This window comes from Hemiscyllium ocellatum, chromosome 39 (assembly GCF_020745735.1).
Source record: "Hemiscyllium ocellatum isolate sHemOce1 chromosome 39, sHemOce1.pat.X.cur, whole genome shotgun sequence".
NCBI classification, from domain to species: Eukaryota; Metazoa; Chordata; class Chondrichthyes; order Orectolobiformes; family Hemiscylliidae; genus Hemiscyllium; species Hemiscyllium ocellatum.
In genome coordinates, this window is record NC_083439.1 from 29,709,355 (window position 1) to 29,853,533 (window position 144,179).

Sequence of the window (144,179 nt, forward strand, 5' to 3'; positions counted from 1 at the left end):
TTCCCTCTCACCCTCAACCTATGCCCAAGCCTAAACATCCGATGAAGAGTCATTGAGACTTAAAACGCTGGCTTTCTCTCTCTCACCGAGGATGCTGTCTGACCCACTGTGATCTCCAGCATGTTTTGTTTTCAGTACAGACTCCAGCATCTGCAGTAACTTGCTCCTACATTGTGATTAAATATCGTGTAGTTATTGCTCATGGAATAGCTGTCCAATTGAGAATTCTGGCTCATTTTCCAGAATATTCCAGCTCCACACAAATCCTTCCCTTCACCCCAGGAAGTGTGACTCTCTGCCACAGAGACACCTCACCTCGTGGCTTTACTGACCGAAAATAAAATCACTAAAAGTCGGAAAGTATTTTGTAACCCCCCCCTTTAGAATGACATCAGTGGGTGATAGAGAATTTTAATTCACACATTGTATTTACAACTTGGAAGAGAGGGAAGGAGAAAGGAAGAGAGAGGGAGGGGTGGATGATCATTCATCGCACCTTGTGGTATTTCCCCACATGACTGTTGTGTGGTTCTGGGTTTGGGCAGTTTGCTGACATGATTCTCCTGTGTCTTGTCTTGGGTTAATCTATGATGTAGAAGATACACCACAATAGAATATCTGTGGAAGAGGCACTGGTCTTTTCTTATTCATTCATAGGACATGGGTGTCACTGTCTGGACCAGCATTAATTGCCCATCCCTAATTGCCCAGAGGGCAGTTAAGAGTCAACCATTGCTGTGGGTCTGGAGTCACATGTAGGCCAGACCCGGCAAGGATGACAGCTTCCTTTTCCAAAGGAGATGAATGAACCAGATGGGTTTTCCCCTGACAATCGCTAATGGGTTCATGGTCTCCATTAGACTTCGAATTCCAGATTAACATAAAGCATAGGACAGTACAGGCCCTTCAGCCCTCGATGTTGCGCCAGCTTTTTATCCTACTCTAAGATCAGACTAACCCAAATATCTTTCATGTGCCTATCCAAGAGTCGCTGAAATGTCCCTCATGTATCTAACTCTACCTACCACTGCTGGCAGTGTATTCCACTCACCCTCCACTCTCTGCGTAAAGAACCGACCTCTGACATCTCCTCTAAATCTTCCTCCAGTCACCTTAAAATTATACCCCCTCATGATAGGCATTTCCACCATGGGAAAAGTTCTCTGGCTGTCCAATCTATTCAGGCCTCTTATTATCTTGTACACCTCCACCAAGTCACCTCTCATCTTGCTCCAAGGTAACTGAGAGTGCAATAGGTGGATGGAGGTGGGGGAGAAGGTGATAGGTCGGAGAGTAGGGTGGAGTGGATAGGTGGCAAGGAAGATTGACAGATGGGACAGCTCATAAGGACGGTGCTGAGCTGGAAGGTTGGAACTGGGGCAAGGCTGGGGGAGGGGGAATGAGGGAGCTGGTGAAATCCACATTGATGCCCTGGAGTTCAAAGGTCCCAAGGTGGAAGATGAGGCGTTCTTCCTCCAGGCGCCAGGTAGTGAGGATGTGGCAATGGAGGAGGCCCAGGGCCTGCATGTCCTCGATAGAGTGGGAGGGGGAGTTGAAATGTTCAGCTAAGGGGCGGTGGGATTGATTGATGTGGTGTCCCAGAGATGTTCCTGAAGTGCTCTGTGAGAAGGCGTCCAATTTCCTCAATGGAGAGGAGATCGCATCGGGAGCAACGGCTGCTGTAAATGACATTGGTGGATGTGCAGGTAAATCTCTGATGGATGTGGAAGGCTCCTTTGGGGCCTTGGATGGAGGTGGAGGAGGGGGGGACATGGGCGCAAGTTTTGCAATTCCTGCAGTGACAGGGGAAAGTGCTAGGAGGGGAGGGTGGGTTGTTAGGGGGCCTGGACCTGACCAGGCAATTGCAGAGGGAACAGTCTTACAGAAAGCAGATAGAGGTGGGGAGGGAAATATATCTCTGGTGGTGGGGTCAGTTTGTAGGTGGCGGAAATAGTGGAGGATGATGCGATATATCCAGAGGTTGGTAGGGTGGAAGGTGAGGATCAGGTGGGGTTCTGTCTTTGTTGCGATTGGAGGGGTGGGGTTCAAGGGCAGAGGTGCAGGAAGTGGATAAGATACATTGGAGGCCATCGTTGATCACGGGGGAGGGGAAATTGTAGGCTTTGAAGAAGGAGGCTATCTGCTATGTTCTACAGTGGAATTGGTCCTCCTGGGAGCAGATACAGTGGAGGCAGAGGGATTGGGAATAAAGGATAGCACTTTTACAGGAAGCAGGCTGGGAGGAGGTGTAGTCCAGGTAGCTGTGGGAGTTGGTGGATTTGAAGTAGATGCCTGTGTTGAGTTGATCATTGGAAATGGAGATGGAGAGGTCCAGGATGGGGAGGGAGGTGTCTGTGCTGGTCCAGGTGAACTTAAGGTCGGAGTGCAATGTGTTACTGAAGTTGATGAACTGCTCAACCTCCTTATGGGACCACGAGGGGGCACCGATACAGTCATCGGTTAAGTGGAGGAAAAGGTGGGGAATGGTGCCGGTGTATCTGCAGAAGATAGACTGTTCCATGAAGCTGACAAAGAGACAGGCATGGCTGGGGCGCTTGTGGGTGCCCATGGCTACCCCTTTGGTCTGGATGAAGTGGGAGAATTCAAAGGAGAAATTACTGAGGGCGAGGACCAGTTCAGCCAAACGAATGAGAGTGTCAGTGGAGGGGTACTGGTGGGGACACCAGGAGAGGAAGAAATAGAGGGCTTGGAACCCTTCGCTGTGGTGGATAGATGCGTATAGGGACTGGACCTTCAGTTTCTCTCTGACATTGTGTTTGAAAATACCTGCAAACTTTGGCTCTCATCTTCTTCCTTGTTGCTGTCTCATGACCTCTTTCCAAACTGACTCCCACCTGTGTGGAGTTTGTACGTTCTCCCCGTGTCTGCGTGGGTTTCCTCCGGGTGCTCCAGTTTCCTCCCACAGTCCAAAGATGTGCGGGTCAGGTGAATTGGCCATGCTAAATTACCCATAGTGTTAGGCAAGAGGTAAATGTAGGGGTATGGGTGGGTTGCGCTTCAGCGGGTCGGTGTGGACTTGTTGGGCCGAAGGGCCTGTTTCTACACTGTAAGTAATCTAATCTAATCTAATTTAATTATCGCAAACAGTTCACTCTTCTTGATCTGTGACATTGCCCATCTCGGCCGTGACTAAAACTCCCATCCACGCCTTCGTCACCTCTCGACTCAACTATTCTGAAACTCAACTTCTCCACCTTCCTGAGGACAGCACAGTGGTTAGCACTGCAGCCTCACAGCACCAGGCACCTGGGTTCGATTCCACCCTTGGGTGACTGCCTGTGTGGAGTTTGCACATTCTCCCCTGTCTGGGTGGGTTTCTTCCAGGTGCTCTGGTTTCTTCCCACAGTCCAAGGATGTGCAGGTTATATAGATTGACCATGCGAAATGAAGGGTCCATAAGACTCTTATGGGTCTGGGGATGTGCAGGCTAGATGGATTAGCCATTATCTACTAGAAGTCACTGTAGGTCACGAATGAAATAAGTAGCAAGTTTTAATCCAGGATATTCAGACAATAATCATAGAATCCCTACAGCGTGGATAAAGAGACCAATCAGCCCATCAAGTCTCTCCTGTACGGCTCTGGCCCTAAGACACTTGGATTGGGCTGTGTTTACGAAAACTACAGGCAGCTAAACAGATGATCCCTAAAGGACCCCCCACCACCCCCTCCCCAAAAAAGATGTGCATAAAAGAAGATATTGTAATATATCTGATCGCCACTCCATCTCAGTATCCTCCTGCCTTCCTAGCTTATCCCTTTCCCTACTCTTTTCCAGGGAGTTTGTTGGGGAATGACCTATAGGTGCCTCTCTCCTTTGAATGAGATCCATGACCCAAAATTGGTTTCCTTTGGGCCAAATAGTTCAGGCTCATTCCTTGTGCCCAATTCACATCAATTTGTTGACAATAGTTTAACCTTGTGCACAGCTATATGTATCAAACCCCACTAGATGGCAGCATTACATCACTTTCTGGGAATTATTTACCAGTCAAAAAGAACTCGTGCTGTAAATCTGTCTTTGTTGTGGGCTTTTGATGCAAGAACCTTTTCTGCACAAAGTAGTAAAGGTATCCCCAACAGATAAACCCAGATTAACAGACCTCCATGTTTAAGATTAAACACATCCATTACTCATTTTGACAAATTAATTTATGTTTTAATTGCTATTAACTTCTGGTTTTAAAGTTCTGAGATCAAAATGAAATGAATTTACTATTTGCATGTTATTTATTTATTGACATCTTATGTCTTTATGACTCAGATAACTGAATTACCCATATGGGGATTTACATGAAAGGCATTAAATTTGATTTAATTATTTAAACAGTCTCGGCAAATCTGAATTTTAAATCTCAAATATCAAAATGTAACGTGGGTGGGGAACATCTTTCGATTTTGCCTGGTAACCATTCAGACACTCTGCTTGAGCAGGTAGCCTTTGCTGACTGTGGAACAGTAGGGGAAAGTGAGGACTGAAGGTGCTGGGGATCAGAGTAAAACAAGTGTGGTGCTGGATAAGCACAGCCAGTCAGGCAGCATCTGAGGAGCAGGATCAACATCGATTTCTGATGAAGGGCTTATGCTCAAAACATCAACTCTGCTGTTCCTCAGATGCTGCCTGACCAGCTGTGCTTTTCCAGTGCCCACACTTTATGACTATGTATTTGTAGATTTCTAAGTGGCGTACGAAACCTCAATGTGAGTTTCGGAACTTTGAAAGGCTCGTAATCAACAACTGCCCTTTGGTCCAAGCCACCATCCACCTTTCCTTGTCAATTTTTCATTGGCACTGTGAAGAAATATTTTCAGAGTAGCAGCTTCAAAAGCAGCAATGTTATTGTTGCTAAACAGTCACTCAAGACTACAACTGGACACTTGAGAAAATTAAACTGGTTTAATGACCAATTTATATACGGTGAGGCTACTCCGACTCATTCAGTTTCTGATCCTCTTACTTTAAAGGTTCTGGGTTCAAGCCCCTTTTCACCACAAAGACTGTCACTCCTGTGCAGCACTGAGGGACCTGACTGCTGCATTCGGAGGTAATGACTTTCCTTTCATGTCAAACGCAGAGTCTGCTGGTTGCCTCAGAGGGAAGTATCAGATCCCACTACTGACAGGGAGGGCGTAGGGGAGTTACACTCAATGCCCCAGCCAACATGTATCTGTTAGTCAACATCGTAAAAAACAGATCGTGCTGCGTTTCCTACATTGCAACTCTGGCTGTACTCAAATTGAAAGAACAGCAGATGCTTGGAAATCAGAAATAAATCCAGAAATTGCAGCATCTGTGGAGAGAAATCAGAGTTAACGTTTTGGGTCCAGTGACCCTTCTTCGGAACTAGTGAGGAAAATGTTGGTTTAAATGCAGAAGGCAGGCTGGGGGGAGGAGCTAAATGATAGGTGGAGATGCCTCAGACCCTTAAAGTGTTGAATTCGATATTGAGACCAGAAGGCTGCAGGGTTCCCAAGTGGAAAATGTTCTTCTAGCTTGTGCTTCAACATGCCACCATCACACGGGTCAACGTCTTGGTCTTGGACTTGATGCATTGCTCCAGCATAGCACAGAGCAAACAGGGTGAGGCAGGGTTTGCCTGACTTGGGGAACATGGTAAAGAGCTGTTAGAGGAGACCACTCACTGAACTGAGCTAAAGGGCAGCACAGTGAAGGCTGTCAGTCCACAACGTCATGAACATTCTCTACAAATGGTCAGAATATTGAGTGCAACAATATGGGAGGTCATGTTGCGGCTGTACAGGACATTGGTTAGGCCACTGTTAGAATATTGTGTGCAATTCTGGTCTCCTTCCTATCGGAAAGATGTTGTGAAATTTGAAAGGGTTCAGACAAGATTTATAAGCTTGGTGCCAGGGTTGGAAGATTTGAGCTATAGAGAGAGGCTGAACAGGCTGGGGCTGTTTTCCCTGGAGCGTTGGACATTGAGGGGTGACCTAACAGAGGTTTATAAGATCATGGGGAGCAAGCATAGGATAAATAGACAAAGTCTTTTCCCTGGGGTGGAGAAGTTCAGAACTAGAGGGCATAGGTTTAGGGTGAGAGGGGAAAGATATAAAAGAGACCTAAGTCGCAACCTTTTCACACACAGGGTGGTACGTGTATGGGACGAGCTGCCAGAGGAAGTGGTGGAGGCTGGTACAATTTAAAATTCATTTCGATGGGTATATGAATAGGAAGGGTTTGGAGGGATATAGGCCGGTGCTGGCTGGTGGGACTAGATTGGGTTGGGATATCTGGTCAGCACGAACGAGTTGGACCGAAGGGTCTGTTTCCATGCTGTACATCTCTATGACTCCATAAATACTGCTGTTCACAGGAAATGTACCTGATAACCTTTGTTTCATGAAGCAAAATCTAGTCTCTACAGGCACAGAGGCGGCAATCTGGCCTGTCGAGCCCGCACCAGAGTAATCCCATCCGTCCTTTTCCCTGCCTTTATCCCCATAGATCTGAAAGTTTACTTCCCTTGAGAGCTGCTCCAGTTCATTTTGAAATCATTCAGGAGTGACAGCAGCTGAGAGCAAAAAGGTCTGACTTATTTTTGTGACGAGCACAACAAAAACAAAAACATTTTTCACAGTCTGCGGCAAAATTATTCGAGGCCACGGCAAACGGACGGAAATTCACTTGGATAGAAAGATTAGTTTCCCCTTTTTTTTTAAACTGACTACTGCTCACAAGAGTGAGGACCAAGGCACTTGTATCAGGTCACCCAATTGAGTTTTCGATGCAGTTAGTGCCTATAATTCAGGATAAAGTCCACATTAAGATCAGGACATGATCTTGCTGGATTATGCACATCTGAAACAAAGCAGTACTTCCCTACCCAATAGTCAATTATCTGATGAAGGAGCAGCACTCTGAAAGCTAGTGCTTCCAAATAAACCTGTTGGACTATAACCTGGTGTTGTGAGATTTTTAAAATTTGTACCCTCCAGTCCAACACCTCCAAATCATGGCAGACTGGCAGTCTGAAGTATACTAACTTTAATGCAAGGAGTATAACTGATAAGGCAAATGAGCTTAGAGCCTGGATTAGTGCTTGAAACCGTGACACCGCTACAGAAACTTGACTGTGAGGGGGCAAGACTGGCAACTCAATGTTCCAGGGTTCAAATGTTTCAGGCATGATAAAGGGTGATGGGGGAGTTGCAGTTCTGAATACAGAGAATCACAGCTGCACTAACAGAATATTTTGGAGGGCTCATCCAGCTAGGCCATATGGGTAGAACTCAGGAATGAGACAGATTCAACAACTATGATAGAGTTATCTGACAGGCCCCCCAATAGCCAGCAGGAGATAAAGGAACAGATACGTAGGTAGATCATGGAAACGTGTGAAAACAACAGATCTTTAACTCCCCCAATATTGACTGGAACCCCCTTACTAACAAGGGCTTAGAAGGAGGAGAATTTATTAGGTGCATTCAGGATGGTTTCTTAAAACAGCACACAGATTGCTTTACTAGGGAAGAGACTATGCTAACCCTGTATTGGGGAATGAGCCTGGCTAGACAATCAAAGTTTCAGTGGGAGAGTACTTTGGAAGCAGTGATCATAACCCTAAACGTTTTGAGATAGTTATGGATAAGACTGATCCTTGTTTGCAAGTGCGAAATTAAGGGAAGGCTAATTACAATATTAGGCAGGAACTAGAGGAATTAGATTGTGGGCCGCTGTTTCAGGTAAATCCACATCTGACATGTGGGAATCTTTTCAAGGATGGTTTATGAGAGTTCAGGATCAGCATGTTCCTGTGAGGACAAAAGAGAAGGATGGCAGGATGTGGGAACCCTGGGTGACAGGAGATATTGAAAGTTTAGACAAAAATCAAAAGGAAGTATATGTAAGGTTTAGGACACTGAAATCAGATAAGGCCCTTAAGGAATATAAAAGGAAGTAAGGAAGTACTTAAAGGAGGAATTAGGAGGGTGGGAAGGGGCAATGTCTTTGGCACAACTAGACGGCATAGATTTAGGGTGGGGGGCAAGATTTATAAGGGACCTAAGGATCAGCTTTTTCTCAGAAGGTGGTGCGTGTATGGAAAGAACTGCCAGGGGAAGTGGTGGAGGCTGGTACAATTAAAACATTTAAAAGGCGTCTGGATTAGTGTATAATAAGGGTTTAGAGATTCTGTTTGCTGAGCTAGGAATTTGTGTTGCAGACGTTTCGTCCCCTGTCTAGGTGACATCCTCAGTGTTTGGGAGTCTCCTGTGAACCGCTACTGTGATGTTTCCCCCTGCATTTACAGTGGTTTGCTTCTGCCGCTTCTGGTTGTCAGTTCCAGCTGTCCACTGCAGTGGCCAGTATATTGGGTCCAGGTCGATGTGCTTGTTGATTGAATCTGTGGATGAGTGCTATGCCTCTAGGAATTTCCTGGCTGTTCTCTGTTTGGCTTGTCCTATAATAGTAGTGTTGTCCCAGTTGAATTCATGTTGCTTGTCATCTGCATGTGTGGCTACTAAGGATAGCTGGTTGTGTCATTTCGTGGCTAGTTGGTGTACATGGATGCGGATCGTTAGCTGTCTTCCTGTTTGTCCTACGTAGTGTTTCATGCAGTCCTTGCATGGGATTTTGTACACTACGTTGGTTTTGCTCATGCTGGGTATCGGGTCCTTTGTCCTGGTGAGTTGTTGTCTGAGAGAGGCTGTTGGTTTGTGTGCTGTTATGAGTCCTAGTGGTCATAGTAGTCTGGCTGTCAGTTCGGAAATGCTCTTGATGTATGGGAGTGTGGCCAGTCCTTTGGGTTGCGGCATGTCCTCATTCCATTAGGCATCTGTTGATGAAATTGCAGGGGTATCCATTTTTGGAGAATACATTGTAGAGGTGTTCTTCTTCCTCTTTTTGCAGTTCTGGTGTGCTGTGGCCCTTTTGAATAGTGTCTTGATGCAACTTTTGTGTGTGTTGGGGTGGTTGCTTTTGTAGCTCAGGACTTGGTCTGTGTGTGTGGCTTTCCTGTATACCTTTGCGGTGAATTCTCCGTTCGGTGTTCTCTGTACCATCACGTCTAGGAATGGGAGTTGGTTGTCCTTTTTCTTCCTCTCTAGTGAATCTGATTCCTGAGAGTGTGGCGTTGATGATCCAGTGTGTGTTCTCTATTTGTGTTTTTAATGATTACAAAAGTGTTATCCACATATCTGACCCAGTTTGGGTTGAATTTGCTGTAAGACCGTTTGTTCTAATCTTTGCATTACAGCTTCTGCTATGAGTCCAGAGATGAGTGAGCCATTGATTTGTTCATATATTTGGTTGTTGAATGTGAAGTCTGTTGTGAGGCACAGGTCCAGTAGTTTGAGTATGCCATCTTTGTTGATAGGTTCACCGTCTTGTTGTCTGTTCTGTATGTCAAGCAGGTGGGCTATTGTTTCTCTGGCTAGGGTTTTGTCGATAGAGGTGAACAGTGCCGTTACATCGAATGAGACCATAGTTTTTTTCCTTGTCTGTGTATAAATGCAGGAGGAAACATCACAGACGTGCTTCACAGGAGGCTTCCAAGCACTGAGGATGTCACCTAGACAGGGGACGTAACGTCTGCAACACAAATTCCCACAATAACAAGCACCCGAGCTACAAATCTTCTTTCAAACTTTAAAGAGTTGAGAGAGATATGAGCCAAGTACTGGCAAGTGGGACTAGATTAATTTAGGATATGTGGTTGGCTTGGACGAGTTGGACCGAAGGGTGTGCTTCCATGTTGTACATCAGTATGACTTTATTAAAGAGAATCCCAAGGTATTTTTTATATATATATATATATATATATATATATATTAGGCACAAAAGGGTAGCTAGGCAAAGGATAGGTCCAAGAGGAGAAAAGGACATGAATGATGGTGATGAAGGGCTTATGCTCGAAACGTCGAATTCTCTATTCCTGAGATGCTGCCTGACCTGCTGTGCTTTGACCAGCAACACATTTGCAGCTGTGATCTCCAGCATCTGCAGACCTCATTTTTTACTCGAAGATTCGGGAGGGGTATGTTGATATTGCAGGGCATATCAATGCTAAGAATCTCAAAAAAATTAAGGTAAATAAGTCCCTAGGGACTGGTGGATCAACCCCAGGACATTAAGGGAGACAAGGAAGGAGATTGCTAGGGCCGTGACAGAGATCTTTGTATCCTCTTTAGCCACAAGCAATATCCCAGAGACTGGATAATAGTCAATGTCGTTCCTTTGTTTAAAAAGGGCACCAGAGATAATCCAGAAATTTGTAGACTGGTGAACCTCACATCAGGTGGTTGGGAAATTATTGGAGATAGTTAGGAACAGGACTTACTCATTTAGAAAGAAATGGACTTAAGAATATTAGCATAGTCTTGTCTCAAAATTGATTAAGTTTCATGAGGAAGTGGGAAAGATGATTGAAGAGGGTAAGGCAGTTGATGTTATCTACATGGACTTTACTAAAGCATTTGACAAGGACCCTTATGGCTGGTCCAGAAGATTAAGTCACAGGAGATCCACAGAGTTAGTAACTTGGATACAAAATTGGCTTGGTCATAAAAGAGGGTAGCTATGGAGGTGTGTTTTTCTGACTGGAAGTCTCTAAGAAATGGTGTTCTGTAATGATTAGTGCTGGGACCTCTTATTTGTAATATGCATAAATGATTCTGAGGATGCAAGAGGAAGTTTGTCAAAGGATACAGCAGGATGTAGATCAGGTGGAAAGTTGGTGGAGAAATGGCAGATGAATGTTAATTTGGAAAAGTGTGAAATGATGCATTTTGGGAGGCCAAATGCAAGAGGATACAGTAGATGGCTAAAGTTAAAAATCATAACACCAGGTTATAGTCCAACAGGTTTAATTGGAAGCACACTAACTTTCAGAGCGGCGCTCCTTCATCAGATGAAGTGATTTTTTAAACTTTGTACACCCCAGTCCAACACCGGCATCTCTAAATCATGACAGTAGATGGCAACATCCTTATGAACATTGATATACAGTGGGATCTTGGGGTGCAAGCCCATAGTGCCCAGAAAGTGGCAACAGAAGTGGATAAAGTAGCAAAGGCAGCATATGGCATGCTTGCCTATATCAGTCAGGGCACTGAATATAAAAGTTGGCAAGTCACATTGCAGACTTAAGACTTTAGATAGGTTGCATTTGTAGTATTGTATGTAGCTCTGGTCACCACACAATTGGATGGATGTGGAAGCTTTGGAGAGGATGCAAATGGGGTTTACCGGGATGCTGCCTGGATTGGAGTGTGTTAGTTATAAGAGGTTAGACAAATTTGGATTGTTTTCAGTAGTGTCAGAAGCCGAGAGGGTGACCTGATAAGAGTTGTATAAAATTATGAGAGGTTGGATAGTCAGAGATGTTTTCCCCAGGATATATCATATCCTATGGATTATAGGTTTAAGTTGAGAACGGGAAAATTTAAAGGAGATGGGTGAGACACTTAAGAAACAGAGGGTGGTAGGCACATGGATGCTTTGCCAGGGAAGTGATAAACTGCTTCTAAGAGGCATTTAAGCAAGAAATAGAGGGATACAAGCAAGAAATAGAGGGATACAAGCAAGAAATAGAGGGATACAAGCAAGAAATAGAGGGATACAAGCAAGAAATAGAGGGATACAAGCAAGAAATAGAGGGATACAAGCAAGAAATAGAGGGATACAAGCAAGAAATAGAGGGATACAAGCAAGAAATAGAGGGATACAAGCAAGAAATAGAGGGTTACCACCCAGATGGGAAAGCTAGTTTTGAAGAAACCACTTCTGAAGGAGGGTCTCTGGACCCAAAACATAAGCTCTGATTTCTCTCCACAGACAAAGCCTGACCTGCTGCTTTTTTCCAGCAATTTCTGCTTTTGTTGTTGCAGGCGGATGGGTAAGTCTAGAATAGCATTATGGTTCACACAGATGTGGGGGCCAAATGGCTTGTTCCTGTGCTATACTGTTCTATGTATGAAGTTTAAGAACTGTGACCCCTCACTGTAATCTAGCATGTGTAAATTATTCCAAGCAGCAAAGAAAAATAAGCTAAGGAAGATTTGAAACATTACACCTTCACAAATGCTGTTGGGCCTGCTGTGTGTTTGTCTGCTTTTATTCAAGTTTTAATGAAAGCCTTTGAGGTCTGAATTAAATACAATATTTTAAAAAGGGATGGTGTTCCCCTTTTCATATTGCTCTTTTTGTTGCAGGCAGAAGTTTTCTTTTGTTTCATCAGAAATCACTAGTTATCAGCTACCTCACACATTAAAAAAAGTCACAAGGAGAAGGCATGAAGACAACAGTCACTTGAAACCAATAAATTTCCTGCCTTACTCTAAACAAGCCATTAATACACTTAGATTTAATGGTTATATAATTCAGGCTGAAAATGCACATTTTTTAAAATCAAGGGTACTTTATTAAGACGAAACAAAGTACAGCTGCTACAAGAAAAATACATTTTGAAATTTCATCTACTTTGTTGACCATTTTGCAGTAATACAATTTAAAATTTTCACAAAATCGATGGACAAATCCAACTGCTGTGTAAGGAAACATATGGCAAAGCAAAAAAATACAAGATAAAATTAAGCTGCATTTATCACATTTAACATGAAGGTATTTGATCTGAACATTGAGAGGCCAGTCTTCTTTCAGAATAGTTCAGATTAAACATAGGACCATTTTTATCATCAATCTAATTTTATCCAATTATGTTGGTTCATTCCTGATGAATAATAGTGTTGCCTATTTAATAAATATTTAAATAAAACACTTTTTAATATAAATTAAGTACTGAATAATCTTCTGCACAATATTTAAAGTCAGTGGAATTAAATATCATCCACTCACAATGTTATGTCCTAAACTATATTGCTGGTAGACCAATCTTTTCAAGCAATATGTTAGCAGAATTGAAAGATGCCTGGGCAGTTATGGATGGCAAAGTGTCTTTGGGTAATTATTAAAAAAATTAGAATCCATGATGGCAGTGGAACTTGCATCTGAAAAGGGTGCAACACTTTGAAGGGTTCCTATGGTTTCTGTTTTGGGATTCAACTTTGTACATTATCCATATTGGTTACAGTCAACTCAATTCAAGCTACTTAATCATTGAGCACCATACACCTACTTGTGTTATTTTTGTTACTTAATGTGAGTTGATAAAGTTTTTTTTGAATAATCAGGAACTGCCTGTTAAATTCACAAAGCTGCCAAACAGAGCTAACTTCACAGACAAAGCAAAAACGTTTCAGGTAGGAAAATATAATTCCATTTGTTAGCATCCTGCAAATTATTTTTAGTGAAAGGAGTTCAAGCTAGGTAGCAGTAGTCCTCATTTCTGATTTGACAATGATTGCCCAAATATCACTGAAATATTTTAGGGTTTCCTTTTAACAACCAGTGAAGGGATTCAGAGCAACTGGGCACAAGGTGCAAGTAAATATTTTCCTACTGAATTCGGAGAGGGATCAATCTACAACACTGGAATGATTTTAAAGAAAGGAATGATGTATGGTAAAAATTATGAAAACACTGGACTGCTGTTATACCTTATTTCAACGTTATATTTTTTGTGTACAATGAATAGCATTTGCATGCTGAAATGAGTCCAAACACAATATATGCCATATGCCAGCACACTTAGTTTAAACTCAATGAGTCTCAGCCATTTAGCTTACACCCATGTCAGATTCTGCGACAACCAGGAATCTAAAGTCTCTCTGAAGTGAAATGTGAAGGTTTGGAGGTTATTTGAAATGAGTGGTCTTTTGAAAAATTGGGATTTTTTAATATCAGAACTGGCCACCCAGGAAAACAAAAACTATTCAATCTCAATCTTCTGTAAGTATGTAAGGCTCAGCATGACACAAAGGAGAATTGACCACGATTATACAAACAGCTGCTGGACTGAGAGATTGTGCCATGTGCAGACAGCATCATACTAACACAGTCACACACAAATATTGCTAATTAAAGTTACAGATTTCAAAGATTGTTCAATAGGGGTGTAAATATTTATGAAAACAAAAATCAGGCTAACCATTACCACCTGACAGAAAAAACCAAACTCCAAAGGTTTTCTGAACAGATGCTGGACAGAAGAGTGCATCTTTTTACCAGGGTTCCTAAAATATGTGAAAAGTTAGCATTCTACTTAGGGATCCCTAAAATAGGCTGAGGTGTCTTGACATACGTAATTTCAATTTGCATTCCTTGCCTAGAAACTTAAGCGATCTCCATTGGTTCAAATAGGGATCGCTTAAGAACAACAGCCAAGGTTCAAGGATTTGTAATTGTATTCAGGTTGTTATTGAAGTTTAACTAAATGAATGATTCTGATTTTATCACTCGATGCTAGTGGTGATGTTTGTTTCAGATCAGATGTTAAATTAAGATCCTGGTGCCCTCTGGGGTGTAGATTAAAGATTCCATGTCACTGTTTTGAGAAAGTGGAGACTTCATTGGTGTCATGGCTAACATTTATCCCTCAAATCAAAACCAATAAACAAAATTTGAACGTGATCACATTGCAGTTGTGGGATCATGCTGAGTGTAAAATTAGCTGCCATGTTTCCTATATCATAACGGTGACAGACACAAAGTACTTAAGTTGGTGATCCAAGATTCTGAAATGTCCAGAGACACAGGCACAAAACTTTCCTTTTTAAATAAAGACCGCAGCTTAGTTTAAAACTGTGCTACAGTAAGTAGATTAGAAGAGCTGCAGTTGAGAATGGTTTAACTGTCTGGACATGATACCAATAGTGTTGTCAGGAAGGTGGAGGAGGTCTGGATGTATCATTCTGCGGTCCTACATTCAATCTTAAAAATTATAAGGCTGCCTCAATTGCGATTAGTAGTTGGTATTTATCTCAGTCCCTGCACTCAACACAGCCTGTTTCAAAGGTTACTTCATGTCCAGTCAGAAAAAGCTGTTGTATCTAAAAGGACTCTGAATGGAGTACGACTTTTCAGAGTTATTAGAAAAGGTTTCAACTGAACACCACTCGAGGCAAATGCTCTGATGAAAAATGCAGTAAGGTGTTCCAGTCAGAAAGTGACAAGGAAGCACCTGGGTTTGGCTCTGTTGATTAACTACTGGAAAACAACAATTGCTTTATGCTGTTCTGTGTTTTCCATTTATATATTTTGTTATTAAGAGTATAACTAAGGAATTGTGTTATGGCCTATGGATTTACTAATATTTATATAGTGCTATTAATATAATGTTCCAAGGTCCTACATAAGAACATAAAAGCCACACGGGACATATTAAGGTCAGATGACCAAATGCTTGGTCAAAGAGGTAGGACTTAAGGATTGCCTTAAATGAGGATGATGAGGTAGAGAGGTGTCAGGAGGGAATTCCAAATCCTCAAAAGAACTGAAGACATGGTCACCAATGATGAAGTGATTAAAAGCAGGGATGCACAAGGGGCATTAGATATTGAACGTTGGGGCACTGGAGGAGATTACAAGTGGTAGGCAGGTAAGAAGCTACATGTTTACAAAGTCTCCCATGTGACTATCCATGCATGTGTGTTGAGTGTCCACAAGTGTATGCCCATGACAGCATCACACGAGAGAGATTTTCCTTGTATTTGTCCACAATGTACTTCCTTGTGTGTAGTGTCTATGTATGCAAGATGGAGGGAATTGAAAATAAGGATGAGAATTTTAAAAATTAAGGCACTGACCGACAGCAAACGTAGGTCAGAATAGGGCTGATAGGGGAACAGGACTTGGTGCAATTTGGGACTGGACAAAGTTCTGGATGATTTCAAGTTTAGAAGACCATTCACCCCAATTTGTATTTTAAGATATACTCAAAGTTTCCATAATTGTACTGTGAAGTGTACTGAAGGAGCAGACATGTTGAAGATTTTCATCCTGCACTTACCAGGACATATGCAAAAATATCAAATTTCAAAGGGAACAACAACTTGTATTGCAGGAAAAAGGTACTGATTGGTCAGCAAGCAAATAGGTCCAGGTACAGTCACGGAAAAAGGACCTGGGAGTTGTTCCCAAGCTTTTCTTTAACATAAAAACTGACAAGTCAAGTCTGATTTTTTAAAAGACATTTATTGTGGGAAATGCACCAGGAAACAGTTGTCTTCCAATATTTTGTTTAACTGAAAAAGGTGCAATGTCTGGTCATTTTCTGTTGGTAAAGATCATGCAATATAAATTGTTGCTCCCTATGAAATTTGGTATTTTTGCATCTGATGAGAGCAATACGAAAAATATTTACAAACCCCTCTATTTTCTGCAATACTTAAAGTCTGTACTCCTATGAATTGTGCTCTAAAATAGAATGAAGCAGGAGGGGGCTTGGAAACACAAGGACGACCATAGAATTTAACAACATAAAAAATTTCTAAAATGTGAAAGGCTTTTTAAAAAATGTGGAGTTCTTTATGATATAGTCAAAATATGTCAATCTCATGTTTATGGTTTGGCAGAAGGCAAATTTTAGTTGGTGCCATTATAGAGACACTCTTTCAATAAGTCAAATTATGAGCCATATTATGGCATTCAGCCAGAGGCAAATACATAAAAATCATAGAGCTAATTCTGCACTTGCAAAATTAGGTAAGTTATCAGTACTGCTACAGCATTATTCCTCATACACACTGCAATCTATCACAAAAAAGTCAGAGCTAACCACGTGACTTTTAATATTAAGAAAGCAAACCAAAGGTTTAGATGTTTGTGTAGTGAAATAATTTGACTTGCGCCTAAGGAAGTTCAGGGAGTAGATCAAGTAGCTTAAATAAAGATCAAACATCTTTCAGTAAAACAAAATCCCAGATCCTCAAAAACATTTGAGAACAGGTGGTTTAAATTAGGTTCTTTTTCATAAAGAAATGCAAATAAAGCCCCTGATACATTAAAAAAAACTCCCAAGCAGATTTACAAATATTTCTATGCCAAATTCAGTTACAATTGTTAACAAACCAATAACATTTGTGAACAAACAACCAAATACTTGAGACAAACTCAGGATGTAAGGCAGTGTCTGCCGAGTGAACACAAGGCTTGAGGTTTTAGGGATTCCAAATGTCAACTTGTGTTCTCACAAATGCTTTTCGTTTCCAATGTGTCTTGTATCTGTTTCAGTATTTTTACTGTGGTTTTCAGATCAGAACAGTGCGGTTCAAATGTAGTTCACGTGTACACATAGGGATTCATTTTTGTGAAGTGCCATGTGGCAAGAAATGGACAATGAAAAGGAAACAAGAAATGAACAAAGGAAGATCCAAGAAATGAAATGAAGTTGGCAATAAAACTAATGGCGATGGCAATTATATGAAAAACAATTTCAAACCAGAAGTTCAGGGTGAAGCATACCTCTGAAAATTCAATTAAGGCTGGTACCTAAGTGGTACATAAAAATGGGAATTATTAGCACAGATAAGCCTGGAAAGCATATTGAAGCAACAATATGACACTGCTATTTTTCAATTTTTACATTGTAAAAGCCAATTTCAACCTCCTATCACATAATTGATAGAAACAAAATTAAACAAGGCTGAAAATGAAGCTAATTAATTCCTGCCCTGAAAAACAGTTAATAGATTTCAGTAATGCCGAACAGCAACAAGCATTTTTGAACTTTGGAAATTCATGTAACTGAATTCATCAGCCTGACAAAATATTAAATCAGACATAACATGGAATGCTGCTATGTTTCATCATGCCAACATTCTACGTGATTGATCTAATCAAGATCTTTTGGCCAGGGATAACACATTCTCCATTCCTCCACCTGCAATAACATGATTATCAAAACCCCAGAAATGCTTTCATATCAAACTTTCAGCAAAACTATCAAATTTACACAAACAATATCAGAATGGCTCTCACTCATTGATATGCAATTTCAGTGATAAAACAGATTACACATCTCGCAAACACCAATTCAACCACACAAGGTACAGTTCACAGAGCATGGTTATTTATGATCATTTCACCATACGAACTATTGTAAAGCACACCAGCCATGGTTCATTGCCTGTGCATGCTACAATGCTGCACAGACAAGGTAAAACAGGATACAGCCAGAGCTCTTGCTACAAAGAAAGACGGAGGAGTCACAACCATATTAGGGTCTTACAGCAAGTTTACGAAGTTGGTATGCAATTCTTTCCGGTGAATATCTCTACCATTATATGTATAGTTATATACATAATTATCTTTTAGTCTGCATACTTCTATTAGCTCAGGCACCTACATTTTAAAATCATCTTGATCTGATCGTGCAAAAAAAGCAAAACATTTGAGCAATAAATTTTGTACTCAGATCAGGTAAATGGACTGATGCACAAGGATGCAGCAGCTTAAATGAGTATAGATAGCATATTTTCACTAAGTGAAATATACAGGAAATCTTCCATCTAAAACACTGTGCAGTCAATCTGAAGATCAACATTATTTGTAAAAAGTTTTTGCCAAATTGGGCTTTAAATTTTCTTGAACTTAAAATCACTTTTCTTTATCCTCTTAAGCATATTGAGAATTGTAATTAAATACAAAAAATCCATATTGGATAAAACATGAACACATACAACAGTTACCAGTTTGTTTTTTTACCTCAAAAGATTTGTAAGCAATCTTGGATGAATATATTATTCAAATTAAAGGACATTTATGTGACACTTATTATCTAAGATTTTTTTTGTTTGTTCATGGGATGAGGGAGTTGCTGACTAGGCAGCATTAATTGCCCATCCCTAATTGTCCAGGGGGCAGTTAAGAGTCAACCATATCGCTGTGGGTCTGGAGTCACATATAGGCCAGACTAGGTAAGGATGGCAGTTTCCTTCCCAAAAGGGCATTAGTGAACCAGATGGGTTTTCCCTGACAATTAGCAATGGATTTGTGGTCACATTAGATTCTTAATTCCAGATATTTATTAAATTCAAATTCCACCATCTGCCATGGCAGGATTTGAACCTGGGTCCCCAGAATGTTATCTGGGTCTCTGGAGTAACAGTCAAGTTTTAATACCACTAGGCCATCGCCTCCCTTGAATGACAATAAATCATTTCTGACTGATTTAAAAGCAAACTAAGCCAAAGCAAAAGTCACTAGAAAACACATACGAGTGTTATTTCTAATTAGAAACACCTTAAGGCAGTATTACTGCTAAAGCTAGGTATGTGTGTCTTAGGTACCATGATAATGTCACCTGAAGCTATTAATCTAGGACACTGTAACCTTAGGTGGTGAATTTATGATCAGAAATGCATGCTGCATATAAAGACTGACCCCACAAAACTGCATGGCAGACTAATGTCTTAAATTCATATTAAGGCATCTTAGAGGAGATAAACATTTGCCAAAATACTAAAAGAGTGTTATTTTCTGGCTTGGAGATTTGGTACGTAGTACATATATACATTGCAAAAAGTGTAGAAACAACATGCAGCTTCTGGCTCAGTTCACATTGTTAATCGCAGGTAGTCAAACCTGGTCACAAACATGGAGACTCTCAAGTCCTTCAATAGCAGACTGTATCACTTTCAATGGTCAAACTTCAACTGTCAAAAGGCTTCACTTTTAATAAAAGAATGCTACAAATTGTCATCCAGACTAATAAGTTCTCTTGCATTGTGTCCAGAAGCAACTAAGTTGGTCTTAATGTTTAAGAAAAGGAAGTCTTGGCAGTGATCATCATCATGACATCTGGTTTGAGTCAAATTCCAGTATTAACTGTTTGATGTGAGCTAGCTTCCTGTGTAGGTACTCACAGCGAACCTTCTCTTCCCGATGTGCAGGATGGGTCTGTTTCAAAAGATAGGAGGAAACAAATTCACACTACCAAAATTTCCAAAAAATAAAGCACAACATATAACAAATAGCTTGTGATGATAGCCACAACCAAATTGCACAATGGGTATAAGAGATCGGGTTAGATGGAGAAGGTAGTTGCACTCATTGCTAATTTAGAAATAGTGATAAAAGGACACAAGTTTCTATAGATATTGATGACCTCAGTGAAACTGAAAGAAACAAGAGAAGAGTCAGGGGACAATTGAACAATAGAATAAAGTTACTGAATAAATCTGAAGAGCTGATTAAGCTGAGAAATAGAAAAATGGGCCTGGTCAAAATTGAGATTTTTTTTTGCATTGTAAAGGAGTGCATGATCAACGTTAAACTGATAGACAAACACAATCATCTCTGAATTATTTTGAAAATACCCATTTCCCACATTACGACGTTTCCAGGCAAAGACAGATTATGAAAAAAGTCCAGCAGCTAACAAGGAGAACTCTGGAAGCAGATCAATAGCAAAAGGATGATAAAAAGGAGGCTGATTAAGGATGGATTAAGGAAGCTGATTTATGATGGAAGCAATAGGCATAGTTGAAGTGTGACTTTAACACGTTGCATCTGAATTTATTTATCAGGTAGATGCTGCCCAGGCCATGGTGATAGAGAAGGAAATGTTTAAGTTGTTAAGGAAGAGGTATTGGATAAACCATTACTAAAGTTGACAAAGCACCCGGCCCTAATAGGATGCATCCAAAGAGAGTGAAAGATGTGAGAGCGGAAATCGCACAAACACATGCAATTATTTTTCAACCTTCAGTCGACTCAGGGGTAGTCCTGGAATGGTGTGTAGAATTGGAAACATTACGTCCTTGTTCAAAAATGGTTGTTATGAGATCCAGCAATTACAGACCAGTCAGTTTAACTTTGGTGGTGAAGAAGTTTCTAGAAACAATTATCCAGCACAGCAATAATAGTCACAGAAAATGGGCATTAATTTGCAAGAGTTGTTTGGATTTGTTAAGGAAACGTTGTATTTGACTAACGTTTATGAAGTAACAGAGAAATTTGACAAGAGCAAGGTTATTGATATAGTGGACACAGATATTCAAAAGGCATTCAAATATGTGACACTTAGAGGAAAGTGGTACATAAATGGAATAAAAGGCACAGTAGCAATGTAGATTAGAAAAAAAACAACTGAGGGAAAGGAAACAAAGTAATGGTTTTTGTTTTTAATCTGGAGGAAGATTTATTGTGGAATTTCCCCAGGGGTCAGTATTGAGATTTTTGCTTTTGTTGATGTATGTGTGGTAAAAAATGGGACCATTTCAAAGTTTGTGGATGACAAAAAAAAACTGGGAAGAACTGTAAGTGATAAGGATGGTTACTTACAACTTCAAAACAAATATGGTCAAGTTGGTGAAGTGGGCAGATAGGTGCAGAAAAAGTTCAAATGTGGAGAATTGACAGGCAATACACTTTGATACAGGGAACATGGAGAGATAGTATAAAAAAATGGTGCTATGCTAAAAGGTGTATAAGTCATTGTAGGTGGCAAGGCAGGAAGGGAAAGCTGTTAAAGCATATAATATTCTAGGCCTCACTAATAGTGGCATAGAGTACAAGAGTAGGAGGATTACAATGAACCTATGGAGAACACCTGGATAGACCCCAGCAGCAGAACTGTGTACAGTTCTGGGTACTGACTTCAGGAAGGATGTAAACACAATGGAGAACATGCAGAAAATCTTTATGAGAATGGTTCTAGGGATGGGAAACTTCAATTATGAGGATACATTGATGAAATTGGGACAGAGGAAAAAGGCTAAGGGGGGAATTTGACACAAGTTTCCATAATCATGAGTACGGACACAAAAGATGGAAGAAACTGCTCCTACTCAAACAGGATCAAAACCATACGATACAGTAGGAAAGCGTTATGCAAAAGTAACAAATACAAAGCAAGATAAAAATCTTTTCACAGAGCAGTGTTCCAAGTTTGGAATGCACTGCATGAAACTGTGGAGACGACAGGTTTACTAAGGAATTCAAGAGGGAATTTGATGACTATTTAAATAGAAAAACATGCAGGAGTTTGGACAGAGTCATAATGTTCAATGAGCAAGTACAAACAGGATAGGCCAAATGGCCTCTTTCTATACTGTAATTGTGAAATTGAAGGAAACAAAATCTAGCACTTGATTTGGAGAGAGTTAACGAAATAGTCTCCTCTAATTTAAGGCTTAAGAAATCAGCAAGACAAACAGCTAAGCTATCCAGAAACTTGTAATTCTGACCAATTGCATAAATCAATTTCCAAATTTACAAGATCCAAAAATTTGGCAAAGCTTCCTTCACTCCCCCTAAAATGAGTACCTACCTTCTTAAATTTCTTATATTCCTCAAATATTTGGTCCTCCACCATCTAAAATACAATACCAATAAAACAGGAATCAATTTTTTAAAAACATCAGTGTATTGATATATCAGGTCAAACGTTCAAACATGGTTTCAGACATTAAGCATTAGATACAAAACTCACCCCTCACCCAGGTAAAAACAATGACTGCAGATGCTGGAAACCAGATTCTGGATCAGTGGTGCTGGAAGAGCATAGCAGTTCAGGCAGCATCCGAGGAGCAGTAAAATCGACGTTTCGGGCAAAAGTCCTTCATCAAGAATACAGGCAGAGAGCCTGAAGGGTGGAGAGATAAGTGAGAGGAGGGTGGGGGTGGGGAGAAAATAGCATAGAGTACAATAGGTGAGTGCGGGTGGGGATGAAGGTGATAGGTCGGGGGCAGGGGAGGGTGGAGTGGATAGGTGGAAAAGATGATAGCAGGTAGGACAAGTCATGGGGACAGTGCTGAGCTGGAAGTTTGGAACTGGGGTGAGGTGGAGGAAGGGGAAACGAGGAAACTGTTGAAGTCCACATTGATGCCCTGGGGTTGAAGTGTTCCGAGGTGGAAGATGAGACATTCCTCCTCCAGGCATCTGGTGGTGAGGGAGCGGCGGTGTGGTTGATTGGTGCGGGTATCCCACCCTGTGGCCCAACATTTCAACTCCCCCTCCCACTCTGCCGAGGACATGGAGGTCCTGGGCCTCCTTCACTCCTTCCGCCTCGGAACACTTCAACCCCAGGGCATCAATGTGGACTTCAACAGTTTCCTCATTTCCCCTTCCCCCACCTTACCCTAGTTCCAAACTTCCAGCTCAGCACTGTCCCCATGACTTGTTCTACCTGCCTATCATCTTTTCCACCTATCCACTCCACCCTCCCCCCGCCCCTGACCTATCACCTTCATCCCCTCCCCCACTCACCTATTGTATTCTACGCTACTTTCTCCCCCACTCCCCCTCACTTATCTCTCCACCCTTCAGGCTCTCTGCCTATATTTCTGATGAAGGGCTTTGCCTGAAACGTCGATTTTACTGCTCCTCGGATGCTGAACTGCTGTGCTCTTCCAGCACCACTAATCCAGAATCACCCCTCACCCATGTTAAGTTATCAATTCATCAGGCCACAGCTTGTTGGTAAATAATTGAGATGTTCAAAAACAGGAGTGGTTACATTACATCTTTTAACACCAAGTCAAAATACATATGCACTGCAATGAAATTCGACCATGGTCTTCCAATATTACCAACTTAAATGGCAATCTAAATTTGTATTTCACCAATTCTGTTTTAAATATAAGTCATTAGTTAAGCATTCTTAGAAGAATTTAAACAGAATAGAGCCAATTTTATTCTAAATGACTATGGTCTTAAACTATAAGTAATCAATTAGTTGGAAATATAATTCAATTAATGCACGTTCAGATTGGGACCACATTTGTCCTTACAATCTGTCTCGTGAGGTTCAGGTTATTGGGTTCTTCTTTGGTGCTCCTGTTTCTTATTTGCTAGCGTATCCTTTTCAAGATCTGCGACTTAGAGTTTCAGAAAGAGCACTGATCTGCAGCAAGCAAACTGACTTCATTCACCTTAGTTGTTGCTGTATTACAACCATTGCCAATTACTTCATGCCCATTGGGCATGGGAATTACCATGGGATCTCAATCCTTTAGTTTTTCAAACTTTTACATTGTCTTGAAAAGTTTACTCTCTTTGCATTATTGTAAATTGTTTTTGAAAATTCAGTCTATCACTCAATTTTACATGTTGAAGTGACTGGTCTGTTGAACATAATCCTATTCAGATTTTTAAGGAAGGAAGTCACACATTGGGTTAGAATAGTGAACAGCAAATGTGAAGCAGCCTGACCACTGTGAATGATTGAAGAGGAATCCAGTTATTACGTCAGAAACATTAGTTTAGGTTAAACGGACGCAGCATTTTACGGTTTGTTTATGTCTTTGTTCTTTCAGTTTAAAGTCCGACATGGAGTACGGTGAACAGCAAATGAAATTGCTCTAGCTCTGTAGCTTTCCTGAACTGGCACAAATTAAACAGGAAGGCAGTTGCACATCATTCCAGTTTAATAAATCACCTATCACTTCAACAAGTTTAACACAATAGGTCTACTGAATTAACACATTGTACTAGGACAGATAAAACCAATGTTACAATATGATTACTAATAAATTCAAATGGGGGCACGAAAGAGATAGGTGGGGGGGGGGGGGGTTGAAAGTGGCAGGTGGTGAGCAAGAGGGTGGGCAGGGGTGAGAGACAGGGGAAAGGCGGTAGCAAGAGCAAGGGTAAGGCGATAGTGGGTGGGGGGATTTATGAGGAAGAAGTGTGTGTGTGTAATGGGAGACAACTGAACAGCATCAAAGTCTATCAAATAATATGCATTCTCTTACCTTGTATTCCTCTGTTCCCGGGTTAAGTGTTTTGATTTTTGATCCCAACTGCATGAATTGTTCAGTTACATTTCCAACTCTTGCGTGAAGATCCCTGTATTCACTGTATTCTGCATTGAAGTCATTCCGATAGTTCTGATATAATTCTAATGATGAAATGGCAGTGTACTTTCTGCAAAAATAATGATACTGTTACCAAGAATTCTAAAGCAATAACTGAACACAAAAAGAAAAAACAAAAGTTCTTTAATTTTCTGTGTTAAAGCACTCTAGCTATTTATGGGAAATTTGTTGACGGGCAGATGGGAAGAAAGTGCTGGGATTTCTACAATTTCTTTGATACAATAATTGTTTTAATTTGTATTAACTTTTACTCAAGGACTCTCAAACTCTTAACCCATATGATTTAATACAGCTCAAATGTGAAAGTTTAACAAGATTTTGTCCAGCTTGCTTTTTTTCTGCTGTACATAACATTTGTATTATATGTAGAATTTTCTCTTGCATTGTTTTAATACACAAAAACACTTCAAGATCCAAAATTAAATGAAGAAGCAATCTGAACAAAATATATGCCCAAAATGCCTTTTCAGAAACAATAACATCAAGTTTTAAGCAGACGTTATTTAACTTAAAATGGGAAGAAAATTCTAGAAATTATTAGGTTAGGAATCTGATTTTTAAAAGTATTAATTTCTCAGAACTGGTAGAATCCGTGAATGCAGCAAAAATGAAGAATGTGTCAGCAAGGAATGAAGCTTAAAATGGAGTAGCACGTGGATCAATTGTGGGGGCACAATTATTTACAATCTATATGAGTGACTTGGGAGAAGGAAAGTGAATGCACTATATGGCTCTCCATTTTGGGTGACAAAATACATGGGAAAGCATGTTGAAAGCTTGATACAAAGACTCTGGAGAAGGAAATAGAGGGGTTAAGCGAGCGGACAAAGAACTTGGCAAATGGAAAATAATGTGTGAAAATGTGACATTATGCACTTTTGCCGGAATATTAGAAGAGTTCAATAATATTTAAACGGAGAAAGATTGCACAAAACTAGAGATGTGTGAGATTCCTCAATCATAAGTCATTAAAATATAGCAAACATGTTCAGCAATTAATAGAGAAGGCAAAGCAAATGCTGTGGCTTTTGTTTTGAAGGGATGAGTATCAAAAGAGTCAGATCCTGCTAAAAATGTATATGGCATGAGTCAGATCACAGCTGCAATACCGTAAACAATTTTGTTTCCCTTATCTAAGCAGCAATATTGGCTTTGCAGTCAGGTCAGAATAGGTTGAAGAAGCTTATCCCGAGTTTGGAGGGACTGTGTTATGAGCTGATGCTGAGTAAGTTGGGCCTGTACTCAATGGAGTTTAGAAGAATGAGAGGCAACCTCATTGAAAAATACAAGATTCTTAGGGATATGACAGGGTAAATACAGAAAGGTTTCTTTCCCCCTTGTGGGAGAGTCTAGGGTCAAAGGGAAAGGTCTCAGAAAAAGGGACTTCTGTCCACTTAAGACAAATATAAGGAAGAATTTCTTTTTCTCAGACGTTAGTCAATCTGCAGGAAACTTTCATAGCGGGCTGTAGAGGCTGCGTCACTAAGTATATTCAAGGCAGAGGTAGAAAGATTTTGTAATCAGAAAGGGAATTGAGGCCTATGGGAAAAAGGCAGGGAACTGGTGTTGAAAATTGCCAGATCAGCTATGATCGCATTGAATGGTACAACTGACTTGATGAAAGAAGCATCCTACTTTTGCTCTCGAGTCTCATGGCCTTAAAGGATAGGCTATTGCTATAAATGTCATATGGTTTTACAGGCCACATCAAAACAGTGTCCCAGATATAATTTAGTTCATTGTTGAAATGATAGAACAAGTGCCCTACAATTCCTGAAACAGTTTTACGAAGGGACTTGGTTGATAGATTTTATCGCAAGTCTATTTCATTTGGTTGAGTTTTATCATTGAGTTTTACGCAACTTGTGTAGAACCTCTTGGCAGTACAGACTTGAACATGGTTGCAAAGAGACATTTTGCCAAAACATTTGGTCTTTTACTCAACGACAAAATGCCAAATTTGCCACAGATAAAGCAATAGGAAGTAGTGAACTCCTGAAGCTCCCAGATAGTCAAAAGTGACACACATTCCTATACAGGGACCGAAACTCTGCAAATAAAAAGGATGACTCAAACCTTTTTTGAATTACTCTAGAGTTAGGGAGCCTATAATTCCCTCATGATTTTCCCATGGCAACATCTCAACCAGAGATGACTTGCTAATCAAACAGCATTCTTTTATGCTGCAGCATAAATAGTGATTGTTTAAAGTTTGGCATTCTTGCGTTTCTCCTGACTAGTACAGTCAGAAAGCTTAAGAAACTCATCTTTCTTTTCACCTTGCAAATACTTATAAAACGATAAAAATTATCCCTTTAACCAGGAAATGTCAACAGTCTAATTATGGACCAATAAGTATCCCCGTTAAAATAAAATACTACCAGCAAATAAAAACTGAAAGAACTGTGAATGCTATAAACCAAAAACAATAACAGAAATTGCTAGAAAGCTCAGTATGTCTGGCAGCATCTGTGGAGAGAAATCAAAGTTAACTTTTCAGGTCAAGTGACCCTTCCCCAGAAGTAAGGGTCATTCGACCCAAAACAATAACCCTGAATTCTCTCCACCTATAACACTAGCAAAACTGGTTTTCCCAATTTTTCTTTTCTCTCAGGTGTTGTGCCCTGATACACCAATGCCCTCCAATATTCAGTCAAGTGCTGGAATAGCAATCTAACCAAATGTGATGTTAGAACCCTTGACATAACACCTAAAGCACAACATTGGACTGTAAACCTGCCATATCCATTTGGACAGCTGGACCTATGCTACTCACCAGCAAAACAAACTTAATTTCTTAAAAGCTCCAACAAATTACTAAAATATCCTTTCTGAATACTTTCCTCTTTATACTTAGAATGAATTAACATTCAGTACTGCATAAATAATAACTAGCTATTTTCTTCCAGCAAGGGTCAGTGTTATAAATATTGACAGTCAATACTGCAAGATGGAAACACCAGCAGCTGACACCAGGTTTTGACAGAACAAAGACCCAAAATGACCATGCCAAGGTCAAGCCTTAGCACTGTGGAAGGACAGCACAGAATATCTAGATCATGTCTTCCTGAGAAATGCTTTCAAAACTTGCGCCTCGCTTTTTTTTCCTTCAAGTAGACTAGATTCCTGGAATTAGCCAGTCAGAATCTATTACAGGGGACTGTGACAATCATTCTATTCACTTCTGCAAAAATGTATTAATCCACTCAATTATGAAACAACAAGCAGTAAATATGTGCTTTTTACAGCAGAGTTCAAGAAAGTCAACAAAAATAAGGAAGTTCAATACCAGCTTAAAACAGCCAGTCACCATACAAACTTTCAAAACATTTTGCAAATAAAATTGAAAATTACTGACTCTGCTTTTAAAATTAGCGAAAGAAAATCAAAGGCATTATCGCCTTAAAGTTTATCAGTAATAAATTTTTGCTACTTTCCTAAATGTCATTGAACAAAAACACTCAACATTTCAAAGACTGAAGGTAACTAAGCAGAGACAAGACAATTGTTTTGGAATTCCCCAATATTCACTCCAAGGGTATTTTCCTCATTTCCCAGTTGTACCAGAAATCCAGAGCCCCAGGTTGATCTTCTAGTAAAATGGTTTTGAATTCCACCATGATGGAATGGTGAAATTTGAAATCAGTAAAAATTTTAAATATTAAAAAAAAAACAGCTAGTCTAATGGCAACCACTGTCAACTGTTGTGAAATAAATATGTAGTTCATTAATGTTTCTTGGAAAAGGAAATCTGCTGTCACTAACTGATATGGCTTGCTTACGACTCCTAGATCCATAGTAATATGGCTCTCACGTCCTATCTGGGCTAGCCTAACCAGCAAGCTCCCATCCCATGAATGAAAAAAAAACACAAATGCATTTATCCATCTACATGAAGACATTATAACACAAATGTCACTTTATGTCCAAAGCCTAGGATAACTCAAATGTTCTCATTTGCCAAAAGCCTTGGTTCTTATCCCCAGAAGACGTAACAGCATCTTCAGTATATGCACCATGCATGCCTCAACCTTAAGCCTAGCCATCCCATTGTAACATATGGGCACAAGGAGGATGCACTGTGCACTGCAGTCAGCAAGGATGGTAGCTATCAGGTTTAAAAAAAAAGATATCCTTCATCAATATCCAGATTTAAATCTAAGTATCCAAAAACACAAATATGGACCGTTTGACTTCGGCATCTCTCAAAAGATTCAGTAACAGGCCTGTGACTTCTTTCATGTAGTCAGAAGTCACATGACATCAGAGTGTAGTCCAACAGGTTTATTTGAAATCACAAGCTTTCAGGGTCCTGCGCCATCATGGAAACAAGGCAAAAGAATAAAATTGAAGGAAAAACTATACGCTAGAAAGAAGCTAAACTAAAAATAAAAAAATGCACATCTGCAATATAAGCTATGTTTTGGCTGTGTAACCCCAGAGTCACTTAACACATAGCTTGGCAGATTCAGGACACTGATTAAACTACTGTGGTGCCATTCCCTCGTCCTACTGGTATGGGTACCTGGCAAAACAGTCTCGATGATCCAATCTTGTGAGGTCAGCTGAAGTTAGACAGTGACTAGGAATTGCACCTGTTGAATTACTTCTTATACAGGTGCCAAGTCAGGGCTTCATCACCTTAAAATAAAACCTCCTCAGCCCTCTGATCCCTGCCTGACATCCCGCTTTCTTAGCCCTACTAACCTGGAAACCTTACATCGAAAAGACAAGTATTTCAAGGCAGAAGTAGCTTGTTCCCCAAACAAATTTTGCCATGGAAGAGATTAGCTACAGGTAATTAGACCCTGAAGTGAGTTCTGTCTGAGAACTTGAAAAATTCAATTGGGTGAACATAGGCAGACAATGTTAAAAAATCAGACAACACCATATTACAGTCCAACAGGTTTATTTGGAAACACTAGCTTTCAGAGTGCCAGTGATGTTCTGAAAGCTAATGATTCCAAATAAACAGTTGGACTGTAACCTATTGTTGGATGATTTTTAACTTTGTCCACCCCAGTCCAATACTGGCATCTCCTAGTCAGAGGCAGACAATGTTAAAGTACCTGACCCTGCTATCAGCAACATGGACAGTTTAATACAGTCACACTCAACATACATTGATTGTATCTTATGCCATGATAGGAAGACATATAAACATAGTTGGCTATACCTTACACAAAGTACCTTTATATGTTATGCCTTAATCTCACTGAAGCTGTCTACACAGTCTTTTGTTTACAAATTACCTTTAAGTGGACAACATGAAAATTGAATAGAACAGAGGGAGGAACTGGAACGTAGACCAATCTAAACACACTAAGCAATACCAACAGCTGTGCAGAAGAGTGAATCAAAGGCTATAAGGAGTCAGGTCCCCAGAGTTTTAGACCTCGATTACTTCTCACTTGTGCTCATTTGCATCTACTCTTTGCAATTGGTACCCATATCTGCAAAGACAAGATAAAGTTTTAAAACCCTCCAGGCTTAAAAAGCAGAGAAGACTCATTGATCAATATGAACCCAAGGACCATAGAATCATACAGTCAGACAGCACAAAAACTGTTGGACAACCAGACCATGCCAAACATAATCACAAGCCAAATCAGTTCCAAATGCCTGCTCTTGGCCCATATCTCTGCAAAACCTTCCGACTGATGTAATTATCCAAATGTCTTTTAAACACTAATTGTACCCACATCCACCACTTCCTCAGGAAGTTCATTCCACACATGAACCACTCTGTATAAAAAATTTGCCCCCCTTGCCTTTTCTAAATCTCTCTTCTCCTCACCTTAAAAACGTGCCCGCAGTCTTGAAACCCCTTAATCTAGGGATAAGATAACTACCATTAACTATCTACACCTCTCATTACTTTATTAACTTCTATCAGGTTACCTCTCAACACCTTATGCCCCCGTGAAAGAAGCCCCAGCTTATCCAGCCTTTTTTTCTAACTCAAACCTTCCATAAATGGTAACATCCTGGTAAACCTCTTCTGAACCCTCTCCAGCTTAATAATATCCTTCATACAACTGGACTACCAGAACTGAACACAGTATTCGAGAAAAGGCCTAACCAATGTCCTGTACAACCTCAACGTGACTTCCCAAATCATACACTCAAAGGACTGAGCAATGAAGGCAGACATGCCATATGCCTTTTTAACCAACCTGTCTGTATGTGATGCAAACCTCGATTCCTCTATTCTACAACTCGACCCAAGGCCCTACCATTAACTGCATAAACCCTACCCTGTTTGTTGTAGCAAAATCCAATTGCACATTTATCCAGATTGAACTCCTCCTGCTATTTTTCAGCCCATTGGCACATTTGATCAAGGTCCCTTTGTAACCTTAGAAAGCTTTCTTCAGCATCTACTATGCCACCAATTCTGGCATCATCTGCGAAATTATTAACCATGCCTTCTATACTCTCAACCAAACCATTAATATAAATGGCAAACAGAGGATCCAGAACCGATGACTGTGAAACACTACTGGCGACAGGTCTCCAGTCCAAAAAAAATCCTCCACTACCACTCCGTTTCCTGCCAATTAATCCAATTTGTTGAAGCACAGAGTCATCGAAACCTTCAGCACAGAAGGTGGCCATTTGGTCCATTGGGTCTGTTCTGGCTGAAACACAGCCATCCAGTTTAATGCTGAAAGCAATTTGTACAGAGTCACCAGTTTGGTTACACAGGAATACAACAGCATTCAGCTTCATGTGGTTTTGTCCGTCATTCGGCAACATCACCAATGTTTAGTTTGTCAGATCTATTTTGCTCCCTGATCTCCATTTCCAGTGATATCCTTACCTAACAAAAGAATCTCTTGTCCTCAGCCTCAAATTCCAATTTTCAAATTTTCTCAACTGATCCTAGTATTTTTGGGGAAGATAGATCCAGTTTACTATTACTCTTTGACAGAAAGATTGATCGCCAAGCAGTGATTTAACTGATGTTTGCAGAAAAACCTAATCCTGCATTTGAAAAATAATTGATAGCAGGTGCAATTAGCTGACGCCAAATGTCCTGTGTTTAACTGGGGTATTCTAATGCAATTTTAAATTGCAAACTAGGCTTTCCTAAGCAAAAAACACCAAACTGTATATTGTAGTCAGTTCGTCACATAGATCCTTTGATCACTTAATAGTGGGATCATCTGATAGCAGACTCGCTGACAAAGTCTGCTTACTAACATCTTTTTGATCATCACCAGATCAGTCAAGGCGTTTAGTAGGTTTGCCTTCATTGCTCAGACCAGAGCATAAGGGTTGGGCCATCATGTTGATGTTGTACAGGATATTGGTGAGACCACTTCTGGACTACTGTGTACAGTTCTGGTTGCCCTGTTATAGGAAGGATATTATTAAATTGGCAAAGGTACACAAAAGATTTACCGTATACTGCCGGGACTGGACAGTTCGAGTTATAAGGAGGGACTGGGTAGGCTGGACCTTTATCGCTGAAACAGAGGTTTAAAGTTATGATGGGCATAGATGAGGTGAGTAACAAAGATCTTTTCCCCAGGGTGAAGGAATTCAAAACTAGGGGGCACATTTTTTAAGGTGAGAGGAGAAAAATTTAAAAGGGATCGGATGGCAACATTTTCACAGAGGGTGCAACAAACTGCCAGAGGAAGTGGTAGCTGAAGGTATAGTTACACTATTTAAAAGATATTTGGACAGGTACATGATTAGGAAAGGTTAGAGGGAAATCGGCCAAACACAGGTAAATGGAACTATTCTAGTTTAGGAAACTCGGTCGAGTTGGACCGAAGGATCTATTTCCTTACTGAATGAATCTATGACCAAATAAGGAAATGACAACTCATGAGATATAAATGCCTCTTCCCTGGAGGTTTGAATTAGCACAACGCATTATTCAGCCAGTGCATCTTTAAATGGTCATTACCAAATAAAATCTCTATCTCTGCTCAAGTCTCTCGCTAATCAAGCCACCAGGGAAAACAAGAGAGTCATATCAAGAACATCAATGGACAGCAGCATAAACAATTGCTACAGGAATAAATTCCACTTGACGAAAATCTTTAACCAACACAATTGAAGTCTCTGGATATCAATTGAAAGCAGGCAACACAAGTCTTCAAAAACTAAATCTAAAAATAAACCAACATTGCTACACAGTTAGCAACAAGGAATTTGAAGGAGAAATCAAAAATAGAAATTGGGAACTTGTCCACTTCTTAGTCATTGTGAAGTCTGAAGAAGAATGATTAAATTATTCGAGAACAAGGCTGTACTTCAGATTGGGGGAAAGAGGTCTCAACTCTGTTTATATTTTAAAACAGCAGCATTGCTAAGTGTGTCTTACTTCATCCTTCCCTCACGTAGATGATCAAATGGTCAACTTACTACCATTTTTAAAATGCACTGCAGGACAGTACAAGTCACTTGCAAAGTAATCCACTGTTCTGGGTGAAAGAATAATTGCACAGTTTTGCTGCTCACTCAAGACAGTGATTTTTGTGGAATGGTCTGTTGTAAGTTAGTTTGGAGAGGATCCACAAAGGTCAAATTGTCTTCTCTGTCAACATCAAAAAATTTAATGCATTTGGATCTTCCACCTTCAAACCTGTGAATTACACTGCATTTTGGCACTTGTCAGTAGTAGAGTTCTCGATGCACTGTGAGCAACAATGCAGCTTAGACACCACATTGTATAAAACTAGGGAAACTTTAGTGTGCAGATCAAAAGCATTTTGTATTTTCTGAAAAATTGTCAACATGCATTAGTCTACAGATTCAAAGAAACAGTACCTTCACTAAATATAGCAATTTCCTAATGCAAATTTTTTTTTACTGAATTAATACTACTCACAATAAATAGTCAGGCATTTCCACTGTTGAACTAGCGGTTGCAGATGTATTTGTGGTTTCATGCTCTGTAGATAAGATCATACAGGTTATTTGACTATCTAAAATACTAAATGTCAACGGACCTTACTAATTGCCTTTAGTAATTACAAGGCTTTTTTTTGGTAATAGACATTGGTAACAATGTATGATCAATTTCTTTTAAAGACTTCACTGGCATCAGATGCTTGGATTAATGGATGTTCACAGTTATTTATTGCCAGTAATCAAAACAAAACAAAAAAAGCTTATGCACTTTGTGTATACTGCACCTGCCACATTTCACAGAACCTTAGACACGATATTTGAGCAGCTAAGGTAGCTGGAAATAAAAGTAATTAATCTCCTATTATCAAACCTACAGAAGAGCATACAGGTTAGTAGCTACCAGATTTGAATGATATTCCTGCAAAGCTGTATTAAGTAACATAATTTTACTGTACCTTTTAGAAAAGTAACACTTTATAGTTAATCTCATTTCATTAACTCAAAATCAATACTCAAGATTTCATTTACAATTACATGCTGATGCCAACCCTGGTCACTGCTGTTGTGACTGCAGCAAATCTTTAAGCTGCACAATTATTATATACTTAAGGGGTCTTGCCCTTTTCATATGAAATTATATTCATCAATTCTGTTCATGCCCATCCATCTTTCTTTGCTCTCCTACCTATTATTGAACAATCAGTATTTAATTATGCCCTCATTGTTGGCTATGGGTCTCTGAGACTTCAAGGATCACAGGAATTAGAATAGGCCATTCAACCCCTCCAATCTCTTCAGCCTTCAAATAGAAAACACCAGCTCCACATTCTAGTTACATTTACTCACCATAGCTCTGTATTCCTTCATACTTTTCCCTAACAAAATCTGTTTTCCAGAGTAGCTTCATCAACACAGATGCAGGATTGGGAGGAAGCAAACAGTTATCAAGAGCTATGTGAAACTCGCTACATTTAAAATTTAAAATGAGAAGTATCAAAACCACCTCTACAAGATTCAGAGCTAGTGATAACATTTTCTAATCATTCATCCAGAGTGACTGATATTTTAAGGACTTAGAACACTGCAAAAGGTATGAGCATTGCAATTTCAAAATCTCTGCGACACAGATGTTACCTTCAATTGTCTCATGTAGATTTCCAACCTGATGTGCTGGACTCTCCTTTCGCCACGTTCTTATTTCAGGTCTTGCATGTTGCCTCACTTTTTCTTTGTGTTTTTTGGATTTCTTTTTATTGTGACTAGAAGAGAGCTCCACACTCTCTCTAAGAGGATAAGCTGTCTGTTCTAAACTCGCCTGTGTAACCTGGCTCCTGGGGTTACCAGTAATATCCCTGTTGCGTTTGAAATCTTTGTCACTTCTGTTTACATCACTTGTTGAAGAATTGTTGCACTCTTTAAATGGTTCATTAAACTCATTTGGACACCCAGACAGTGAAGTGCGAGTCTGCTGGAATTCTGTTTTAACAGTTACACAGGAATTTGCCGTGGCAGTAAGGCATGTTGAATGAGGATGTTGTCCATTTAAAACAGGCTGTGGATGATCCTTGGACTGTAATACTTTACTTCTTTTGTTTGTGTGCAAATCTATCCGCTCCAAAGGCACTGGTCTTTTCTGGAATAAAGGCACATTTTTATTTTTAAAAAAGGAACACAGCTGCAATCCTTTTACTACTGCAATATATTATCTCATGTAGTCATGATAGCAGCCACATAATATTTTACTGACACCATATGCAAGGGAGACAGTTTACATGTTGGCTTCCTTGACCCAACTTTACTAGGCCCTCTGTAGCAACCACAATTTAATTCCAGTTAAGTGTTTACGATGGGAGGGATGACAATGATGCATAGGGCACAAATGTTATGTTCTGAATTTATTGAGCAGCTGCTTCTCAGTACTGGTGCCAGTGAGCAGCAGTAGTTTCCGCTATATTTTGACATTATAATGAAATCTGCAATTTAATAATATGAAGTTTAAACACTAAATATTTCCAGTTTCAACTTCAAATTTGAAATTTGCCAATAAAAAAAATCAGGGTTTAAAAACAGAAAATGCTGGAGAAATACAGCAGATCTGGCAGCATCTGTGGAGAAATTGAGTTAAATTGAATTCAATGACAAGTACAATTCATGTGGTGAGATCTAAGTTTAATGAACACAGACTAGTTTAAATACCACATTTTAAAATGGTTAGTTGCTGAAGTTAATTGTAATAGATGAGGAGAAGGTTCTGGGTGGGGGCAAAGGACACTGAGCCATCCAAAAAAAGTAAAAAGATCATATACCTTTGGAACAGTTTCAGCTTTATCCAATTTTAATGCCCAATGTGAATAGGGTATCAAGGTGCACTGAATTTTACAAAAAAGTTATTTTAAAAGTTATATTTTAATCTCTGAATTCTGGAAAATCTTGGGCTTATTGGTTTGGGTTGGTTTTAGCTTAAATATTGGGCCAATAACAGAAGCAATAACGTCCTTGTAGCAAAGCCAAATACCACAACTAGTTTCAAAATCCAGACCTACCATCAGTCAAAATTCCTTGATTGTCATATCTAACAGTCTGAGTAGAACCGATATAGTAAACTCAGCTGCTGCACTGCAGAAATTAAAAAGCTTAGGCTACATGAGTTATGAAACACAGCCTCAAAGACACATCCTATAACCTCCAAACGCAATTGCATCCTTACTCATTTGAATCAAACATCTTCAATGCCTATCATGCATTTCTATGTCTTTTCAATGTCATCCATTTACACACACAATATATATAGCTCATTTCTAGTTTCACCTTAAAACTAAGCCAAATTCCGTGCTTGCTCATTTTCAAAAGAATTCCAGTTCTCACTAAAACTTCACATATTAATGTTAAGGAAATGTTAACAAGGCAATCATTCTATTAAAATTCAAAAGAGCTCCCCAAACATCCAAACCGTATATTTTAGTTGCAGCAGGCAGGTTATGCAGGAAATTACAGTAATGACATAAAAACAATCATAAATATCACTTTATACCAATAAAGAATTCTTGACAGGGCTAGATTGTGGTGAAGATTCCCCTGAGGACTTCTGGAATGGAGAACTGAGTTGAGAACTCTTGGTCTGACTAGAATGAGATGGTTGCCGCTTCCTACAATAAGGAGACATTGGTTAGAGCTAGTCTGAAGTATACAAAGAGATTTCTCAATTCATGCCTAGAATGCTATTGCCTTGCAAAAAGAATCAGCCAAACAGACATTAAATAAATTACAATTTTCTTCCTAGTCCTTAAAATGCTATTTTAATACAGATTTGGAAGGAGTGTATGCGTGCACATACTAGTTTTCAAGAAAGACAGCTGTATATATATATATATATATTGGACAGCTTTAACCTTTTGTCAATCATTGTTACACTTTTGCTCATGTAAGTTTTGTTTGCAATAAGCTAGTTCTTCATTTGGCACTAAAGGAACCTGGAGGATTTCTTTCTGATACTGAGCTAGATAGTTTGATAGATATATAATTATCTATATGTTTATTATAATAGTAAATGCATACATACATACACACAGATTATAGTATACATACACATAATACTATATGTTGCAGTCTATATAAAACAAATATAGACGTGTGTATTTGTACACATGTATACCCAACACAGATGACACTATCACCTTGTTTAAATTCAAACTGAGAGGGTGGCCATGGAAAAGAATAGTCTACCCCTACTTCCTTTGAATGGTAAACTTCAGCAAAGACAAATTGATCAAACTACTGAGTCTATTTTTGGATGTGGCAAATATAGATGGACCTTTCAGAATTGCTTTCTCAAATGAATAGGATAAAAACAACTTTTCATTATAATAAATTGATGTTTTGACTACAAAAGCTAATAAACAACATGCTGCACAAAAACAGAAATATTTAACTTCTAACAAGATTACTGACAAACATGATGGGATGGGTAACAGATTGTTGAGAATTTGAGGAGGAAACTAATGGCACTGCAATCTACCTCAAACCAAAAGGAGTCATGTCAGAAGACCTAGAGACAGCAAATGTCGTTCAAATGCTCCAGATTGCAGCTAAGAACGCATTGAGTATAGGTAGGAAAGTACAGAAGGCATTGCACCGGATACTGAAACATACAGATACATACACAGTTTTAGAATTAAAAGACCATACCTAGCAAACCCACTGGAAATGTCTGACAAGCTAGACTACAGGGCCTGGATAATCAAATACATAAAGTTTACCTGGATTTTCACAAGATGCTTAACAAAATCCTTTATGCAAAATTAATAAGGAAGACTATTACTCTTCAAGTGGATCAGCTGTTTAGATAGTTTAACGTCCAAAATGGTTGTGCATGTTTAAAATGGCAATATCAAAAAAAAAGCAAAATGTGAAGAAAAACCAGATCACCAGTGAGAACAGACTGAACACATAGTAAATGGTTTCAACTGAACCTACTCAAACTAATACTCTAAAATGTAACAAATACTGGCAGATGTATTTTGTGTCAGCCTCTGCTTGAAGTACCAGTAATGTCTGACATTACTGACCACACAAAATGACTCAATAAGGAGAACAAACAGAATGACTTCCAGAGGAATTGGTAAAACACTGCAGTGGCACAGTCAAGGAATGCTCTTTAGGTTTCAACTCCGGTCTACCACCACGGAGAAAAGCTCATTCTGTATTCAGGCATGCTGAACTCACACCGAGTGCTTGGTGTTGACACTGGGTAACCAAAATAGAAAAAAAATGTTCCATTTCCCTATGCTAGTAACCCTCACTTTCATATACATAAACTCTAATAAACAGTAAAAAAAAACAATGAAATCTCAGAATCTACTGTTTAGTTACACACTCAAAAATATTTGAAAAAGGTTAACTGTGTACTTAGTATAAGAGTTAGCAAGCACGAAAGCAGGTAACAAATAACTGTTAGGCCAGATGCTAATACAAAGTTTCTCAATAACTAATGGAAACGAAATTATTTAATTATCAAATAAACAAAAGGTGAATCTGGGAGTATGACTGTGGGAAATGTACACTAATTGCATGTTTTGGTGGAACGTCTTATAAAGCAACAGGACAACTAAAACAACTATCGTGAGGATACACAGATTTACTCAATCGTTGAATTGTAAATGTCTGCATTCGGGTTTTTACTGGCTAAATAAATTGACACATTCCAATAAACATTTTAAAAATTTGAGGAAGTCCAGATAGGATGCACTACTTCAAAGGTTAGGTGGATAAATCCCCAGGATCTGATCAGGTGGAAAGCTAGAGAAGTGATTGCTGGGCCTCTTGCTGAGATATTTGTATCATCGATAGTCACAGGTGAGGTGCCGGAAGACTGGACGTTGGCTAACATGGTGCCACTGTTTAAGAAGGGTGGTAAGAACAAGCCTGGGAACTATACACCAGTGAGCCTGACGTTGGTGGTGGGCAAGTTATTGGAGGGAATCCTAAGGGACAGGATGTACATGTATTTGGAAAGGCAAGGACTGATTAGGAATAGTCAACATGGCTTTACACTTGGGAAATCATGTCTCACAAACTTGATTGAGGTTTTTTGAAGTAACAAAGAAGCTTGATGAGGGCAGAGCAGAAGATGTGATCTGTATGGACTTCAGTAAGGTGTGCAACAAGGTTCCCCATGGGAGACTGATTAGCAAGGTTAGATCTCATGGAATACAGGGAAAGCTAGCCGTTTAAATACAGAACTGACTCAAAGGTAGAAGATAGAGGGTGGTAGTGGAGGGTTGTTTTTCTAGACTGGAGGCCTGGGACCAGTGGAGTGCCACAAGGATCAGTGCTGAGTCCACTACTTTTCATCATTTACATAAATGATTTGGATGCAAGCATTAGAGGTACAGTTAGTAAGTTTGCAGATGACACCAAAATTGGAGGTGTAGTGGACAGCGAAGGAGGTTACCTCAGATTACAACTGGATTTTGACCAGATGGGCCAATGGGCTGAGAAATGGCAGGTGGAGTTTAATTCAGATAAATGCGAGGTGCTGCATCTTGGGAAAGCAAATCTTAGCAGGACTTATACACTTCATGGTAAGGTCCTAGGGAGTTTTGCTGAACAAAGACCTTGGAGTGCAGGTTCATAGGTCCTTGAAAGTGGAGTCGCAGGTAGATAGGATAGTGAAGGCGGCATCTGGTACGCTTTCCTGTATTGGTCAGAGTATTGAGTACAGGGGTTGGGAGGTCATGTTGCGGCTGCACAGGGCATTGATTAGGCCACTGTTGGAATAGTGCGTGCAATTCTGGTCTCCTTCCTATCGGAAAGATGTTGTGAAACCTGAAAAGGTTCAGAAAAGATTTACAAGGATGTTGCCAGGGTTGGAGGGTTTGAGATATAGGGAGAGGCTGAACAGGCTGGGGCTGTTTTCCCTGGAGCATCGGAGACTGCGGGGTGACCTTATAGAGGTTTACAAATTATGAGGGGCATGGGTAGGGTAAATAGGCAAGGTCTTTTCCCTGGGGTCGGGCAGTCCAGAACGAGAGGGCATAAGTTTAGGGTGGGGGGGGGAATAATAAAAGAGACCTAAGGGGCAACATTTTCACACATGGAATGAGCTGCCAGAGGAAGTGTGGAGGCTGGTACAATTGCAACATTTAAGAGGCATTTGGATGCGTATATGAATCGGAAGGGTTTGGAGGGATATGGGCCGGGTGCTGGCAGGTGGGACTAGATTGGGTCGGGATGTGTGGTCGGCATGGATGGGTTGGCCCGAAGGGTCTGTTTACATCTCTATGACTCTTCACACATGTTCAACAATAATTTTGGGTGTTCACTGCATTATTCCAACGACACATCTCTACTGAATTTCCTGAGATCTAAGGAAGCAGACTGTATTAAGTATTCTCACCAGATCCACACAAACAAATTACTATAGAAATGTCTTCCGGGTATGAAGTATTGCAGGTTTTCTGGTAAAGGGGACTTTTACGATAAATAAAGCTAACCATGGATACTGGAAAGTCCCAGGCAGGAGATTTTATGGACTGTAATTCAACCACAGAGCCCACTGATAGATATAAAAGGCTTTCATCTGCAAAAACGGCAGACAGACAAAAACATGTGAACTATAACTTCATATTCTTGATGACTCATATTTTGGCATATAGTTTCTGGTTTTCTGGTGTTTTTACTGCTGTTGCTGGACACACAAGACAGAGTCATACAGCTGCCCCTAAAACTACTAGAACTAGTAGCAGAACTAAGTATTACAAGCTTCTATCACAACTCAGTATACTAAATTTCTGGCAAACAAGATATTACTTCATTTTCTTAAATTTTTAAATTAAGAAACTTTGCAGTACTTCAACAATACATTTGATTATTTTACCAATAGTAGAGAAGGACAAAAGACAGAAACCCTTCCAGAGTGAATCTGGATCTTCGAAGAAAGTATTATTGCTTGACAAATTAATCTAACCCAATTTAAACTGGCTTAACATCCAGACAGTTTCATGCATTCCCTAACTTGTAGTTTGTCAATTAACCAAAACAAAGGCATTTAGATTTCCATGATTAAGGCAGATCTATGTATTATATTTGTGCAGTTTCATCAGTGTTGTTACTTTGTAAGGTATACCATCAAAATGGTGAAGCTAGTTAGCTCAGTCAGCTATCTGGCACTATGTAGCTTGGAAAAGTACCTACAGTATGGATTCAATCCGACTGAAAAACAAAGAGCGTGCAGGAGAGATAGAGCGCGAGCGTGCATGAGGGAGAGAGAATGGGAGCAAGTGAACGGGTGATGGAGAGGGAGCGAGTGTAAGTGCACCTGCGAGAGCATGTGAGGTGGAGATGGTTAATCTGAAGTCAGAATTCAGGGTATTCACTTTGAACAAAATACTATCATGTCATGAAAGTAATAATTACATGGATTTTATAGTTTTAAGGCTTAAAGTGCATTGTGGGTGAGAATCTGTGACAAAACTTGAGATGGAAGGCAAATGTACTGTTGAAAATAATTTGAAGCGAGATTGCTAGTTACCTTGGTAATGTCAGTGTTTTCTGACTGCTCACTGTTAGTTTAGACATTTGAATGAATTTTGAGCTTTTCTTTATGATGTTATTTTTTAACCTTATTAATTGCTGTTCATTGCTATTTTGTCAATATGAATCATACACGGATGTGACAAATCTGTTTGATAAAATAGCTTAAAAAAAACAATGATAATGAGCTTCTTGATGTCATGACAGAGAGCAGTTTAAACACAGCTTCACCACAGCAGTGTGGAACACGGAGTTAGAATATTATATCAGTCATTTTAAATGAGCATTTTGTATCAGTTAGAGTAAACAATTTAATGGGAGATATTGTCATTGAGTTCCCAGGAGATTACTCAAGCATAGTCTGGATATGACATCTGTTTCTGAAGGTGGAACTGGCTAGTCTGGCCAATGCCTCTAATTCATCTCTACATATACATCTATATAAACTACTTCACTGCTCAGGCCTACATTAGTGCATTTTAAATAGATATATTTGGAGATTAACTACAGCCTAATTGCTGTTACAATATATCCAGATTAGCACTTGTGTATAAATCCCAGACTCTTGGTCTAGGTGAGAGGTGAAAGTGAAGTCTGAAAACCTTGCCCAAATTGACAGTGCTTCTCCCTTTCCCCCCAAAAATCTTTCAATAATCTGCAATCAGAGCTGAGACAAAAGCATAGCTATGCAGATTTATGTAATCATAATTACAAATGCCTACCTTATTAGCTGTCTTCGAATCAATTGCTTTTCTTCATCACTATAACCAGGCCAATCCTGTTGGATTTCCTTGTAGAGCTCATCTTTTAACATATAGCTGTTGTTGTCCTTCACATTCACTTTTGCTACCTGGACGGAGAAAATACTAAGCATGGTCAGAACTAAGTAACCAAATAACAAGTTGGTACCAAACCAGGATTTGACACTTTAACGTCATCTTATTTGAAAGTCTGTGCACGCATGGATGATTGCAGAAAAAAGTCATGCAAAATAGATTTTTTTTAACTGCTACATAATGAACTTCCAGGGTACTATATTATCAGTTCCAACAGAATGGGTGTTACAACAGTTATGTTTCAATTTTATTTTATTAAAAATAAACAAGCACATGCTTCAAACACAAAAAAAAATTCCCATGCTGTGTAAAGTAATTGCAACATTGGACTAAAACTTAATTCATGCTGAAGTCAATATTTCCAAAGTAAAAACGTACTGTAGCAAACTACTCATTCTGCAGTCCTGATCATTGAATTTGGATATTTCTATAAATGAGCGTTGTGATTTGAGTCAGTTATGGGTATACATTTAAGGTCACAAATATCAAATGCCAAGGTCAAGAGTGACTTTTTACATTGTTATTAGGACATGAAGTGCCAATTCAGGAACACAGTAACTGTCTGCACGCCTGACCACACCATCGAAATAACTTTGTCGGAAGACCCTCAGGCTGGAAATGAAATGTCTCTGGTTCAAATCCAGGTGTCAGCAATGAATAATTTTTAAAAGTCTGGTGGTGCAATTGAAATGTCACTATTTCTGAGTCAGGAGACCTACGTTCAAGTCCTACCTGCTCCAGAAGTGTGCAATGACATCTTTGATCAGATAAAAGAAAAAACAAAATCTATGACAGCTTAGTGTGGCTTGCTCATATCCTGCTACAGAAGCCAGAATTTCAGCTGTCAGATGTAATATATTCCATAACCCGTTGTAAACCCTTAGCATTCATGGTCAACTTGACACAACATCCATTTAAGAGTCAACAAATTTTAGCACAACTAAAACATTTAAAAGAAAGTTAAAGAGTTTTATGATACACTTCCCCCAGATTGCTTGACTCAACCAGTGACACATCAGCACAGTCCAAAGTTCTGATAAGACATAGTAATCACTAATTTTTAAATGCAATATTTAAAAAGAGTAAATTTTACTGCCATAGTTCAGCTAAAATTCAGCTACATTGCATCGGGTTGATCATGCACACTTAAGGCTTTATAATGGAATGTACTGCATTATGTAGACTAGCTGAAACACTTCCATAGCAGGTCTTGATCTGAAAGCAAGCTATCAAGTTATTATTCACTAATACCCTAAAGCATGCGATAAATGACTTGAGAGCATAAGCTTACGTAGTAATTACTGCATTTGGTTGATTTTAAACATAGTAAAAATAGTTAAAAACAGATTTTCAAAATAAAAGGGGGCTACTATGTATTGCCAGCCAATTATGCTACATCTTGATTGTTTTTATGCTTCAAATGTTATGTATTCTCTGCTCTTTCAACTACCTATCATTAACTGGCCATTTATCTCATGGTTGTTTGTGGCATTCTGCACAAACAAACTGGAGGTATCTGCCTACAAAACAACAGATTATATTCCAAAGTAATTAAACAGCTGTAAAACACTTTCTAATGGCCCAAGATGCATTATATAAATCTAAATTGTTCTTCAGTACCATTATGTAATATCTTTTACCAAATTTTTTAAAATACCTTATTCTGACAATAGACATTGACTTTTGTTAAAAATAGTACCGAAGCAAATTTTTCTAAAAACACTGATAACAAATCATGGCACAAAAATCATTAAGTGCTTAGAATGCTATTCGAATTATAATACAAACATGTAGATTTTAAATTTTAACTAGGATTATCAACGCCAAATGTTGACACAGGCTGTGTAGCAGGAAGTAAATCTTGTAGTTAGAAGTGCATGCTTTGCTCAAACTGTTTAATATGTATTTGATTTTAGACACTCCATATGGCATAATTGTCATTTTACAGTTAGCAGATGCTCTATAATAAACAACTTCATATTAGCAAAATCTGCACGAGAAATCGGTTCCACCAGAACACAAACAATAGAAAATACAAGCTTATTCGGCTCATTCCTTAACGTGTTCAGATATTCAAATGATTCAATTTAAGCCATTTCAACTTACTGCAAATACTGTGGTATGTAATTGCGCTGTTCATACTTAAAAACAATTAAGTAGTACTTTGGTACATATACAGATCCTGCATATGCAAAAATAAGCCAACCTCCAAGTATATCAATCACACTAATGGGATAATATGCTGTTTTTTAAATATTAGGCTTTTATACAAATGTCTGCATATTCTATTACCTTTCTGTGACATGGAAAGTGATTGGACATCTGATAGGTTAAGACTAATTAGAAGCAAACTATTTATATTATTTGTCTCAAAACTTTTCAATTTTTTTTATTTTATTAAGGATAGATTCTCAAAGTGTACTGAATAATTTTGTTATTCTGAGGATGTACTAAGGTCGATCTGATGCTAATGTAATGCTGACTACGCAAGCATAACATTGCTCGAATGTGACCGACTCAATGCAACAAATAAAAAGACAACTGTCGCAGGACCTGATAACAAAGAATGACTTGTACAAAGATAAATCTGACTGAAATCATCTCCAGTAATCACTCAAAGCAGATATCTATTGATTTTAGTTGTTGAATCTGTAGGGTGCATACACTTATGAAATGTCTGTTATTCTGCAGGATACAGGACCAGCGCGGATGAGTTGGATCAAAGGCTGTTTTCTGTTCTCTATGACTTTATAAAGCATCTTTCTCAGTAACTTTTACTCTACGCATGAATCAATCTTTTAACATGACTGGTGGCAGTTTTCTTTCATCTTTAAATATAAGCAAATAACAATAATGATACTTCTTGCAGTGAAAGGGACAATCTTGGAAACAAGGCGAGAAGAAAAAAGGAGGCAGGAATTAGCAACTGACACTGGGGCTTGCAGAGTTGATTTGGAGACAAGGCACAGTGATGAATTGCCAACGTTAAGACCTGAATTCAGTGCTGAAAAGCAATGTTTTGGCAGTAAGCAGAGCCTGTCACTTGCTCTGGTAGCAGAAGGGTTTCCCCAGAGCAGGGACAGTTCTTAAAGCAGTGGGTCCAGCCCACAGCTGAAACAGCAAATCGAGTTCCTTGAGCAGGGCTGCCAACAGAAAGAAATCACTGCTTTGACAGTAGCAATGAAGCTAAAAATCTAAGAGAGGGCTCACATCAGGGAGCAGGTTTGTGAATGGGTTGAGGGTCAACGGGGTTTTCACAGACTGAGAAAGGGAATTTTTCTAAACTACACAAGGAAACAGTTGGGATTGTTGGATTGGAACAGTAATGGAAGAAGTTCAAAAACTTGAAATTAATATCAATCTTGAACAACAGAAACATAACAGTGACAGAAATGAGCAATTGGTCAATTGAACTATTGAACAGAGTGTAGAGGTGGAGGTGGAATAATAGAGGTGACAATATTAATAGCCTTTTTCAAATAGTTAGATGCCCCCAGGCACTTTGCCTTTTGTGAAAATCAGATACCTTTTGGGATTACCACGATTACAAAAATGCTAACAAACTGTAATACTAAGAAACATGAGGAAGGAGTTGGCGCAGGAGAAGACTACATCAAATTCTGATTATTTTAATTCAGATCAAGCAAGGTGAGTAATATTTCTGTAAGTAGGCACTACAGTTGGGACATGGAGTGTTATTTTATATGCACAAACATTCTTACTGTGAAGATGTCAACAAAACAGAATCTGAATCGGATTGGGAACAGATTGACTATAAACAATTGGCAGAGATCAGTTAAAAAAGTGGCATGGCAAAAAGTGTGTCCATTGCGACTCTGATTAGGTAACATATGACATTTGCAGCGAAGTACTGAATGTTACTGAAATATTCCGACTGGCAAGGAGCTTCTTCCTCCAGGTTATATTCCCATTGAAATTAATTTGTGTTAATTAATTATATGATCTACCAATTAGCAACATATTTTTTTTTCACTTAAGGCTTCTTAATAGCATGTCAGCATGTCTAACCTCTGAAAATAGATTTCAACTAAACCCTTACTCAGTTTCACCAGAGCACCTGCCCCATTCTCTCAAGAGATGACACAAGCAGCTTTGTAACACTGTAAAGCATCTAAAAGTAGTATGTAAGCACAGCATCAGAACAACATGCTAATTGGTCCAGCAATAAGAGTTAGTAACACTGTATTCTAAATATTTAATGTTAACTATACGTTTTATAAACTGAAGAGTTTCAAAGACTGAATTTACTAAAACAATTGTAAGTCGTCAAAAGGCTGTATGACATTTTAAAATAATGTTGCATACAAGGTTGATCAAAGCAATCTTTTCCATAAAATTAGGAAAGACTGAAATGTATAAGGAAATTGAGAAGCACATTCATATTTGTGACAATCTAATAAAATAAATTCAGTAATGGCATACAGTGACAAACAGAATATTGTTACACAAACGTTATTCATCTTAAGGCCAGGAAAGGCACCACAGAAATTTAAATTTTGTTTTGTTTTTCTCACCTGCTCCAATACAGAAGACAGTTCAGCTTTGTCCTTTGGGTTTGCTTTCTCTTTTTCCAACCATAGAAGCAGCTCAGGCTTTTTATAGGGTTTCAAAGCTAAAAGATGGATGACACGATCTTTAAGAGGTCTCTGGGTAACCGTACTAGCATAGGTTTTCTTCACACCAAAGCTTGAATTCATGGTAGGAGAGTGTTTTCGAAGTGGAATGCCATCACCTGCAGGGCTTGCGGTTTGCTTTCGAAAATGGACCGGCTTTCGAACACCTAGAAAACAAAACTGGATTTTAAAAGCTGTAAATATACCTGAAAAAGTGTTACTGAATTGACTCATTTAACTTAAGTATCATAAAATCTATTCTGTATACTTGCAGTAAAAACCAACATTTTAGGGCAAATATCATAGGGTCAACTTTTACAAGAGCAACAGGTGCGTTTGTTTTGGGTTACACTGAACAGACAAGGTTAGAATGGACATGATTAGAAAACTGAGATATTGCTGAAATAGTTATCAACTCTTTATAATAAGTAGTGAATAAAGTTTTCAACTCGATCCTCTATTCAATATTCTTAACCATACGCTGCTGCCAAGGACAATCAGCCTATAATTACAGTTCTAGTACATTTTATAAAAATTTTGTTCCATTGCTAGTCCTGGAGCAATAGATCAGTGAGCCCAACTTCTACTTAGATTAGATTCCCTATAGTGGGGAAACAGGCCCTTCAGCCCAACAAGTCCACAACGACCCTCCGAAGAGTAACCCACCCAGACCCATTTCCCTCTGACTAATGCACCTAACACTATGGGCAAGTTAGCATGGCCAATCACCTGACCTGTACATCTTTGGAATGTGGGAGGAAACCGGAGCACCTGGAGGAAACCCACGCAGACACAGGGAGAATGTGTAAACTCCACACAGACAGTCGCCCGAGGCTGGAATCAACCCTGGTGTTGTGAGGCAGCAGTGCTAGCCACTGACCCACATTGTGCAAAAGTCCAGACAATATTCACTCAAATCCCTACAGTGTGGAAATAGGCCATTTAGCCCAGAGTCCACACCAACCTTTAAACAGCAGCCCATGCTGACACACCCCTACCCTATCCTTTAACTCTGCTTTTCCAATGATTATCTAACTACACTTCCCTAGACACTATGGGCAATTTAGCAATCTACCTAATCTACACATCTTCAGACTGGGGGGCAGAAACCAGAGCCCCAGGAGAAAACTCATGCAGGCACTGGGAGGATGTGCAAATTTCACACAAACAGGTGCCCATGGGTGGAAATGAACCCAGGTCCCTCGCACTAAGTTAGCAGCGCTAGCCACTGAGCAGCCCCTTCTTAAAAAAGAAAACTAATCAGCATTTATAATCTCAGATGCTAACTCATCACTACAATTACTTTGGTGTACTTTCTACAACTAAGATTACTATTGTGTTATTTTTACCCACATTGGTTTCACAGTGCCTTTCTCATTGTAGTCCAATAATTAAAGTAACACTTCTTTCTTTTCAGGTTCAAACACCCTCCAGCTCTAAACGTTTTGAGCTTATCTCCTGTAAAACTAAGGTTGCCATGTACACAAAGTACATGAAAAATATACTTTGGTCAAAACCTCACAATTACTTGATACTTTGGAAATGTCAAGTATGATAGTTAGTTAGAAAATTAAATCCAGCAGCCCAGCTCTCACATTAACCAACAGAAACAGGTTAATTTATATAACAACTGCTCAGCAAATTAACTCAACAGCACTGCCAAAGCAGTAAAAACAGCAAAACGTAGAACAATGACTATCATTACTGCATTCTGTAATTTGCATATAGGTTATTAAGCGACTACTTTGCCACAGGTCTTCAGTTTCCAGAATGAGGATGTGCAGGTTGAATAAATAAAGTGTGATTAGTGCATATTTTATTCTACACATTTTAGTGACTAATTTATTTGGAAAGATACTAACAATATTTCATAATATGGAAATTCATACATTTACAAATGTACTACAATGATAACAAAATAGGAAATATTTATCAAAAATGTATCAGTGATCACAACAGAAATATATATTTCTAAAAACATGCCACAACTGAAATTTTGTGACTACGCACAATTTAGTTTTCCAACAGTTTGCAACAAATCACCAGGGTTTATTTCAACTGGAAACAAATTATTAGACCAGCTGAATGTGTGGTTACAACAGGCACATTTTGTTGAATTAAGAACTTAAACAGTTTCTTTATATTTATTCAAAGAAGGTGGGTATCGCTGGCTGGCCTTCTTAGTTGCCCTTGAGAAGGTGGTAATGATCTGCTTTCTTGAACTGCTGCAAGTCCACCTGCTGTAGATCAACTCAATGCCCTTAGGAAGGGATTTACACAGTGATTTCATTCGTGTGGTTTCTATACCTTGACATGATGAGCCTGGCTTAATTTCTATAGTTGTTCGACTCCATGACTCCTTTTCTACTTGTGACACACGTTCTCGAGTCATCTGGTAAGAGTCATCAGTGGCACAAACTGTGATTTTATCCTGAATACTTCCCAAGCAGTCAAGATGATCCTTTTTGAAACTGGTTTAAATAAAAGCAAAACAAATTGACAAATCAAAAACATACTATGTCCTTCCTGTAAGAAAGCAAAAATGGAGGTAATTTCTAAACAATTTTTCAAATAATAATTAGAGACATGCACACACACAAAACCAGAATATAGAAATATCTCAAAGAAATGTGACTGCATCTTATTCTTATACTGGACCTATCTTGAAGGATGTTCCTTAAGATAGAGACCGAATTTAGGGTGTGGGAATGTACAGCCTGGAGATGGGTGGGTGGGGGCAAGTTCAGTAGAGGCATTCAAGTTAGTTAGTTAGTTACAAATTGGGTGTGTGTACAAGGGCAAACATCAGGAGATTTTGGCTATAGGTAATGGCAATTTTTGAGGAGCTGGTGCAAGTGGCCAGCTCCCTGTCCCTTCCAATCTTTTGCACTGCAATGCATGTTCTTGATTCGTAAGGGGATCAACGGTGAAGTGGGGTGGGGGTGAATGGGATTCAGAAACATGTCAGTCAGTTGCACAGTGCGGAAACATACCCTTCGGTCCAACCCATCCATGCCAACCAGATAGCTTAACTTGATCTAGTCCCATTTATCAATATTTGGCCCATATCCCTCCAAACCCTTTCTATTCATATACCCATCCAGATATCTTTTAAATGTTGTCATTGTACCAGCCTCCACCACTTCCTCTGGCAGCTCATTTCATTTCATACACACACCACACTCCATCAAAATGTTGTCCCTTGGATCTCTCTTACATCTTCCCCCTCTCACCCGAAACCTACACCCTCTAGTTTTGGACTCCCCCACCCAAGGGAAAAGACGTTGTCTATTTATCCTATCTATACCCCTCATGATTCTGTAAACCTCTAAGGTCACCCCTCAGCGTCTGATGCTCCAGGGAAAGCAGCACCACCTTGTTCAGCCTTTCCCAATAGCTCAAACCCTCCAACCCTGGCAACATCTTTGTAAATCTTTTCTGAACCCATTCAAGTTTCACAACATCATTCTGATAGGAAGGAGACTAGAATTGCATGCAATATTCCAACAGTGGCCTAACCAATGTCCTGTACAGCCACAACATGACCTCCCAACTCCTGTACTAATACTCCTAGCAATAAAAGAAAGTGTACCAAATGGATTATTCACTATCCAATCTCCCAGCGACTCCACTTTCAAGGAGCTATGAATCTGCACTCCAAGGTCTCTTTGTTCAGCAACACTTCCCAGGACCTTACCATTAAATGTATAAATCCTGCTCTGATTTGTTTTTCCAAAATGCAGCACCTCTCATTTATCTAAATTAAACTCCATCTGACATTCCTACGTCCATTTGATCAAGATCCCGTTGTAATCTGAGGTAACTTTTTTTCCACTACACCTCAATGTTGCTGTCATCTGCAAACGTACTAACCTTACCTCCTATGTTCACATTCAAATCATTTATATAAATGACGAACAGTAATGGACCCAGCATCGATCCTTGTGGCACTCCATTAGTCACAGGCCTCCAGTCTGGAAAAACCACCCTCCACCGCCATCCTTTCTTTCACCTTTGAGCCAGTTCCGTATCTAAATGGCTAGCTCTCCCTGTATTCCGTGAGATCTAACCTTGCTGATCAGTCTCCCACAAGCAACCTTGTCAAACATCTTACTAAAGTCCATATATATCATGTCTACCAACCTGCCCTCATCAATCCTCTTTGTTACTTTCTCAAACTTGATTGAGTGTTTTGAAGGACATGAATTCCCACGCACAAAGCCATGTTGACGATCCCTAATCAGTCCTTGCCTTTCCAAATACATGTAAATCCTGTCCCTCAAGATGCCCTCCAACAACCTGCCTACCACCGCTGTTAGGCTCACCATTCTATAGTTTCTTGGCTTTTCCTGACCACCTTTTTGAATAGTTGCACCACATTAGCAAACCTCCATCTTCCGGCACCTCACCTGACTTGATGACAAATCTCTCAGCAAGTGGCCCAGCAATCACTTCCCTAACTTCCCACAGAGGTCTACGGTACACCTGATCAAGTCCTGCATGACAATGCATTGCCTATGAGAGTTAGAACATCTTATTGTGACTGCATAGGAAACATGTAAACTTACAATTAAATGTCTGGAAATTCAACACTATTAAGGCATGTTGGTTTTCAAAAAGTAGTTTGATAAAGGAGTTAGGATTTGTGAATCACATCTTTGTCTTTGTATCTTGTTGAAGTGCTTCATCCACTCATGGCAAATATGAACATACAAATTAGAAGGACTAGACCTCTAGGGTCCATAAGCCTGCTGTTCAGAAACAATGGGCTCAGTTCTTTGCTTCTTCAGTCTCCTGATGATTGCAGTCAATGAGAATGGCACTGCAGCCTTTGGTTTGATAACATGGAATATTGATCAGGTAGTGATTCAGGGGACTATGGATTCCTCACAAGTGATGACAACATTTTTACAGCATCACCATTATTGCAAAGATACTGGAACATAAATGGTAAATGCTTATTTAATGGCACCCTTACACAAATTAAACAAATCCTTTTGCATAAAACAATTTCAGCATGATCCAATATACGCAATTTGAGGGGGAGAAGGTAGAATCAGATGTAACCTAGCATGGAAGATGGCGGAACAGTAGTGGCAGGAGTTTCTGTGAGTAACTCAAAAGACACAGCAGAGATTCATCCCGAGGAAAATAAAAAGCATGGTACAGGGAGGATGAGGCAACCATGGCTGACTAGGGAATTTAATGATAGCACAAAAGCATATAAGCATATAATGTGGCGAAGCAGAGCAGGACACCAGAGGTTTGGGAAGCTGACAAAAACTAAAAAAAAATGAAATAAGGGGCAAGAGGAACAAATGAGGGTAAGCTAGCAGTAATATAAAGGAAGACTGTAAGAGTTTCTTGAGATAAAAGGGGAAAAAAAGCGCCAAACCTGGACATTGGGCTGCTGGAAAATGACACTGTAGGGATAGTGGTGGGGAACAAGGAAATGGTTTAGGAACTGAATAATTACTTTGCATCTGCCTTCAAGGTAGAAGACACAAGGGAGGGGTCAGAGCTGAGTAGGGTAGCCATCACCAAAGAGAAGGTGCTCGAAAAATTGAATGACCAGAAGGTGAATAAATCACCTGGACCAGATGGAACACACCCCAGAATCCTAAGGGAGATAACGAAAGTGATAGAGAAGTTAGTGGTGATCTTTCAGGAACTGCTCCGGGTGCTCCGGTTTCCTCCCACAATCCAAAAATGTACAGGTGAGGTGAATTGGCCATGCTAAATTGCTCATAGTGTTCGGTGAAGGGGTAAATGTAAGGGAATGGGTCTGGGTGGGTTGCACTTCAGCGGTTTGGTGTGGACTTGTTGGGCCGAAGGGCCTGTTTCCACACTAAGTAATCTAATCTAAAACTGCTAGAATCAGGAAGGGTCCCACAGGACTGGAAAATTGTCAGTGTGATACGCCTGTTTAAAAAGAAAGTAAGGCAAAAGACAGAAAATTACAGGCTGATTAGCCTAACCTCAGTCATGGGTAAGATCCTAGAATCCACGTGAAGGATGAGATTTATGAATACTTGGAAGTGTACGGTAAAACAGGGCAAAGTCAACAGGGTTTCATCAAGGGGATGTCATCCCAGACAAATATCCTAGAATTCTTTGAGGAAGTAACAAACAGGTTACATCAAGGAAAGACAACGGATGTTACCTATCTGGATTTCAAGGCAAGGTGTCATAAGGAGACTGCTAAGATAAGGGCCTATGGCATTAGAGGCAAGGTGCTAGCATAGATAGAAGCTTGGATGTCTGGCAGAAATCAGAGTGGGGATAACAGGGTTCTTTCTCAGGATGGTAAATAATAACAAGTGGTGTTCTGCTAGGCTCAATACTGGGACCACAACTTTTCACTTTACACATTAACAACCTAGATGAAGGCATGGAGGGCATTCTGGCTAAGTTTGCAGACAAGTAGCATTAAGGAGATGGGGAGGCTGCACAAGGATTTAGATAAGTTAGGAGAGTGGGTAAAGAAATGGCAGATTAAGTATGACGTGGGAAGGTAAGAGTTCATGCACTTTAGTAGGAAGAGTAGAGGAATGGACTATTTTCTAAATGGGGAGAATGTCTTACGAATTTCTCCAAAACCAGAGGGTGGCCACGGCACTCATGGGCTCAAGCTACACCTGTCTCCGTTAGCTACATTGAACAGTCCCTCTTCAGTACCCACATAGGCACTGTGCCCCAACTCTTCTGTTGTTATATTGATGATTGCACTGGTGCTGCATCCTGCACCTAGGCTAAACTGGAACAGTTCATTGACTTTGCCCACAACTTCCACCCTGCCCTTAACTTCACTTGATCTCTCAGACACCTCCCTCCCTTTTCTTGACCTTTTAGTTTCCATCTCGGGCGACAGTACATATGGACGTTTACTATAAACCCACAGACTCCCATAACTACCTGGACTACACCTCTCCCTGCCAAGTATTGTGCAATAACTCCATTCCCTTTCCCAAATTCTTCCACCGCAGTTGCTCGGATGAGGAAACATTCCACTCCCAACCATCTCAAACATTCATCTATTTTGAAAAACGTGCTTCCCCCCCAACATCCCTCTGTCACTCAGACAGCCCTCCATCACACCACCTCTATTCCCCACTCCACTGCTCTAAAACCCCCGCCCCACCCCACAAACACAATAAAGACACCCTTGTCCTCACATACCACCCCACCAGTCTCCATATCCAAAGCATCATCCTTAAAACACTTATACCAACTTCAATTAGACCTTACCATCAAGCACATCTTCCCCTCCCCATCCCTCTCTGCCTTCCACAAGCACTGTTCCTTTCGCCAATCCTTAGCTCGTGCTACTATCCCCACCAACTGCCCCAACCCCCAGGTACCTTCCTCTGCACCAGAAAAGACGCAAAACCTGTCAGCACACCACCCCTGTCACCTCCATCCAGGGCTCCAAACAGTCCTTCCAAGTAAGCCACCTGCCTCTCCTCCAACATAGTTTACCATATCCGATGTGGTGCTCTCTACATCGGTGAGATCAAACGTAAGCTCAGGGCACATTTCACCAAGCATCACAGCCAGGCCCACTCGCACTCCCTTTCCGACATGACCATTTTTGGCCACCTCCATTGCTACAGCGAATCAGACTGCAAATTGGAGGAACACCACCTTATCTTCTGCCTGGGCAGCCTACAGGGCTCAACATTGAGGTCTCCAATTTCAAATAACCTCCTTTCCCATCCCCCGACTCCTTTTCCAGTCCCTCTCCCTCCCCCTCCCTTCCATTCCTCTGATCAAGCCTTGCTTCCAGCTACCTACCAGATTCATTCCCACGACCAACCAACCACGTTATACCATCTTCCCTTGTTCACCTATCTCTATCCCAACACTCCACCCCTCTCCCCAACCAAAACCACTCCCCATCCCCCTACACCCTTTATCTGCAGCTCCCCTTACACCGACCCCACAGAACTGACTCATAGGCAAAGGATGGTGGAGGAGTGTTGTTTTTTAGAATGTACGCTTGTGACCAGTGGAGTGCCACAAGGATCGGTGCTGGGTCCTCTACTTTTTGTCATTTACATAAATGATTTGAATGTGAGCATAAGAGGTACAGTTAGTAAGTTTGCGGATGACACCAGAATTGGAGGTATAGGGGACAGTGAAGAGGGTTACCTCAGATTACAACAGTATCTCGACCAGATGGACCAATGGGCTGAGAATTGGCAGATGGAGTTTAATTCCGATAAATGTGAGATGCTGCATTTTGGAAGAACAAATCTTAGCACGACTTACACACTTATTGGTAAGGTCCTATGGAGTGTTGCTAAACAAAGAGACCTTGGAGTGCAGGTTCGTAGCCCTTTGAAAGTGAGCTACAGGTAGATAGGATAGTGAAGGCAGCATTTGGTATGTTTTCCTTTATTGGTCAGGGTATTGAGTACAGGAGTTGGGAGGTCATGTTGCGGCTGTACAGGACATTGGTTAGGCCACTTTTGAAATATTGCACGCAATTCTGGTCTCCTTCCTATCAGAAGGATGTTGTGAAACTTGTAAATCTTTTCTGAACCGTTTCAAGGATGTTGCCAGGGTTGGAGGATTTCGGCTATAGGGAGAAGCTGTTTTCCCTGGAGCATCAAACGCTGAGGGGTGACTTTATAGAGGTTTACAGAATTATGAGGGGCATGGATAGGATAAATAGACAAAGTTATTTCCGTGGGGTGGGGGAGTCCAGAACCAGAAGGCATTGGTTTAGGGTGGGGAGAGATATAAAAGAGACGCAAGGAGCAACTTTTTCACGCAGAGGGTGGTATGTGTATGGAATGAGCTGCCAGAGGATGTGATGGAGGCTGGTACAATTGCAACTTTTAAGAGGCATTTGGATGGGTATATAAATAAGAAGGGTTAAGAGGGATATGGGCCGGGTGCTGGCAGGTGGGACTAGATTGAATTGGGATATCTGGTCGGCATGGATGGGTTGGACCGAAGGGTCTGTTTCCATGCTGTACATCTCTATGATTCTATATACGAAGCATTGACTACTCCACTTCCTGATGCTGCCTGACTTGCTATGTTCTTTCTCCTGCTTGTCTACTTTAAATTCTAGCATCTGCAGTTTTTCTGTCTCTAACTTAAGGATGGACTCAAAACATACACAATCCTGTACAAACTTTGCAGTGTCACACTGATGATTTCCAATAATGGTCAATGCTCTCTATGACATTGATATTAAGCCAAGCCACAAAGTATCTTAATCATGCACTATATAAATGCCACAACCACACACTAAAGTTGCATATTCTATCCGATCAAAATTCTGTGCCAAATGGGCAGAAATTATTATAGTTCAGTAAGAGACAAGTTAGACAGACCAAGTCCACGCCAACTCTCCATGGAGCTATCCAGACAGGTCTATTCCTGATAGGTTTTACCAACATTCAGAAATTATTCTATGCAAATGACTTTCAAAAGTTGTTAACAGAAGCTAACTCAAATGCTGTAGAGTACTACTGAATGGGTGAAACAAAATTCCATGGGCCATCTTTCCATCTCCTGAGAGATGCAGCCTTCTGCCAGAGTGTTCATTACCATCCATTGTCCGTTCTATAACTTTTGTTTAGAAGCTGGTTTCAATTGGCTCCTGGACAAAATGACTTGGCAGATTCTGCAATCAGACAAGGTCTAATGGGCTGCACATTGTGGAATGACATTAGTGTGAGGCTTTCAGAGGTAATGGATAAAATGAAGGAATTACAATTTACATGGTCAAAATAGAAATGGACTATTTTTAGAAGGAAATCCAAGTGTGAGCAAAGAAGTGTTCTTGATTTGCCTTTCATTTCGAATGACCACATAGCTGAAGTGTGATTTCCATGGAACTAAACTGCAAATCATTGTTGAAAGTAGCAATCTTCCCTTAGAAGGATTGAAAATAGGAGCAGCAATAGGCCATTTAGCCTTTCCAGCCTGCTCCACCATTTAACTTCAGATACACCTAGGCAATTTTGCACACCGTTGGGTAGATGCCAGTGTTGTAGTTGTACTGGAAGAACTTGCCTTGGGCAGCGGCAAGTTCTGGAGTATGGTGATATTTGTGGAGCCTCCTCCTCCACTGGGTTGCTTAATTAATACAGTTTTTGACATTTTTATCCATGAGCAACGTCATAACAATTTAACTTGCCCTTTTGATGTGCAGATAAAAAAGCACATTAAAATGACATTAACCAAGAACAAGGCAACTGTGAACTTGTTCACTTTTTAATTTAACTTCGTTAAAAATTAAAATATTAATAAAATGTCAATGGAAATTGAACAGAAACCAGGAATCACAACAGCTAGCAAACCCAAAAGGCAATATTAGCAATATCAAAAAAATGTGAATAAAATTAAAGAGACTTATATTTTCATTAACATGTAAAACAAAAGTTAATCGTTCATTTACTTGAATCTCGTTTTCTAATTTTAAAACCCAAGAATATCAACAAAAGAAAGATCTGCTATTAAGGCAATACTAAGGGGAGCAGAACGTTATTCTTGGCTGGGAAATAAGTTTCTGCTCTCAACACATGGCTAGTGGGGGAATAGCCCACCACTCGATTTCCCTAGAATGTTTTCCAGACCTCATTCAATTCTAGCAGTGAATAAGGAAGATTGTATACTTAAACAAAACAGCTTTTATATTGAGACAAATTTAGCACACCATTAACACCAAAGTGGCAGATCTGGTAGCAAATTATTGAAGATGCATGCACTGTGTTCAGAGTTTTAAAAACAAAGTTTGAGTTCAGTTCATTCATAGATTTCCTGCCTCAGAACCAGAAGGCCATGATCTCAAGCTTCATTCCAGGACTTGAGTACAGCAATATAGTACTGAAAATGTGCTCTACTATCATGGGTGCCATCTTTTGGGCAAAATATTAAGTTGAGGCCTATTTTGGTAGGTGCAAAAGAGAAGGAAGGATCAACATCAAATTGATTTACCTGGCCATTTCTCTCATTATGGGACCTTGCACAGTGTGATTTTCTTGGCAAAGACAGTAGCTAGTAACCTCCCTTCCAAAATAATACATTGACTGTGAATCACTTGAGGACATGTGAAGGATGTGAAAAATGCCCTATAAAGCTCCTTTGTTCCAGTTTAAACAACTGTTTTGGAGAAAAAATATAAATTCTGAGTAGCAACGCAACTTAACAACAGTCAACCATATGAATATGGAAGGTTCTTGATATTATGCTTCTAATTAGTTCAATTGTTTTCTTACTTCAAATCAGAAGCCTCAATGGAAATTTGCAGTGGCAATTACACTAAGGATTCCATGACACCACAAAAGCTTTATCTCTAAATAATCAAACTGGAGGAATCCATCAATGAAATACTTGCTATTTGCGTGGATACTTGGAACACCATTCTTTCTAAATACCCAGCACGGACTAAAGACAGTTTGAGAACTCAGTCAAAAGTGACAAATCAAAATTTCTAGCTGCAGAAATCTGCATGAAAGCAACAGGCAAAAAGTATAACATCTCCATGTTCCAGATTTCACTGGAAAGAATGGGGACAATTTGGGCAGCACGATGGCTCAGTGGTTAGCACTGCTGCCTCATGGCACCAGGGGCCTGGGTTCAATTCCCGCCTCAGGCAGGAATTCCCGTCTGTGTGGAGTTTGCACATTCTCCCAGTGTCTGTGTGGGTTTCCTCCAGGTGCTCCGGTTTCCTCCCACAGTCCAAAGATGTGCAGGCTAGGTGAATTGGTCATGCTAAATTGCCTGTAGTGTTAGGTGCATTAGTCAGGGGTGAATGTAGGGGAGTGGGTCTGGGCGAGTTGCTCTTCGGAGGGTCGGTGTGGACTTGTTGGACCGAAGGGCCTGTTTCCATACTGTAGAGAATCTAATCTAACCTAAGACTGAGGAGGAAGATACAAGTAGACAACTGAGCAACAAGAACGTAAAGGAAGTAAAAACTAACAGACAGTTAGCCTGCAAAATCCAACTTCAAGAGATTTCACGCTTTATAAAACAAGCTTTCAAAACAGCAACAGGAGTCTTCAGTCAATTGGCGCTTACTCAAGTGATTTGTCTTAACCCAATACACAGAAGGTACATGCTTGACAATAGTGGCACTTAAAATAACGCTTTGACAGCCATTCCTTGTTTTTACCTTGAAACATACTGGTGAATACAGTCAAAACTTGCTTGCGGCTTGTCCTTGCTGTCAGTTGACAAGTAGAATGAAAAACATCGCACACCATCATGGTAGTCTGATTTAGGGGCAGGAATTTTGATGTACTGCTATTAAAAAAAGACATGCTTCAATGACTTAAATTTTTTGTCAAACAATACAGCATACTTTACAGTTACAAATAATATAGTAAATGTAAAACCATTGCTTAATTCTGGAAGATGGTTGAAATGCGGAATTGTATTGCACAAAAGGCGGCCATTCTGCCCACCATTCATGTGCTGGCCCTTCTGAAAACATTATCTAGTCAATCTCATACCCTTACCCGTTCCCATAGTTCTGCAATTTCTTTCCCCTTTCGATTCCCTTCTGAAAGTTGCTACTGAAACTGCTTACATTATCTTTGCAGGCACTGTATTCCAGATCACAACTGGCTGTATACAAAAATTCTCATTTTCACTCTGGAAAAAAAAATTAAGCTTATGCAAAGGTTTTGTGATGGACACAAAAAATATTTCTAATATTTTATTGTTATGCTAGCAAACTCTCACTTTGGAACACATTGGAACCACTAAGCTGACTGTCAGACTGGTGTTAAGTTCAAACAGTTAAGCCTGTAGCACTATACAAAAGAAGACTTCACTAACATTCTGAAGAGAGATCCCTAACTCTAATATGATAATGTAAGACTTGCTATTGTAAATATATAGACTGTACAAAATTTGTAGTACTTGGTCTGAAACACCAGACAATACATACAGTTCAATTTTGATCAGGCATAATTAAGGAGACAACTATGTTCTGTATAAATCAGGAAATTGAGCAATAAGCTAATCTGGATGCATTCTGAGCCACAATGAGAAAACCATAATTCCAGAAACACCTAACAAAACAATTTGGTTTTCTTTCACCATTTGTTGTTATTGATAATTTAATAAGAAAGGCTTACTAAATTAGCAAAATAGCTGAACCGGTTTACCATACCTTTGGGCAGGAATGTCTTCAAACTTCCATACAACTTTTGTAGGCATGTTTCCACATATGTTAACATGCTACAATCTCATGTACCGGGTCTTCATAAATCAAGGCTGAACTAGCCAACTCTAACAGCTCTGATTCACAATATGCTTCTTCCAAATTGCAATGCTTATATCTTAAATGTTCTAGTAGTTATTTCTAACCACTTGAATGAACATGATTTTTTGCATCATAATCTATTCATTCTTTGTCGCACAGTTCAGCACATATAGTTGTTTTGGTGAACTGTCCATAATGCTATTCTTTCATTTGCCCGAAGATTAAAATGCAAGTACAGTATAAGCTAAACGTTACAAGAAAATTTGGAATTGTTCAGAAAAAAAAAATAGGAGAATCATAATTGCCTCTTGTCTGACCTCAGGCTAAGCTGAATAGACAAAGAACTGAGCCAAACTGGGATCTTTTAAGTGCTAGACTCAAAGGATGCTGTATCATTTTTCATTGATTATTATCAGCGTATATTTTGAATGTATAACAGTCGCATGTTCTCAGAAATTCAAACTTCTATCTATATTGCACATTTTAACTAATTTTTTAAAGTTAACTACTCAGGTGCAAGATATTTCCAACACTCCACCTTTCCCACACCTTGTGACAATTTATGTGCACTCGATAAAGTTGAGACATTAGCTCCTCAGTCTATTAGCAACATTTAGTGACTATTTTCCTTTCTTACGTTTAGGTGCAACTGCTGGCTGTTTAAACAAGTAGGGAGTAAATTCTACGACCATAACATGCAAGAACTGAAGCAGGTCATTCAGCCCATTGAGTCTCCTCCACCAATGAGACCATGGCTCATCTTGTAATCCTCAACCCTACTTTCCTGCCTTTTCCTCATAATCCTTGCTTTCCTTACTGATTAAAATTCTGCCTATCTTGACCTTCAATATACTTATCAATCCAGCCTCTGCACTGAAGAGTTCCACTAGAAATTCCACCTTAAAAGGGTGACCTCTTATTCTGAGTTTATGCCTTCAGGTCCTTGATTTTCCTACAAGTAGAAACAACCTTTCTGCACCTAACCTGCCATGTTCCCCAAAAGTCTTGTTTCAAAAAGGTCCTCATTCTTTTAAAATTTCAAATGAATACAGCCCAACCTACTCAACTTCTTCTGATAGAGTTAAAAATCACACAACACCAATCCTGATCAATCTGCCAGCTGCAGATGCATCTGTTCATGACATCAGTAAGAGTGACCACTGCACAGTCCTTGTGGAGACAAAGTCTCGCCCTCACATTAAGAATAGCCTCCATTGTGTTGCATGACAATATCACAGTGCTAAATGGGACGAACTTTGAACAAATCTGGCTACTCAAGACTGAGCATCCATGAGGCACTGCGAGCCATCAACAACAGAATTGTACTCCAACACAACCTGTAACCTCACGGCCCAGCTTATCCCCGCTCCATCGTTACTAGCTACCCAGGGATCAAACCTTGTTCAAAGAAGAGTGCAGGAGGGCATGCCTGCAGATGAGATATCAACCTAGTGAAGCTACCAAACAACAAAAGCAAATGCAAGGTTTGCTTGCTGATCTGTAGGTTTGATATCCAAACCTACACCCTAAAAGCAGAAGCAAATAATTAGAGTCAGGCAATCCCAAAAACAATGGATTAGATCTAAGGTCTGCAGCCGTGCAACATCCAGTTATGAATGGTGGTGGTCAATTAAATAACTAACTGGAGGAGAAGCCGCCACAAATATCCCCCATCCTCAACAGTGAAAGCAAGAATGTGTAAGGGTATAAGCAAGCAGGGGAAGAGTTACGTTTGGAGTTTTGTGAAACAATAGGTTCAGCTGAGCATGACTCAGATCAGATAAGACGTTCCAATTAACAATGGGGTGCTGGAGGCAAGCGTAATGGTTAACAAGGTGGAAATGGTCATTATTTTGAGCCATCTAACAATATTGGAAGCATTTAGTATGCAAGGTCAGTTAACAAGGTGAAAAGTATTCATTATGTGAAGCCAGTTATTTATTGTGTACCAGCAGATGGCTCAATCTTTACCACTGATACTCATTGACTGTAATGGTCACCCAATTAATATGCATGTTGCTTTATCTGGATGAACAATTATCTGGATGTTCCTCCCTGTAAAATGACAATGTATTTAATTGAAAAACTGCTGTTCTAGAGAAAACTGAACTCTTGGCTCTGTGCACATGGGAGATCGTTCTCTCTCCCTCCAGGGCCCAGAATAAATATGAAGGAGGTAAAAATATACACAAAGCAAAGCATTTTGGTTTGACTTGGGGGTGGGAGAAGAGATGGGGGGCAGACAACAGGACGACATAGGAACCTAACACATCAGTCCAAAAAGTAAAGCTGAAGCATTCACAACAGTCTTCAGCCAGAAGTGCAGAGTGGATGATCCATTTCGGCCTCTTTCAGTGGTCACCAGCATTGCAGATACCAGTCTTCAACCAATTTGATTTACTTGGAGACACTGGATATTGCAAAGGCTACATACCCTGACAATATTCCAGCAATAACACTGAAGACTTGTGCTCCCCTAGGTAAGCTGTTCCAGCACAGGAACAACATTAGCATCTACCCGAGAATGTGGAAAATGACCCAAGTATGTCCTGTATATAAAAAGCAGGACCAATTCAACACGGCCAATTACCATCCCATCAGTCTACTTTGATCATCAGTAAGATGATGAAGGTGTCATGAACATTGCTCTCAAGCAGCACTTGCTCAGTGATACCTAGTTTGGGTTCCATCAGGATCACTCCAATCCTGACCTCATACAGCTTTGGTTCAAACATGGAAAAAAAGAGCTAAACTCCAGAGGTGAGGTGACAGCAATAGCCCTTGACATCAAGACTGTATTCAACCAAGTGTTGGAATCCGGGGGGCAAACTCTCTGGTGGTTACAATCATACCTGATACATTGGAAGATAGTTATTTTTGTTGGAGGTCAGTTATCTCAGCTCCAGGACATCTCTGCAGGAGTTCCTCAGCATTGTATCCTAAGCCCAACTAACTTCAGCTGCTTCATAAGGTCAGAAGTGGGAATGTGCACCAATGATTGTACAAAGTTCAGCACCATTCATGACAACTCAGATACTGAAGCAGTTCATGTACAAATGCAATAAGATCTGGACAATATCCAGGCTTGGGTTGACAACTGGCCAGGCTATGATCATCACCAATAAGAGACAAACTAACCACCTCATTTTGCTCTATATTATTTAGCAATTTGGAATGCTATGAATATTTTCTATTGTGAAGATAGATGAAAAGTATTTATTTGACTCCTCTGCCATTGCCTGGTTCCCCATCATTCCCCCAGCCTCATTCTCTAAGGGTGCCACATGATTTTAGGCCTCTAACTTCACTTTATACATTTGAAGCTTGCCATCTGTCTTAATATTATGTACAACAGTGGAGATGGTGACCTTGTGGTAACGTCACCGGACGAGTAATTCAGTAACATATAATAATCTGTGGACAGGAGTGGAATCCTACTTGACAAATGGAGTAACATGCTTCAATAAAATCTGGAATTTTAAAAAAAGGTAGCCGAATGATGACCACTGGATTGTTTAGAAATCCTAATGGTTCATTAATGCCCTTCAGAGAAAGAACTGTGCTCTCATTACCCAGGTTGGCCTACATGTAACTCTGAACTCCATACAAGTGCCTTCTGGGATAGGTGATGTCCACATCCCATGAAGGAGAAAAAAAAAGTGTGCCCTCAAAATTTAAGCTTCTCCATCTATTATTGTTTGGTCATCTTACCACAAAGCTTTGCCACATTGTATGTGTTTTCTTTCAATATGATGCCAACCTCAATTTCCCTGGTTAACCATGCTTGGTTAGTTCCCTCTAAGAATCCTCCTTTGTCACTGGGATATATTTTTGCTGTGAACCATGAGCTATTTTCTTAAATTTCTGCCATTTTTCTTCAACTGTCGTGGCTGCTAAGCCCCTTTCCCAGTCCCCGTCCCCGTCCCCTCTAGCCAGATCTGTCCTCTTTCCTTCATAATTAGACTGATGTAGGTTTAGCATAGCTGTTTCTGATTGGAGTTTTTCATCTCAAACTAAATGCTAAATTCTACCATATTATGGTCACTGTTTCCAAGGCTATTTTTTACTCTGATATAATTTATTAAAGCCATCTCATTATATAACGATCGATGGTAGAATCCACAACAAGCTGCTCTATGAAACTTCCACAAATACACTTTATGAATTCTTCCTTGTGGCCATATCTGCCAATCTATCTCAATTTACAAGATTAAAGTCAACCATAATTAACATTCTGCCTTTTTAATGTCTGCATTACTTTTGATTTATAGCTCAGTCCAACCAAATAGTTACTGTTAGGGAGCTTATGAGCTGCTCCTACCAATGGCCTCTTCCCTTTTTTTTTATTTCTTACCTCCACCCATATAAATTCTACACTTTCTGATCCAAGATAGTTTCTTGTTATCATACTTAATCCATCCAGAATTAACAATGTTACCCATCACCTTTTCTTTCCCACCATTATTTCACAGACAGTAAATAAATAAGTTAAGCAATTAGACTGATTTTGTTTTTCTTGATGACCCTTTGCAGTTATTTGATCATGAAAAGCACAGCAAGTCAGGCAGCATCCAAGGAGCATGAGAATCGACATTTCGGGTCTAAGCCCTTCTTCAGGAACTCCTGAAGGGCTTATGCCAAAAACGTTAATTCTCCTGCTCCTTGGATGCTGCCTGACCTGCTGCGCTTTTCCAGCAACACATTTTTCAGCTCTGATCTCCAGCACCTGCAGTCCTCACTTTCTCCTTGTTATTTGATCATGTTCAGAAATCTAATTGCCCTAGTTGAATTCTAATAATTGAAAGATATGCCTCACCACTGAAACTAAAACCAAAATTTTTACAAGCCCGACCTTTATGGTGGCTGTACATACTTCTAGCAAGGTAGAGTAAAGGGAGCAAAACACTCAAACAGAACAGGACGATTCAAGTCAAGACACTGGTAGTAGCAACTAATTAATCTCTGTAAAACAAGGGTTTCTAAAATAAATTGTGAATGGGAAAGACAGTGGCCTTTTCAAGAAATGTCACTCCATGTTTGTAAAGGTAAAATCCCAAAATAGCCAGCATTTTTCAGTTATTGCACTACTAACTAATACTCTGCAGGAAGTACCGGAGATACTTGGCAGGTCTAACAGCAGCTAAGGAGAGAGGAAAACAAGAGTAAATATTGCAAGTCACTCAACAAGTGCAGCCAAACCAGCTCAGCATTTCAAACAGCTTTTTAAAAATAATAAAGTACACAGATCAAGTGTATAGGAAACATTAAATGTAAAAAAAAACAACAGGATAGAAAGGACAGGTAGAGTTGGTGACAAGGTCAAAAAGATGGTATGGTGGAGAGATGATAGTGTTGGTTAAAAGAAAAGCCACCAATGGGGAAGTGATGCTACTGAGAAACAGTGTCAGAGAAAGGTGCAAGCAGAGATGCAGAGCTGAAGTCAGTCACTAGATGGGACATGCTGTGGCTCTGAAAGCCTTTAAAAGTAGCAGCAAGCACTGCGTTGTCAGTTCAGCAAGTTTTAAAAATTACCAGTTTCCTGCTGACTGGCCATTTTTAAAATTTCCTGTTAATATTAATGGGCTGGATTGTTTTCTGCCAGGTGTTGGCTGCTATCAGCTGAAGCAATAGTTGGGTGCTTCAGCTGTATTTGCTGTGTTCAGAGGAAGAGAAGAAACAGTCATGTTCCCACAATCAAGTGTGTCCACTACAAGCATAATAATAAAAAAAAACTATGTATATGGATCTAAGGCGAGGTCAACCTAAAAGGTAATGTAAGATAAAGTTGTCTTACCAGCTCATTGGGCTGCTCCCTCATCAGAGGGAGAAAAAAAGAGAGGGAGAGGGAGAGGGAGAGGGAGAGGGACTAACTTACATTCAAACTTGAACAAACCCCCACATTAGCTTAAGACTAACAGTTTGACGGGTGGTTTAGGTTCACAAGGATCAAGGTGTTTCTTTGTTTGAAAAGCCCACCTAAGCATTGTGCCTTCAATAGGAAGAAAGCCATGTAGTTTGGGAGGGCTGGTGTGTATATTATCAGAACATTCGTCCGCAGAAGTAGTGCTGAAATGATTTTGCCATTGATGCCAATCTTTCATCATCATACCTTGTTTTCACTGCCTCCAAGGTCTGTACTTGGCTGTTCAATGTTGCCCATGGTAGCGTACAACAGATTTTCACAACCCTCACAATACAGTACTTTGCCCTCTCAAAAGATTTTCTACTGATAATTCCACAAGTAGCTTTCATACCTGCACAGTACTACTTCATTATGAACATTCACAGAAATGGCAAATATATGAAAGACACATTCACTTTTTTTTTAAAAACATTGTAGTCTATAGCTTGCAAGGAATTTTAAGTCTCTGTTAAAAATCAGGATCCTTGCAAGCCCAAAAAATATCAATGAATATAAGTTGTTGAAAATGTTTAAAACAATAAGCTAACTCAAAACATGAAATCTACGAGCAGTATTTTTTAAAAAAAGTCACTGGACTTTTAGTGGCAATATTATAAAATGCACTTCAGTTCTTTTATTTTGAAGCAAGAAGAACTTCAGTATCTTCGTTCTTGTTGTTACAGCTTGTGCTCTGTTCTGTTCCTGCATGTCAGGTACAGTGTCATACCTCGAGGCGATTGACTTGCATGACTGGTTGTTGTTATCAGCACAATTCCCTAGACAGACCTTTGCTTTAAATAGCATCTGAAAGTACACCCATGGGGTTTTTATTAAACAGATTAAACAAATTATAATTCTATCATTGAGGGTTTAAAAGCTATTCAAATTAATAAGTAAACACGATGCCACAATTTGGACTGCAATAATTACTGTGCTTTTGAAACACTTTGATCTTCCTTTTTAAGCTTTTACAGAAGTTTTCTAAAAAGTGTGGCGATTTCATACTTGGCCTCATGTTAAAATGAAGAATGCTGCTCCACCAAAGGTTCAGCTGATTAAGTTTATGAACAGCTGAGTCACACAGATCAGGGAGGTCCCAGGTTCCCTGCCTGCGTTCAGCTGCCTGCTCTCAGCCATTATCAGAGGGATCTTTATTTTCTTCAGAGATGTGAACAACAAACAAATTACACAGTCTGTTTGGCGTATATACACCCAAAATGCCATTAGGGAAAAAGTTCCAGGATTTTGATTCAATGGTACAGTCTAATCTCTCAAAATGTCTTTTGTCCTTCACTGCCTGTATGGAAACACCATTACTTGAAACTACTCCCCAGGTAGTTCTTCCTTAACTATTTTTCTTTCAGTTTGTGGTGGACACACTACAGTTATAGAGGGCTGCCTTCGAGGAGTCCTAAATCCTTGATCTTGGTTTACCTCACATGTTGTATTCAAACTGGAGCTGTGAATAATTGATCTTTTTACAGGTTCTCTGTCAATCATACCTACAAGATGCCCACCTGATGAAGGAGCAGCACTCTGAAAGCTAGTGCTTCCAGATAAACCTGTTGAACTATAACCTGGTGAAGTGCGATTTTTAATTTTGTACACCCCAATCCAACACCGGCACCTCCAAATGGCCAAACCATCTGCATGCATCCTTCCCAGACATTTCTGCTCCTTGGAGTACTTCAGCTTTGTGCACTCTTTGTCTGAGAATGCAACCCTTTAAAAATGTTTTGACATTTACATATGAAAGTAGTAAAACAATCATGGTCATTCTAACAGATGAGAGACGCAACAAACAAACAAACAAGATATTTTTCAATGTGTGATTTCAGTTACGTCACATGGTAAAGTTTTGCTATAAATTCTGTGTCTTACAACTGTGTACTCCACAACCACCTGATGAAGGAGCGTCGCTCTGAAAGCTAATGTGCTTCCAATTAAACCTGTTGAACTATAACCTGGTGTTGTGATTTTTAACGAGGTATTATCATAGCTTTGAACTCAACAGGTTTCTTTGAAGTTTGATACCTTGTTTCTTCCACAGTATACTGCATGAGGGAAAATTCTGTGCTTGCTGTGTCGATTCTATTTGCAACCTTGTTGTCAAAGATATTTCTGAAGAATGTACTTTTGGCATAGCTAGAGCCTTCAAAGTTCTCATTGATCAGTACAGGAGATTGGTATAGCCAGAATTTGATGACTACTTGTAGAGTACCTTTGTCTTCCTTACACTGATGGTCAGTCCACAACAATGAACCACTTTTGAAAAACAGTCCAAGATCCTTTGAGGAGCCTGCTCGCTACAGGAGACAAGGACAGAGTCACCAGCAAAGAGAAATTCCTTGGTCAGCTTTGATGAGGAATTCTGTCAACTCAGTTTGAAAAGATTGACATTTGTTTGGAAGTGGATGCATATTCCATCAACATGGCCCAGAAAGTTTGACTGCAACAAAAATGCTGAAGAACATAGGAGCCATGACATATTGATTCACATAGCAAAACCGTCAGTCTATTCACTAACCAGTGAATCTGGCTGTCATTTTATTATGAAACTGTTGTATCAGATTTACAGCTCTATCAGGACATCCAGATTTGGATGAGAATTTACACAAGGCCTCTCTGTTTACTCTGCCAAAGGGCTTCATTCGATCAAAGACCCAGTAAAAGTTGCATCTTTCTGTAGCATTTCTCTTGCATTTGCTGAAGAATGAAGTTATGTTGCAAATATCTCTCCCTTTCCTGACAATTTTTCTGGCAGTACATGTACTATGTCGCTGACTATCTGTCAAGTAGAATATTTTTCTCAAATCTTACCAGCCATTACAAACAGCAAGAGTCCGCTGTTAGTCATGCACAGATTTGTGTTTTTTTCCACTGAACTACTGAACAAGTGGTACACCTAAGCTCCTGAGGAATGGTTTGGTGATTCTATAAACACAAATAGAAGTCTAGCTGGGTACCCCCAGATTCACAAATTTCTCCAGGGATCCTGCCTAAGGCTTTCTTTCACAGTGAGGATCATGTAACTTTATCATTCTTCACAACAGACTTTCTCTGTCCAGGTTTTCACGTTGGCCAGTCTGAAAGCTGGTCTGTCATTGACCAATTCACAGTGGATGATGAAGTATATCCCTAAATTGTTCAGCCCAGCACACACTAATAATTGTCTAGCCCATCAGGAGAGATTTCCCTATCAGTACTGAGAACAGGAGGGTAGCCACTTGGAGGAACGTGCACATGACAAAACATTTTCATCAAGCTCTGTTCAACAGACTTGAAGACCTGTCACCTGTTTTATCTACTGCGTGTTGCAGATCCTAAACAGCTTCTGGCCCAAGTCCTTTAATTTCACCTGGTGCGATTTCTTGGCAGGCAGCAGCTGTGTCTTTGTTTTCTAGTCATACCATATTTTTCTCTTTGTTTCAGTCCCTTAATTTAATCAACATTTTCAAATTGATCAAATCTCTGATTCCAGGAAAGCACTAGCAGTTTCCAGAGCCATTAATTAGATATTAACCATGCCACTTCAATATCATGCAGTTTCCTCTGGAAGACACATAGCTGCCTATCAGATCAGAGCCCAAACTATTCACTGCTCCCTGCAGTTTCTGTATATCAATTTTTTTGCAAGTTTGGTGTATGTTGGTCATTACTGTCGTGAAATAACTTTCATTGCCGAGTATGGCATTCACAGCTCTGTGGAGCACTCTACTGCACTCACAACCCTGTTGATTATAATATAGAATTAGAATTCCTACTGTGGGGAAACTGGCCTTCGGTCCAACAAGTCCACACCAGCCCTCCAGATATCCCACCCATTCCCCTACATTTACTCCTGATTCATACACCCAACCTATATATCCATGAACACTATGGGCAATTTAGCATGGCCAATTCACCTAACCTGCACATCTTTGGATTGTGGGAAGAAACCAGAGCACCTGGAGGAAACACGCAGACATGGGGAGAATGTGCAAACTCCACACCGACAGTCGCCCGAGGCTGGAATCAAACTCAGTTTGCTGGTGCTGAGGCAACAGTGCTAACCACTGAGCCACCGTACTGTCCACAATAGGTTATGCTGCTCTGCCAGGGTGACAAAGCCAACCTGGTGCAAGTACTTGGATCGTGGGTGCATCCAAGTGTTTTTGCACTTTACTTATTATTGAAAGTTGAGAGGGGTATCTACACTGAATCCAGTCTGTTTTTCAATTCCTACCTTTGCATCATTTAAGTCCCCATCACAATGGGATTGTCCTTCTGAGTATTTGTAATATTTACAGATCCTCATCGATGTTGGCACTAATATTCGCAGGACCTCAGTCCCACAACCCTGCACCGCCCGTTTCTACCTCCTGCCCAAAATCCACAAACCTGACTGCCCCAGCCGACCCACTGTCTCAGCCTGCTTCTGCCCCACTGAATTCATCTCTGCATACCTCGACATGGTCCTGTCCCCCTTAGTCCAAGAACTCCCCACCTACGTTTGGGACACTACTCACACCCTCCACCTCCTCCATGATTTTCACTTCCCCGGCCCCCAACACCTTATCTTCACCATGAACATCCAGTCCCTGTACACCTCCATCCCCCAACACGAAGGACTCAAAGCCCTCTGCTTCTTCCTTTCCCGCCGACCCAACCAGTACCCTTCCACTGACACCCTCCTTCGACTGACTGAACTGGTCCTCACTCTGAACAACTTCTCTTTCCAATCCTCCCACTTCCCCCAAATCAAAGGAGTAGCCATAGGCACCCGCATGGGCCCCAGCCCTATCCTCTTCGTCAGATATGTGGAACATTCCATCTTCCACAGCTACACTAGCACCACTCCCAACCTTTTTGTCTGCTACATCGATGACTGGATCGAAGCTACCTCGTGCTCCCATGAGGAGACTGAACAGTTCATCCACTTTGCTAACACCTTCCACACCGACCTCAAATTTACATGGACCGGCTCAGAGTCCTCCCTTCCCTTCCTAGACCTCTCCATTTCTATCTCGGGTGACTGACTCAACACGGACATTTATTATAAACTGACCGACTCCCACAGCTACCTAGATTACACCTCCTCCCACCATGCCATCGCATATTCCCAATTCCTTCACCTCCGCCGCATCTGCTCCCAGGAGGACCAATACCGAACCACCCAGATGGCCTCCTTCTTCAAAGACTGCAATTTCCCCTCAGACGTGGTTGACGATGCTCTCCACCGCATCTCCACCACTTCCCGCTCCTCCGCCCTTGAACCCTACCCCTCCAATTGCCACCAGGACAGAATGCCACTGGTGCTCACCTACCAAACCACCAACCTCAAGATACATCATATCATCCAACATTTCCGCCACCTCCAAACAGACCCCACCTACCAAGGATATATTTCCCTCCCCTCCCCTATGAGCATTCCGGAAAGACCACTTCCTCCACGACTCCCTCGTCAGGTCCTCACCCCCACCAACCCAACCTCCACTTCCAGCACCTTCCCCTGCAACCACAAGAATGCAAAACTTGTGCCCACACCTCCCCTCTCACTTTTCTCCAAGGCCCCAAGGGATCCTTCCATATCCGCCACAAATTCACCTGCACCTCCACACACATTTACTGCATCCGCTGCACCCGATGTGGCCACCACCTTGCGGAATGTTTCAGAGAACACCTCTGGGACACCCGCACCAACCAATCCAACCGCCCCGTGGCTGAACACTAACTCCCCCTCCCACTCCGCCAAGGACATGCAGGTCCTTGGCCTCCTCCATCGCCAGACCATGGCAACACGACGCCTGGAGGAAGAGTGCCTCATCTTCCGCCTAAGAACCCACCAACCACAAGGGATGAATGCAGATTTCTCTAGCTTCCTCATTTCCCCTCCCCCCACCTTATCTCAGTCCCAATCCTGGGATTCAGCACCGCCGTCTTGACCTGCAATCTTCCTCCCGACCTCTCCGCCCCCACCCCCTCTCCGGCCTATCACCCTCACCTTAACTCCTTCCACCTATCGCATTCCCAACGCTCCTCCCCCAAGTCCCACCTCCCTACTTTTTATCTTAGCCTGCTTCGCACACCTTCCTCATTCCTGAAGGGCTTATGCCCGAAACTTCGATTCACCTGCTCCTTGGATGCTGCCTGACCTGCTGCGCTTTTCCAGCAACACATTTTTCAGGACTTGTCCTTGTTGAGCGTGTTGTACATTAGGCAGATTGTCACATACATGTTCACAAGTAGTAATCAAAAAGAGTCCTTACATGATTATTTATGCCCCTGGGCAGAATATCTAGGCTTTTTGTGGCGCCAAACTTGACAGAAAGTTCTGCACAGGCATGAGGAGTTTTCATCTTTATTCTATACAGTCCACATCTTCCAAGAAGTGAAGTAAAGTTACTGCTTTTTATTCTGGTCTTACTCACACTACTACAGTTTGGAATGAATGCTAAAGGAATACATTTGGCCTGCTAGAACAAGATCCTGGGTGAGATATCTCAATCTTTACAGTTCCCTGCAGCATACCCGAGCGCTTGAGTTTGGGGTAAGGAGGAATGAACTAATTTCCCTTCTTTACTCACTTACTCCCATTAGTCGGCTGCAACAAGATTAATTTGAAAAGAATCTCTTCCCTTGTGGGCACGTGTCCCTCAGATCCAAATGAACTCATATTTTAAGAGAAGCCAATTTAACCAAGCTTTCTTGAACTAACAAAAATAATGAACTTAATAATTACAAGCACAAGAAATATGAGTAAAAGTATATAGAACACCCACAGATTAGAAATAAGAGGCAAGTCCAAAAAGATTTTAAGAACTGCTCGAGTCTCTGACTTGCTCACAGTGAGCAGATAGTTGAACATTGTGGCTGCAGCAGTGGATACAATTGGTAAACAGTCAGTTTCGCGATCCATAGTTTTGCAGATTAGTTGAGATCTTGTAGTTCTGGTGTCAGCTGGTTTCCTTTTAATTGGCTCTGGTGCTTGGAGATGGACAAGGTCTTTATTGGTAAGAGGTGCTTCAACTGTGACCTTCACAGCCCATAAATACTTGTACTCAGGCTGTATACAGGATGCTATTTAGTCCGAATTTAATACACGACGTGACGTCGAACACTTCTTCCGCCGCCTCCGAGCTTACTTTCACAATCAGGACTCCCGCCCACTTTCCAAGGACCCCTTCGCCCACCTCCAACACACTGCATCCACCTGGACACCCCGCACTGGCCTATTTCCTGCCATCGACCTCTTCATTTCCAACTGCCGCTGGGACATTAACCGCCTCAACCTGTTTACCCCACTCCAACCACTCACCCTCAACGCACAGCCCTCCAATCCCACCTCACCATCAAGCCAACAGATAAAGGGGATGCAGTGGTAGTCTGGTGCACTGACCTCTACACCGCTGAAGCCAAACGCCAACTCGAGGACACCTCTGCCTACCGCCCCCTTCGACCATGACCCCACCCCCCCATCACCAAACCATCTCCCAGACCATACAGAACTTCATCTCAGGAGATCTCCCACCCACAGCTTCCAACCTCATAGTCCAGGAAGCCCACACTGCCCGGTTCTACCTCCTTCCCAAGATGCACAAGCCTGACCACCCTGGCCGACCAATTGTCTCAGCATGATCCTGCCTCACTGAACTCATCTCTACCTACCTCAATACTGTCCTATCCCCCCAGTCCAGGAACTTCCCCCATACATTCAAGACACCACCCATGCCATCCACCTCCTCCAAGACTTCCGTTGTCCCGGCCCCCAATGCCTCATCTTCACCATGGATATCCAATCCCTCTACACCTCCATCCATCATGATCAGGGCCCCCAAGCCCTCCGTTTCTTCCTCTCCCGACGTCCCCAACAGTACCCTTCCACCGACACTCATTCATTTGGCCGAACTGGTCCTCACCCTTAACAATTTCTCCTTCGAATCCTCCCACTTCCTCCAGACCAAAGGGGTAGCTATGGGCACACATATGGCCCCCAGCTATGCCTGTCTCTTTGTTGGCTACGTAGAACAGTCGATCTTCTGTAATTACACCGGCACCACTCCCCACCTCTTCCTCCGCTACATTGATGACTGCACTGGCGCCACCTCATGATCCCGCGAAGAGGTTAAGCAATTCATCAACTTCACCAACACATTCCACCCTGACCTTAAATTTACCTGGACCATCTCTGACACCTCCCTCCCCTTCCTGGACCTCTCCATCTCCATTAATGACAACCGACTTGACACTGACATTTCTTACAAACCCACCGACTCCCTCAGCTACCTGGATTATACCTCTTCCCACCCTACCGCTTGCTAAAATGCCATCCCATATTCCCAATTCCTCCGCCGTATCTGCTCCCAGGAGGACCAGTTCCACCATAGAACACACCAGATGGCCTCCTTCTTTAGAGACCGCAATTTCCCTTCCCACGTGGTTAAAAATGCCCTCCAACGCATCTCGTCCACATCCCGCACCTCCCCCCTCAGGCCCCCACCCCTCCAACCGTAACAAGGACGGAACGCCCCTGGTTCTCATCTTCCACCCTACCAACCTTTGCATAAACCAAATCATCCGCCCGACATTCCGCCACCTCCAAAAAAGACACCACCACCAGGGATATATTTCCCTCCCCACCCCTTTCCGCCTTCCACAACGACCATTCCCTCCGTGACTATGTGGTCAGGTCCACCCCCACCCCCCACAACCCACCCTCCCACCTTGCCCTGCCACCGCAGGAACTGTAAAACCTGCGCCCACACCTCCTCCCAAGGCCCTAAAGGAGCCTTGCAAATCCAAAGCTTTCCCTGCACATCCACTAATATCATTTATTGTATCCATTGCTCCCAATGCGGTCTCCTCTACATTGGTGAGACTGGGCACCTCCTAGCAGAACGCTTTAGGGAACATCTCCGGGACACCCGCACCAATCAATCACACTGCCCTGTGGCTTAACATTTCAACTCTCACTCCCACTCTGCCGAGGACATGGAGGTCCTGGTCCTCCTTCACTGCTGCTCCCTCACCACCAGACGCCTGGAGGAAGAACTCCTCATCTTCCGCCTCGGAACACTTCAACCCCAGGGTATCAATGTGGACTTCAACAGTTTCCTAATTTCCACTTCCCCTACCTCACTCTAGTTCCAAACTTCCAGCTTAGCACTGTCCCCATAACTTGTCCTACCTGGCTATCATCTTTTCCACCTACCCACTCCAACCTCCTCCCTGACCTATCATCTTCATCCCCTCCCCCACTCACCCATTGTATTCTATGCTACTTTCTCCCCACCCTCCTCTAGCTTATCTCTCCACGCTTCAGGCTCACTGCCTTTATTCCTGATGAAGGACCTTTGCCTGAAACGTCGATTTTACTGCTCCTCGGAGGCTGCCTGAACTGCTGTGCTCTTCCAGCCCCACTAATCCAAAATACTATTTAGTCCTACTAGAGCAATCTGGGAGAGTTGAAACTGGATTTTTCACCCCTATTCTTGTACATTCTTCAGAAAGGAAAAAAAATTGAGACACCATTCATAGTAGGGGTGGCTTGCTGTTCAGCAGGGGATCGCCAGCCCCTCATTATCTTTAGAGTTACAAGTGACCACAGTCCAATATGATTAGAGTTTCTTTAAAAACTTTAGCTATTATATTCTTCCCCTCTCTCTTTAGTCTGTATCAGTCCACTTTTTAAAAAAAAACACATTTTAGAATTACAAGTTAAAAGTGCTTTGGGATTCTGACCCAGATGTCACAGAGATTACAAGAGGATGTCTGTGAGGGAGTCTGTAAAATGTGTACACAAGAAACACCTGCACTTGCAGTATTACAGTGAAGACAAGTTGTGCTTGGCTAGCCCTACTCTCCATGCTTTACACATCTGTTCACAAATCAAAGAGGAGTGGAGATGTGGTTAACAGCAATGGATGATTTGCAGCATCTTCTGTGCATGCATCAGTGATGTTTATAACTATCCACAAAGCTACGCTGACAGAATGGGATAACTATTTCCTCTGTAACATCAGTCAATACAGCTTTATTTTGTGCACTTGTAAAATAAGTGGTTCGACAGGCAATCTCTCACATGAACACCAGCTTACGTGTTACCCTCACAGCTTGGCTTGCAAACTGACAGTTACTGGGGCATGTTCAGGGCTACTAGAGCCATAGGTGGGAGCTGAGGGTCAAAGACCAGGTGCAGTCAGTCAGGTAGGTATGAAGTAGAATAACAGACTCCTGTATAAGTGGTAAACTGACACACGCACATACTTCCAGAAACATGTGTACAGATACTCATTGTAACTTAACATGACCCAGAAAAAACAAACAAAAAAGCATTTCTCAATTGGGAAAGCAGGTGGTTTCAAAAAAAATGATGCTGTCACAGGAAGAGACCCTGCTAGAAATAGCATCAACCACTATTTCAGTTGAGGTTCTATTCCAAGTGATATGATACTCTCAATCAAGCATATAGTTATGCACATTTGCAGCACCCTAGTGAACCCTGTTAAGGGCAAATACTTGTAGAGTTCAACATGTTCAGACATGTGAACCAAAGCTGGACAAGGTGCAGATGGGTAAATATTCAAGCATTTGGGCTCAACACAAAGTTATCAAAATTAACAAGTTCACAGATCACTGTTACACTACAAATAAGTCTTACTCATTGAATAAGATGGATTTTCAAACACTACTCTCTTCTGTGAAACACCATCGAAAAATAAAGATGTTTGACAAGTTCTTTAATTTATAAATCAAGAAATACATGAGTTCTAACACCAACCCCAGGGAACCCTGCAATAAACCTTAATCCAATCCAAGAAAGTACCATTCACCATTGTTCCGCCTATCAATTTTGCAATCATGCTGTTCATAGCCCTTTGATTCTACGAGCTCTAACTTCAATCAGAAACCCATTATGTGACATTTTATCAAATGCGTTTTGAAATGAAAGGACTTCTACGTCAGATTTCAGTTCACAGCCAGGAGAGCAAAGCAGGAAGGCTATTGAAAGCTATCTCGACCCTTTGTTGGGATTGGTCCCAAAGACAGCAATAGCAGTCAGCAAGGGGCAGTATGTCCCCCAAAAAGGCAACTGGGAACAAGCAAGGGCCTCAGCAGGTGGCCCACTACCCAATTCAGAGAAGGCTTCTGACGCAGAGACTGGACAGTGAGCTCTTGGATCTGCAGTTGGAGCGCCACCACAGGAGGTACGGTACATCAAATGTTACATTTATCTTCAATACAGTAATATTTATTGTTTTTATTTTATTTATCAATATAGGACTTGCCATTTAAAGTATCATATTTTAACTTGAACATAACATTTTAAATCTTTTCTTAAGTTCTACATAACCTAACTTCTCAATGAATATTTTTTCTTCCCCATTTAGTTTCACTATTTTCAGTAATGCAACCCTGACAGAGGACAGCCTGTTAGGATAAGAGGATTCCTCAACTACTGTGCAGCTTTTGTAATTCTCTGCAATTTACTTGCATATTTATTCCTCTACATCTCTCTCACTAACCAGTGTTCTACAGAATACATCCAATATTGAAATGACCTGTTGTCCTTTTTAGCTCAAAGTAAAATATTCTGTCCTTGATTCCTCAGGAACATTTGCTCCAGCACTGTAACGTTTTACTCCTTTTCTCTCCACCATTACTCAGCCCTCCCCCCACCTTTCCTCAACAGTATATATCCTGAAATATTTATTAAGCACATTCACAATGTCAATTTTCCTGCTCCTCGGATGTTGCCTGACCTGCTATGTTTTTCCAGCACCCCACACAGAACTCTGATCTCCAGCATCTGCAGTCCTCACTTTCTCCATTCACACGCTTGCATAATATTCCTGATCTAGACTTTACCTTCCCTCACACGTCACTATTTCTGCCAAGTGGGATCTGTCTTTCCAAATTCTCTGTACCTCTTGGCTTTCTACTCTAACATTACCTTGTTGCTTCCTTACCCCTGCCAATTTACATCCTCTCCAGAACCATGAACAAAACATGACATCACGAAATTGGTCCCAGCGACTCCCCTTTGTCATGTACTATTCATTATGTCCCCGAATTTCATCAAAATCCATCCTACCATCTGCTCAGCAACACATTCATCTGCTGTATTCTCCTATTTCATCACTCACTGGCGCATTGCATCAGGAGTAATCCAGAGCTTACTTTGAGATCCTGTTTCTCCCTAGCTCTCCCAACTGTTGCAGGAACCACATCCCTCCTTTTACGCACGTTGAAGCTGAAGTGGACTACGTCCATTAGCTCACCTCATCTTCTTCTTTCAGACTCTTATTGACATCATTGATCTTGGCACTAGGTATGCAACATCATTCTGGACTCATGTCTGCGGCCACAGTAGTCTGTTTGTTCCCCCAACTATCTAATTCCCATTCACTACTGATTTTCCACTCTTCTCCTGTTTCCTTGCATACCTGAGCCTGCTGTGGAGCCAAGGATCTGGCTGTAACTGCATGTCAAGTGAACCATCACTCTCACCAGGATTCAAACCTTTCTGCACATCCATGGAAACATATAGGCTTTGTTGTCTGAGGACATTGCTTCACATTTCAAATGCATGTCAGATTCAACCCGACCAGTAATCCAAGATGTCAAAGGTCGTCAAAGTTTTTTGTTTATTCAAGTATACACCAAGCGTGCAGACACGGCTGAAAATCAAGATCAAGCCAAAAGGAAAGGCTCGTGTTTGCCTACCTGCTCACTGTCCTAAACTTGCCATGTGGAAACTAGTAACAAGAAATTGTAAAATCATTGATCCAGCAGATGAACTGAGACCAGCAGAATGCTCAAACACATTCAACTTCCTTAGAGCTTTGCAGACTCTAACGTTACATTAAGGAAAGCTGTGGGCAGTGGACAATCAGCTGATACAAAAACAGGGAAGACTAATTAAAATGTAGCCACTGTCAGTTGAGGTAAGGATTCAGAAGCAAAGGCTGCACCTGTTCAAAGATAATGGAAGCACGAAATGATGGAAGTAATGATTAGAAGGGTTAAAGATCATCTTCATTTCTGAAGCATCAACTTCTGCTCTAAATCAAATCTCTAAAGCACAATTAACAGATGCACTACAACACAGCTATAACCACCATTTATACAATTTGATACATTTCTTAAATGTACTATTTGCAAATTCTAATTTTACTTCATATTTTGATGTCAATATTTAATCTATCGGTTACAACACTGTGGTAATCAAATACAAAAACTAACCTGGACTTTATTGGACTAGGTGTCATTAAACATGCTATTTTTCTTTTAATGACGCACGTCACTATAGACAGCAAATGTGCAATGTGGCAAGAGTTCAGATTCTCCTGAAATTATCTATTACCTCTGTACCATTGTTTGCTTTACGCAAACAATATTCATCTTTGTTCTCATTTTTAAGTAGCTGTAGATTTGTATATTAAGTGTCCAGTAAATGAATAAATATTTTGACTAATTAATAATACAAAAACAATGTGATAATTGTTCATACCAAAACAAAATAGTGAATGCTGGCAATCTAATGAAAGCTCAGAACGCTGAAATATTGCCTTTTGTTTCTCTCTCCACAGATGCTGTCAGAGTTTTGAGCATTTTCATTTTATTGTTAATAGTTATCAATGTTTGCCAATCAATCTCTCTGGTAACAAAAGGTCAATACAAACCATGGAATGCCATTCCATCATGTAATCAACTTTTGGAGATTTCACTGTCAAAATTTTAATTTTATTCTTACATTTTGCTTGTTTTTCTTTCCTTACAGTTTAATGAGATCTTTCTCCATCTCTCAATTTGAGTTTAATTAAGTCAACTATCTTTGCCATTATATTTCTATTCTTCTTTCCTTAATACTTAAGGAAATATGCTGATGGCCTTCCCATTCATTCACGGAGGTTTAAGATCCCCCATTACAATCACCACACTTATCAGCTTACACTTGCTTGAAGATAGGTCTTGCAGCACAGTGGTAGCATCCTAACTCTGGACCAAAAGATCCCGATTCAAGTCTCACTTGCCCTCACCTGTCATAACATGTCTGAATAAGTTGATCAAAATAATTAAGCTCATAGGAAGTTACAGTGCAAAAGAAAAAGTCTGGCAAACAACTTTTACCAAGAAACATCCAGCTCATACATGTTCACAGCCAGTGCAATATTTGAACAGGCTAGCTATTCCCATCATAATCTGGGATGTCTTGACACTTTACAGTTATGACACATTAAGTTGTATGCTAATGTGTACCTATTAGCTCCATTTGTTTCAGTACATCAATGGCCTGCTTCACGTTTGAAGAGATGTTAGGAAGTTTTAAAATAATTCTAGCTCCCAACTTACAGCAAAAGGCCTGTGAATTTTCTAATTAATGTAACCCATTACCTCTTCAAAATACAAGCATGCTATGCGTATTCAAGTGAAAAGCAACTGAGCTACTGTATATAATGGAGAGGACAAAATTTACACAGAGTTAGAATGCTACACCAGTGAATTTTAAGATCCAGATAAGATGAAATGCTTTGCATCTGACTATTAGGGTATCTGCGTACATCTTACCATAACCAAACTCAAGATCTATTTCACTTCAAATCCCTAAGTACACTGCTTTATATACAGTACAAAATGTAAGTACGATGTTATTACATTAGCCACCATTTTACAAACAATTCTCCACAGACTCAGTGAAAATACATTTTTGTTAAAATATTACTGAAGTTGATGCACGGGGTGGGGGGGGGGGGGGGGGGGGGAGGAGGTGGGCACAAGATTACTTTCAGGTTTTTTATTATAGAAATAAACTTTTAATCAACATGGTCACAGTTTCTTAACACTTACTGGCGACTTCATATGGAAGAGAAAAAAATAAACATTAAGCAAAGTTTGAAAAAAATGACATCTGTTGCGATATCATGTACTGCTGCATTTGGAATATTTTGATAAGTGATGTGTCAATATTGGGCATGCTATTGCTTTGTAGCAGGTACAGTAGATAAACATCCAACAGTTCACATCAACCAGTGAACTAACACCCTGTGACAACTTGCCTTTATAGAGCGCCTCTCCTAAGGAGCATTCAAAAGCACTTTTAGTGAACTACAATTATAATGCAGGCAAACACAGCAGCCAACTTACACATAGGATGGTAACACAAGCAGCAATGATACAAGTGACCAGATAAAGTTTCAACAGTATTGATCGAGGACAAGTGCTTGCCAATTTATCAGGAAAAAGTGCCTTGCTTTTCTTCAAATATTGCCTGGTGTCTTTTTTAAACCCTCGTAAACTGGCAGATCAGGCTCCATTCGGATCATAAAACAATATAACAATTTCCAGGACTGAATGCAGGACTCTGCTTGGATTACATGTTCAGCCTCCGCATTGGAGTTAAACCACAACTTTCTGACTCAGACCCAAGTGAGCCAAAGTGACTAGCTCTTGGCCAAATTAATTAGCTTGCATTTACTAAAGTATGTCTGAACAACTGCAAAATTTTAGCAGCTGCACATATTATATACAGAATGAGAATGCATTTGAAGGAATTTGGACAAGAATAGGAATCTTCTATTTTTTCAATCCAGAGACTAGATGTAACAAAAATAAACAAAAACTAACAATATCCTGAAAGTGTGAAATTTAAACTCAGCTGTTAAAACTAGCATGGAAATCCAATAATTAGCGCAATTTACAAATTCACCTCACCATTAACCTTTAGCTATATTTCAGAAACAAACCATGGTGGCTCAGTGGTTAGCACTGTTGCCTTGCAGCGCCAGGGACCCGGATTCAATTCTGCCCTTGGGCGATTATCTGTGTAGAGTTTGCAAATTCTCTCAGTGTCTGTGTGGTTTTCTCCGGGCACTCCGGTTTCTTCCCACAGTCCAAAGATGTGCAGGTTAGATGGTTTAATCATATTAATTGCCCATAGTGTCCAGGGAAGTGTAGGTTAGGTGGATTAGTCTTGTGAAAATGGAGGGTTACAGGAATAGGGTAGCGGGTTGAGTTTGGGTGGGAGGTTGCTCGGGAGCTGACGTGGACTTGTTAGGTCCAATGGCTTGATTCCACACTGTAGGGATTCTATTTTTAAAAAAAAAGCATGATATGCCATTGAGCCCGCTCTACAATCCAACAAGACCACGGGACATCCTACTGTGGCCTGAATGCTATCTCCATGCTAACCTCGAATAGCATGACTCCCTTTGAACGCAATGTTCAAAACAACTACATACACACTAATTATAGAACATGCCATAACTTTTAAATATTGACTACTGAATAGTATTTAAGTCTTTTCAGTATTAGAAAGAATATTTTGCATAAATATGAAACAACAGGCCATCCAAACATTGCAAGTGAAAATGCAAGATATCACCTTACACAATAAAATTAATGACAGCTATCTTATGGAAAATTGGGTGTGTCTCTCCTTTTGATGGTCTGCAACAAAATCCCTTTAATTAGCTGAAGTCAGCACTGGCATAATCAGATGGAGTTGGTTTTTGAAAAAGCAGACAGATTCTGGAGTGAACAATCAGGTGCATCATGTCAAAGCCATCGTGAAATGGAAAATGCAGTACATTATGATGGCAGCAATGAACATTAGTATCCCCAAAATGAGTTTTATATTCTTAACTGTTCGAAAGCTGTATAATACATTCCAGATCTACAGGACTATCCTAGTAAACCTAGTCACGAAAGGCTCTCTAATGCAGTTAATTTGACTGTGTTGATAGCCTTAAGGATGGTTGGATTATCTTTAGTAAGTTACAGATAGAAATAGAGCACTATGGTGGGACCACTGCTGTCAGCTTAACAACTTAAAACAGAAAATGCATGACAAACATATTTATCAAATATAGCATTGACTAGGCAATTTGAAATGAGCATTTGGTTCTAAATACTTGTAATCAATCTTTACCATTACTGAGCTACACCAGCGCAGGCAATGAAACATTTCAGATCACTTCATTCAATTGAATCCTGACCCAGCTTATTTTTTCTTTAACAAAACATCAAGATTATTACTTATGTTTATTCAGTTGTGAAACTAACAATATTTTGGAGAACTACTCCTTTGTAAGAAACAGAAAGCAGTCCAGGGTCTATAATTAGACAAGTATCATGGTCCTTTGGGAAGCACTGTACAATCCCAGAAGTATTTGTTCTAATATTAGTGAAAGATTTGACTCTCTGCACAGTTGATGAAAGCATTATGGCATGAAAAACAGAGTTTGGGGCCTACTGTGCAATTACTACTCCTTAAGTTGTGTAAAAATGACAAATTAAGACTTAATGAACTCTGAACTGAGATTTTCATCTGTTCCTGACACTTATTGATGTGCAGTTCTAAAAGGATACATGCCAATTGATGACCATGTATATCTGGATGATGAAGGCAAAGGGATGGACACAAATAGAAGTATCATTGTTCACTTGATTCTGATCAGGTGTACCTCAAATGAAAGTCAAAGCCTTTCTAAGAAAGAAAGGAATCACAACTGCCCATTCTCACTCATTGCAAAATGGTTCAAAATACACAGGATGATGCATGAATTCTTCACAAAAGTCTCCATAAAAGGCTGGGAAAATTCAATCACACAGGTAACCAAGAGAAAAGCAGTCCCTAATGTGAAAGTGACAGAATTAGGAAGATGTTACCCTTCCGATCTGAAGCCGTTACTTTTTGTGCTTGCTGCCAATAGATTTTGTTTGCATTGCACTAGTGAACCTATTAGCAGTGAGCATGAGAGAAACAGCCTGATTGGAATAGCAGAAAAGGTAGTAGCTGATGACGAGCTGAATGATCACAGTACTCAGGCCACTGGGATGCAAGAAGTGAGACACGACACTAGCAAAGTGAAGCCCCTTTTGCCTTTCTGAATCACACAGAGAGAAAAAAAAATCAGATAAATCAAAATTATGCAATTGTCATGGATAAAATGTTGTGGAGACAGATGTGAATTGGATTATGCTTTGGTCTCTCATTAGCAGTTAGGACATACTCACTTCTGAGTTGGTATGGTTCGCTGAGGTGACAATCAATTGGAGGATCAGGATCATAGAACCCCAGCGTGGAAGGAGGCCGCACAGCCCATAGAGTGCTCATTGACCCTCCTTACAGCATGCCACAGCTGTACCGTATCCCTATAATCCCACATTTCCCGTGGCTAATCCACCTAGCCTGCATATCTTGAGACTGCGGAAGGAATCTGGAGCACCCAGAGAAAACCCACGCAGACAAAGAGAGGATGTGTAAACTCCACACAATCACTCCAGAGTGGAATAGAACCCAGATCCCTGGCACAGTGAGGCAGCAGTGTTAACCACTGAGCCACGACACCACTATGGGAGCAACTCCATTGCAGTTGCACGAAAGACAGTAGCATCTGCATCTAGGCACAATTACAAATGATGATATTACTACACCTCATGAATGAGTTAATGAGAACCAAGCAGGAGCCCTGAAAACCAAAATAAAAAGCCCCTCAAAAAAAAGGATGTCTAGACTATAAGCAGTTTTCAGTGAACACCATTCTAAAACGTCAATTTGAATGGATATCATAAAACAACTGCACACTGTAGTGTGAACCTTCCGTGTTCAAGTAAATTTGCATTACAGTGGGAAACCTACTTCATAAACAGTAGATGTCAAAGAAACTGTTTGTTGAACTCAGACTTACATTTCAGTGCTCCATCATCGACAGGCTAAAGACCTGGAAAAATATTTTGGGTTTTCTCGGATTTCTGACAAATTATCGATGAAAACGAAATTTATATTGGAGAAGCGGAAGAATTATTTTGAAACTTTTAACAGTCACCTTGTGTATGTTGCAAGAAATTTCCCAATAGAGCTGAATCCACTTCAACTGCTATATGTTACCCATTTTGCTGGGCTGTTACATTCCTGACAGAGTCCCATACCAAATGAGAACCAATTTTATTGTTCTTTGTATCTTAGCACCCTGAGCAGCTATTTTCCTGTTCATTGCACCCTCCACCTCCCAGCCTCCTCCAACTCCACTGTCAGAACAGGCCCAGTCACAAAGGTTAGGGAAAATCGGAGACACCCTTCAGTTCTCAGCCTTCTCTACTTCTGAAGCTTACTCACCTGGAAGCTGAAGTCAACTCAGCAGCATGTACAATAGGTGCAGGACCTTGTTTGCAGTATATTCTTTTACCAAAAAAAAAAATTATTGTGCAAATGTACTGTACATCCATGGTGTCACAAAACTCTAGAATGTTGAGTCTAAAAGCCGTGATTGTTTTGAATTTCTTGGAACCAGAACAGAGATGGAATATCTCAACATGAGCCTTCTTGCCTTAGAGTTTAACTTTTAGGATTCTCAAAAACAGAGGACTCACACACATTGGATGCCGATCTTCTGCTTGGAACATCCATTGGACTGAAGGGTTGGGTGAACTTAAAGGATTGTGTAGCTCTATTCCAACAAGAAAATAAAAGCCTACTTTTTCACCAGACTAAAACTTGATTGAGTTTTTTTTGAAGAGGTAACAAAGAAGATTGATGAGGGCAGAGCAGTAGATGTGATCTATATGGACTTCAGTAAGGCGTTCGACAGGGATCCCCAAGGGAGACTGATTAGCAAAGTTAGATCTCACGGAATACAGGAAGAACGAGCCATTTGAATACAGAACTGGCTGAAAGGTAAAAGACAGAGGGTGGTGGTGGTGGGTTGTTTTTCAGACTGGAGGCCTGTGACTAGTGGAGCGCTACAAGGATCGGTGCTGGGTCCTCTACTTTTTGTCATTTATATAAATGATTTGGATACGAGCATAAGAGATACAGTTAGTAAGTTTGTGGATGATACCAAAATTGGAGGTGTAGTGGACAGCGAAGAGGGTTACCTCAGATTACAACAGGAACTGGACCAGATGCGCCGATGGGCTGAGAAGTGGCAGATGGAGTTTAATTCAGATAAATGCGAGGTGCTGCATTTTGAGATGGCGGCCAATCAGCAGGGATATCATTGGTTGACCGGTTCAGGGCTCAGCACTTACATCCAGACTAAAAAGCTGGAAGTATTTGAATGATGCCAGATTGTAGCAACATTTAAATCTTTTCACTTTAATTGACTGCGCTGTTCATTACAGTACAGTGACAATAAATCATTCTTTCATTCATCTCTCACCCCATCTTCCAACTTGTTCTACTCTGCATTACCTCATCATTCTCCCAGTTAAGATATTCATAGATAGAATAGAATCCTTGCAATATGGAAGCAGGTCATTTGGTCCATCAAATCCACACCGATCCTCCAAAGAGCACCCTATCTAGACCCAACACTTATCCCATCCCATAATCCTGCATTTCACAAGACTAACCCACTTAGCTTGCACATCTCTGGATACTACGCATCTTCGCACAATCAATTCACCTAACCTGCACGTTTGGACTGTGGGAGGAAACTGGAACATCCGGAGAAAACCCATGCAGGCATAAGGAGAACATGCAAATTCCACACAGACAGTTGTCCAAGGGGGGAACTGAACCACAACCGTAAAAAAAGCCAAGAGCAGCTGGTTCCTGCAGACGCATTTCAAACCAGGAAATATCCTTTTAGCATATGCCACATCACTTGGGGCGGCACTTTGTTCAGCGTTTAGCACTGCTGCCTCACAGCACGAGGGATCTGGGTTCGATTCCTGCCTCGGGCAACTATCTGTGTGGAGTTTGTACATTCTCCCTGTGCTTGCATGGGTTTCCTCTGGGTGCTCCAGTTTCCTCCCACAATCTAAAGCTGTTCAGGTCAGGTGAAAGGGTCATGCTAAATTGCCCATAGCATTAAGTGCTTTAACCAGGGGTAAATATAAGGTAGGGGAATGGGTATGGAGGGGGGGTGTTAATCTTCAGAGGGGTGGTATGGATTTGTTGGGTTGAAGGGCCTGTTTCCATACTGCAGGAAATCTAATCTAAACTACTCTTGACACACTATGTAAATTGTAAAACTTGAAAAGCTACAGTACAGGAAGTGCTCTCCTGTAATGTGATTTGGTTGCAATGCAATTTGTGAATTGCAGACTTTTTTTTTAAAGTATAAAGCAAACTCCCCTTCTCTGTTCTATAATACTATCCATGGTACTAGCTGGATGGCAAAACACAGCCTCAGGATCCTCTGACTGCAAAATACAAATTTCAGTGTCTTCAGCTAAAACAGGAATGCAATCAACTCAGCAAACCTTGAAATTTAGCTTGAAACTGGGAATTGTAGTCTACGTTTAGAAGGAACTTTATTTCAAACCGGGGAGAATCTGGAGGAGGACTGGACTTCCGCATTAGCATGGTCAGTCCGCTTTTTGGTGAACAGCTTTGTGAAAGGCACAGTACTGTAGACAGTAATTTTGGTGTGAAAATGTTAAATTTACTGTATAATTTCATTAAGATACACAATTTAAAGATTTACATACTGCGCTATCATTTGTGTTTGGCTAACTACTATATTTGTTTTGACTTTTACTAATTTTTTTGGTGGTTTGCCCCAACCCTGTTTTTCCCAGAGGCCCCATTATTTACATTACACGATTTTCTATAAAATGGTGTTGCACAGGAACGCAACAGTGTTATCAGAGAACTACCTTTATAGATGACATCAAATACTCACAGTAATCATAGCACCAATCAGAAGAAAATCAAAATCAACCATGCCTAACTCATAACTAGCTGATAATTCTTTTAACTGTGTAAGTGGGCAAATCCATAGAATCCCTACAGTGTGGAAACAGGGCATTCAGCCCAACAAATCTGCACCAAATCTTCAAAATGCATCCTATCCAGACGTCTATGCTATCTCTGAAAGCCTGCATTTCACATGGCTAATTCACCCAACCTACATATTCCTGGACAGTATGGGTAATTTAGTACCACCAAGCCACCAGGGAGGAAATCACACAACATGGAGGACACAGGGAGAATGTGCAAACTCCACAATCATCCGAGGGTGGAACTGAAACCTAGTACTGTCAGGCAATAGTGTTAACCAGTGAACTGTGCCACCACACTGCCTCACTGTTGGTAGGGAAGGTTGTCTTCCTGAAGCTGACTTTGGGGGGGGGGGGGGGGGAAAAAGAGGCGTGTGGGGAGTGGGGTGTTGGATGGGTGAGACAGCGAAAGGTTGAAGGGAAGATGCTGACCAACGTTGTCGAGCTCCAAAATGGTACGAGAATAAATTTTTTTGCTGCATACTCATTAACATTCCAATCTCCCTACTCTGCATATACTGCACATAGTCTGCATCTGTGCGGCCAATCACATGTATTCCGAAAGAATCAGCGTAGAATAATGAGCACCCATATTGGTTGCCATTTTGATCCCTGGTCAATGGCCCTTACCATGCCCAAATTCACAACAAGGTGTATTATTCAAGGGTAAATTGCTTTCCAGATGATCAAAATGTTGATGACAACTGGCGAAAGATTTGATTATAGCCAGATAACCGTACGACTCTGGTAATCCCAGAATGAGTTACCATCTGCCTTCTCTCTCTGAACTTTTTAAGCAAGACACAGAAATACAATAGGCAGAAAATGTATTCAGCATGTTCTTCCAAATAAACCTGTTGGACTATCGCCTGGTGTTGTGCGATTTTTAACTTTGTACACCCCAGTCCAACACCAGCATCTCCAAACCAAAATATTTCACAATGTATTACGTTTGAAGGAATCTATCCTACGCAATCAATTGAAGCAGCTAATTTCATGTAAGATGCCTCTCGGTAATATAACCTAAAGGCATGAGATTAGGTTCCACAAATTCTCTGGTGACTCCAGCTCTACCTTGCAAACAAGATTTCTCAACCACTCCCTTGTCTGCACTGTCAGAAAATAAACTGTACAGTCGGTTCAGATATAGCACAATAATTATGTTCTCCTTTGATCCATGTTAAGAAAATTATGCAATAGCAACATCATTTAAACTACTGGGGCCAGAATAGAGTTATAGCCAATACATGTGAAAAGTTTGCACTCTACAAATAACAATCTAAATTCTTCAATCACGCTAAAGCCAATTCACATTGAAGAAACACATATTAAAGCAGAACCCACTGCAACATCCTTCAATTAACCACAGGCAAAATCGAAGCCATTGCGTGCAGTCCCCACTTGTCATTCGGTTTGCTCAGCATCGACTTCACCTTCCTCCATGCCACCATCTTGGGTTGAACTGGGCCTTTTTCAAATCTCAGTCTAAAAGTTGTCACTATACTAAGCTTCCAACGCAATACTCTCTCCATTGCATAAATTGCCTATTTTCACATTAGGAACATGATCCTCCTCAGTCCATCTGTTTTCAAAACCATCATTCATTAGCGTCCATCACCTCCAATTAGTGCTCATTTGAACAGCCTTCAATCCTCCACCTAATCCAAAACTCTATTGACTTCCTATACAAAGCCTTACTCTGCCATCCAAACTCATTATTGACGACTGGCCTTCTAGCCCAATCAATATGAACATTCACAACATCATGTTTTACTGCCTCGGTGTCTTATTTCTCCCACTATCTGTAACCTCTTCCTGGGTGTAAAAAAATCTTTGGTGATTTAGCTTCATGTGTTCACCTCTCTTTGCCCCTAGCCTTAGCATCCACCAGCCATATCAGCTCCATGCTCTGGAGAGCACTCCATAAACCTGTAGCCTCATTCTTTAATACCCATACCTTTGGTCACCTTTCCTAATGTGCTCTTCGTCGGGTCAGCGTCCATTTTGATCTGGCAACAGTTTGGCTCTTGGTGTACTTTAAACAATGCTACAAAAACAAGAAAAGTTCTTATCCAAAATATTTACTGCCAATGAGGAAGAAAGGCTTCCACAAGCCCGTTATCACATTTCAATGTGAATTACTTCTGAAAAATATTTGGCTCATTATATTGGGGGAAAAAAACTACATCTATCGCATTGGATTCAGCTGGACTGAGTTTATATTTCAGAATGAACCATATACCCACATGTTCTGAATCAAAAGTCAGACATGGGTTATAATCAGAATTAGATCTGCTTGTTGCTGTGAACAAATTGGAGTTCGATGGTTTGTAGAAAGTTTAAAATGAAGGAGAACATTCCTATATAGACTTCATAATGTCACAGTTAAAATGATTGATTAAGCAATTTGGAATTACTAAAGTCACAAGACAGAATAAGCAGGTGCAGATTAAAAGTAATATTTTCAAGAACAAGAGATTTGAAATAAACTAACCAAGCTCAAGTCATAAAACCTTACACAAGATTAATTAGAAATCTATGATTATGAAATACAGATTAAGATTTACGTGCAACCACTAATTTGTAGGATTAATCAGAGAAATTATCCTCCTCTGCTCCTATTCAAACCTGCTCTTAAGAATCAAGGAATCCGTCCCAAACAGAACTAAAATGAAAACTATATATTCTTTCCCTCTTTGGAGATGCTAATTCCTTCATAGACTCTGGTTCTGTGAACATTGGTTCCATGGGTATAGCTCACTCTCAGTTATTAAACCAGTATAGCTTGTACTCCACTGCCAAAATCAAGAGTGAATGTCTGTAGAACATTCACCCACAGGAATGGCACAAGCAACTCTAGCTCTCTGTTCCTTCAACAACCACACACAAACACATCCAGTGGTGATTGATTTATCATAATCAAGAATCGGATGAACTTGCTCCTTCTTAACTCAAGGTGGTTGATAATTGCAGTACTCTGATAAATGCCCTGCTGAGGTCAGATAAATTACAATAAGTCACAAATCTCTGATTTACTCCTGGTGTAAATAAAATTATACAGACAGTATTTTGTCTATATTGCAACTGCCAACAGCTGCAGAACAAATTAATTTGTGTTAAGTGGTTGGAGAATTGGGATACTATTAGTCAAGTGAATCAATGATTCACTGGATACATTTGCTAAGCCATTGGTCGAGCAACAAATGCAGGTTTTAAAAGGCTGGAGCCAGAGTAAATCAAGGTTTGTTCACTGCCAACAAATCACAAAATTTCAGTGTTATAGGCAAGAGAGTGTTAACACTTCAGTACTGTCACTGAAGTATAGTAGTCCATTTTTAAATTTTAGGATTACCATCATTGCAACTGCAACAGAAAATATTTAGTAATACCAGGCAAATATCTTATTGCATTAAACAAAGGTTTTCCTTTCAAGTATTTTTATAATTATGAAAATAAATATCAAATATGCACAGAAGAACAGTCTTTTGACTTACAACATACAATGTAGTTAACAGAATTGTTTGAATAGATAACTCAAATTTTTGTTTGAGATGGTGACATTCCCAAGTAACTTCCTCAACACTATCTGCTGTCAGCAATACTGCAGCACACCGCTCCCTCCCAAACCCCTTTTTCTTGAACCCTTTTAAAATTCACCGCATGAATAACGCAAAAGAGAATCCTGAAAATGGCTTCAAACTTCCACTTGAAAGATGCTGGACTGTAACCAGTAACATTAGCAATCATATTTGCATACAGCAAAACATAAAGGGAGAGTTCAATAAGGACTAGAGATTTTGGACACTAGAAACGAACTGATTGAAGTTTTATTATCTAAGATTTTATGCTGGTATAAGAACTGGCCTTATTTGTTTAATGGTATGACTCAGCTCTCACCCTTCCTCACAAATTGTCAAATTGTCCTTGGTATATAAACAAGCAAAGTAGCTTTGCAAATGCTTATCATGCTTGTTTATATACAAAGGACAATTTTACAACTTGTGAGGAAGGGTGAGAGCAGAGTCATACCATTAAACAAATAAGGCCAGTTGGAGCAGGATCGAAGCCTTTGCTGCTTACAGTCATAGAGATGTACAGCACGGAAACAGACCCTTCGGTTCAACCCATCCATGCCAACCAGATATCCCAACTCAATCTAGTTCCACCTGCCAGCACCCAGCCCATTTCCCGACAAAACCGTCCTCTTCATATACCCATCCGAAAACCTCTTAAAATGTTGCAATTGCACCAGCCTCCACCACATCCTCTGGCAGCTCATTTCATACACGCACCACCCTCTGAGTGAAAAAGTTCTCTTTTAGGTCTCTTTTATATCTTTTCCCTCTCACCCTAAACCTATGCCCTCTAGTTCTGGACTCCCCAACCCCAGGGAAAATACTCTGCATATTTACCCTATCCATGCCCCTCAGAATTTTGTAAACCTCTGTAAGGTCACCCCTCAGCCTCCCGCGCTCCAGGGAAAACAGCCCCAGCCTATCCTTATAGCTCAAATTCTCCAACCCTGGCAACATCCTTGTAAATCTTTTCTGAACCCTTTCAAGTTTCACAACAACTTTTCGATAGGAAGGAGACCAGAATTGCACACAATATCCCAACAGTGGCCTAACCAATGTCCCGTACAACCACAACATGACCTCCCAACTCCTGTACTCAATACTCTGACCAATGGAAGCAAGCATACCAAACGCCTTCTTCACTATCCTATCTACCTGCGACTCCACTTTCAAGGAGCTATGAACCTGCACTCCAAGGTCTCTTTGTTCAGCAACACTCCCTAGGACCTTACCATTAAGTATTTCAGTCATGCTAAGATTTGCTTTCCCAAAATGCAGCACTTCGCATTTATCTGAATTAAACTCCATCTGCCACTTCTCAGCCCATTGGCCCATCTGGTCAAGATCCTATTGTACTCAGAGGTAACCCTCTTCGCTGTCCACTACACCTCCAATTTTGGTTTCATCTGCAAACTTACTAACTATACCTCTCATGCTTGCATCCAAATCATTTATGTAAATGACAAAAAGTAAAGGACCCAAGAATTTGGGAATTTCTTCCAAACTTTGTTTTGCCAGGAACGTTCTTTCCTCATATTGATGGTAAGAGGGCAAAGTTTCACAGAACTAAAGTAAATCAGGAATTGCCACCTAGATATGGAGACAAAAACATTGTTATCTAACATTAACAGTAGTCAGTCATGAAAAGGGACAGTTTTGAAATATGCCTTCGTCAAGCAGACAAGATTTAACTTTGCACTGGAAAGGATCATAACTTCAGTGACAGCTTGCGTAAATATTACGTTCCACAGAAGTACAACATAAACTAAATATTTCAGATCTGAATTAAATGGCTATTCCTGTTTAACAACTAAAGTAAATGGAGACTACAATACAGTCAAAGGTTTGGTCAGTAAAGCAACAAAATGAATGGTTGGAAGCATCCCAAAAATGCCTGAGGTTAAGAAAGCACTTTTTGTTTGGAATAGATCACTAAGGTTTAATTAACAAGTACCCTGGCGCCAAATTTCATCACCGGCTTGCTGATAAACAAGAGCAACTTGGGTAGGCAGGCAGTAATGGTAAATCAAACAGAGAATATGCCCCCTATCTCTCTGCCATTTCTGAGGTATTCAATGTTTCATAAGCTACTCAAACGCAAGCATATTTATTAAAATGACTTGTAAAAAAAGGATACATGGTGTTGATTTCTTGTCACATGCACAGTGGTGCTGGGTCAGTGTATGTCAGGCAATTCTTATGCATAAAGTTGCCAGCATCATGATACTTAAATTGTCCAAATGAGTGCAATAATTTCACTTCAGTTCATAATATTTAGTTTCAAAAAAAAAAATTGAACCTCATCTTCAGTTACAGAAGAGATTTGCCTCATTCAATGCCTGATTGAAGTCTACTGAAAATGCTTGCCACTTTCCCTACAAAGACAAATGCTGCACTTGTCCAAATAAAAAGTAATGCAACGCATGCAGTTTTCTCCCCAGTCATGGTAGTGGACAACTGCTGAGGTTGGCTGTTTAGAAGAAACGCCTGGGTACTCTGAGTTTTCGCCTTACTTGACTCAGAAGCTGTTAGTCCCTATAATCCTTATGCCTCACACCCAACCTCTCCATGGTTCCCCATAGCCTCCATATTAACTTACGTTGCACACTTATTCATAACACTTCGTATCCTCTATGCCAATTCATACCTTTCCCATCTCATGGGCTCTCGGAGGCTCTAACCCACCTCCACAGAGCCAAACCTTATGACCTAAGTCAAGATAAAACGTTCTAACAATCAAACAATTCTCATTTCTACACAAGTGACAGCTAAAATAAATTCCATTTTATTTTAGACCCATTCAAGTGGTTAATCATTTTAGGAAACAAACATGCATCTACTCATACTATACACCAGACAACCAAACCTTTCATAGCCTTTTTCACTGTCAATCAAGCTGTGAACTCAGATCCCCCTGCACGGACAAATGTAGCTATGAAACTCAGCCAAGCACTCAATGACATAATAGTAGCACTTGGGGAAGTGTCAACCAAGAGGTTTATTCAAACTTCATGGCAAGGCACTCTTTCTCAACCTGCAGCAAACAGTCTGGTAAATCAAAGCAGTTTATTTTTAAACTGGAGCATTTTTTTTAATTTAAAGAATAAGGGATTTAAAAATATCCTCACATGGCAATTCCACAGAGCATATTCACCCACCAAGAGTGACTAAGTCCATTCTATTAATTTGTGCTTCTGACCTTTTGGGTTAAGGCTTTTACAAAAGCCAAAATGGCTATTTCAACTCATTACCTTGTTTAACTGCTCTTGCTGAGTATTTACTCCATCCTTTTTCCCATACTGACAGAAGATGGATCTGTTGAAAATAGGGTTGAGACTTCAAGTTCCAGGCCCCGCTTATTATTTTTAAAAGGTCTACAGAGGTTTTTTAGCTCTTTTAAATTCCAAGTCACTCTCTTGCTAGGAACAAAAAGCTTTTGAACCCCTGCCTAAATCAAGATCAACATGGTCAGAACAAATTAGAAACTATTTTTCAGACCTTAAGTCAAAGCATATTCAGATCAAAATCACAGCTATTCATCATTCTCAAATTTGAAAGTGCTTAATATTTAAAAACCTAATTGTGAACATGGAATCAACAAACAAATGTGAACATTGACATTTTACAGCCTCGCAAGAGAAATGCAAAAAAAAAACTAGAATAGATCGCCATTTTAGTAAAGACAATATAGCACATTTAAGCAAAATTAAACATGAACAAGATCTGACAATGTACTACAGTCTACTACTTTTAATTCAAGTTGTTCAATTGAAAATTAGATTAGATTAGATTACTTACAGTGTGGAAACAGGCCCTTTGGCCCAAGTCCACACCAACCCGCCGAAGCGCAACCCACCCAGACCCATTCCCCTACATTTACCCCTGCACCTAACACTATGGGCAATTTAGCATGGCCAATTCATCTAACCTGCATATTTTTGGATTGTGGGAGGAAACCGGAGCACCCGGAGGAAACCCACGCAGACACAGGGAGAATGTGCAAACTCCACACAGTCAGTCGCCTGAAGCGGAAATTGAACCCGGGTCTCTGGCACTGTGAGGCAGCAGTGCTAACTACTGTGCCGCCCACTATGCCACCCACTTGTGCCACCCTGCCGCCCACTACATAACTCATTTGAAGTCCTGAATTTGCACTATATTGCACTATATGTATTGCTTAATTCAAATTATTTTAAAATTAATTTCTCTCTTAAATTGACATTGTTTGAACTATTTTGCATCCCCGATGCCACAGCCCACAACACATTTCCGTGTATGCAGCAATACCGAAGTTAATTCTTGGTAACCCACAAATTCAGTAGCACGCATTTGACAATGAAAAATAACACTTTATCCACCAGTATATTGATTTTCCTGATGTAGACATTACGGGTAATTTTCTAAGAGTAAAGGATGCATTTTATTACATTTCCCAAGAGAGAAAAGCCAAGTAAAAAACAAGCACCTGTCCCAAAATATTAGGAGAAAAAAAATAGAAACATAGCATCCCTAGAGAATAGGGATTGTCCATTCAGCCCATCAAGACCACACCAACCCTCCGAAGAGCATCCCATGCAGACCCAACCCTCTATTGTATCACTGTATTTTCCATTTCCACCTAATCTGCACATTTTTGGACTATGGGAGGAAACACAAGCAGACACAATGTGCCAACTCCATACAGACTGCTGCCTGAAGGTGGAATCAAACCCAGGTTCCTGGTGTTGTGAAGCAGTTGTGCTAACCACTGAGCCATCATGCTGCCCCAATATTATCCAAATATTATTTTGAAAATTGTAGGAACTTTAATTAACCTTGGTGTAGTGAAAAATCTATCTGCTATTGTGAATTACTTAGAATCAACTATATCCTCAGAGTAAAAACTGGTTGAGGAAAGTTTGACCCAAAACATTAGCTCTGGTTTCTCTGCACTGATGCTGCCAGATATGCTGAACTTTTCCAGCAATTTTTATTTTCATATCCTCAGAATTTTGCATTTCTCTTTTGAGTCTCTCCACACAATCTACTTTTACAAGTCGAAAGGCCAATAACCTGCTCATTCAACACAACCAATGGCATTTTCCTTGTACTTTTAAGGCCTCTGACATCAAACATCCTCATGATGCATCGCTCAAATGAGGAGCTGCATCTTTGATGTTATATTCTCCCATTTACTTTCAGTTAAAATCTGTTGAAGGCTGGAGACCAATTAATAATAACTAAAAAGAAACAGAACTCCCTAAATAAATTTTGAAAGGAGACTAGATTCAATAACAGAATGACGTTGAGGACTATGGAGATCCCAGCCTTATGTCAGATGTCAACCTTAGCTCAAGCTGATTTCTCCGAATATTTTACATGCTAAAGAGAATCTCGAGAGGCCGAGATGGTTACTTTGCCTTTTGCTCCCTCAATCTTTCACTTGTTCAACATCTACTAGATTTCTGGATACTCAATGTATCGGGATTATGGGAAAACAAACTGGCACAAAGGTAGATAATCTGTATGAATTGTTACAACAGGCTTGTCTTTCTGAAGAGCTTCTACACAGCTTCTATTTGTTACATTCCTTTTTTAAGTTTTTTCCAGTTGTGATGAAAGGTAATTGATTTAAAATGATAACTCTGCTTTTCTCTCCACCGATATCAGGCCCGTTGACTCTTTTCAACATTTTCTGGTTATATTGGGATCCTAAGCTACAACTATAGTTTAGTGTACAAATAATTCAAGACTCCATCTTGGTGAAAAGGTTGCTTGATCACAAGTGCCAGGTGCCACAAACCCCACAGCACTGTTCAGAAAAGTTTGTGTAGTGTCCCAACTTTCCCACCTGAAGCGTCACTAAAGTCAAATTAACCAATTAGCCAGTTTATATTAATTTAATATTGCTGCAGCAGTGCTTATTTACACAAGATCCCTCCAAGGTGTCCTCCCTCAACACAGCCGAGATATGCTCCCTAACCAGTAATCCAACTCCTTCACCCCTTTTGCTTCCTCCTCTGTCTCATCTAAAACACTGATATCCCGGAATATGAAGTTGCCAATCCTGTCCCTCTTCCAACCATGTCTCTATGATAGCAACAACACATTAAGTGCATGCATAATCCAAGCTCGAAGTTCAACCACCTTACCAGTTATACTTCCTGCACTAAAGCAAATACTATCCAAGCCTACATAACTGGACCTGCAGTACATAGGGGAGTTAGGAGGGCTAAAAGGGGCTATTATACGTCGTTGGCCAGCAGAGGTAAGGAGAATCCCAAGGCATTGCATTCATATATTAGGAGCAAGAGTGGGGCCAGGGAGGTCAGGCCTGCTTAAGAACAAAGGAGGGAGGTTATGTGTGAGACCAGAAGAAATGGGTGACATTTTTAGTGAGTACTTTACACCAGTATACACCAAAAAGAGGGATGTGACGTATGCTGAGGTTAGAGAAGGTGTATGAATACTCTTGGGCCAGTCAACATAATGAAAGAGGAAGCGTTGAGTGTCTTGAAATGTATTAAGGTAGACAAGTCCTCTGGGTCAGATGGGATCTGTCCCAGGATACTGTGGGAAACAAGGGAGGAAAGAGCTGGGGCCTTAACAGTTATCGTAGCGTCCCCTTTGCCCCCAGGCAAGGTTCCAAAGAACTGAAGAATGGCCAAAGCTGTTCCTTTGTTTTAGAAAGGAAAGGGAGACAATCCAGGTAATTACAGGCCCGTGAGCCTGATGTCAGTGGTGGTGAAGCTGTTGGAGTAGAGGCACAGAGATGGGATTTACGCATATTTAGAATGGACTTGTTAGTGATAGGTGGCATGGCTTTGTGCAGGGAAGGTCATGTCTCACCAACTGATTGAGTTTTTTTGATGAGGTGACAAGAACGATTGATGACGGAAGTGCAGTGATTGTTGTTTACATGAACTTCAGTAAGACATTCGGCAAGGTACCTCATGGCAGGTTGGTACGAAAGGGAGGGTTGCATGGGATCCGGGATGAGCTGGCTCGATGGATACAGCACTGGTTTAGTTATGGAAGACTGAGGGTAGCAGTAGAAGGGTGCTTTTCAGAATTGAGATCAGTAACCAGCGGTGTTCTTCAGGGATCAGTGTTGGGACCTTAGTTGTTTGTAATATGCATATATATTACAATGATCTGGGGGAAACTGTAGGTAGTCAGATTAATATGCTTACAGATGACACCAAAATTGGTGGAGCTGCAGAAGTGAGGAGGACTGTCAAAGGATACAATAGGATATGGATAGATTGCAGATTTGGGCACAGAAATAGTAAATGAAATTTAATATGGACAAATATGAGGTGCTGCATCTTGGAAGATCAAATTCAGTGTGAATTATACAACAAATGGCAGAACCTTTAGGAGCACTTACATAGAGGGATTAGGTTTACAAGCACAGGGACCTTTGAAAGTGGCAATACAGGTGGAAAAGGTGGGTCAGAGTTATCAAATAGAAAATGACAAGTTATGTTAAAGCCGTATAAAGCTTTAGTTAGGGCATATTTGGAATTTTGCACGCAGTGCTTGTTGCCACACTATCAAAAAGATGTTGATGGTTTGGAGACGGTGTAGAGAAGATTTACCAGGATGTTGCCTGGTTTTATTTATGAAAAGGGGTTGGATAAACTCAGATTGTTTTCACTGGAAAGATAGAGGTTGAGGGGTGATCTGATTGAGGTCTACAAAAATTATGACGGGCATAGATAGGATGAATAGTCACAGGCTTTTTCCCAGAGTGGAAAGGTCAATTACAAGAGGATACGGGTTCAAAGTCAGAGAAGGAATATTTAGGCGAGAAGTGTAGGGGAAAGTTTTCACACCGAGGGTGTTGGGTACCTGTAACACACTACTAAGTGGAGGTGGTGGAAGCAGACACATTAGCACTGTTTAAGGAGTACCTCAAATGACACATGAACAGAAGACAAACAGAGTCATAGAAACCACATATGGGCAATAAGGAGCTTATCTAAATAAGGATTATGATTCGGCACAGGCTTGGTGGGCCAAAGGGCCTGTTCTTGTGCTATAGTGTATTTTATTAAATAATGTATACAAGATAATGGTCCTATGGTGTTATGTTCTAGTGTATTTGAGTCACGACATAAATTGAAGTTTCTCTTTCACTTGTTTTATGTTGAAGTATCACATGTATGCTGCATGCAATCAAGGTTACATATGTTATGTTCACTGTTAACTAATTCATTAAAAAATCTAGCAGAGCTTTAAGTTTATAGTGCTCATTAAAGAAAAAAGGTAAAGAAAAGTACTTACCCCCTGATTTCCCTGGAAGCAGATTACTGGTTGATTCGGTAAGGAAGCCTAGAAAACAAAATAAATTTTAGCTTCAAATGCAAGCTGATAAGACAGGAGTGATCTATACTTTTAAGCTTATAAACTTTAATTTATTCAAGATCAGTATAACATCTAGGAAAATTGCAATAAAATTTTATCTACGTAACAAAAATGTGAGCTTATGTTGACGCCAATGCCTGACATTTTTGACCAGTTTAACGAAATAAAAACTTAAGACACAAACACTCCCCAATCATCACATCCCTCCACTCTCCTTTGAGAAAGCCATCCACTTCTCTTTTCAACCTATTTCTTCATTCCACTTTAATAGCCTTCCCGAATATCTAGGTTCTACAGCCCAATTCATAGTCATACATACACACTTCTGTCCAACCAATCCATGCTGAACATAATCCAAAAATAAATTATTGCCACCTGCATCTTTGATCAAAAGTGCTACACAAGACAATCCTTCATACTACTGGCTTTTAACTTATGCATTTGGATCTTCAACCATAACATTTTATTATGCTGAAAATTAACCAAGCCACCTTGAAATCCCTAATTGCTTTATCCACAACAAAAGTAAAATGTTCTCATTCTTTTACTTTTAACAAAGTACATATTTTAAGACTATTGATGTTCGAAAAACGTTCCATCCACTATACCAGGTAATAATCTATGCTGGGCACAGTGTAATGTCAGTTTACTAGTAAACCAGAATCTCATTGTATACCCTGGGACAAGGGTTAAAACTCCACCATGGCAGAAGGTGAAATTTGAATTCAATGAGAATTAAAAGCTAACCTAATGGCAACAATTTAATAGCAATGCCCAAATCCCATGAATGAACAAATGCCATCATTGCCGCACATGAGCATCTAGTAAATATGATAACATATAAAAATCGTTTGCAAACAACGACAGTTTTACATTCATTTGCACTTTCAACATGCTATCGTCCAACATTTAGCTGCTGGTTTGGTATTGCATGCTAAATTATAAACATAACAGTTACATGAATGGCTAGCAGTACAATCATACTGATGGATAAAATCTTATAGTTTTCTATGGGCATACAAGTATTCTCCTTAAACTTAGCAAGCTATTTTTAAAAATATCGGCTTCAGTGTTGTCAATAAACAAGTTAGGTTGCAACAATAATGAGAAATTTAATTCAAATTAATAGTTTTGATATGAGCCATTCCAATGTATTCTTGTTTATTTCTGGAAGGTTATGAAAATTTGGATTATTTTAGACTTGAAACGGTTTCAAAAGTAAATAGTGAAGTTATTTTTCACTCATTACCTTATCATAACCAGATATGAAAATGGGTTGGACACTGTAAAGTTCCACTCCACACCCACTGAGGCACATACACAACATCCATACCATCAAAAACTATTCTATGATTCAGCAAAAAAGACAAGACTTCCATTTACATAAGCACAGTTCATCTCCACAACATATATCAAAATATTTTGCAGTCAATTAAATATTTTTTCTTTAAAATTTAACCACTGATATAATATATGAAATAGAATAACTAATTTACATGTTGCCACCTCAGGCAAATGTCTACGTGGAGTTTGCACATTCTCCCAGGGTCTGTGTGGGTTTCCTCCAGGTGCTCCAGTTTCCTCCCACAGTCCAAATATGTGCAGGTTAGGTGAATTGGCCATGCTAAATTGCCTGCACAATGGATTAGCCAGGGGTAAATATAGGGGAATGGGTGGAATCAGTGGATTAGCCAGGGGTAAATATAGGGGAATGGGTGGGTGGATTGCTCTTTGGAGGGTCGGTGTGGACTTATTGGGCTGAAGGGCCTAATCTAAAAATCTAATCTAAACTCTCAAATAACAATGTGATTATGGCCAGAAAACAAAATTGAGGTTTGTGATTTTTGTTGAAGAATAAATATTGAGCAGGTAAGCTCCAAAATAATTTGGAAGAGATGTTATGACAGGATTCACTATATAATCAAGCACTAGGAAGGAAACTGAAGAACAGGTCCGAGGGTCATAATATCTGGATTACTGCCTGAGCCACATACTAATTGGCATAGGGATAAGAAAATTAGGGAAGTAAACGCATGGCTAAGAGATTGATGCGGGAAAGAGGGATTCCATTTCATGGGATATTGGCATCAGTTTTGGAACCGGGGCAATCTGTACCGGTGGGACGATTTCCACCTGAGCAGATCTGGAACCAGTGTTCTGGTGAAAAGGATGAATAGGGTGATCACTAGGACTTTAAACTTGTGAGTCAGCGTGGGGGTTGGGCGTTGAGAAGGGAGTTGTGGGAGGGAAAGCAACAAGGAGTATGGAGCCAAGTAGAAAGATAAGCAGCAGGTTTGCATATGTGCAGGGTTTAAGTTCAAGGCAGACTAGGAATGAAGCATAAAGGAAGGATAACTTTAGGACGTATTACTACAGATGTTGGCGTTCATGAGAATAAGAAAATTAGCATTAAGGTGCTTTGTTATGACTACTATGAGCATTCAGGTAGATGAATTAACGGCACAAATCAACGTGAATGATTATGATGTGGTAGGCATCACAGAGACATGGTTGCTGGGGCTTCAGGACTGGCAGTTAAACAGCCAAAGATTTACAACTTATCAAAAAGACAGGGAGGTGGGCAGAGGGGCTGGGTTGTCTTGTTAGTAAAGAATAAGATTAAGTCTATGGCACTGAATGACACAGGGTGAGATGATGTTGAGTCCGTGTGGGTGGAGTTGAAGAACTACAATGGCAAAAAAACCATAATGGAAGTTATGTACAGACCTCCCAGCAGTGCTCAGGACCAGGGGCACAAGATGTACCAGGAAATAAATAGGGCATGTCAGAAAGGCAATGTCACAGGGATCATGGGGGACTTCAATATGCAAATGGACTGGGTGAATAATGTTGCCGACAGATCCAAAGAAAGGGAATTCATAGAATGCTTACAGGATGGCTTTTTGGAATAGCCTTGTAATGGACCCCACAAGGGAGCAGGCTATTCTGGACTTGGTGCTATGTAAGGAGCCAGACTTTACAAAAGATCGTAAAGTAAGGGAACACTTTGGAGGCAGTGATCATAATATGGTAGAGTTCAGTCTGCAGTTTGAAAGAGTGAAGGCAAAATCAGATGTAATGGTGTTACAGTTAAATAAGGGTAATTACAGGGCAAGAGAGTGGAACTGACGAAAATTGACTGGAAGCAGAGCCTCGTGGGGAAGACAGCAGAGCAACAATGGCAGGAGTTTAAACTATCATGGCTGACAAAGGAAGTCAGGAAAAGTATAAAAGAAAAAGAGCGCCTATAAAGTGGCCAAGAGCACTGGGAAATCAGAAGATTGGGAAGATCACAAAAACAGAGGACAAGACAGAATGGAAGGAAGGAAGGAAGGAGAGGATCAAAAATAAAGGTAAGCTAGCCAGTAATATTAGAAATGATAGTAAAAGTTTCTTTCAATACATAAGAAACAAACGAGAGGCTAAAGTAGAAATCGTTAAAGATGAGATTTCTAAATTCTTGGAAGTGCACGGTTGAATTAAAATAAGTCAGCATGGATTTAGTATGGGGAAGTAGTGCCTGAGAAACCTGTTAGAATTCTTTGAAGACGTAACAAATAGGTTAGACCTGAGAAACCTGGTGGATGTTATTTACCAAGTCTTCCAAAAGGCCTTTGATAAGGTGCCTCACGAGAGGCTGCTGAGTAAGGTGAGGGCCTATGGTGTTCGAGGTGAGCTACTGGCATGGATTGAGGATTCGCTGTCTGGCAGAGTGTTGGAATAAAAGGTTATTTTTCGGAAGGTGACAAGTGGTGTCCGCAGGGTTCAGTGTTGGGGCCGCAGCTGTTCACTTTATATATTAACGATCTGGATGAAGGGACTGGGGGTGTTCTGGCAGAGTACAGCGATTATACGAAGTTAGATGGACAGGCAGGTAGTTGGTGAGGCTGCAGAAAGATTTAGACAGTTCAGGAGAGCCAGGAAAATGGCTGATAAAATTCAATGTGAGCAAATGCAAGGTCTTGCACTTTGAAAAGAGTAGGCATGAACTATTTCCAAATGGTGAGAAAATTCATAAAACCAAAGTACAAAAGCATCTGGGAGTGCTCGTCCAGGATTCTCTAAAGGTTGATTTGCAAGTTGGGTCAGTGGTTAAGGAAACAAATGTAATGTTGTCATTTATCTCAGGAGAGTTGGAATGTAAAAGCAGCGACGTGCTTCTGAGACTTTATAAAACTCTAGTTAGGCCCCATTTAGAATATGGTTTGAATATAGTGCCATTGGATCTTTTACATCCACTTTAAGAGGGCAAACAAAGCCTCCGTTTATCTCAATCACAAAACGTGCACTTTGTACAATCTAGCAAACCCTCAGTACTGCAGTGGAGTTGTAGAGTCATAGAGATGTACAACTTGGAAAACGACCCTTCGGTTCAACCTGTCCATGCCGACCAGATATCCCAACTCAAGCTAGTCCCACCAGCCAGCACCCAGCCCATATCCCTCCAAACCCTTCCTATTCAAATACCCATTCAAATGTCTTTTAAAATGTTGTAATTGTACCAGCCTCCACCACTTCCTCTGACAGCTCATTCCATATACGTACCACCCTCCGCGTGAAAAAGTTGCCCCTAAGATCCCTTTTATATCATTCCCCTCTCAGCCTAAGCCTATGCCCTCTAGTTTTGGATACTCCCACCCCAGGGAAAGACTTTGCCTATTTACCCTAACCATGCCCCTCAATTTTGTAAATCTTTAAGGCCAACCCTCGGCCTCTGACGTTCCAGGGAAAACAGCCCCAGCCTGTTCAGCCTCTCTCTGTAGCTCAAATCCTCCAACCCTGGCAACATCCTTGTAAATCTTTTCTGATACCTTTCAAGTTTCACAACATCTTTCTGATAGGAAGGAGACCAGAACTGCATGCAGTGGTCCAACAGTGGCCTAACCAATGTCATGTACAGCTGCAACATGACCTCCCAACTCCTGTACTCAATACTCTGACCAATAAAAGAAAGCATACCAAACGCCTTCTCCACTATCCTATCTACCTGAGACTCCACTTTCAAGGAGCTATGAACCTGCATTCCAAGGTCCCGTTGTTCAACAACACTCTCTAGGACCTTATCATTAAGTGGAAAGTCCTGCTAAGATTTGCTTGCCCAAAAAGTCAAGCTTGATTTTTGCCATGGAGTGGGACCTGAACCAACAATTTGGAACTCTAAAGCTAAAGTGCAACTCTCAGACTCCAAGCTTACAAAAATTATAAAGACAGTTTAAAATACTCAATTCAAACCAATTTACAAGGTTTAATGTGTATCAACCAAAGTTGAGAATAACCTAAGAAAATGAGCTATTTTATTACTTGCTCCTTAAATTACATGCTTGGCTGAAATATTAATAATAGAGTAAGCGAGAAGTGTGAAGGGCTCATGCCAGAAACATTGATTCTCCTGCTCCTTGGATGCTGCCTGACCTGCTATGCCTTTCTAGCACCACACTGCTGACTCGAACATAAATATTGTTCTGGAGAATTGTTCACCTTTTCAGACAGATATGGGGTTTCATTTCAACATTTCTTCAAAGAGACACATGACACCTTGTATATTTTTTTAAATGGAAGGAGTGGAATTGATTAGGCTTTTTAAAAAATTCATTCATGGGATGTGAGGCCACGAGTTGGTAGTGAGCTGACTTATTGAACTGTACTCCAACTGATGTAGATACGCTCACACTGCTGCCGGGGACAGAGTTGCAGGATTTTGATCCAGGTGAGAGGGGAAAGCTTTAAAAAGGGACTCAAGCATCAACTTTTTCACGCAGAGGGTGGTGCGTGTATGGAATGAACTGCCAGAGGAAATGGGGGAAGATTGGTACAATTACATTTGGATAGATATATGGTTAGGAAGGGTATAAAGGGATATAAGCCAAATGCTAGCAAATGGGTCTAGATTAATGTAGGATATCTGGTCAGCATGGACAAGTTGGACCAAAGGGTCTGTTTCTGTGCTGTACATCTCTATGACACTACGGACAACAGTGAAGGAACAATAATATATTTCCAAGTCAGATTTGTGCATGGCTTTGAGGGGAACATGCAGATGGTCATGTTCCAATGTATCTGCTGCCCTTGTCCCTCAAAATGGTAGTGATCATGGGTTTGTAGCAATGATGTTTAAGGAGTCTTGGTGACTTTCTGCAGTGTATCTTGGGGATGATACATACTACGACAGTGTGGTAAATGCTGGGGGATGGGATACAAGTAAACAGATTGCTTTGTCCTGGATGGTGTCAAGAATAAGTGTCTTTTTAATTGCAAATATAAAAGCATGAGTGTTGTCGAGTGCACTCATCCAGGCAAGTGAAGATTATTCCACCTCAGTCCTGACGTGCTGTGTAGATAGTGAACGGGTTTTTCAGTGACATGAGGCAAATTACTTGCTGCAAGATTTCTATCTGCAGGATTCCAAGCCTCTGACCTGCTCTTAACCACTGCTTATATGTGACTAGTCCCAAGTTACTTGCTACTTGCCAACCCAAGCCTGGATATTGTTCAGATGTTTCAGCATCTCAGGAGTCATGTTCGCCGAAGATTATCAAAGTCAGAAGTAATGGTGTGCAGAGGGAAGCTCATTGATGAAGCAGTTGAAGACAGTTTGGCTTAGGACACTATCCTGAGTAACTCCTGCAGATGCCCTGGATCTGAACTTCAACAGGCACAACCATCTTCCTTTGTGCCAGCTATGGCTCCAAATCGAGACTTTCTCCTTATTTCCCTTGACTCTATGTTAAACTCAGTCAAATGCTGTGCGATATCAAGGCAGTCACTCTCAGCTCACCTTTGGACTCCAGCTCTTTTGTCCATGTTTGAACCAAAGCTGCAGTGAGGTCATGAACTGAGTGATGCTGGCAGCAGGGCAGCAGCGAGCAGGTTATTGCTCAGCCAGTATTGCTTAATGATGCCTTTTCTGGGCAATGTTTCCGTACTTGCAGGCAGTAAAACAAATTAAACTAGTTCAGTACTTCTAATCCATCCTTCACATGCAGATCCACCTGCTTAAACTACCAAAACATCCCACAAGTCTTGGCCAACATTCCTCCCGTAACTCACGCCACAAAAGAATTAACCAGTCATTCATCTCTTGCCAGCTTGTCACAAATCAATGTTAAGTTCTAGTTCACTGTTACTGCACTCCAAAACAATGTCTTATTTGTGTGAAATGTCAGAGACAGGATTAACTATATTGAATGCTCAGCAAAATTCCATTTTTTACATTTAAAACAAATTATGATTCAACAAACATTATGAGTACAAGTAAATACATCAAAACAGTTAATCAAGAATTCTGTCCAGAGAATTGTTTTCCCCCATAAAATATAGAGCACGGTTAATTTTAGCTTCTTGCCTTCTAAATTTAAAAGGTCAGTGTAATTCAAGTCAATTAAATAAATCAGAATTCATAGCTGCAAAATATGTACCTGGAAGAACAGATTAAAATCAGACTCAAGCAATGGAAAATTTTCTGATACACTGTATACGAATATTTGCCCATTATGTGGTTTAAAACTACAATTAAACTGTCCTACAGATACATATTGAGGTATAAATCCAGAGAATAAGATAACGTTTGGTATGCTTACCTTTATTGGTCAGTGTATTGAGTAAAGGAGTTGGGAGGTCACATTAGAACTGTACAGGACATTGGTAAGGCCATTGTTGGAATACTGCATTCAATTCTGGTCTCCGGCTATAGGAAGGATATTGTGAAACTTGAAAGGGTTCAGAAAAGATCTCCAAGGATGTTGCCAGGGTTGGAGAGTTTGACCTATAGACCGGGTCTGAATATGCTGGTATTTGCCCTGGAGTGTCGGAGACTGAGGGGGTGTCCATAGAGACTTATAAAATCATGATGGCTTATGGATAGGATGAATAACTAAGCTCTTTTCCTTGGGGTAGGGGAGTTGAAAACTAGAGGGCATAGGTTTAAGGTGAGTGGGAAAGATTTATAAGAAACTTCAGGGGCAACTTCTCACACAGATGGTGCTGCACGTTTGGAATGAGCTGCCAGAGGAAATGGTGGAGATGGTACAATGACAACATTTAAAAGGCATTTGGATGGATATATGAATAGAAAAGGCTTAGAGGGATATGAGACAAATGCTGGCAAATGGGTCGACATTAATTTAGGTTATCTGGTCAGCATGGATAAGGTGGAGCAAAGGAACTGTTTCCATGCTGTACAGCTCTATGACTCTTATGACAAAGAGAAAAAAAAAAATCAGGGTTGGAATTCTTGACATACTTTTCAATTGTGATTTATAGATTTAATATTATTTCGTATTAAATAGTTTAAGCTTCTGAAAAGATTGCCTGCAGCTTGAAAGCAAACATTCCAGTTCCACAAGAAAAACTGGCAGCCAAAGGGTCAACAAATGTTCAAGTCTCAGGTATCTGACTTGCACCTCAATCAGTTTCCAAACCAAAATTTAATCCTTTTCTTTCCCACACACATTTACTACAAATTTAATATTACATCAACCTCCTGTGCAAAGCAGTGAGTGATTAAAGAATTTTGTATGTTTAATATAATTTGATTAATTCAGATTCATTTTGGCACTCAGCAAAACAAACCAGTCAGAGCAGTTCAGAGACCAGAAGTTAAACATATGCAAGCCCTGCAGAGAAAGCTTCGAAAAATATACACAAAAAAACGGCCATGTTGGTCATGCAAGCAACTGCGAGCCTTCATCGACAGCGAAGAGGTAACTGTCTCACTCAACACAGTGCCGATCCTCAAAAACTAGAAAAATCACTTCTTATGCAGCAGCAGTTCAAATTCTTTGCAGATTCCCCTTAACAGATTTCATGACTTGATTTCTCGATACTGGAGTGGACTTGCTACACTCCGTGAAATGGACCTACCAGGCTATTCTTGTTCCTGATTCATATAAACACAAGGTGGCGGCTCACCACTGCATTCTCAAGAGTACTTAAGGACAGACAATAAGTTCTAGCCTTGCTAGCAATGTTCATATCCTATGAATGAATAAAAATAGAAAGCTAAAAATATGGACATGTTTACATTTTGGGCAAGGACTTGGTTGTGAAGCCTTCTGCAGTCAGATAGTTTACAAATAAGTAACACAAACAAAACACAATCATATGAATCTTTTCAAAGAAATAAAGTTTTGCATAGCCAATAGAATGCAAAATCAACAACTCATGTGAATAACTGCAATTCACATTGTACTAAGTGGTAGGCAGCAACAAGCCAATGCATAGCAAAGTGTAGTGTTGCAAAAATTTTATTCTTCTTTAAATGATAACTTTTTGGCACACTACTTTGTCTTCTTGTTCTGTGAATTTTCTACCCTTCTCTTCCAAACGCACAAACACTTCACAAGTGACCTCAGGGTCCCAAATGCATTCAAGTAACTTATCCCTTGAACTGGGGTGGGAACTGAAAAGCCACAGAGACCTTTCCAGAGGGCAAAGTGGCAGGCAGCAGAATGGCAGGATCAACTAAAATGCAATGACAGACATCACAAAGCAGTTGCAGTAGACTGACAGTGGATGTGTGACGATGGTGCAAGACAGACAAATATGGCACATCATGATAGCAGCAGGTCTCCTGGCAGGAGTAACTACAATGCACAATGTCAGCAGGCTGCCCACTAAGGCAATAAGTGACAGTTGTCATTAGAGGAGGATTGGAAGGGATGGAAGTATTGTTGACCCCAATCACATGTATTTCCATTGTAAAGTGATTGGAGGGACAAGACACCTCCTGATATTTGTTTCCCTAAAGTGGGAATCTCGCAACCAATTACACACTGTCCCTGTTCCTCCTGCCTTCTTGGCTGGGACTAATTAAATCACTGTAGTACTGGGTGCTTCAAACCCTTTTCTGGATCAGCTACCCACTGCCATAACCAACTGGATCACAAGGCTAAGTTATATTTGGTACCATTTAAAGATTACTATCAGGCTGAGGAGAAGGGGAAGCATCTGTCTGACAAGAAATTAACTTTGGAAACAGTGCAGCCAAGGACGTTTCAGTCAGCCAAAAGCAACTGACATGAATAACAAAACAATCTTAACTACAATTAGACAACAAAAAATTGCTACTGCGCTCTGTGGTGCTGACTAATCACTTCAATGCAGCAACCTAGGTGAAAAATTAAAACACCTTGCTTGAAATTTAACACTACACTTATTTACATTTGCATTGATTACATTTGATAAATGGCTGTAACAGTATGTTTTAAAAATAAATGCAGGGTTGAACATCAAACAATTTAATATTTTAGATATATTCTGATGTGCATGGCCACAATCTATTTTTGAATATCACTTTAAAATTACAATTTCCAGATTTTTTTTAAGAATTGCAGCACACGGCATGTCAATGACCTAGCTGCGTACTAACATCTTTTTACTGATTTTTATAGACTCCTGCTGCGCATTCCCACCATTTAAGTTTTCTTCATTATAACAATTGTAAACTAGAGCTTATGCTGCACAATATGAAAGATTCCAAGACGTAATCATTTTATTACATTAAACCTATGAGCAAACAGACCCCCAACTTCCAGAATTTACACAAGTCAATGTTCTCAGTTTCAGACATAGCAAACTTATTAAAAACTCAGGGAACGGTCAATTTTAAGGGAGTGTAAACACTTTTTCAGGAAGAGATAATATTCTTAAATTTTTGTGCATTGCTTTAACATATATTTAAAGCCATAATGATTGACAACCATATTGAGCACTCAGTCTCCAGGACATATGGCAACAAATGGACTGACCAACTGCAGCTGGCCTCAGCTGGGAAGTGCAATTAAATTGCCAACAGCCCCAATTAGAAAACCAGGATAAGCTGACTGATGGTAGGCGGTGCAACAGGAAAGCAAGATTCAACTGACCAACAAACAGACAGAAGCAGTACTGAAGAGTCCAACTCAAATGGACCAAAACGTTTTCGAAAAGACTAGCCATACAAAGTGACTATGACCACAATGCTGTCAGAATGGGCACTGAAGTGAGCATAAGGCTGGAGGCAGACACTCCCAAACTCCCCATCCCCTCAGCTACCAAAATGTGGGAAATAGACATCCAGACACCTACAGAGTAAGGGGTACAGCCACAGAGGCTGGAATTTGAAAGGACAGGCATCCGCACATGACAGGATGTTGCTGGGGGAGAGAGAACTGGGGGGGGGGGGGGGCATGGGAGATGGGGACAAGAGGGCAGGGGGGGACGACGACGAGGGCAGGGCGGGGGCGGACGACAAGGGGGCGGAGCGGGGGGGGACAAGGGGGCGGAGCGGGGGGTAGAGAGAGCGGAGCGGGGGGAGGAGACAAGTGGGGGGGAGACACGAGTGGGGGGGAGACACAAGTGGGGGGGGAGAGAGACACAAGTGGGGGGGGAGAGAGACACAAGTGGGGGGGAGAGACACACAAGTGGGGGGGGAGAGACACACAAGTGGGGGGGGGAGAGACACACAAGTGGGGGGGGGAGAGACACACAAGTGGGGGGGGGAGAGACACACAAGTGGGGGGGGGAGAGACACACAAGTGGGGGGGGGAGAGACACACAAGTGGGGGGGGAGAGACACACAAGTGGGGGGGGGAGAGACACACAAGTGGGGGGGGGAGAGACACACAAGTGGGGGGGGAGAGACACACAAGTGGGGGGGGAGAGACACACAAGTGGGGGGGGAGAGACACACAAGTGGGGGGGGAGACACACAAGTGGGGGGGAGAGAGACGCAAGTGGGGGGGGAGAGACACAAGTGGGGGGAAGAGACACAAGGGGGGGGGGGGCTTGCAGGTTCCAGGCTCTCCTCAATTACACGGCACCCGCAGCAACATCAACAGGTCTCCGAGTCCTCCCCTCCTCCCCTCCCTGGGACAGGCGCTGACTGACCGCCAGCCGCTCCCCCCCTCCCCCGGCTCGCGCTCTCTCTCTCTCTCCCGTCCGTCCGTCCCCGGCACGAGCTCACTAACCGCCAGCCGACGATAAGCCTCGAGCGCCCTAACGGCGCTGTCCGTCAGTTTGACATGAAACAGCGAGAGGCGCGCTCCCGGGTTCAGCTTCTCACAGGACAGCCCGAACCGCCGCTCCTCACCCAGCGCCGCCATCTTCACCAGCCTGCACCGGATCACCGCCCCTCACTCCGCCCCGCCCGGGATCTCCTCCCACCGGATCACCGCCCCTCACTCCGCCCCGCCCGGGATCTCCTCCCACCGGATCACCGCCCCTCACTCCGCCCCGCCCGGGATCTCCTCCCACCGGATCACCGCCTCTCACTCCGCCCCACCCCGGGATCTCCTCCCACCGGATCACCGCCCCTCACTCCGCCCCGCCCCAGGATCTCCTCCCACCGGATCACTGCCTCTCACTCCGCCCCGCCCGGGATCTCCTCCCACCAGATCACCGCCTCTCACTCCGCCCCACCCCGGGATCTCCTCCCACCGGATCACCGCCCCTCACTCCGCCCTGCCCCAGGATCTCCTCCCACTGGATCACCGCCTCTCACTCCGCCCCACCCCGGGATCACCGCCTCTCGCTCTGCTCTGCCCCATGATCTCCTCCCACTGGATCACCGCCTCTCACTCTGCTCTGCCCCAGGATCACCGCCTCTCGCTCCGCTCCACCCCGCCCCTGGATCACCGCCCACTGGGTCACTGCCTCTCGCTCCGCTCCGCCCAGCCCCGGGATCACCACCCATTGGATCACCGCCTCTCGCTCTGCCCCACACCGGGATCACCGCCCACTGGATCACCGCCTCTTGCTCCGCCCCACCCCGGGATCAGTGCCTCTCGCTCCACCCCGCCTCGGGATCACCGCCCACTGGATCACTGCCTCTTGCTCTGCCCCACCCCGGGATCACTACTTCTCACTTCTCCCACTGGATCACCGCCTCTTGCTCCACTCCGCCCCTCCCTGGGATCACCGCCTCTCACTCCTCCCACCAGATCACCACCTCTCGCTCCTTCCCGCCCCGCCCCGGGATCACCGCCCACCGGATCACCGCCTCTCACTCCTCCCACTTGATCACTGCCTCTCGCTCCACTCCACCCTGCCCCTGGATCACTGCCCACCAGATCACCACCTGTCACTCCTCCCACTGAATCACCACCCATGGGTTAACTGCCTCTCGCTCCACCCCAGGAATCACCACCCACCAGATCACTGCCTTTCACTCTGCTGCAGGACCACAGCCCACTGGATCACCACCTCTCATCCGCCCTTGGGATCACCGTCTCTCGCTCCACCAACTGGATCACTTCCCCCATGACAGCCACTGGCTGACTGCCTCTGCATTATAACCCTTGCTCTGCCCTGAATCGCCGCCCCTGTCACGAATCACTGCCTCCCACTCCTAATCTGCTCTGGGATCACCATCTGCCATGCTGCCCACCAGATCACCACCTCTCACATCCGTCACTGGATCTCATCATGCACAGACCATACACTGGATAACCACCCAGTGATCACTGCCTCCTGCACCACCCACGGGATCTTCGTCCCCAGATCACTGCATCCATAATGCCCATTGGACACTACCTCTTACAACTCCCCTCAGATCACTGCCTCCCACAGTTTCTTCCATCCCTCGATCACTACCACTGGATCAGCACCTCTTGCCCCCAGAATAATGTTTCCCATACATCCCACTGGATCAGTTCCTCCCATAAGGTCATGTCTCTTGACTATTGGATCACCACTTCTCACGTCCAGATCAACATTTTCTGCCTCTGTACCATTGCCACTTGATCATCATCTCCTGCCTCTGTACTATTGCCCAGGATCACCACAACTTACTGGATAACCACCTCTTAAACCCCCCACTCATCCCCCGGGTCACAACTGGCAGAATCAGCACCTCCCTACTGTTCCTGGATCACAACAGGCAGTGAAGAAAGCTAATAGCATGCTGGCCTTCATAACAAGAGGAATTGAGTATAGAAGCAAAGAGGTCCTTCTGCAGCTGTACAGGGCCCTGGTGAGACAGCACCTGGAATATTGAGCGCAGTTTTGGTCTCCAAATTTGAGGAAAGACATTCTGGCTATTGAGGGAGTGCAGCGTAGATTCACAAGGTCAATTCACAGAATGGCGGGACTATCTTACGCTAAAAGATTGGAGCGACTGGGCATGTATACACTTGAGTTTAGAAGGCTGAGAGGGGATCTGATTGAGACATATAAGATTATTAAAGGACTGGACACTCTGGAGGCAGGAAGCATGTTTCCGCTAATGGGTGAGCCCCGAACCAGAGGACACAGTTTAAAAATAAGGGCTAGGCCATTTAGAATAGATTCTGCATTAGTGGTGGTGGAAGAGCACAGCAGTTCAGGCAGCATCCAAGGAGCAACGAAATCGACGTTTCAGGCAAAAGCCCTTCATCAGGAATAAAGGCAGAGAGCCTGAAGAGTGGAGAGATAAGCTAGAGGAGGGTGGGGGTGGGGAGAAAGTAGCATAGAGTATAATACGTGAGTGGGGGAGGAGATGAAGGTGATAGGTCAGGGAGGAGAAGGTGGAGTGGATAGGTGGAAAAGGAGATAGGCAGGTAGGACAAGTCATGGGGACAGTGCTGAGCTGGAAGTTTGGAACTAGAGTGAGGTGGGGGAAGGGGAAATGAGGAAACTGTTGAAGTCCACATTGATGCCCTGGGGTTGAAGTGTTCTGAGGCGGAAGATGAGGCAGTCCTCCTCCAGGCATAATGTGGTGAGGGAGCGGCAGTGAAGGAGACCCAGGACCTCCATGTCCTCGGCAGAGTGGGAGGGGGAGTTGAAATATTGGGCCACAGGGCGGGTGTGGTTGATTGGTGTGGGTGTCCTGGAGATGTTCCCTAAAGTGCTCTGCTAGGAGGCGCCCAGTCTCCCCAGTGTAGAGGAGACCGCATCGGGAGCAACGGATACGATAAATGATATTAGTGGATGTGCAGGTAAAACTTTGATGGAAGTGGAAGGCTCCTTTAGGGCCTTGGATAGAGGTGAGGGAGGAGGTGTGGGCGCAAGTTTTACAGTTCCTGTGGTGGCAGGGAAAGGTGCCAGGATGGGAGGGTGGGTTGTAGGGGGGCATGGACCTGACCAGGTAGTATTTCAATTCCATCTCAAACATCAAAAACTGTAAGTACAACAAACTTTTATCTACCCACCTTCATAACCAGTGCTCCTCAAATATTCGAGAAGATTCCCCTGGTCTCGGAAACTACTCAGATGCCATTAGCCATGCGGCTGATGCAGCTGCCACCACCACGCAGATTGATTATGTCACTTCCACCCCCATCATGGCCACTCCCACAACCATTTCCACCCCTCACAATTCCTCATGCATCACATGTGACATCACCTCCTCCCCTCACATCATCGCTGATACCACACACTCAGTCACTTCTGCCACCCCTACTGCCGTGGTCACCACCATTTCAGCCCCCACCAGTGCAACTCACCTGCATTCTGCTGACCCTCCCCCCACAGACCCCACTGTCACTATCCCCAACCCCCAGAATACTGAGGGGAACACTACCCCCATTCCCCCCACCACAACACCCACTCCAGTTACAGGTTCCGCCCCCACTCCCAGCTCCACACTCACACCAGATCCCAGTTCCCAGCCCTGCCGAGTTTTCACCATCCCTCCAGACCTTCTCCTCACTGAGGACGAACGATCAGTCCTCAGCAAAGGACTCACCTTCATCCACCTTCGTCCACGCATCAATGAATTTAATACATGCCGTGACGTCGAACAATTCTTCCGTTGCCTCCGCCTCCGAGCTTATGTTCACAATCAGGACTCCCGCCCACCTTCCGAGGACCCCTTTGCCCACCTCCAACACACTGCATCCACCTGGACACCCCGTGCTGGCCTATTTCCTGCCCTCGACCTCTTCATTTCCAACTGTCGCCGGGACATTAACCACCTCAACCTGTCCACCCCCCTCCCCCACTCCAACCTCTCACCTTCTCAATGCTCAGCCCTCCAATCCCTCTGCTCCAATCCCAACCTCACCATCAAGCCAGCGGATAAAGGGGGCGCAGTGGTAGTCTGGTGCACTGACCTCTACACTGCTGAAGCCAAATGCCAACTCTTCCTACTGCCCCCTTGACCATGGTCCCACCCCACATCACGAAACCCAGACCATACAGAACCTCATCACCTCAGGAGATCTCCCACCCACAGCTTCCAGCCTCATAGTCCGGGAACCCCGCACTGCCCGGTTCTACCTCCTTCCCAAGATCCACAAGCCTGATCACCCTGGCCGACCCATTGTCTCAGCATGCTCCTGCCCCACTGAACTCATCTCTACCTACCTCGACACTGTCCTATCCCCCCAGTCTAGGAACTCCCCACATACATTCGAGACACCACCCATGCCCTCCACCTCCTCCAAGACTTCAGTTTTCCCGGCCTCCAACGCCTCATCTTCACCATGGATATCCAATCCCTCTACACCTCCATCCGCCATGACCAGGGCCCCCAAGCCCTCCGTTTTTTTCCTCTCCCGACGTCCCCAACAGTACCCTTCCACCGACACTCTCACTTGTTTGGCCGAACTGGTCCTCATGCTTAACAATTTCTCCTTCGACTCCTCCCACTTCCTCCAGACCAAAACGGCCATAGGCACATGTATGGGCCCCAGCTATGCCTGTCTCTTTTTTGGCTACGTAGAACGGTTGATCTTCCGTAATTACACCGGCACCACTCCCTACCTTTTCCTCCACTACATTGATGACTGAATTGGCGCCATCTTGTGCTCCCGTGAGGAGGTTGAGCAATTCATCAACTTCACCAACACATTCCACCCTGACCTTAAATTTACCTGGACCATCTCTGACACCTCCTTCCCCTTCCTGGACCTCTCCATCTCCATTAATGATGACCGACTTGACACTGACATTTTTTACAAACCCACCGACTCCCACAGCTACCTGGATTACACCTCTTCACACACTACCTCTTGCAAAAATGCCATCCCGTATTCCCAATTCCTCCGCCTCCGCCTTATCCGCTCCCAGGAGGACCAGTTCCACCACAGAACACACCAGATGGCCTTCTTCTTTAGAGACCGCAATTTCCCTTCCCACGTGGGTAAAGATGCCCTCCAATGCATCTCGTCCACATCCCACACCTCCGCCCTCAGACCCCATCCCTCCAACCGTAACAAGGACAGAACGCCCCGGTGCTCACCTTCCACCCTACCAACCTTCGCATAAACCAAATCATCCGCCCAACATTTCCACCACCTCCAAAAAGCCCCCATCACCAGGGATATCTTTCCCTCCCCACCCCTTTCCGCCTTCTGCCCTCCGTGACTACCTGGTCAGGTCCATGCCCCCTAAACCCACCCTCCCATCCTGGCACCTTCCCCTGCCACCACAGGAACTGTAAAACCTGTGCCCACACCTCCTCCCTCACCTCTATCCAAGGCCCTAAAGGAGCCTTCCACATCCATCAAAGTTTTACCTGCACATCCACTAATATCATTTATTGTATCCATTGCTCCCGTTGCGGTCTCCTCTACATTGGGGAGACTGGGCGCCTCCTAGCAGAGCACTTTAGGGAACATCTCCGGGACACCCGCACCAATCAACCACATCACCTCGTGGTCCAACATTTCAACTCCCCTCCCCTGGGCCTCCTTCACCGCCGCTCCTTCACCACCAGATGCCTGGAGGAAGAACGCCTCATCTTCCGCCTTGGAACACTTCAACTCCAGGGCATCAAGGTGAACTTCAACAGTTTCCGCATTTCCCCTTCCCCCACCTCACTCTAGTTCCAAACTTCCAGCTCAGCACTGTCCCCATGACTTGTCCGGACTTGTCCTACCTGCCTATCTCCTTTTCCACCTATTCACTCTACCCTCTCCTCCCTTACCTATCACTTTCATCCCCTCACCCACTCACCTATTATACTCTATGCTACTTTCTCCCCACCCTCACCCTCCTCGAGCTTATCTCTCTGCCTTTATTCCTGACGAAGGGCTTTTGCCCGAAACGTCGATTTCACTGCTCCTTTGATGCTGCCTGAACAGCTGTGCTCTTCCAGCATCACTAATCTAGAATCTGGTTTCCAGCATCTGCAGTCATTGTTTTTACCTCATTTACAATAGAGTTGAGGAGAAACTTTTTCACCCAGAGAGTGGTGTGTGTATGGAATGCTCTGCCCCAGAAAGCTCTGGAGGCCAAGTCTCTGGATACTTTCAAGAAAGGTTGAATAGAGCTCTTAAGGATAGTTGAATCAAGGGTTATAGGGATAAGGCAGGAACAGGATACTGATTGAGGATGATCAGCCATGATCATAATGAATGGTGGTGCTGGTTCAAAGGACAGAATGGCCTACTCCTGTACCTACTGTCTAATGTCTTTTGTCAACCCATTGAATCACCACTTTCTGCCCTTGACCACCGCCCATTGGATCATCACATCTCACCACTGGCTCACTGCATCATCTACAGTAACAAATAATGCCTCCCATACGACCTCCAGGATCACTGCCTCCTACACTGCCCACTGGACCACTGCCTTCTGGATCACATCCTTCCACACTACCTATTGCATCAACACCTCCCTCTCCAGGATCATTGCGTCCTTCACCGCCCACTGGCTCACTGCCCCTCACCCAGATCACTACCACATGTACTGCCCATTGGATCACCACCTCCATCTTCAAATCATTGCCTCCAGCCCCTTGATCACCACCTCCCACCCCTGGATCATCACCTTCTGTCCCACCCAAGGATTACCACCTACTTTCCCCCACCATTGGATGCTGGTATTCTGTCCACCCGCTCAGACCACCCTATCACAGACTGCCACCCACTGGATCACTGTAACATCTACAAAGACACCGAGGTCTGCCAACTCGATCACTCTTCACCTACTGGATCAAGCGCCCTGTCAAAGCCCAGGATACACACTCATTCAATACCTAGATCATTTCCCCTTTAGATGTTCATGTCCCTCTCACTGGATCACCAGCTCACTCACTGTACTCCTACTTCGCATTCTAGTATCCAGACCTTGCACTCGCTGGATCACTCACTCACCAGCTCATGTGGTCCAGAACTCCTACTCAATAAATCATTGTATCACCACCTCAAACTGGATTCAAGTATCCAGATTTCCACTCATTAGATTGCAACATCTCACTCAATGAATCCCAGGGTCCAGACCTCCCACTCACCTAATCACTCACCTAATTACTGCACCTTGCATTCCAGATCTGTCACTGACTAGACCTTAATCAGCTGCTCACTATGATCAGTTCCTTTTTGCATAATATGAATCTCTACTTCAATATCACACACTGGACTCTGAGTCCAGACCTGCCACTAAATGGATCGTTCACTGGAGTCCAGACCTTCCACTTACCATTGAGTCCTGGGCTTCAGATCTCCCATTCACTCACTCTTGATATGACTGGATCCAACTCATTTGATCAGCACCATTCTAACTCCCTCCTACTAGATCCTGGGATCCATACTGCTCAATTATTTGACTATTGAATTAGCACTTACACTTCTGATGGAGTGCATCCCAGGTTAATTGAAGAGATGGTGGGGTAAATAGCAAATGCAGTCATGGTAATTTGCCAAAGAATACAGGAGTCTGGGGCGGTTCCAGTAGACTGGTAAACAACAAATGTGACACCACTGTTTAAAAAGGAGGTGGACAAAAGGTTTGTTAGCTTAACTTGGGCAGCACGCTGATTCAGTGGTTAGCACTACTGCCTCACAGCGCCAGGGACCCGGGCTTGATTCTTACTTTGGGTGACTGTCTGTGTGGAGTTTACACATTCTCCCTGTGTCTGCGTGGGTTTCCTCCGGGTGCTCCGGTTTCCTCCCACAAGCCAAAGATGTGCAGGTCAGGTGATTTGGCTATGCTAAATTGTCCATAGTGTTAGGTGCATTAGTCAGGGCTATAAATAGGGTAGGGGAATGGATCTGGGTGGGTTACTCTTCAGAGGGTTGGTGTGGACTTGTTCGGCCGAAGAGTCTGTTTCCATAATGTAGGGAATCTAATCTAATTCTGGAGTGGGAAAATTGCTTGAATCTATAATCAAGGGAGAACTAGCTGTGTAGAAATTGTCCCATCGGGCAGACGCAGCATGGGCTCATGAAAGGCAGATTATGTTTAATTAATTTACTAGAATTTTTTGAGCAAGCTACAAGCACAGTGGACAAGGGGGAACCAGTGGATGTGGCGTATCTGGATTTTCAGAAGGCATTTGACGAAGTGCCACACAAAAGGCTGTTGCATAAGATAAAGGTGCATGGTGTTATGAATTACAGTTGGGGATCAAGTATAATGTGTCAAATTTTACACTTGACATTAAGATGAATGGTAGAGTAAAATGAGTAGAGGACATTGAAAGTTTGCAGAGGGATATAGATAGATTAAGTGAGTGGACAAGGGTCTGGCAGACAGGGTACAATTATGGTGAATATGAGGTCATCCATCTTTGTAGGAATAACAACAAAATGGATTATTACTTAAATGGTGAAAAATTACAGCATCTGTTGTGGAGAAAATCATCAGGAGATGCAGAGAGTTCTTGAAGAACTAGGTCATTTACTTGCAAACAAAAAACGGTTACACTGAGAAAGCAGATTCTCCAATGCTTCCGAACCTCAGGGTCCGTGGATGTTTATTGCTAACTCTGCTACAGAGATCTTCTATTCCAGACTAACCCGTCATGATAGATATTTAGTTATTCCATCTGTTACAATAGTCTCCTGTCTCAAGCTGACTCTACTAACTATTAATTAGATACTTTAATGTCATGTCCCAAATATTTATTGTCCCAATCTTGTCGTAATAACACTTTAACAGAGAAACCTGCTTTATTAGTTGTGTTATCTCATCTCACCAAAGTGACCTTTCAGCGTTAACCTTACTCTGCTAACTGGTGTAAGAGCATTCCACTACCCTTATCCCATCCTGCCTTCCACAGACCACAGATTGCCAGTGGTCTTTATGCTTTAACCCTTCCCATGCTTTCATGTTCTTTACTTTCCATACAGGCTGCTGTGCAGAGGCACCTGGGTATCCTTATGCATGAATCATGAAAAGTTGGTTTGCAAGTGCAGTGGGTGAGCAAAAAGACAAATGGAATGTTGATCATCATTGCAAGAAGGATGGAGTTTAAAAACAGGGAGGTTATGCTCTAACTGTTTAGGGTGCTAGTAAGGCCACTTCAGGAATATTGTGTGCAGGTTTGGTCTCCTGTTTGAGAAAGGATGTACTGGCACTGGAGAGGGTGCAAAGCAGGTTCACTAGGTTGAGAGTATTGGCTTTTGAGAAGAAATTGAGTCGACTGGGACTATACTCATTAGAGGGGATCTTATAGAAATATGTACAATTAGGAAGTGTTTAGATAAGATAAAACCAGACAGGTTGTTTCCACTCGTGGGTGAAACAAGATCTAAGGGACATAGCCTCAAAATGAGGGGGAGCAGGACTGAGTTGAGGAGAAACATCTCCAAAGGGTTGTGAATCTGTGAAATTCCCTGCCCAGTTAAATGGTTAAGGCGACCTCGGTAAAACTTTTAAGGCAAAGATAGATTTTTCAACATTAAAGGAATTAAGGATTATGGTGAGCAGGTGAATAATGGAGCTGAGTCTTGAAAAGATCAGCCATGTTCTTATTGAATTGTGGAGCAATCTCAACATGCCAGATGTCTTACTCCTGCTTCTATTTCTGCTGTTCTCGTTTTCTTCCTGTATCCCAGTATCAGACCTCCCACTCAATTGATCCTAAAGTGTCCACCTGTTACTTACTAGATTGTCATCTTTCAATTCACTGGAACCCACAATCCCCCTAACTCTCAAGGGATAAAAAGATTCACAATTGGATCCTTACCCACCAAGATCCAAGATTCCAGGACCCTGATCTCTCATTGGATCCTTTGATACAGTATTGCCAAGTGATGGACTCCTGGATCATCAATTCTCATTCACTGGATACAAGAACCTAACCCATCACCCATTGCGCCTATATCCTGGAATCCCAACCTGTCATTCATTGCATTGGATCCCGAAACTATAAGCTGTCATCCACAGCAACTGTATCCCAGGATTCAAATCTGTCACTGCATTGATCCTAACTAGTCACTTAATTCCTCCATGTTCCAACATCCCCACTTGTCACTCATTCCTCTGGATCCCAGTATCTCACTACACTGGGATCCCAATGTGTCCTGAGATTGTGACTTGTCACACATTACACTGGATCATGGAAACCTGCTCCACTGTTCAAATCAACCATGGCTGATATTCTGCCTCAACTATGCTCTGTCTCCTCCTCATAGCTTGTGATTTCCTGAGGGCCAAAGATCACTCCATACAGATAGTAGAAAAGTCACAGCTTTCCGAAGTAGAGAATTACAAAGGTTCACAGCTTTTTGAGTGAAGAGAAATGTCTTCATCTCAACCCTAAAAGGAGCAACTCTACATCCTCATTTTTTGTCTTCGTGTTGAGCTGGAGCAATGGTGTTATAACATTTACCTCTTTAAGCCCCTCCAGAATCTTGCATGTGTCCATGAGATCATCTTGTATACATCCAAATAATGGAATATAGGCCCAATTTACTCAGTCTCTCAACACAAAACAACCATCCCAAAATCCAAACTAGTGAACCTTCACCATACTGTCACCAAAATAAATATATTATTCATTAAATGTGGAGACTGAAATGGTGCACAATACTCCCGGTGACTGTCTCACAAAGCTAAATACAATTACAACAGGATTTCATTCAACTTAGACCCCAGTGAAAGTACTATAAAGGTCTACATGCCATTTGTCATTTTAGTTGCTTCCTATACCTGATGATTAATTTTCTGTATTCCTTATACAAAATGCAAGTCTCTCTGAACATCAAGATCTAAAAGTTACATGCTTTTTAATAAACATTTTGCTTTCCTACTTGTATTCCCTAAGTAAATAAGTATCTGTCATTTTGTTGCCAACTCACCTAGATCTATATCTCTACAGCCTCTTTATGTACTCCTCCTCTAGGGACTGTGTGTCTGTTTGGGACACAGCTTGTAATGCATAGGAACAGATTATATACATTAAATCTTGGTATAATGGCATCATATTGAATGCTATCACTGAGCGTGGTATAAATGTTACATTTGCGGTTATTATGGGATATTCAATTTCAACTTCAGTCATCTGAATCTTATGCCTGAGACCTTGTATGGACCAAACGTTTTAAAATTAAACAGTCTCGGACTGAAATGGCTGCAGTGGTCACCTGACCACAGATTAACGTAAGCTTTGTGAGACACATATGATTTTACTGAAAATAGACTATCAATATTCATTTTATTTTTGTACCTGAGATGTCTATGGGCCAAAAGGTTTTAGAAAGGAGACTGCTGACCTAAGTGGGCTGCTGTGATCATCTGACAAGCCCAGGCAACAAGTATTTGAAACCAACTACTGCAGAATTATCATTTTAATCAAGAGACACTGAAACTTAGTGAGGCATCAAGAGATTCACAACTCTTGGTTTACTCACACTTGCATGATAATTTCACATATTGAAAATGAAAGATTATCTGTGGAGTCATAGTATCATATATTGCAGAAAAGGCCCATTAGCTCATTGAGCCTATCCTAACAATAATTACCATTAAAGATGCACTAATCCCAATTTCCTGCATTTGCCCCATATCCTTAATTATTATGATAAAGATTGTAAGGTTTCCAGCCTCCACAATTTTCTCAGACAGTGCATTCCAGATTCCAACCAGCCTATGAATGAAAACATTTTTTCTCAAATCCCTCTGAATCTCCTGCTCCTTACCCTAAAACTATGCTCTTTTGTGATTGACACCTCAACAAAGGGGACCAGCTGCTCCCTACTCACCCTATTCATATCCTTCATAACCTTATTGACCTCAATCATGTCCTCCTCAGTCTTCTCTGCTGTAAAGAAAAACAAAGTCCAAGCCTAACTCCTCATAGCTCAATTGCTCTATCCCAGGCAACGTCCTGCAACCTCTCTAGTACTATCAAATTCTTCCTGTGGTGAGGTGACCAGAACCACACACAGTACTCCAGCTATAACCTAACCAATGTTCTATAGAACTCCAACATTACCTTCTTGCTTTTGCATTCTAGCCCAAGAGTCACAATTGCCTCCTTAACTAACCTATTCACATGCTCTGCTGACTTTAGGAATCTATGAATAATTACTTCAAGATCCCTCTGTTATTCTGAGCTAGCCAATGCCCTGCCATTCATTAAATACTCCCTCATCTTGTTTCTTCTTCCAAACTGCACCACCTCATGCATATCAGGGTTAAATGGAGTGTACAGTTTCCAAACAAAGTGGAGCTAGACTTAGAATATTAAAACCAAACCATACTTCAGTAGCTTGCATTAGCAACACAGCAGAAAGAGAAAGCAACATGGATTGATAATGGCCAGGATTCAGAAAGTTCTTCTCTCTCTCAGACCCTTTCAGTTTTAATCTCAGAAATGGACACTGGTAAAAAAAATTAGCTTAAAAAAAAAGCATTGATTGAGAAATCTATTAGCTACTGCATTCCTGAAGAAACAGGGCTTTAGCTAAACAGTTGGGACTCAAGATTCATTCTAACAATTAAATGATACTAAAAAAGCTACAACTGTCTTTACCTTTCTGTCTTTGCCATGTACACCACCCATCACTGCCCCTCTACTACTTCTTTATACTTCCTTAAAGTGTATTTGTGTGTTTGTTGGTGAATTTTATTATTTTTTTGAGAGTAGTAGGTTAAATAAAATCTATTTGCTTTCACTCAAGAAAATCTTGGAATTTGCTCTCCTACATTTTCATAGTTCACTAAGTTCAACTGATGTGTGATAGCTACAAAAGAAAATGTGATGGGTTTAAAAAAGAGAGCTGTGTTCTCTCTTCACCTGACTGTAACACCCATGAGCAATAAAAAACAGTGTGCACCATTAACTTCAACAAATTCATATTCCCAGTTTTAATTCACCCTTTTTTGATAAGTTCACATATTAGGAGATAAAAGGTTCACCAGTCAGTTAGCCAGCTTGGAAAGACAAGGAGCTAAATTCAAGAAAATGCACTGAGCTATTTTTCATTAGTTGCTTTTGAGCAGCAGAGCACAGAGAAGGAGAAAATAATTTGGAGGCAAATATTGGAGGATATCTCTCTCTCTCTCTCTCTCTTTTTCTTTCACTTCCTATTTTGCTCATCACCTTAGATACAGCACCCGATGAGAAAGAAAATCAGGTTAACAGCCATTCGCTGAGAACTCAAAGATATCTACAAAGTCTGGTACTGCTGGTTTAAGTCATCTTTTAAAAAACTGTGATCTCAGGTTAAGAACCAAAAATCTCAAGCACTCGAAGACTTTTTAACTGCATAACCTTTATTCCCCCATCTATCTCAGACTCTCCCTCTTTAAGAGTTATCCACTTTTGTGTGTATGTTAGATGTCACATTTTTATTATGTATTTCAAGTGTTAGTTGGGAATAAAATCCTTCTTTGCTGAAGAAAATCTTGATAATTGGCTTTACTTTGATCAAGTTAACTACGTTTTTAAATGAAGTGTGGCAGCTCTGTGCTAAAATATTTGTTGTAGCTGACAAAAAGGGGATTAAATATAGAGTAGATGATTCTCGTTCCTTACCTGGCCAATAATAACTTGCACCTGGGCATAGGTACCCTGTCACTTAGGGCTCTATGTACAGTCAAAATAGGTACGCGTAACATACAGCATTCAGTATCTCAAAAATAATGATACATAGCATTGTCATTCAATGCTTTGAAAACACCAGTGAGCAAGTTTATGACAAACAACTTACAGCACTCAATGCATCAGGAACACTATGCGCAGACATATCGTACACAGTGTCCAGTTACTCAATGTGCCAGGTTACGTCTGAACATTCAAATATGAAGTTGGGAGAATAAAGAAGTCTGTCTTTCAATCCTCAGTGTCTTGCATGCAAAAGGACAGAGGGTTCTCAGTACTCTGTCAATTAATGCACCTGGAAAGGAAGATGAACTATTACTTGGTATTAGAAATAATGTGTGCAACATATATTGTCCTGTCATTCATTTATTGCAAAATGTAATTACATTTGGGGGACACAAAACACATAAAAGACACTCTATCAGACAGTGCACCAGAATAGTATGTGCACGAAGATGGAAATGTGCAGCAATTTCTTGTCTGGATGGCCCCAATAACATGCTAGAAGCTTTATACCAACCAAGACCAGACAGCCCATTTGATGGGCACCCCGTTACATTCACTCCTTTCACAACTGACACACAATGGCAGCAGTATGAAAAGTCTGCTAGATTCACTGCAGTAACTCACCAAGACTCCCCTGACAGCTAGTCCAAACCAGCAACTTCTATCCATCTAGAAACACAAAAGCAGCAGGTAAATGGGAACATCACTATTTGTGAGCTCCCCTCCAAGCCACACACCATCCTGATTTGGCGATATATCACTGACCCTTTAGCGTATTGAATCAAAACCCTGGAACTCCCTTTCTAACAGTACTAAAAACACCCATCCAGCTGAAGAACTGCAGTGGTTCAAGGAGCCAGATCATCACTATGTTCTCAAGGGCAATTAGAGATGGGCAGTAACTGACCGTTTAGTGAGCAACCCCACAACCTTTGAATACGTTTTTGAAAATCTCTCGTTTGATGTTGGTGAGATGTGATGCTGAGGTCACTTTGCATAAACAGCATTCAGTGCATCAATTTCTATGTGTAGCAATTTGTCACCTAATGCATTGGGCTCAATCTGTTCATGAGACCGATGTACTAGGAACAATATGAACACAAAAGTTGGAATGTGCTGTGCCCTATCATCCAAATACAGTGGCAGCAGAGTGAATGCATAAAAGTACCCATGAACTCTACTTTATAGAGCCATAGAATCATAGAGGCATACAGTAAAGAAAAAAGACTCTTTGGCCCATTGAGTCTCCCAGTCAAAAATAGCCACTTATTGAGAAATTAGCATTAATATTCTATTAACTATTCAGAGCAGCATGTAACTGAGGATACCTGGTTCTCTGACACCGAATGTATATGCAATAATGTGTACACAATGAGAGGTTACAATGCATCGTGTATCGACCCCATGCTTCGCAAGAGAGGTTGTGCAGGGCTCTGTTAGCCAATTTAGCATGTACATAGGGAGAGTGAATACAGTGCCCTGTAGTCTATTGAAGGTGGAACTGACTTTACCCATAGAGAAAGTGCATTCAAGTGCAGTGTCCTGTCCTTCATAGGGAACAGAGATGCACAATTGCCCAAAGATTAATTCACCAAGAGTGGCCTATCCACAGGTTGTAGGGTCCTTCAGCATCCATCTCTGGTCCTCCAATGTGATGATAATGACCCGTCCATGAAAGGAGATGCTTTCTATACAATGGAAGAACCATGTGAGAAAGAGGAAGGGAGATAATAGCCCAACAGTCACTTTGTGTTCAGGAAGACAGGAGTTGTAAGAAGAAACACAAACAGAGAAGTGAATACACGATGTCAGGTTTCAATATACAAGAAACAGCCTGGAGATAGGAAAATGCAGCATGCAGAACCACACCACCTAACAAGAGTGATTTTGCACAGGAGCTCTCCAGCTTGTCTGTAATAGCTTCATTCTAAAGAATCCCTGGAGAAACAGCTGTTTCTGTTCTGGTTCTGTTTCAAGTCTAATACTTTTACGGTGATGCGGACATTGAACAGTATGGCACCTGAACATGCCTATGGACAATTCATAATTGCAAAACAGTATGTGGAGTAAGACAAAAATCATTAACAATGTCATATATTGCATAGCATTTGCAACTTAGTTGAGGATAACATTTAAGAGGAGATATGTGAGAACTTGGATTGGAGAAAAACCATCACAGTAGCGAGGCACAGTGACATAGAAGTCTTTGAGAGTACGGCTAACTTTAATAGTAGGAGTACAACACTTTAAAGATAGAAATAATTTTGTATAGCCATCACAGGATGAAAGGAGTGCTGGAGAAGAAATTCATTTTGGAGAGTTAAGGATAGACATATTGATATCTTCAATATAGACAATAGGTGCAGGAGTAGGCCATTCTGCCCTTCGAGCCTGCACCACAATTCATTATGATCATGGCTGATCATCCTCAATCAGTATCCTGTTCCTGCCTTATCTCCATAACCCTTAATTCCACTATCCTTGAGAGTTCCATCCAACTCTTTCTTAAACGAATCCAGAGACTGGGTCTTCAGTGCCTTTTGGGGCAGATCATTCCACACAGTCATCACTCTCTGGGTGAAGACATTTCTCCTCATCTCTGTCCTAAATAGCCGACCCCTTATTTTTGAGCTGTGTCCTCTGGTTCAGGACTCACTCATCAGCGGAAACATGTTTCCTGCTCAGAATGTCCAATCCTTTAATAATCTTATATGTCTGAATCAGATCCCCTCTCAACGCAATGGTATACAAGCCCAGTCACTCCAATCTTTCAACATAAGATGTTCTGACATCAAAACATAAACTTTTTATGTATGAAGTCACAGTGCTTATTTTTGTAAGCTGATATAATCATGAAATGTTGTCAGAGACAAATATGACTGGATTCAAAAGACTAAAAACAACTTTGTGAATGAAATGCGAAGACTAAGTAGCTAATAAGCAGGTCAGATTCTCACAATGTAAGATATGCTTCCAGAGTAGATAGTCAACTTTATTTTTGATGTTTCACAAAAGAATAAGAAAGTATAGATCATCAAGGTTTCCATGAATAATCTACACCAGTTGCAAAACAAGCTAGGATTTTCACCGAGGGTAGAAATTTCTAAAATCCTTAACTTTAATGACATTTTTCATCTCTTGATTTGACTAACCATTGACCTACCTCAGAATCCACCGCAATCCTCAAGATACATCAAATAGTAATTTCTTCTTCAACTCCTACTATCTTCATCAAACTCATGTCTCTGTGAAACAAAATGCTCAATGTTGAGAAGTTGAACAATTTAAATGGATTTGGACAGTGAAGGTGTCAGAGTGTTGGAAGCACTCCCTTCTCAATGACATGTGGTGGCAAGACACCTTCACCAGGTTTCTGCACAAAACTGAGGCTGAATGTGGATGAATGAGGGAGACATGACCCTCATTATTGGACTGCAGCATGTCTCACTGTATGGAGAAGTGCGCTGAACCCTCATCTCTAGAGCATGTCTTTGATGACTGTTCTGGGAGCTAAGAACCTCTTGCACTTCTTCCATTCCCATTTAGGTCATTTCCACTAAGAAACCTGCGCCGTGCTGCTGGTGGGATGTTGCTTACTGTGGGTGCTTTCCTGGGAAGGTGAAGGTGGATGCAGGAGGGACAGGATTGACAGCAAGGCCTGGAGCACCAACAAGTCCCTTCCACAGACATGCAGTTCCCAGCTCAGGAGGAGCTCTCTGTCACCCTCAGAATTCTCAGCATCTGCAGGAGGCTGAGAGTTTCTCAGCTCCAACTCCATCGCCTGGGGATGAATGAGGCTCATTGTGTCCTGGGACAACATGATGGAACTGTGCCGGGTGCTGGGTTGAGACCTGAGGGGCTACAGGAGCAAGGTGCCAACCTCTCCCAGTAACTGTGAAGGTGGCAGTTGCTCTGAGCCTCAATGTGACTGGATCCTCCCAGGGAATGATGGGTGAACCTGTTGTGGGATCTCTCAGTCATGCGGCCACAAAGGCATCAGGAAAGTGACCCGGTGCCCTCTGTGTAAGATCACAGTTGATTCACTGGGTGAGTGCTGCAGTCCGGGCAGTAGGATTCAGGAATATAACAAAGCTGGCATTCCCCAGAGGCAGGGTGCCGTAGACTGTCCACACATGGCACTGAGAGGGCAGCATCACAACACGGTGGAATTCATCAACAGGCAAGGGCTTCCATATTATTAATTTTCAGATAATCTGTGATCACTGTTTGTACCACCTAGGTGTGTGCCCGCTATCCTGGTAGCTGCCATGACTCCTACATTTTTGAATACTCTCACATACCTGATGTATTTGAGGGTCCAGGTGTCTCACCAAGCAGGCTATTGTGGGACCCGGCTTACTCACTGTGATGATGGCTCATTGCACACCATTGCACACCATTGCACACCATTGACAGACTGGTGGTATTATCACTACACTATTAATCCGAGACCCAGGTAATGTTCTGGAGATCCAGATTCAAATCCTACCATGATAGATGGCCTAATTTGAATTCAGTAAAAATCTGGAATTAAGTGTTTAATGATGGCTATGAATCCATTGCTGATTGTGAGAAAGACTCATCTAGTTCATTAATGTTCTTTTGGGAAGGAAACTGTTGTCTTCCCTGGTCGGGCCTACATGTAACTCCAGACCTGCAACAATGTGGTTGACTCTCAACTGCCCTCTGGGCAATTAAGGATAGGCAATAAATACTGGCCGGCCAGTGACATCCATGCCCTGTGAATGAATAATGAAGAAAAGCCCTGATTGATGCAGATCACTGATTCTAAACTGCCCAGGCCTTAACCAGGAATGTGTGCAGCAGATAATGGGGCTGCTGAAAATGTGATTCTCCTGCTTGGGCCAGACTTGATAGTGGGGGAATGGATGTTCTACAGTACAATCCAAACAGAATGTGCTGCCTCATTCAGGCATGCTGTGCTCTGCAGATCATAGACTATCATCATACCCCTTCAACATGGAAATAGGCCATTTGGCCTGTTGAGTCACACCAACCCTCTAAAGAGTATCCAACCCAGACCCACTCCCCTACCCTACCCCAGCATTTCCCATTGGTAACCCACCTTTTCTGCACATCCCTGGACACAATAGGCAATTTAGCATGGCCGATCCACCTAGCCTGCACAGGTTTGGACTGTGGGAGGAAACTGGAGCACCAGGAGGAATCCCATGCAGACATGGGGTGAATGCGCAAACTCTACACACAATCACCCAAGAGTGGAATCAAACCCAAGTCCCTGGTGCAGTGAGGTAGCAGTACTAACCACTGAGCCACCATGCCAACGACGTGATCGAGACTGAGAAACCAAGGAGGAGGGTGACAACGTTGGAGGGTGAAGGAAGCTGCCATTGCCCATGACCAGAATTCAGCTACGTCTGGATGCTCCAGACCAGACAAAACCTTATTGATAGCCACTTCTAATTGCTGGGAGCAGGATGCTGCAGACCATCATCGACTGTTAAATATTCATTGTTCATGATGCCAAAACCTTATTTGCCTTGTCAGGGCAAACCTATGCCTCAATTGATTTTGTTTGTGCAAGTAAAAGCTCATCTTTGGGAATGTCCAGTTGCTTCCACTTATATAATGTTCCCAAATGGACAATGACAAGATGCAGGTCATCAATGGGCACTGAGAATGGAGAAGCGCTGACTTAGAGGGTGTTCAGGTGGGATGTAACCACAGACAGGAAAAGTGCATCGTTTCACAATGACTAGAGGAGAGAATGGGGAGGCACATATGAATAAGTGTCACCTGTGCTGACCATGGTCTGCAGGCAACTTGATGCCATGGCTACTGAACCATAACACTGTCAATATGAGACAAAGCTGGGTTGCAAACATTTGTCTGAGCATGCAGCGGTCTTTCAAAAATGCCGCTGGTGCGAGGTTTACTGATCTTTCAGCCAATAACTGCAGAGTGACAAGTTATTCTAGGAATGGCACATTGCAAGATTGAATTGAATTAGCTTTAATGTCACATATTCTCAAATGAGTGAAGTGAAAAGTTTACAAATCGCCACTTACGACACCATTTTAGGTTCAATGGTACCTATGTACAGACTCTTCAGTACAAGCTGAGGTTGGAATCGGATGTGATAGATTCCATATGGACACCTTGGGTAGGTTATGAGGATAGTTTGGTAAGATATGGTGAGAAATCTCATTGGACCTCATGGCAGATATCCTTCCAAAAAACTTGAAGCATCTTGGATTTAGCCAAATAAGGGAAGGTTCAGTTCTTGGATGTCTATGAGGTGGACTGAACGTAAGCACTTCATTACAATTAGACTCAATGTCACACAACTGATATTTAAATCACTACTCTCTCGTAAATCACTGACTGCAATGTCAAAAACATTTAACAAACATTCTCTGATGTGATGTTTACTGATGGAACATTCTCTGCAATCATGTGACATTTACAAACTTAATCGTATTACTACAATCTGTCCTGGTCCCATCTGATTCCCAGTTTAGAGTTAGTTTACCTACAATTAAATTGCATATGGATTTCTTGGAATTTTACGTAGTGTTTATTTAAAACATTTGTATTTGTTTTACACCTCATCGATCTAGGCAGCAAGTTACAGAAGTCACTTCCTCAACGTGACTCTGTCACTATCACTACAAGGTTGTGGGTTCCAGCCCTACACTAGAACTTAGGTACAACCATTAAGGCTGACAGTGAACTGAGGAAGTACTTCACTGTTGACTATGCTGTCTTTCAAATGAGATGTTTAACCGCAGCCCTGCTTGTTCTCTCTGGCAGTTGTAAAAGACCCTATTGTCCCATTTTATAGAAAAACAGGGAAGTTTTTATCTGGTCTCGGCCAACAATAATTCTTCATTCAACAACACAAAAGAAAATTAGTCATTGTTATATTAAGATTTGTGGAGCTTGGCTGTGTGTGCATTAGCTGCTGCATTTCCTAAATCATTTGAGTAATTATACTTCAAAAGTAAAGCACTAAAAAGTGCTTTGGTAACTCTGAGGATAATTCTAATACAGGTTTTTATTTTGATCTCTGTCCGTGTCCTGCATTAAGCTACTTCTGAGATCCTCCATCTTTGCTCTGATTGCATTACTGTGAAATTCCTTAGGATATTTTATGTCATTGAATTGCCCTATATGAATTCAAGTTGTTGTTAAAACAAATCAGGTAATTTTAACACCACCATTTTGAGAAGTTTGCATGAATATGCAGTAAGTAAACAGAGGCATGGAGGCATGTCACATACTTTATTGGGGAAAATGAATTCAACATGAATATTACAACAACTTCATTTCGAACAGATTTGTTTATTTGTTGTTTCCTTCAAACAGCAACACTAAATCAGTTGGGGATTACTGCTGTACTTTTCAGCAACAGTTTTCCAATTTATACAGCATTTTTTCTTTTGCACCAGTCTTTTAAGTGAGTTGGATGGTGGTCATTGGACAAAGGCTTCACCAACATTAATGGATGACATCATTCTGTATTCTACTATTCTAAAATGCACAACATATGCAACATACTATGATTCAAAAGAAAGAAATTGGCTCCAGATAACACAGTATTTACATAATACAGTTCTTGATATGGCCCTTTGCTGTCAGCATTTATTTGTCAAGTCAGAGTTGACGAAAAGCAGCATTGCCCATTTGAGCACCAACAGGATTTCCCACTGATTACTAGGGTGTAGCTTTAAAACCAAATAACATTGTTATATTGTCAGAGGTGCTGTTCTAAAGCACAAAAACTCACTGTGCATAAATTTCCTTTGTGTATTTCATATACAGTTTGGAAGGCTACTATTGAGTTGTTCAGATGGATTTTTTGGATGATTGTGTCACAAACAACACTCCACCAAAACAGAAATTGTTGGAAAAACTCAGCAGGTCTGGCAGCATCTGTGAAGAGGAAGCAGAGTTAACATTTCGGGTCCAGTGACCTTCAGAACAATCTATTGCCTCGGGTTTGCACTGGGAGTTGTTTTTGCCAAAGTGGGCCTTTCATTTGAACTACCACAGTAAATATGCTGAAGGTACTCCCATTATACAGTGAGGCAGTGTTTTGAAAAATGCAACTTTACCTCGTGTACCGGCTGGAGACATGTGACTTTTACATCTGCTGCAAGTATCTTTGTGTGTCGTCTGTATCAGCCATTGCTTAACTTGAACCATGCTGTCACAAATGATGCAGATAAAATGTGTGCATTTTCAGAGTTGTGAGAGAGTTGGCTACTGAAAGAAACAGCTGAGAAGAAGTAAAACAAGATCAATAGTCTGCAAATTTCAATTGGTGGAAGGTAAGTCAGCACAGTGGTTAGCACTGTTACCTCGCAGCGCCAGAGACCCGGGCTCAATTCCCGCCTCAGGCGACTGACTGTATGGAGTTTGCACGTTCTCCCCGTGTCTGCGTGGGTTTCCTCCGGGTGCTCTGGTTTCCTCCCACAGTCCATGCTAAATTGTCTGTAGTGTTGGGTGAAGGGGTAAATTCAGGGGATTGGGTCTTCGGCGGGTCGGTGTGGACTTGTTCGGCCAAAGGGCCTGTTTCCACACTGTAAGTAATCTAATCTAATTCCAGCCTTGGGTGACTGCCTATGTGGAGTTTGCAAGTTCTCCCTGTATCTGGATGAGCTTGCTCTTGGTGCTCCAGTTTCTTCCCACAGTCCAAAGATGTGCAGGTTGGGTGCCATGCTAAATTGCTCACAGTGTGAAGGCTAGGTGAAATCGCCATAGGAAGTGCAGGATTCCAGGGATGGGGTGAGTCTGTGTGGAATGCTCCTTGGAAACTTGTTGTTGACTCAATGGGCCAAATGGCCTGCTTCCACATTGTAGAGATTCTACACGAAATGAAGAAAATGCATTAGAAAAAAGAAATAAATACTTGCAGAAAGGCCAGCAAAAAGATTATGGGTAGAGAGAACCATAGAAACATTGAAAATAGGAGCAGGATTAAGCCATTTGATCCTTGCTCTTCCATTCAATGTGATCAGGCTGACCATTTAACCCAGTATACTATTCTCACTTTTTCTCCAAACCCCTTGAGCCCCTTAGCCCTAAGAACTATATCTGATTCCTTCTTGAAAACATTCAATATTTTGGCCTCGGCCATTTTCTGTGATAGAGAATTGCACAGGCTCGCCACTGTCCAGGTGAAGAAATTTCTCCTTGTCTCTGTCCCAAGAGGCCTACTCTAGACCCTTCAACTGTAACTCCTTGTTCTCTATTCCCTGGTCGTTAGGAATATCCTTCCTGCATTTACCCTATCGAGGCCTGTTACAATTTTATAGGTTTTATGAGGTCCACCCTTGTTCTTCTAAATGCCAGTAATTAAAGTCGTAAACAATCCAGTCTCGATTCACATGTCAGTCTTGCCATTCCCGGTATCTATCTGATAAACTCCCTCCATAGCCAGGACATCCTTCCTCAGAGAAGGGGCCCAAAACTTTACACATTATTCCAGGTGTGGTCTCACCAAGGCCCTGTAGAATTGCAACAAAACATCCCTGCTCCTGTACTTGAATCCGGTCAATGTGAATTCCAACATGCTATCCACCTTCTTCGTCACCTGCTGCACCGACAGGGTTTGCTGAGATGATTACAGTAGGAAGGCATCAAATTGAATGTGAAGTAACAGGCAAATAACAGTGTTCCATGCAGTATGGTGATCTTTACAAACTTGGACATCATACTTCAATATAGTGACTCAAAGTCCTTGAAAGTGAGGTTGAGGTTTTCAGAATCAGAGAATAGAATCATAGAATCCCTACAGTGTGGAAACAGGCCATTTGGCCCACCCAGACCCATTCCCCTACCCTATTACTCTACATTTCCCCTGACTAATGTACCTAACCTATACATCACTGAACACTATTTGCTGGAACTATACACATACTAAGAGTTAAAGTAAAACTGAGAGCCCAATTAAATGAGAATGAAGATTTAATAGTGTCCTAAGCCCAACCATCTTCAATTGCATGACCTTCTCTTTGTCTTGAGATCAGAAGTGGGGATGTTTGCTGATAATCGTAGGGTGTCTAGTACCATTCACGACTCCTCAGATACTGAAGCATCCCATGCCCAAGTACAGCAAGACCTGAACAATATCCTGGCCAAATAGACTGCAGCAGTTTAAGTTGACACCTTTTTGCCATCTTCTAAAGATCACCGATGGGTGGTCAATAAATGCTGTCCCAGCCAGCGATGCCCACATCTCACAAATGTTTTTTTAAAAAAGAAAGCAGGAGTTGCCTAGCTACATTTTGGATGTCATTTGGGAAATACAAAGGGTTGGCCATGTCATTTGGTATTTCTCTGCTCTAGAAAACTATCAACAGAAAAAGCATGTTATAGTCAGTGACTTCTGCGGCGTGGAAGCTATTGTAGATGATCGGCTAGTCTATGGGTATGGGAACACAATGGAAGGAGCATGAGAACATGAAACATTTGCTCTCCGTCAGGCTCTCTAATGTTCAGCTCTCACAATGGCTTGGCAGGTTTATCAAAGTGAAAGGTAACTCTCTACCCTTTCATCTTGATTCTGTCACTCACATCTATTACTACTTTTTGTTTCCGTAGTTTTCTTTCAACTGTGAGAGTAGTTTGGGTGCACCATGACATTAGCCTTCAGACTGAATTACTTTCCATGCCTCAGTTGTGTGTGTGCCTCTCCTCAAGGATTGCCTTGTACAAGTCTCTGCTGGATTTAATCCTTTTGATGAGCTTTGCTGCTGCCTCAGCTTTTCCATCTGACTGGGGATAGTGTGGGGATGATGTATGGTGTCAAATTTTCCAATGCTTTCTGAAATGCCAAATTTGTACAACACATTCCTTGAGGGGAGAAACACATCACTGAAGGCATTAGAAATCCAGCTTTCTGCATGAACTGTTGCTTATCACAGAGTCGGCAATGCCATCATGACTCAACTGGGCCTTCAGGATCTCTATAGCTTCACTGGCAGACATTGACATCAGCTCATTTAATACCTAGTACTTAAAATAGTAGTTAACAGGGCTCATGTGGCACAGTAATAGAGTCCCTATCTCTTAGCCAGGAGGTTTGGGTTCAAGTCCCATCTGCTCCAGAGGTGTGTGTAATAATATCTTTGAGCAGGTTGATTAGAGAGTATCTAAAGCAGATGGAGAGAGAATGCTTGTAGTGCAGTGATAGTGTCCCTATCTCTGAGCTAGTGGTCTGAGTTCAATTTTCACCTGTTCTCAAGATATGTCACAGCATGTCCAAAGAGGATACTTAAAAATAACCAGTAATTGACAGTGGGGCGGGGGTGGGGCGGGGGTGCGGGGGGGGGAGAGGTGGGGGGGTGGGGGGGGGGTGAGGGTGGTTCTGGTACAGTGAGTGTCCCTATCTCTGAGCAAGAAGGGATGAGTTAAAGTCCCATCTGGTCCACAGTTGTCTCATAACATCTCTGAACAGGTTGATTAGAAAATATCTAGTAGTTGACAAAGACAAGATGATCAGCTCTAACAAATGTTAAGAGGTCTAATCCTAGCTTATCTACAGTCTGTCTGGAATTTCATGTGCCATAAATGGCCCCAACGTTTACTAAGCTTGGTGACTATTTACAAGTTGTGCCTTGACTAATATGGTCCGCAATTCCATTGATTATGTTTGGCCAGTATGGCAATTCTCTGGCCTTGCTCAGACTAGACTCAAGTTCTGGATGGCTTAGCATGTTCATCATCTCTTTTCCTATGTCCTTTGGAACAATGTCTCCATTTCCATTATACAAGGTCTCACCTTGAGCTATCACTTCACCTCTATATACACCATAACATCTGAGAGCAACAGCTGAGTCCTTGATGCTTTCAGGCCGTCCTTTCATCATACGTCTTGCAGCACACCGAAAGTTGCATCTTGTTGCATGGTTTGTTTGATTTAATCAAGACACTTGTCTATAATCCCAAGTCTCTACTGAGTTGTTGACCTCCAGTGCATGTTCAACTCCTTCTTTGAGATGAATCACATTTTGTCTTAACAACTTCAACATTCTTCATTGGTTATGCTGCTCACCAGCTCATGTTGGCAAGGTACATCTGTTTCTCTTGCTTACAGCACATTGCAATTATATCTCTGCAAACGCAGAACATGTGGCAACATGATGCCTGTGTAAAAAGCAGTTGTCATCTTGATTGTACGCAGAGAACGTGACCAACTAGATATGTTATTATAACGTTAAAGATATGTACAGTGATAGAAACCTTCCTTCACTGCCTGCAGCAGATGAATCAGCAATAATCTCGCGACCTGCTCAGAGCAACCAGCAGTCTACTGTTCCCCAGGAACAGAATTGATAAGCAACAATGGTTATCATGGTAACTGCTTATTTTGCAGAATGACAATTCTCATGGAAGGAACATCACCTTCAGAACAAGCTAATACCACACAAGCAGCTGTGTATAAAAACCGAAAGAACTGCAGATGCTATAAATCAGAAACGAAACCCCGAATGCTGGGAAAGCTCAGCACGTCTGGCAGCATCTGCAGAGAGAAATCAGAGTCAACATTTCATTTTGAGTGACCCTTCCTCAGGGTTAACTCTGATTTATCTCCATAGATGCTGCCAGAGCTGCTGAGCTTTTCCAGCAGTGTTTGTTTTTGAAACAGCTCTGTGTCTTTTCCAACACCACTCAATGTAATGCTACAAAGCACAAAAGTTGATGTGCATTCAAACTATGATTGAATCTGCCTATTTCAGAAACATCCACATTCTCACGCACGTTGTATCTTGACTCTTGCCCCAGCCCTACCACCAGCAATTCATGTAGCCGCATTCACTTTAATGCTGCATGCCTTCATTTTCATAACAGGTCTCTCATGTGGCGTGCTAATGAATGCCAAGTGCTGATCCAATATGCAATATTCATACAAAAGTCCAGGAACAGCGAGGCCTGAGACTGAGATTACTATACAGACCTTAAGACAGAGAAGAGCACTGAAAACTCTGTATGTTCCAGAAGTTATTGTAAAGTTGTGTAAGGACATCTATATAGCTGAAGGATAACACTTGCAAGTTAAGGTTTTTGACAAATCTTCCTGAGGTGAGCATTAGCAGTCAAGAACTTAGAACTGCGTACTTAAACGTTTTTTTTAATTGGACAATGTCTTCACAAATTTTTAATCATTGACTCTCATCTAACTGAAACTGCAGTATGTAAAGATTGTTTAATGCTGCTTATAAGAAATAGAGTATTTACATTTAGATGTCAGTCCATCTCTTGCTGCAGGTCTACCAATCCTTGACTGAAGCACAAAGATAGCAGGAGGTCAGGGAGAATGGAACATAGAGCAAGCACAGAGAGCAGGGAACAGAAGCTTGGGAGAGCAGAGAATGGAGAAAGCAAGAACCCATAGTGAACAGAAGCCCAGAGAGAACAGGACTCAAGAGAAAGCAGGTGCATGGAGATCAGAATATGGTGTTAATAGGGTCATAAGATAGTTTATGTTCGAGCAGTTAGAAAGAAACAGATTGTACTGAACTACTGCTTTTGAAGAGAAATGTTTCTCTTTTTCACTTGATGCCTGGCTCTTCCAGTTCTAGTCAAAGCAGGTGAAGTGGAGCAGTTCCACTACAATTTCTCAATTTCCTCCAGCTTTTTAAGATTCACTAGCTACTACCCAGGTGCCAGATCGAAAAGTGGAAAACTCCGCACGTGCAGTCAAAGATGACCTGACAGTCCAGTTTTACATTTCCTTTCTGGATCATGTTCCATATCCTGTAATTTGCTACGCAAAATATTCTAATAATGCAAACATCATGATTAGTGTGAGGTTTTATCAAAGTGGACTATTTATGAGGGCGTTAGTTAAGAGCTACAGTAAAAAAAACAAGAAAACCTATAAATTTTGCCTTTTGTCTCTCTGTAAGTAAACAGTGCCACCTACTCGGAGCTTTTACATTGTGGGGAATTTCCATGTGAATGACTTTGTGAATTATCAATAAAAACATCTACTTAAAAAGAGCAGGTTGAGAATTGTCACATAAATAACACTTGGAGGAAACATTTCCATTTTATGTCAAAAAAGCTCAGAAATAATTGATGATTAAGATGGACTGAGATAAATTCATTTGATGCCTTAAGCTCAATATATCATCCAAGACAGAAATATGTATCATATTTGATAAAAAAATGGACATGAACATGCTCCAACCAGGAGGTGACAATGTTGAATTGCTCAGCCTGTGTTGTCAGTGTGACTCCGAGTGGATTTTTGAGTGATGATTAATTGCCTGCTGCGATGAATTAAATAAAAATACTTTTTTAATATTATTATTAGGCTCTGGAGCCTGGATTGCTTAGACAGTTCAAACCACAAGAACAACATCGTTTGAACTAATCGCCTCTTCATTTTGCATCCAAGCCACATGCTTTTCAAATGGAACAAGCAGAAGTCATATTAAGAATAGCAAACTCTGCATTGCACAGTCAGCACCAGTTCTCTTAGCTTTAGGCACTGCTGTGAAAAACTGTGTTACCGAATAATAACATGCAACCGGACACTGCATCAACGGTGACTTGGTTATTAGCACTTAGATTCATTGAGATGTACAGCACGGGAACAGACCCTTTGGCCCAACTCATCCATGCCAACTAGATATCCCAACCCAATCTAGTCCCACCTGCCAGGACTTGGCCCATTCCCCTCCAAACCCTTCCTATTCATATATCCATCCAGATGCCTTTTAAATTTTGTTTCTGAGGCAGAGAATATGCAGGTCATTCTGCTGTAATGCACATTTCATTGATGCAAATTTGCTATAAGACGATTGACAATTTGGGTATACTGTTTCTAAAGTGCGAACTTTTAAAGCAGGTATTGGTTACGATGCGATTCAGGCCCCATTAGCTTAAATGGTGTTGCTATTATGGAATTTTCTCATGAGATGGGGTTGCACGAGAATGGATCCATTGCGTTACAACAGAACTGACTACATGTTTCAATAAAGCCTGAGTACAAATGTCTAAACTGTCTCTTTAATGCAGTGTTGAGGGAATGCTGCATAGTTGGAAGTACTATTTTTCAGATGAGATGCTAACCATTTTCAATCTCTCAGGTAGATTACCTTGTTTCTTTATTTTTCTACTTATTTTATGAAGGTAATGCTTAATGTTTTTAACTTTGTTTCTTTTTCTACTTTGTACTTAAGTTTTTTGCACCTACATACTTTTGTACTTAAGTTGGTGCCATGTGTGGCAACATTATACTTTTCACTGTACTCTTGTAATTCTGTACTTGAGTACACATCACAATAAAATCTGAAAAGAAATTTAGATGTAGACTTGGGTTATTTTGAGGAAGAACAGGAAAGTTGTCCTGGACAAAATCTATCTTTCAAATAACATCCCTAAAAATAAAAAAAAATAAAAATAATGAATTTGCTTGATGGAACTTGTTGTGGGTAAATTGCTGCAGTTGTACATAACAACAGAGACTACACATCAAAACTTAAACTTCATTGGTTCTTTGGGACATCTGACGTCAAGAAAAGAAGAATATAAATACAGGGCACTTTAAGAATGACAATAAAATTACTGCAGTTAATTCTGAAGCCAAAATTACTTGAATTTAATCTTGTTCCTGTTTTCTTAATACTGACTGAGGAGAGAAATACTGACAGGATAAAATATGCCTGGTGTGCTTCAACTTGAAGATTGGCTTTGCCTTAAGCAGTGTAGTCAGTTGTGGGGACGATCATTGCTGAGATCATCTGACTTTTCCAAATGAAGGTAGTTGCATGGGGAATGTGTCATGCCACTGGGAAATAAATGAAGAGAAAACAAAGTGAAAAGCAACAAAATAAAACATGACCCTGGCAGGTACAGTAACTCAATTAGCACGCCTCAATTTCTGATTTTCAAGTCAATTATTTTCCAAGTACAAAACCAATTTACCACTATTCCTGTAAAGACTCTGACTCATGCAGTAATAGAGCTCCACAGAGATTGCACCATGACGATCATTCTTATTCTTTAATTATGAGCTTTGACTGTTACTGAGTGATAGCAGTTTTTACTTGAGCAACTGACTGTCATTGCCCAAGCACAATAATGTACAAGGTTGTTGTTTTATCTTCTGGCTAGCTCAGAGTGATCAACTAATTCCGCATGGACAAGCATTCAAAGCTACGGTTCCACTGAGAACTGCTCCAATCCAGAATTGTTTCCGTTCTTGCAATATGGAATGTTAAAGCGAAAATTAATAGCACTTAAGAGACACTCAAAGATGACAAGTTATAATCAGTTTCGTTCAGTCTTTGGGTTCCAAGGATACAGATAGTGCCAGGCCACTTTGCCTGCCCTGCCCCACCATGCCACCAGTGCAACTTAAAGGTATCTTCAGGTGCTTACCGAATTGTTGGTGGCTAATTTCTTCTCACTGTTGCTATGGTTCTACAATGTTTTGGTGCTTTCTATAATTGTTTTAAGTTGCAAAGGTCTGCAGGGAGTGGTGTGGCAGGTGCTGGAGGAACTTTTTTCTGACTTCAAAGTTTCTGCATAAGGCAATTGCTCCAAGATGCTCCAAGAAACAGCAATACGCATTCTCCTTGAATCACAGCATGACTGGGAGAATTAACAGAGGTCGCATAGAGCAGGACAGGCTGCCGGAAGAGGGAGAAAGCTAGGGGCCATGATTTTTTTAGCAGAAGGCAATATTCCTCCTGCCTGTTATGGGATCAATTTGCCAATCCATCCACAGTAGGGTACTGAGTGTGTACTAGGCTTTAGTAAGGTGGTCCTCAGTGAAAAAAAAATGCCATCAGCTGTAGCCATAACTGCAACCTCACAGCAGGTTCTAGGACTGTATTGTCAGTGATTGTGAAGGTGCTCATGAATGGTTATGCATTGATTTCTTATGGGTTGGAAATGGAGGCATTTGAAACATCTCATGAGTTTGGTATCACTGTTGCAGAACAGAGCCCACTACTCACATTTCATTTTCTTTTACCAGAGCCTAGCAGACAGTGCGATAATTTTGGCTGTGTCAAGATTCCAGTCTTTACCATCATTCAGGGTGTAATTGGCTGCAAGAAAATTGCCATGTGAGTGTGGATGGTAATTTTGCCCTTGAACTAAATGATTTGGCTGCTGTGCAGTGGTGCTGCGTGTATGATGCAAGTTAATGCTGGGAATCCTGTCAGTAATCAGGATGCCTCTGGTCTGTGGTGATCCACTGTACCAGCTGAATTTGAGTCACCCTAGTAAACAAACCAAACAGTGGCTACTGCTTGACAGGAGTATCCACTGACTACATTACTGGTGATATCAGTGCAGTGTAGCTTCTTGGGAAGCTCAAATACTCTGAAAACATGGAATATAGTATAGCAGGCTGCTGGTGTGCTAAAATCCTACTTCCACTGCCTGGTCCTCTCTGCAAAGGCTCCTGCAGCATGTGGCAGTCTAGGTGTCAAACTTTGTGTGGTAGACTGCACACTGTCATCTTTGTGGAAGGAACAATCTTACCACCAGCTCTACAGCAATTATTTAGGATCATGAGAAGGAGAAGGAGAGGGAATTGGAAGAGAGTAGGCAAGCTAGGCAGCTGTGTTCTGACCCATCTATTCTTGAAGAGCTCAAATGAGTATGAGAGGCTGAATAGGCTGAGACTGTTTTCCCTGAAGCATCGGAGGCTGGGGGTTGACCTTATAAAGGTTTATTAAAATCATGAGGGGCATGGTCAGCGTAAATAGACAAAGTTTCTCGCCAATGTGGGAGAGTCCAAAACTAGAGGATTTGGTTTAAGGTGAGAGAGGAAAGATTTAAAAGAGATCAAAAGGAGGAAATCTTTCATGCAGAGGGTGGTATGTGCATGGAATGTGCTGCTAGAGGGAGTGGCAGGGGCTAGGGCTGAGACGGCATGAACGTAAAAGCAGGGATGTACTTCTGAGGCTGTATAAGGCTCTGGTCAGACCACATTTGGAGTATTGTGCACGGTTTTGGGCCCCATATCTCTGGAAGGATAGACTGACCCTGGAGCGTGTTCAGTGGAGGTTCACAAGAATGGTCCCAGGAATGAAAATTTATCATATGAGGAACATTTGAGGACTCTGGGTTTATACTCGATCGAGTTCAGAAGGATGGGGGGGGGGGGGGGGGAATCTAATTGAAATGTACAGAATACTGAATGGCCTGGACAGAGTAGATGTTAGAAAATGTTTCCACTGGTAAGAAAGACTAGGACATGAGGACACAACCTTAGAGTAAAGGGAAGGCCTTTTAGAATGGAAGTAAGGAGAAACTTCTTCAACCAGAGAGTGTGACTCTATGGAATTCACTGCCACAGAAGGCTGTGGAGGCTAGGCCATTGAGTATACTTAAGGTGGAGACAGATATCATTAGATTAGATTACTATCAGTGTGGAAACAGGCCTTTCGGCCCAACACGTCCACACTGACCCGCCGAAGCGTAACCCACGCAAACCCATTCTCCTACCTTTACCCCTTTACCTAACACTACAGGCAATTTAGCACGGCCAATTCACTAAAACTGCACATTTTTGGATTGTGGGAGGAAACCGGAGCACCCGGAGGAAACCCACCCAGACACGGAGAGAATATGCAAACTCCACACAGACAGTCGCCTGATGGTTATGGGGGGAAAGTGGGAGAACCTTATCAGCCCTGATTGAATGG

The 144,179-nt window shown here is 41.5% G+C and overlaps 1 protein-coding gene across 2 annotated transcripts; it reads right to left on the reverse strand.

Annotated features, from left to right (window-relative positions):
• Positions 1-18,422: 18,422 nt before the first annotated feature.
• On the reverse strand, positions 18,423-111,924 carry LOC132834259 (RNA polymerase II elongation factor ELL). Of its 2 annotated transcripts, none has more exons than XM_060852952.1 (12): positions 111,785-111,924; positions 99,759-99,806; positions 59,208-59,335; positions 49,382-49,545; positions 46,976-47,241; positions 42,327-42,454; positions 36,605-36,719; positions 34,708-35,206; positions 33,551-33,614; positions 24,580-24,751; positions 22,155-22,199; positions 18,423-19,780 (listed from the first exon to the last, which is right to left on the reverse strand). In XM_060852952.1, exons 1-12 carry the CDS (start codon positions 111,917-111,919, stop codon positions 19,673-19,675), a joined length of 1,872 nt encoding a protein of 623 aa, XP_060708935.1. In that variant the 5' UTR covers positions 111,920-111,924; the 3' UTR covers positions 18,423-19,672. The 2 variants fall into 2 exon arrangements, with proteins under 2 accessions (XP_060708935.1, XP_060708934.1); XM_060852951.1 differs by having other exon boundaries at positions 59,208-59,338.
• Between the last annotated feature and the right edge of the window lie 32,255 nt (positions 111,925-144,179).

What these genes read in the sequence shown, in the direction of transcription:
- LOC132834259 (XM_060852951.1), bottom strand. Translation starts at nt 111,919, where the DNA reads ATGGCGGCGCTGGGTGAGGAGCGGCGGTTCGGGCTGTCCTGTGAGAAG. An exon ending in AGGCTTATCGTCGGCTGGCG is followed by an intron (nt 99,807 to 111,784) that starts GTTAGTGAGCTC and finishes TTTGTTTTCTAG; the next exon opens with GCTTCCTTACCGAATCAACC. An exon ending in GCCAGGCTCATCATGTCAAG is followed by an intron (nt 47,242 to 49,381) that starts GTATAGAAACCA and finishes TTTGTTTTCTAG; the next exon opens with GTGTTCGAAAGCCGGTCCAT.